The sequence below is a fragment of the Neolamprologus multifasciatus genome, chromosome 23 (assembly GCF_963576455.1).
Source record: "Neolamprologus multifasciatus chromosome 23, fNeoMul1.2, whole genome shotgun sequence".
NCBI lineage: Eukaryota > Metazoa > Chordata > Actinopteri > Cichliformes > Cichlidae > Neolamprologus > Neolamprologus multifasciatus.
In genome coordinates this window covers 5,745,439-5,867,250 of record NC_140460.1, presented here as the reverse complement: position 1 = coordinate 5,867,250, position 121,812 = coordinate 5,745,439, and the positions used below count along the sequence as shown (strand labels likewise).

Below are 121,812 nucleotides of genomic sequence, written 5' to 3'. Positions count from 1 at the left end.
AAGAAGAGAGCACTCTTTCTGATGCTATCATGTTATTAAAGTATTATTTTCCCTTTTTGATAAAAGAAACTTTATGATACCATCACAGTTATCTTCAAACCTGAAGACAAAGTGTATGTCTTTGCAATTTGACAGTGTTTTAACACAATCTGCAGGCATCGGAATACAGTAAACAATGAGTTGTTTGGGACCTGAGACAGTGCAGGAAACAGCTCGGTGCATCCTTCATGGGTGGTATAGTTTGTCTCTGAAGTTCCAAATGATCGTACACCCAGAAACACATCCACGCTTGGCCTGAACATGCATTATAATGTCAGCTCATCCCATCTAAAGCCCCCAACAGTGCCAAGTATTTCCAGCAGCATGGCCTCTAAAGATCTTTTTCCAAGACCCATTCACAGCATTTAAATCTGTGTTTAGCATGTGTGTTCATGTTATTTGGCTGGTCTCCTGAAGCTGATTGAATTTCAACTTTCTGCTAATTGGTGGCAGCCCTTCTACTGAAGATGTGCCTGATCCTTCGCCCTGTGAATTTGGGTGCGAGAGCATGGCGCTTCAATGGGAGCTGTGAATTTGATCAAATGGAGCTTTGTGCAGTGAAGCAACAGCATCTCTCGTGGGCATGTATGAACCATCAGGCAAGCATCTGCAAACATAAATCAAGTGAAATTAGTGGTTTAACTCAATATCAAGCTTTGCGTGCATGACTGATGTTTATGATCCACCTCCAGCCTCCACCTTCAGGCAATGCGTTTGTGAGATTAGTGAGAGTTTTAATTAGAATTTCACTTTTGCATATCAGCTTTTAAGACATAGAGGTATTTGTTAAGCCATCTCTTGATGCTGCTGGGTTATGAAATACACACTGAGTCATTTCTGGCTTTGTCTTTTGTGGATAGCACAGCATTCATAGATCATCCTGACATTGTGCAAACTCTGACTTTTCCAGTGCCTACATCTGGCATTGATCACAAACAAAAGGAAATAGTAATTTCTTAAATATTTTGTATACTTTTCGAGACATTAAAATGTAATTCAGACCCAGAGAAGGAATGTCTCTGTCTGGGTGGAAAACACGTCCATCATTATCATCTTTGACACAAATGCAAATCCTTCTTCCTGTGTTAGCCATCTGTGGTTGAAGTGCTGGGGCAGAAATTACTGAGGAAAATGGACACAAATAAAATGCAAATTCACCACAGACTACAAGTGGCTCCCCTCCCTCTGCTCAGATCGGGGGGCCTCTTGGTTCCCACACCACTTCCCCGTGTTTCTCCCAGGGTGCTGCTGGGATACCGGCGGCTGCTTCTGAGCCTGCAGCAGAGACGCAGCCCTCCCATTGGCTTGTCTTTGTTCACCCTCATGCATGACATTCATCACCTGATTTGAATATATGCAAATGTTGCAATGGTGGCCCGTCAAAGGAAACACTCCCCCCCCCCCCCCCCCACCACCTCTCTCGTCTCCCTTCATTTTCCCCGCTCTTTTCCTTTTTGTCTCTTTTCCTAACTGCTGCCTCCTCTGCTGTGTGGGAACCAGCTACGGAGGGCCAGATCTGCTTTGTCACATGGATTTATTTAAAAGAGTAGTGAGAGTCATGATTGTTAATTACCGGGCATATATTATAAGGAAGGTTACACTGCATCTGTTAAGGCGATTCACTGCTGAGGCATTATCTTTTTTAAAAAACCTGATCCCACATCAGTTTCTACAGTGTATACAAGCCAAACGCTGTCATAGGTGTCAAATATAACAGTCTGGTTGGTTATTTCCTTTCAGAGTGATCAAATAGCTTTTATTTATCATGTACATTTCTGATCACTCCCCATTAATAAGAAAAAATGCATTTCTTTGAACCAGCCTCAAGGAACTTAGTATCGCTGCAACAGGAGAAGCACAGATGTTGCATTCAAAATGGCTCTGTGCTTGAATGCAGCAGCCATACTACCAACATGCACCAGCTCAGGACCAAATATAATTCAGATCATTAATATTATTATGCACACTTGTGCCTCTTTTTCCTGCCGTTATTTGGCAAAACGTGTCTGTGAAGGAGGCTGATTGGAGGAAGAAAAAGAAAATCTAAGAGAGATTACTGACCAAAACCATTTAACGAGTGCTCTTTGTAAAAGCTTACATGCTATAATAAAAACAAACTGTAGTCCACCTGTTGTGTCTCACCCACAAATGAAGCCCTTGAGATGCGTATTGGCCTTACATCTGCGTATTCACTGACCTATCATGGCCGTCTGTTTTCAGATTCAGAGACAAACACGGGAGAATTGGCTCAGCTTGATTCTGCTGCGATGCGTTAAGCTGTTGCGCTGGCGTCTCCTCACACGGTTTCTGGATTTGGGCGACATGAATGATTGCACACTTTAGATTGTAATTACGCAAATGTACGACGCTAATTCTGTTTCACCGAGTGCTTGTGTTTCCGGCAGCATAGATGATCCCATGGATCATCCACTCGCTCGCATGCACAGATGAGTGATGAACAAGTACACGCAAAAAAATAAAATAAACAAATAAAACACGAGAACGCTGGTGCTTGAGGTATTTTTTTAACCTCTCTTTGCCAGAGGAAACGACAGTTACACTCAATTAACCAAAGACGAACCTTCAGCAGCTCAGTTTTCTCAACCACTACTGTACTCTATTACTACATCATGTACTCGGTATAAATTCCATGAATCCGAAGAATATCAAGTGTTAACTGGACGCAACTCTTTTTTTACTCCAAGAAAACATTTCTTGGGGTAATATTTTGTCAGCCCCATGGGGGAGTCTTCTTACTCTTGGAAAGAAATTTCCAAACTCACATGCTCATTGTGAAACATTATCGCTCAAATTTGTTGGTACACTAGGAAAAATGTCAAACAGGCAAAAATGTATAGTTTTTTTTATTTAGGAAAAAAATTAAATAAATCTACCAGGAAGTCACGTTGCTGAATCTAGTGGGTTTGTTATTGTTGTTGTTGTTGTGTTTTCTTTTATTATAAGGGGTTTTGTTGCAATCCAAGATTCACATTTCTCTCTCTACCCCCCTCCCCTAATTTTGATCTGCGCAGTCACATTTTCTAAATGACAACCGCTGTGCTTGAACTTGACCGACGGAATTGCCTGGGAAAAGAGGCGCGACTTTGGCCCTTTTGCTCTCCTCCTTTATGGAGTGGGGGGCTGCTAGAACTGATGTCAGCGCTCATTAGCATAAACTCCAGCCTGTTCCCAATTAAACCAGGAAAGCAGCAAGACCGTTCCTCTGTTTTCACGTGGTGGAGAAAGCATCAACATCTCTCCCTCAGCTTGAGGATCAAGAACCAGAAGCAGGTGATGAAATGTAAGTTGAATGACTTTTCTGGTTATCCGTTTCTTTGATGACATGTAAGTTTAGCATTTGCACAGTATTTTTTCTTCTTCTGTTTTCTTCTTTTTCTTTTCTTTAATGATCTGATCGCTTCTGTGTTGCATTCATGAACGTGGGGTTTGTTGATGTTGCAGCGATAAGTGCACGTACCGCCTATGCTGTTGTGTTATAAGTGTGTTTCATGAGTTGAGTGATTGATTTTATCAGTGCGATGAAACTGATTTTGCTTTAGGTCAGTTGATCGCTTCAGGGCTGTGTGTAGGTATGTCAGCCCAATGCAAGGACTTCTAAATGCCTCTCACAGATATTGAAAGGTTGGCCACCAGATCTCAACTGACCCAGGATGTAAGTGGGTCAGTCTCCAAATTGCTAATGAAGAATTACTACTGTTAAAATAATTGCTTTTGTCATGTGCTGCTATACAAACAAACAAACAAGCTTCCTAGCATGGATTTCACTATCAGTGAATAATTCTCCCATCACCACAGCAAACGTCCATAACTGAGAAAACAAAAATATATTATAAAATATCACAAACTATTCAATGTTGCAAATAATGTGATCAGTTCAAAACTAGAGGAGCTCACTGCGCTGAGCCTTATCTATTTATTTATCTGTCTTTTTCAGTCGGACAAAAGTCAACATGGAAATTTCAGAGCTTTTCATGCCCATCATTTCTTTTTCCCCAGACATAATGATGCTAATACTTATAATCTGAACAATTCAAATTTGTGGGAAAACTCACAAGGCATTACTTTTAAAACTGCCACATTCATTATTAATTTAGATATGAATGTTTTAAACCCTTTTGGAGAATCAGAGGTTTCCACCAACCCCAAAACAACTTATGACAATTAGCTGCAGTACTTAGGCGCTAATTTAGGGGCATGACAGACTGAAGGACAAATATTGGCTTCCTGTTGGTCTTCATGTGTGACCTTTGACACCGCTGTTTCAGTGTCAGGTCAGGCCTCTTTGAAGAGCGGCCATTACAATTCCCAGAAGTGGCCACTTGAATCGGTCACTTATTAACGATTGAACCCAACAGAGTTCAGTGTGGTCATGCATGATGACAGCCATACAAATTTGACAGGAATGAATGATTTTAAGGGGAAGTTGGATGAATGCAGTTTAGGAAATCGCGAATTATGAGTGCAAGAAAACTAACATTTCATTAAGCTTTTCAGTCTGTAAATTAAACAGATGAGATTCATATAAAGAAGAAAAGAAATCTCCAGTTTTGTGAGCACCATTAAACGTATCATATAAATATGACTTTGTGAGCCGATTAATAAATGGATTTTGTTTTTCTTTTAGTCAATAAATATATTTAATATGTTGTCCAGGCAATTTTTTTTTCCAAATGTAGGTTTATGCAAAAATGAAAATAGGAGGAACTGACACGACAAACACATGTTGAGCTAGACGTTGCTACTCCCTTGGTGAATTCGATTGTCTTTTACCGGTGATTGCACCACTTTTCGATTTGCCTGACCTGTGTAATTTTACCGTATTTGAAAACCATTTTTAAACCTCTACTTTCTAAAGCACTCATTTTTTTTATTGCCCAAAGATATCAACTCTTCATTAAAAGAACAACTAAACCTCACATTGAGCTAAGAAAGGGACAAACGTTTAATTATTTTTTCTCCAGTTGTCCTACATGTCCTGCTCATCGATGTAAATTAAAAAAAAAAACTAAAATAATCACAACAAATTTCAGTTAAACTCTGTGTACATTTGCAAACCTTCAGTATAATCGCCTCTAAGGGATGTATTTGGCATTTACACGTGCATATGTGTGTCATTACTTCGTATTAATAGAAACGCTTTTCTACTGCAGACAAAAAAAACACAAAAATATGTAACAAAATACAACCGTTCTTCTCCTGTCTCTATAAAATATTAAAGTCCTTTTATATTAGTTGATTGCGCATTCTAGATATGATTTTACAGCTTACTTACGTTGAAAACGAAGATACTGCTGCTCTAAAATATGGTGACTGCGGGTCATTCTGCTAAAGAGATTACGCAGTTTCATGCGCTCCTATTTCGGTTTGAAGCCTCTAAATTTCAAAGCATTCTCACGAAGATCAATCACGTTTTTCTCCAATGCTGCAGAGAATAATGCCCTGCAGACAATTCTGTAGCATCATGTAGGCCTGTGCATGGATATTATTCAGTACCACCAATTATGCAACAAGGATTTTGATGATGAAGTAACTAATATTATGCATCTCCATTAGAGTGACACTAACGATCTTCAAATTCGTCGTGCGTGCTTTGTAATGTGAAAACAAATAAACACAAAATATCAGGCCTATCAGTTACTCCTGTAATTTTACAGTCACTACATCTGCAGAAATCAATAGATTTGATGCATCCTACCGTTTCTATTCATGGCTCTATTCCTGTTACATTGATGTCACGGGGTAATATGTCGTTTTTTGTGGTTTGCAATGTGCTGTGGACGTAGGCCGGAGATAATAAGCATGCAGGCCCGAACAGCAGCTCTGAGTTTGTGCCGTTAGGTGGCGCTGTTTCGGCTCGAATGATCTGAACTACGCGGCAAAGAAGTGCGGATGTGCAGGCCTAATTAAGGGCCACAGTTATGAGATTACTAATTCACTTTGATTTAATTGACCGCCATTATACACTTGGAGATGTGTGGATGCTTAAGGGGAACCTCGCGACACTGTTAATATATTTAGAGAACAATAAAGGGACATATGATTTATAGTCTTTAATTGTAAGAGCCCTCATGATCCACGGGCAGCTGTGACCCAAGTTAATATGACTGCAGGACTAAATATTAAGAACAAAAATAAATAAACTTTGGTTTCTGTTCTAAATCTGTGTATGGTCTGCTTGCTTCTATAAACGGGAAAATGCCGTCTAATGTCGAACCGTATGTCTGATTTATATTCATAACAATTCTCTCGCTGCTGTAACTATACTTCTGCTAACTCCACAATTAATAATGATAATGATCAGGTTTCCTTGGCTTGAGTTTAAATTGTGACTTTAAATCTTGCTTTGTTCTACTTGGTTAATCTTTTCTACTTTTCTGTTGTCTTAATTTATAATTTAAACCAGCCAAATAATAAATAACAGCTTTTCCTTTGGCCTATTCTTTTTAATCTTCCTAAATTCTGACATTTGGACAGTTATATTTACGCACACACTTGATTTTTTCTCTTTTTTGGGGGGAGGGGGGGGGGCAGGTTGCCGTTTAGAAAGTCAAAAGTGTAAAATTTCTTCTGGGATTAATGGGTCCACACGCCAAACATGCTTTCAGATAAATGCAGAGGGAATAAAGCCGTATTATAACAGGCATCCGTGTTTTGAACTCGTGAATGTTAACCCTGCGTCGCACACGCAGTCTATTGGATGACACATTTGGAAGAATGTACCCCATCGCTTGACGTAAGCACGCAAAGAATCACGCTCGTTTCCGCGGCTCGTTTTTGTACCTTTTATCCTCGACTCTCCTCTCTGTATGTAAGTATCTGCAGTATGATTTCGTTTTCTAACAGACTGAATGCTGCGTTTTTATCAGCTCTGATACCGACATCTGGCACACGAGTGTTCACTCGTGCGCTCTGTTACGCACAGAGGAGAAGACGTAGCACCACGTAAACCAACGTGACCGACTGGAGCTCTGGGGAAGCATCAGCTTCTCCTTGCGCTGCTAAGGCTGCGGCAACAGCACATCACACATCGCTGCTGTGTGCTCTTCTCCTTTTTTTTTTTTACAAATCGTTTGCTGTTCACGCGTTTATCCTGCAGTGCGCCTTTAAACCCACGGAAACGTGTAAATCTGCGGTCGCTTTTATTGTGCTTTGCTGCTCGGTGTGGCTTGGTGTTCCCGTACGCAAGATGTTGTCACAGGTGCCTCAGTCAAGCAATATGTGGAGATCACTGCTCATTCCAGATGTCACTACCACCGCTGCCTAAAACAGATTGTTTTGTTGGTTTTGTTTGTTTATTTGTTTGTTTGTTTTATTTTTTTGTCCTATACTTCTGTATATTGACGACCATGAGGAGGCAAGAGATGGAAAGATGGGGCTGGAAGGGAATGGAGGCTATGAGCATATCAATTCTTCGTGCAACACAAAACCTTCTGCCATAGAGTATGCTACTATAAAAAGCAGGGCGCCTATTACCCTGTCGTTTTTTCCCAGTAGACCAAAATTTGAGGTCTGCGTCTGTCTCCAGGTGATTCTCCCCGGCTCCTTTCTCTCCTCCGTCTCCTGGGCTCTCTCACCAGCAGCCACGGAGACTGTGCTTTTCGGCTCACCACGTATATCAAACGCTGGATGCAACTTAAAGAAAGAGAGACCCGTCATTCAAGCATAACAATGGATTTCACAATGGTCACCGAAGAATGTTTGAGTTTCTGTACACGTCGTGCACACCAGGCGTTATGTTTGCAAGAGAGAGAGAGAGCGCGCAAGAGAGAGAGAGAGAGAGAGAGAGAGAGAGCGAGTGAGAGAGAGAGAGAGAGGAGGAGGGGACCGGCGACGCAACATCACCGCATACTGTCATCCGAGGCTGGTGAGGAGAAAGCAGGAGGATGCTGGCAGCAGTATCACCTCGGCCTTGGCTTGTGTCGATGCAGAAGTAATGGCAGTGATTTTTTTTTTTAAAAGAAAGGAAAAAAGAAAAGAAAGTTATGAAAAGGAAGAAACGAAAAAAGAAAAACCACACTTCTTTGGGCTTGGATCAACTCATTGTGTAGATTTACTCTCAATTTGCGAAGGCTTGTTCATCGATTGGCTGGACTTTGGGCTCTTAGAGTTTGGTTGCACTTGAGAGATGGCCGATAGAAACTTGAATTAAAGCACTGAATGGACTTCAGCTGGAGATGTGGGATTTACTGAGTACACAGCTTGTAAGTATGTTTTTAATATGATTTATTTAAGGTCATGTAGTCTTAACCTTGAGACTCTGGGGGGAAAAGGTAGCTCGAGTAACATATTTCAAAAGCACTTAAAACACTACCGCTAAAAGCAATAATAATAATAATAATAATAATAATAATAATAATAATTGTATGTAATAGTATTTATATAAGTTAAAAAAAATCATGCAGAAATATGAATGCACTTTTCAGTAAAGGTTGCATAGTGGTTCAAGTTAAACTGAAAATTTCGCTGTCAATTATGGTGAGCTCTAACTGATGAGTGGCAGCCGGCCCTTCCATCCCATATTAGCGGGCCCATCCATTGAGCGCTGATGAGGCGGGCTTAGTGGCCCCAGAGCTGGCGTTTATAAAGCAAACAGTTGTGTGATTGTTAGCAGAGCCTGGGAAAATGTCCCCTTGGCTGGGAGGTGGAGGGACTTGACGCCAGAGCCTCTTGTTAAGAAGACTTGTGTGCTCCCAGACAGCATTGTGATGCTAATGAGCACCAGCACGTTGTTGAACTTGATGTTGACTTTCTTTCTTTCTTTGGGAGATTTTTTTTTCTTTCGTAGTCTTCTTTTTTTTTTCTTGGTCACTTGTTTGTGGGAAAATCTTCTCTGGGGCTACAGCGTGAAATTAATTAATCAGGCCATTGCAGATGAGTTTAGAGAAACACCAAATTCGCAGAAACAATCATATATATATATATATTATATTTCTTTAGTTATAGTATTGTTTTTTTTTATTTCTTATTTATTTATTTGCCAAAATATATAAGGCATTCATTTGCAATCATTTCCAGGACTTACACTATAAGAGATTTGTTATCTCTCACAGAGGTACTTAAAATAATAGTTTCATATATAACAATTGAAATCCAAATATTGATATATGATTGCTCGCTTCGTTATTTAGAAATGAAATAGTTTCATAGAGTTAATTTCTTCATATATATATATATATATATATATATATATATATATATATATATATATATATATATATATATATATATATAGGATTATTCTCCTATTTTCTTTCTTTCACCATGCAACAGGTGCAAGACTTCTGTAAATTGTCTGCCATCTCTACTTAAAACATTAAAACACACAATTTTTCCGCGTCATATAAAATCAGGCTTACAACACTGCCGCTTTATTTGTTTCTATGCGATAAGTTTTTTTTAAGGCATTTTATTTAAATTCAGTACACACAGTTTCGCTGCATAGAAAAACTAAACTCAACACTATAGCTGCCATCTTTATGCGTAAAATTCCGGCGTAAATCTGGCATTTAAGTATAATTATAGAGTTAAATTGCGGTCATATTTATGCTGTGTTTGCGTGTCAAAACAACACATTTAAATTAAATCACATTAAAACGCAGGGGATTGTGGTTCTTGAAGTCTGTTCGTAGATTCGTATAATTATTCAATTCATAAATTATTTTATTCTTCTCAGAAAACAGATCTTAGTACTGAAAAGTTGGTGTGTAACCTCTCGATTAGAATTTCAGTGTCGTTTTCCCCCCCCCCCCACGTTTGTAACTATGTTTACTTAGTTTTAATTTCAAAATATTCTTCCTTAAATTTTATTTCGTCTCAGAGCTTTCAGATTTGCTTACAAACCCGTAATAGTTCAGATTTTTACTTTTTCTTTAAAAATAACAACGACAGTGGCAATTAATTTCATTCGTTTCAGCACCATGGACAGAGACTCCCCTTTTCCCTTTTTCTTTGTGCAGTTCAGTCTTTGTACTTTTCGTGATAAACATTAAAATTCAAACACACTCTGCAGCTTTGTTCTTTTAATTTACTTTTACTTTTTTGTTTTTCACCTTTTTGCTATTATTTTTTATTATTATTTAGTCGGGAAAAAGCAGAAAGAAGGAATTCTTTCACCCCTTGATATCACCGAATACACCGTAAGTCATATGTGACTTTAGCAAACGGTATAAACAAATCACCCCTGAGAGTGTATTTTATTCTAGTCTATTTTATTTACTTTATTTATAGTATAAAGGCTAAAACGGAGAGATGATAAGGATAAGATGGGGCATGAAAATAGAATCGAATAGGATAGAACAGAATACTCTGAGTGAAGGTAAGAGGTTCAATTGGTTGTCCTGAACACCTTTACTGTACTTCATGTCTGACAGGACGTGACGCAGTCAGGGGGCGGGCTCAGATGCATCAACTCGAGCCTGATGAAAGCAGAACTGAGAGTCAATCAGAATTAACGCACAGTACAAGCATTTTATTTTAACAGAGAAAGACAGAAAGAAAAAGGAGACACAGACGCACACACAATGATAGTTACGACTTAAGCGGCAGAAAATGCGATTTTATCCAATTCTCAGCAAAGATTTTAATTCACTCATTTCCAAAAGAATAACAGTTATTACTTTTTTAGATAAAGAATAATTGGCTTGTTAAGTTAATTGAAAAATTGAAAGTTATAGCATTTTTAGTAACAAAAAAGACAAACAATAAAATAAAGCATAATAAAAACTACTTCCTTATATTTTAGTGTCGTAAATTCGGCGCGTTGGTAGTTAAAGAAAAATGTGAATTTGTGGAGTTTTTTTTTAAAATTTGCAACAGCTATATATATATATATATATATAATCCAATAACTGTCTGCAACTCTTTCTAAAAAGGTACATCAAAAGAAAACTGGAATAGCTCATTACAGTTGAAATTACTGTAGGAGCCACCCACCCACACACACACACACACACACACACATACACATAAGGAGAGAGCGAGGGGGGGGGGGGGGTGATTATTATGAATATACTTTTGAATAAACTGTTTGGTAAAGGTTGTGAATTTTATGAAGCTCCATCTAAAACACGCAGCGTCAGCTGAAAGTGACGAGCTAACACATTACAGGCTTTTACTGAGATTGCACGAAATCCTACGTCTAATGTATTCCTATTTATGTTTTTGCGTACACTGACGCTTTGTAGTCATTCTCTGCATTTTGTTAATTTGACCTCCAGACAATCATCTCACTGAAATTATTAACTAAAGCTTAAATGCTGATTTCCTGAAACCTAGTAGTCATAATCAAAATAAACGCATAGAAAATGGAACAGGGCTGTAAAAATAAGATGATTTGTTATTAAAAATAACACTATACTGCTTAACTTAACGGGCTTTTATCCAAAAACAGGCTGCAGGCTGTTATATCTTTCTTCATACGAGCAGACTTCCTGTCTTTACGCACAGGATATTTAGGGATGTCCCTAAACACGGACAGGTGTATGCTGCCCATGCAGATTCATGCACTTATGTGACTGTGGTGGTGTTACACACTGTTGCATGGCTATCTCCATTTCTGGTTATCTTTTTTTTGGAATAGGCTTCTGCTATGCTGTTGTTATTAGCGATGTGAGGAAAGCACAGTACATGATCTGTAGATTGACAATAGAAAAGGAAAATAATTAGCCCTTACATTGTTGAGGGAAATCACCTCTAGTAGATTTTGGCAGGGTCTTCGGACTTCATATTGAGGTCCAACAACCACTCCCACAGGCGGTATCTGTTTATTATAGCGAATAAGCTTAATGGAAGCTGTTCTGGAAATCATTGTGTCTACTCTGTCTTGAACTTTCATTACTCCGTGTGTCCGTTTTATCCACCCCATATCTCTGATGCTAACCCATGTGTGCGTGCCAGTGAGCATACCTAATTTCGCGCGTATCCCTTGGCAGTCTGACCCCGAGGCCCCGGAGCGGCCCTCCACCTCCTGCTCCCCATATCTGACACTGCTATGCGCCTTCTCCTCACTCTCGCTTTCTCTTCCTCGGGCTTTGCTGCGGCTTGCTTGATACCCCACATTATTTGTCGTGTATTTCTTACGTGCACATGGTGATGTTCTGTGTAAAATGGGCTTTGTCTTCGCGCGTGTCGGTATCCCACATGGTCGACACGCGGTACCACAGCTGGACATAGCCAAAGGAGGAGGCTTCAATCCCGACCTGAGACTGGAAGAATATTTGTGCCTAGTGGATTTTAATATTGCTGCCTCTGAGCAAGGTGTGAGCGTCCGATCATGGAACCTGCTCTTTCAAATAGAATCTGTGAGTATGTTGTGTATTATTCTCAATTCAGCGTGACCTATCTAATCTAACTTTGTATGACAATTAAAATAAAAGTAAAAATAATAGAATTAATTTAAATTATTTACCTTATTTGTTTTGATTTACTTGGGCACCATTAATTTATTTCAAAAATTAAGTATTTGTACCGCAAAACCGGCTTCCTTATTAAAGATGTCGATTTAGTATTTCGTCCTGCCTTTATATTTGGAATCCATTCACCCCCCCCCCCCCCCTAAAATCTAGCTCGACGCGCTTATCACGAGGAAAAGTAACAAGTTCGAGTATAATAGCCATGTGTGGCTGATTATAAAGGATTATAAAGGCTTGTTCGTCCTGCTGTCATCTTATAGCATGCCACAACATGCTATAATCCAGAACATACAGTAACATCAAGTGAGGCGGGACTTGTTCCACTAGATCATGTTGTTGACATTTAGCTGGAAGCTCGTGTGCTGTAGGTTATATAGGCCTTTGGAAGTTTGTCTTGCTTTCAAACAATTCATGGATTAATTCACTCAACGAGGAAACTGTGCTCTATGCTCTGAAATGGGTCGATGTGAGTTGGCATTTAAAAGAACAATAAGCCGGTTGTTTGTGAGTTCTGTTGGGAAAAGAGCGGACGTAGCATTGTCTCTTATGTGTTGTGTTATCGCCGTAGGAGCCAAAGTTGGACATTAATAGTTGGTACATGTATGCTATATTAGGGCATAGAGCCGGGTTTCCTGTTACGCCTGTCCATAGATGACAGGTGGATGTATCATCCTCCTCCTCCTGCAGCTGGGTGACTTCACCCTGCAGATGCTCCTCAGGACTTGTAGTAGGAGGAAGTTCAGCAGTGTTTTTGAAGAACGGAGATGATGAATAGTCCGCAGTTTGATTGCTACGAGGTAGGAATAGGCTCGGTTGAAAATAAGACACGTTGTATGGTGCCATTGCTGCTTTGCCTCTGGAGCACATGTGGTGATTGTGGCGATGTAAACTATGGCTTGCATGTTTCTTTCTTAATATTACTTGTCCTGTCCTTCTGTATTAATGCCTTTTCAGTTTGGAGCTGTCTGGTGATGCTAGGTTTGATCTGAACAAGCCATACCGTAAAGATCATAATAAAACAGGGTATTACCTTGACTGTAACCTGCTTTGTGCATGCGCGCATTTCGGCGTGTACATTATATAGAGAGAGGGAGCGAGAGAGAGAGGGAGAGAGGCGTGCGCATGCATGCAGGCGGAATGCAATGGCTCCATGTGACCACAACACAAGCACCTCCGGCGGCCCCTTTAAGAGACGTGGGTTAGTTTTTCTCTTTGGTTATCTAGCTGTATGAGTTTATGTAATATCATAAAGCTAGAGAACCGAATGTATAAACTAATTCTGCAGTCGTCACGGCAGAGCGAGCCGGAACCGGACCGAGAAGGGGGTGCTGCCGGAGCGGATGGATGCAGCCTGCACGGAGGACTGGAAGCCCGCGGCAGCGTCCGTGCATCGCACAGGGAAACGTATCCCATCTCCTTGGACGTGCACCGGTGCAGAGAGGAACATGGCCTCCGAAAAAACGGATTCATGGTGCTATATTTCTTTCGAGAAGGATGCGTGGAGTGACAGTAGCAACCGGAGACAGGCTCCATTCATAGAGTGATGATGAGGAGGAGGAGGGCGATTCGGCAGTGGTGTTCATGCTTTGGTGCTTTCTCTTTGAATGGAACGTGCTTGCCTTGTTACAGTAGCTAAGACTGGTGTTTTAGATATGTTTTCTGTTTTGGGTTTTTTTTGTGGGTTTTTTTTTTTTTTTGCATTAACCGTGTAGTTATTTCGATGCCGATAAACAGGGGAGATGAGGTGAGATGAGCACGAGCTGTAGCTAGAAGAGGCACCTGATTGGAGGGATCTTGAATGTCACGTGTTCTATCAGAAGCCCCCATGTCCCCTCTCTGCTGGCCTGTTTGTGTAGCCTATTGGATTTGGAAAAATTGTATTAAGAATCAAAGCTTCTTATTGGTAGCAATCTGTTAATGCACATCGTTGTATTTTACCTTTAAAACGCAAAATGCAGGTGCGTCATCGAGCCATGTCACACCATGCAGAAGTATTCTGTTTAAGAGGTACACTCACCTTTATGTGCTTCTTTTGATTCTGATGGCAATGATCCATCTTTCAGATGCATTCAGAGTGTTTAATATATTATACCTATAGGAGTAAGGAGGAGGATGTGTAGCAGCTCATCAAAGTAATGTGTGACAGGTTATGAAGTGGAGGAAGAAGACACAGATGTTTGTCAAAGGGATCATGTTGTATTCGTGGATTTAGCATGATTGATGCCCTTATCAGGAGCATTTTAAAGCTTCACAGACACAGAAGACAGTTCAAAACAACAGCTCGTGCTTGTGCTGAGGCCAGGAAAGCACAACGTTGTGCAGTTAAAACAAAGGCACATTCTGGTTTTGATGGTGAGAAAAACAAGCATGCTACATTGCCACTAAGTTGTATTTTCTCTGTTAAAAGGTAGATATGACTGAGCACTCTGGCCTCTCACAAATCACAGCATGATTTGATTGCTGATGTAGAGTAGCAGGCCAAGCAGAGGGATTTTGGGAGGCAGCATCACTGAAAGGCAGGGTCAGCTGGGTCACCCAGACTGGTTTTCAGGCTTGTTTTATAATGCTTTTTGGGGTGCACATTATCTGCTCATTCTCCACTCAATCTGAGTCAGAGTGGAGCTGCCACTGAATGACAGGATGTTCTCTGTAGTGTGAAGCATATGGAATTTTAAACATGCCAATTCAGTGCTATAGCTGCTAAATCGGTGGCTGCTTGCGGCTCTGCACTGTGGAGAGTGTGTGAGTGTGTAGCAGAACAGAGCCTGGTGCTACTGTTGGTAGGCCCTGGCTTATACTGCGTCACAGAGCAGGGCAGGTGCTAGCAATGGACCTAGCTAGAAGACGTCTGTGCCTTCTCAGTGAGCTGTGCTTTTGTGGTGTCATGCTGCTGTACGTGCGAGTCGGTATTGTCTGTGCATATTAGTAAATATGTGCCATTCACACGTAAGGTTAGAAATATTAGCTCCCTGCAGTTGTAATTATGATAATATTAGTGTGTGTGCTGTGCAGTTATTGTTCAGTTAGTGTAATAGAGTCTGGTATTATGCAAGGTTTGCATGGTGTCAGGATATCCACAACGTGAAATCAGTACAAGCTTATTTCTAGGTGAGACATTTTTATGTAAAGAATCAATACCTTCAAATGAAATCAAAGCCACAGCATTGTGATTTGATAAACCCAGTATTTGAAAAATAGTTGCGACTTGTGGACAATGTGTGCAGAAATCTTTTTTTTATAATTCCCCTCTCTTCTATTCATTTAACCGATAATTAAGCCGAGGCACTTATAATACATCACGCCCTGTCATCTGTGTGCTATAACAACAGCACCAGCCTCCCAGCTTCCTTCCAGCTGTAGTAGAATTTCATGCATTGCTGAGGGGTAATAAATGGAGGATATGGGGAGAGGCCTTTGAGATTGAAATGCAGTCTGCTGAGTGACTTAGAGGCAGGCTAGACGTCGGTGTTCCCACATTAATATGTGTCTGTCTGGGCCCTCTCCACCATCAGGAGGAGGCCCTCAACACCAGATGGAGCCCAGTCTAGTCTAGTCTAGGTCTAGCCTGCAAGCACCTGCCACATGGCTGCATTAAACTGTCCATTGTCTCTGTGATTTCTCTATTTGTAGGCCTATTTGAATCTCATTTATTGTTTCACATGCCTGGGTTTATTCTGCATTATAATGGCAACATTAACAAATGGCACAAAGTTGTGGTGAGACTAGAGAGAATAGGACTAAAAAGACAGGACTGAGTATTTTGTATAAGACAGAGGCGGGGAAATTCTCTTTTATGCACAAATGCATGCATTTCCAACCAAATCTATCATGCCTATAGCCTTTCTCACCAAAATGTAAGCCTCCAATTTACCAACAATATTTTTATGTTTTAGCTCTGTGTGTTTCATAAGGGCAGGCAAAAATTCTGGGACAGAGCAGCCATGCTGTTTATTGTCCATCATTGTTTTCGGTTTACAGACCTATTACCAAGGTAACATCCTTTTCTTGAATAATTGTGAGCATTATTTCAAGTTACTATAATATGTTTTCCCTTTAAAAAATTGCTTACATTTTTAAACTTCAGATTTGAAAAAAAAATAAGTTAATATTATGATTAACATTATACGTTTGCCTTTGAAGGTGAAATAAATCAGTGTTTGTGGTCTATATGATTCAACATCGTCTGAACCCATATTCCAGCTTTATCAGCTTTCTATTATCGTTTTACCTTGAATTGCAGTGGCCTATATAAACCTCTTCTCTGAACTTATGAATTCTGGGTTTGGTAGCCTAGCAACAGCCTCTGACCCATGCAAGGGAAAGAGGAAAAAAAATTGAAAGGCTGACATGCAGGCTTTAAACCCGCAAAGGATGTCAGATTTTACTGGATGTAATCTTTGAGTATTTTGTGTAATCGTTTGTGTGTGTGCGCGCGCGCGTGTGTGTGTGTGTGTTTGTTGAAGAGACTGGTGTTACAGACAACTGCATTAGAAAAACATAAACTTTTCTTGTAATTCTAAACAGGTAAAGCTGTATTAGTAATCTGCATTACTCTTAACATTTAATACTGTAGTATTAAATAGAGGTTTTCTTTATATTAATTTATATTAAATACATAAATAAAATTCATTAGAAATGAGGTGGCTTTTTCCTTGTAGCTTTACTATATTCCTGCTCCAGTTCAGATATAAATATTATTTTTTTAAATAAAGTGTTTCTGTGTTAAGAACAAAAGCACTAATTGTAGCTGACAATTTGAAATAGAAGTTTGATAGTCTTGATTTGATTTATGAATCAAAACTTAGGAAAAAATATGCTGTGATACTACTAGGAGGTCCAAGTTAAAGGTTTTTTTTATTGGTGTAACAATCCTCGAATATTTTCTGTGAGAGTGTGGGCAAAAGGTTTATGGTGGTGAAATTAAATTGTGACCTGGGCTCAGGTAGATTACGACCATGACCTGCTGCAGGAGTGGGCCCTCTCTCAACTTAACGCTTTATGTTTTTGCAGGAATCTGTGCAGTGCAGAGTGAGGGCAGTCACACAGAAATACACAGACCTCACCGGCAGGCCTGCGCCTGGACCTACAGGACAGCAGAAGGTCAGAAGGGAAACAGCAGCCTCCTGCCCCGAGGAGCAAAGGTCACCGACTGGGTCAGGATGAGGCTTCATCACTGTAGTGCAGAGGTGAGACACACAGTGCTATGCTAATAATCTGTTTTTGTCAACACACTTGAACTTGAAACATTTCTAAACTACCCTCAATTCATTTCACATAAACAGACGAACTAGTTTGCTTGAAAACTTTACATTTATAATGTACATTGAACTAAGTCTTCAGAGTATGACAGTTTATGTCTTCACGGAAAAGTGGTAAGCTTTACATCCTTCTCATTCTTCACATACACCCTTTTTGTTCACTCATCTCTTGCCCTCTGCTTAATAGTGCCTGATCCAATTTGTTAGATTCTTCGGATTTGGCAGATAAGAAGGGGTGGCCACTTGTATAATCTATATTTTAATTCATGTGTCCACGCTCTTTATCCCTTTAAACATACATAGGTGGGGGGCCTTAGCCTGTTGTGTGCATAAGGTGTGCTCATGTGGAAAGACTTTCAGGGTGGCTAAGTCCCTCACTTCACTAATTCTCCCTTTTCATCTCTGTCTCTCTATGTCCTCCTCTTTCTAGTTGGCTCTTCTTTGGTCTCTATAACACCCTTTATTTTCCTGTGCTCCCACGAAGAAATACTTCTTTCTTTACTTCATTATCATCATTATTATTATTATTATTATTATTATTATTATTATTATTATTATTATTATTATTATTATTATTATTATTATTATTATTATTATTATTATAAAAGCTAACCCTTTTTCACCCAACTGGTAGAATTTTTAAAAATTTTCCCATCCAGTTTCTTGCATAGTTATTAGTTATTTTAAAGGAAAATGTGTGGTTCACTGTTTTGTATTTTTCCCCTCTATTAGATGCTCATCACAATATATATCCTATTGTATCGGCAGATATTTCTGGCTTCGGTTGCCAGTTACTTTGCTACCTAGTTGGCAAAACCTTGCAAGCTATGTGTTTTATAATGTTGCAGATGATGGAAGGCTGAAACCAGATGTAGGTGACTCACCCACTTCCCTCCCCACTTCCTCCTGAGTGTTGAGTGACATGACAAGATTACCTTCCCTATCCTAACAGTTGCTATAGCAGGCCATCAAGGGTGCGAACGCTGCTCAGCTCGTGCATGTTCAACCTCCTGCAGAGAACAAAGTAGACGGAGTGATGGAGGCAGTACTGGAGAGGGAAGCAGAGGGAGATGAAGCCCCTTCCATAGAGATTGAGGGCCGTCATCGGGGATAGACAGAAGAAGTGATTTTTTTTTTTTATTTCCCTCCAGGGTTAGATGAGCGTTCTGTGACATTGGCTTAGTTCTATATCAGCATGCCCCCCAAGAGAAGAGGTTGCGTTTGAGAATCAGACAAGGGAAGATCAGAGGAGATTTCACAGCCTGTGGCTATCCTCCTCCATAGCGTTAGACCACCTCTTAAACCTCCTTTGCTTTGCTTCAACTCGATGAGGGCTGCCGGTCTACTTAGTCAATATCATATCCACGAACTAGATAAATCGATGCAAACAAGCTTTGGCTGGACATGAGCTTTAGAAGTAGAGGCATAGCTACGGGCTAAATTTGACACAGAAATGCATCAATCCAGAAGTGACACTCTTCACGTCCTCTTTGTATTCATAGCAGCAATTAAGAGCTAGCATGCACCAGCGTGCATTCATGCTGTGTTTTCCCCTCACAAAACTCCCATACGCATTGTGCATTAGTTGCAATTGTTCCATAAGCAAGTGCCGGTGGGAGCATGTGTGATTTCACACATTGCAGTGTTGCTTCCACAGCTGAGCACTCTCATGTATATGGAAAGACTCGAAGAGAGGGAAGCAGTAATCCGCTCATTTACAGTACCTCAGATCTGGTGTGCCTTCTTTCTCTTTCTCTTAGTTTCTCTCTTGAACACGCAAACACACACACACGCGCGCGCGCGCGCACACACACACACGCACGTGCGCACACACACACACACGCACACACAGACACCTCAGCATGTCATATCTCCTCCTGCTCAAACCTCCCACCCCCATCCTCCATCCCAATTCAGGCTCATCTTGCCATCACCTCTCCAGCTCCGCCACCCCAGAGAAACCAATTCAGACTGCAGCTCCACACCGTCATGGCATGTTGGCCAAGGGAGATGGAGTCCTTTCAGGTTCTCGGCTACAACCTCCCTCCCTCCTCCCCCGTCGCTGCCCCCTTGCTGCTTCTCAACATTTCCTCAACATGCCTGGTGTAACAGCGGGGTAGCTAGACAGCGTGATAGGACTGCTCCTGAGAATCTGATGGAGTTATTCTGCACATTATGTGACCTTTTAAAGTTTCTACAAAATTGCATGTGGGTGTGTGTTTTTTATGATTCTGCTCTGAGCCTGCCGTTGCATGGTTAATACTGTCAGATTAGCGAGCGTGTTAGAAACAAATGAAGCCTGCATTATGTGTTTAAACAGACTGATTGTGAGGTTTATCTGTAATAGGTTATCTTTATTGGCAAAACCAAACACCTACCTCCCACCCGTGGCTTCTTAAAGTTGGCAATCTGCTCCTAACAGCCGGCTGTTTGCTGGGAATATTTTTCCCAGGCTTTCTAGATTTGTATGCAGAAACCGCGCTACTTGGCTGTTCTTAAACGTTGATTTAAATTATACCCTCTGCATTATGCAGCTTGATAGGAAATAAATCTCTTCAAGTGAATACACTGGATGGAGGGAGGTGGTGAAAGGGGCCAAATGTGTGTTTGCCCGGGTGTGCGTCGGCACAAAGGTTTAAAGTTGTGTTAAAGTATGTTAACTGAAATTAAAGTCTGTGCTGAGGGGCTTGAAAAGGGAAAAGAGAGAGGAGGATATGGGTGTCAGGAAAACAGAATTGGGTTTAAAAACACAAAAACTTTAAAAGTAGAATCAGCCTCTGGGAGAAAGCTGTCCCTGTTAAAATTATGTGTGATATTAACTGTTAAAGAGTTCATATAGTTTTCATATATGTACATTTACTGTATAGTTTGGTGCGTTCAGCAAATATAAATTACCATACAAGTTACTCACTTTGCATTGGTATTTGTTATTCTTTACCTCCTTAAAGCAGAGAGGCCTCTGGCATCTCAATGTGCACTGGCTGAATGGTGGCTGTATTAAAGATTGGTGGTGGCGAGGGTGGTGGGGTGCAGCAGGGTGACGAACAGAGCGCAGAAGGGAGGGACAGGGGTCCACTGAAAGGCAGCGGGCTGCAGAGTGAATAGGAAAGGGGAGGGGGGGGGGGTGGCATTAGTGGCGGAGGCAGGCTGGGGGTGGCGGGGGGCCTCCATTGGTTCAATGCAACGGCCGAAGCAGCTGTGAAAAGAGGTCTCCCCTTTTTCCCACGCCCAGTACGACGCAGAAACCCTGCTTCAGCCTGCCAGGGTCAAGTCACATTTTTAATATATACACTGGGCCTGCGGACTCTCACAATGCATACGCACAGCTCATTTATTTTATGTATGCACACAGACAGACACACACTTGTATGCACACAGCAAGCAGGCAGCCTCTCAGACGGCGACAGAGGTGGGGGGCCAGGAGAGAGTATTATGACACTGTTTTCTATCCCGCTGGAACCATTGTTTCATCTTGCAAATTAACAAAGTGCGAGTGCGTCCACAAACGCACACGTGCAGATGCCACCACCACATTTGTGATCCTCTGGTTTATACACTACACTACACTACAACACTACAAAGATTTGGGATTTTTTTTTAAATTCCTACATGTTGATTTTGTTCTTTTTCTGTCTCTCGGTTCAGGCTTACATGCTCATGAAATTCCCAAAGTCCTCCTCGAATAGCTAAAAATGCATTTTTCTTTTAGTGTGTTCACTCTCGTACCGACCACCACACCGCAGCCCCTTTCTTCTCACATGTTTACGTCTCGGCCGCCATTTACAAACTATAATCGTATTCCAGGGAAGGGGATCTAAATTCTTTGTCCTGACAGACCCCCCCCCCCCGCCTTTTAAAAAACATACCCCACCACCACAACCCAGTGCCAGATGCCCTTCTGTATTGTGTGGGTGCTGGGGGCAGACAGGCAGGCAGTCCCCTTCTTCTGTCTGTCTTTCTCTCTCCACCATGATGTCACCCGGCGTGTCTGTATGTCTATCAGGGCCTCGACAGGAACTTAAGTGTGGGAAGGGAAAGCATTCAGGGTGGGAGGGGTGATGGTGGTGTGAGAGGTTCAAGGAGGGGTTCGGGATTGGTAGGGGATTTTTTTTTTTAGGGAGGAGAGGTGGGGAGGTTGATGTGTTGGGAAGACAGCGTCTGCCCTAAGAGGTCAGTTAGTGGACTTGAGCATGGAGCAAGTGTGTGTCTCTATGTGTGTGTTTAAGGGTGGGGGTGTCGGGGGGGTTCTCCTAGAAACTCTAAAGCAAAGTGGAATTTAGATGAATCTGTTCATCTGGGTCTTCTACTAATTCATTCTGGAGTCCAAACTCCTCAGTGTTATTCTGACAAAGAGCTTGAAGAGAGAGGATGTGAAGAAGAAAAGGAACGAAAAGCACCTTTTTTGTTATTATGAATTCTATCAAGTACATTCACAATTGCACAGATGTAGAGGATTCAAGGCAACGCGACAGCTTAAGCATAAAACATGTTGTTCTAGCATGTTGAGAATTACATTACACGAGTGTTGATTACCGAGCCGAATCACTAAATGCGTTTGATCAAATTCAAGTTCTTTTAATAATATTTTCTTCTGATTTTTAGAAATGTGGGAAGGGAAGTGCACTTGTAGACCTTCTCCAGTTTAGTTTGTGTAGGCAGTTTTTTAAAAAAATCTGAAATGCAAATGAGGTCAGGTCAGGTTTTTTTTGTTGTTTTTATAAAAGCTGAATTTTATTACAGTGAATTCCCTGATCACATTTAGAACTTCTAAAATTCTGAATCCAGACTAGACAAATATATCTTATTGCAGAGGTTTAACTGCTGGACACATGCAGTTAACTTTCCCGAGGCTATATCCACACTAGTATGTATTTATTTCAGCGGGGTGCTTTAAACACAGCTGCGATCAAGAGAAGCATTTTAGCATAGTATCAGAAATAATCTGCCTTTTTCCTGACATGCCTATTTACTTACAACACGACTATTTACTTATAAATGTTGGCGTAAACATGAAGCAGAGTGTTGGTTATGTGGCGAAAATATAACTGAGGATGAACAGCGATGAAAATAAAAGTCAGACTGCAAATATTTTTGGAGATTTTATTATTGAAAGTGACACACAAATATAAGGCGATGAGGGAAAACATAAATAAAGATTTATACGTGGCAATATATTAAAGGGGCACATTGTGCATTACTAAAGGAAGCCATTGCAATGGCAACCACACAAGAATAATGAGATCACTAAGCCTAGCTGCAATGTTTTGGCCTCATTTTTGTGACCGATTAGACCCAATTAAGACGTGAACATGGGTGTCTATTCCTGCATATATGGACTAAAATGTAAAACTAAAACCAGGTCAGCAGCAGTTACAAATATCTCCGTTCTAGAGGTCTGAAATGCTGATGTAAACTTAGCAAAGTTTCAAAATGAAGATGAATTAGTATGGATGTGCTAAAGAAGTCCTTTGTGTCTTGCACTTCTCTTTGTCCTGGATTTCCACATTACGTCATTGTAGGTTACATCGTGGTTTGCCTCTCAAATCGGTACATGGCCACTGTTAACTCAGATTTATGCTGAGCTTAAAGAAACTTTCCTCATCAAAATGTGAAAATAGCCCTTTAGAGACTCGCAATCTGCAATCTGAAGCTCGACTAGCCAACTGAAGCAAGCAAGCTTTTATTTGAGGGACGTTCAGCTGTGATGTTGTCATTTATTCACTGTGTTATCAGCCAAGGAACCGAGAACACTAGTTTTAGTTCATGGTTCAAGGTTCATATAAACATTTAAAATTTGTGAAAGTGCTTAGAAGACTCATTGCTGCATTACTGTCAATCTAAATAATGGAATAATGTTATTTTTCTTGATTCCTGAATTGGCTTTATAAAGAATGGAGATTTTCATCTGACAGCATTAATGTGATATTTACAACCCACGAGTGAACACAGACAACAGGCACCTTTTTCAACCGGTAAACATTTACTGGGACACAGATGCATACCTTTGTCATTCATCCCCTTTCTGTTTGGTCTCCTGCGTTTGTATTTCTTCCACCTCTTTGCTCCTTCCATCTATTGCTTTAATACGTTTCCCCATCTCTGTCTTTCTCCTACTCTCGCTCTCCCTTTCTCTTTCTGGCTGTGTGAAGAGGTGATAGTATTGGGAGACAATGGGGAAGACTCACTTAATTAGCTGGACGAGAAGATGCATTGTGGCAATTACCGTGCACAAAGGGAGGGGAAGGTATGGCTCTGTAATGCGCTGCTGTCTGTATTTGCCTGGCTGTTGTAGCCTGGAGTGCAGGCAGGTCTTTATAGGGGAGACTGAAAGCAGTAACAATGGAAGACAGGATGTACTCCACATGTAGAGCCATTTCTAGTCCTTTTACAAACAGGGACAATAGCATCTACAGTCTCTTAAAGGCTGGAAATATAGAAACTGTATGTACTCTACTGATGGATTACTGGGCTCTAAACGCACAGGTCTTGTGGCTGTGTGAAAACTAGCTATCCTGCTTTGCATCTGTGTACAGATCAGTTGTGCACATTTCATAACACCTTTTAATAACAATGCTTTAATTAGATATTATCATAAATAATTTACTGAGGCTTTACGTACGGTTGTATGCCAATAAATAGAAAAAAGAGGGATGAACTTCTAGACAGTGTTCATAGGTGAAGATAGATAGATACTTTCCTCAAAAAAAAATCCAAGGGGTAAAAAAAAGGCCTTCAGACAAAGTATGGATCCTAAGTAGACACACAAACCTCATGGACACACAAAATAAAATCAGTCAGTTTAATTATCCAAAACCCACAAATAATTTGGGGTAATTAATTATTTAAGCCAAACTAGTAAAATTGAGACGCCTGTTTTTGTCGACAGTTTCAAGAAATTATTTAACACCGTTGCTTTTAATTGTTGGATAATGGTTGTCAGCTTAAACAGGCAGGGTACCATTAACTAAGAGGAGGAGATTTAGATGCCAGTATGACATAGCCTTCAAACCATGCACTTGATGATGATCCCATTTCTGGATATGGGAAGTTGGGAAGTTGTTCTTCTGATGTGTATTTAAGTTAAAATAAAACATAAAATGTCCTGTGTTTATTGCTGAATGTTCTAACAACACACTGAAAGGTCTTGTTAAATATATATTATATATATTATATAATAATAATAATAATAAATAATTTTTCTAACTAATCTAGATCCCTCTATACCTACAACAACTGCAAACATCCAACACAGAAGTTCCATATGTCATACAGAGCAGTGGATGGGCTTGCAAAGTGTAGAAACTGCACAGAATTCAGATTTTTTTGTGAGGATGGTAAGCACAGGTGGAAACGTATGAAAAGTTCTGAGCATTTGCAGATCTGATTGCAGAAGTTGGATCACAAAGAAGTAATATAAAATTAGCTCCACAGCAAAGGTTTCATGATTTTGCAGGTCCACTTCAAACACATGGAAATTATAATGCACTTACTATTACAGTATACTGAAATACTGCTGAAGTTGCACAAATGATTTGCATATCTCGGGCTTATCGTGTGTTCTGTAAATTGTAGAAAATAGTGGATAGTTCACTGAATGTGAAAGTTTTCTAAATGTTTTTCTACTTATAGGGAAAATGTTGGATTTCTTTTATGTGATTTTACTGGTCTGGCCCACATGGCCATACAATATATTTCATACCCCGGATTGAATCCAACATAACAACTTTGAATTTTCTTACAATCACCTTCTTAATTCAATTCAATTCAATTCAATTCAATTCAATTCAATTATATTCAATTCAATTCAATTCAATTCAATTTTATTTATATAGCGCCAAATCACAACAAATGTCGCCTCAAGGCGCTTCATAGATACAGAGAAAAGCCCAACAATCATATGACCCCCTATGAGCAAGCACTTTGGCGACAGTGGGAAGGAAAAACTCCCTTTTAACAGGAAGAAACCTCCGGCAGAACCAGGCTCAGGGAGGGCCATCCAACCGGTCGCAGGCCATCTGCTGCGACCGGTTGGGGTGAGAGAAGGAAGACAGGACCCTACTACATTGTGGGTTTTTTCATAAACGTTACTGAAACTTTAGTGAAAAGATTTGTCTACCACTTAACCTGGTGACCCAAAATCTAAAATATTTGTAATGAATTGGGTGATAATCAAAATCGACATCAAAATCACAACTTAAAAACTCTAAAAAAGTGAACTTGACCTTGTTGGGTGGCAATGACTGTATTTATTTTCCTCTACTGTTGCCCATCCGTCTCCTTCCTTTCTATTCCTGATTGTCGTGTTGCTGTGTACCAAACTGGACATGCTTCTGCTTTCTATTTCTGACTGGCTATGAGTGGGCCGCCGCTTGGTGCCACTGAGTTTTTTTGTGTATCTATGTGTGTGTGTGGATGTGCAGGGTTGGGTCTAGCGAAGAGCATCCTCCTCTAGTGGAGTGGCCTGAGGGGATTTCTTTCATGAAGTCAGATAACATCCAGGCGACCCCCTCTTCCCTTTTTTATAAGAGTTCTTTAACCTTGATAAATGAAGTAGAGGCGGGAAGGGAGTGAGGGAGGGTGGGAGGAAAAAGTTGCGAGCTGTGTTGGGGGATGAGGCTGTGATGGAGGGAGGAGAGAGAGGGAGAGAGAGAGAGAGAGAGAGAGAGAGAGACACCAACTCCCCAGCCGGCTTGCTCTCAGGATCAATAATGCTCGGAGAGCTGCTGAGCACTCCTGTCTGGCAGCTCTACCATAGGGGATGGAAGGAATCGGGGGAAGAGGGGGAGGATGGGAAGGAGGGAAAAGCAAGAAAAGAAGTGTTGAGAAAGCCTCTCTATCTCCTTCTTGTCACCCTATTTTGCGAAGAGGGGGAATTGAGGTGGATGGAGATGTAAAGATAGAAGGAAGCAGAGAAACACAGATGCAGGGTGGAGGGAAGCTAAAAGCAGCACACCTATCCAGCTAAACCACGCCACACACCTACCTGCCCACCCGCCAGGGAAGCACACACTCCCGCACACACACGTACACCGAGGTCTCCTTTTGCGTAGCCACAAGGTTACAGAGTGTCGATACAAACGCGCACAGCCCTCTGACAAATGGGATTTGGCATGTTCAATCAACAGTGCTGCCAAATCCCTGTTGTTAAGTGTTGCAGAGCCATATCTGTCTGCAGTGGGGCTAAGCTATGCTACCTGGGCCCGCTAACTGTCCCCTAAATATCCTCTATTAAACTCCTCGGTAATAGAATTATCTGCTGCATTTGTCATTGGATTTGAATGGACGTGTGTGCTGTGGCATAAATAGTGGACAGAGAGGGAGTTGTCACTTTGTGCACCTGTTATAAAAAAAGGCTTTGGTAACTCCTCCAGCAGTGCCTCCTGGTCATCTGAACTCTCTTCCTTTTTTCTTTTACCCTCTTTTTCTTGATTTCCCTTCTTGAAATTTAAGTCTCTGGTCTCCCTCCTCCTGGCCATCTCTCCTGGCCTTTTTCCTGTCCTCTGTTAGACCTGATCCTTTCATCTTCTCTCCCCTAATCCTGTGCTAGAGAAGCCACCCCACACCCCCGCCTCGCTTCCCATTGCTCTCTTTTTAACTCCATGCCTCCTCTTATTTTAGTGTGTCCCTGTGCCCATTGTGTCTCTTTCGTTTCTTCTCTTTTTGCTTTTTTTATCCACCCTTTTATCATCCCTGCCTCTATATCTTCTCAGTCTCTCTCCCTGCGTCTTCCATATCACCCCTTCTCCTCTTCTCTTACCCTCGTCTATCCTTAATTAAGTTAGAGATCAGTTGACTGCCCCTATCATTGGTAGAGAGCAGGTTGGTCCTCCCATCCCAGGAAGGGGGTGTATTGTCTGTGCTGGTTGACCAGTGTAATCCTCCTCCAGGGACAAAGGGCACTACCCTTACTACCTCAGCCACCCCCAAAGGGCATTAGCCCCCTGATGAGTGCCATGCCCTGGCCTCCCCCTGCCATCCTGACAAACCAGCATCATACCGCTGGCTCTTCGCTGGTTTGGCTGCTGAGACTGAATGCAGATCACCATGGCAAGGATTTGTGTGTATGTATGATGATATCTACAGTTAAGTGTAGATAAAGAATTCATATATCATGTTCTTTCGGGAGGAGAGTATTTATTGTAGGGGTACATTATAGGGACCCTTTAATCCATATATTCTACATGGACACATCTGCTGTAAAACCACAGAGTCCTACTCTAAACCTCTACACAACCCCACATACTTCGCTCTCTTCTTCTCTTTTCTCTTTAACACACACACACACATTCACACAGGGAACAAGTAGCTAGGGTTGCTATGGGAACGGTTGGTCAGAGTTTACCAGAGGGGAAACAAACAAAGTACTGTTCATGAGAGCAGGTTGTTCTGTGCAGAAGGAGCAGTGATACTCTGAGAGCAGGTGTATGTGAAAGTGCGTGTGTCCAATTGTGGGTTGCGTGCTATCATGTCTGGTGAGTAAGTGATTAGATATGTGTATGAAAACATTCATACTGTAACCTTTCACATTTGCATCCTCACCTCCTTTTTTACTACGCCTCACCTGTGTTGGAACAGCTGATGAGGTAGAGTGTGACCTTCTGATTAGGAGGTTGGTGGTTTGATCCTTGACATACCAAATTCCTCCTGATGGTGTGCATGACAATTGCCTTTATAAAGGCATGGAATAAAGCACTGTATGATAGCGTGTGAACGGGTGAATGAGGCTTGTAGTAAAAAGTACTTTAAGTGCTCAGTTAGGTTGAAATGGCAATATAGAAGTACAATTTACCTGTGCACTACCTTCATAAAATATTTAAGATTCTCAGTAAGGATGAGAATCTCAGAGTAACTCGTGGTATGATATTTAAAGTTAACATGATACAACAATTTTGCAAGAAACCTGCAGCAGTGCGTCTGATGAGTCAAATTGTCATGGGAATCAGTTTTGGATACCTGCATGTTTTTTCTTTTTTTTTTATTGGTTATATTTGGCACCGGTGTATTGATTACATATCAAGAGGAAGCCAGTAAAGTATTTATCCCACTCCTGCTGCTCAACGAGCCCATGTGGCAACACAGCTTTCAGTTCATTTTAATCAGAGTAATGAATTTATATGAAAAAGCAGAAAATACTCTGAAACAGACAAGAATTTTCATATTCAATTCATCTGGTAATGTCTGTCTTTCTCAGTTAATCATTTAGAACATCAAACAACAGTAAAGATTTTGATTGTGTCCAATCAGAAGTGGGAAACAACTGTTAAAACAACTTTAATGTTAAGACATGAAAGAGCAGTTTTTATTGAGGGACACCAAGGATTAATACTCTTATAAATTTTCTTAACTCCTAATATCTGAGAGTGCATGAAAATGTGTATTTCTTTTCTTAAGCTGTTATTATGGGGAAATTTCTTAACATTTTGAACTTATTTTGGAGGCAAACTTGATGCTAACCTGTCTCTCTATCCTATCCTATCCTACTGGTCTTTCTGTAGTTAAATAATTTAATCTGAGTCGCAAGAGCAACAGCTTTTGCCTAATTTTGGTCATTTCCATTTCTTCAAACATACGAAATGCATCTAAACTCTAAAGCACCATGCAAACCTCAATTTTTCTTTCCATAAAAATGCCACCATGCAATCCATCTAGGTCCCCATCCCCTTTAATGTCTCTTTAGCCCTGCACTTGGCTGCTTGAGTAATATTTATTGCACGGTCTCTTTTAGCCTCAGTTTCTCCTTTTTATTCATTTCCCCCTGAAACAAACAAGTCCTGTGCCGCAAGGCAAAACGCATCGCCCTCCCCACCAACCCCACTACCTCCATCAGCCTTCCCCACCTTCACCAACCCCTGCCCTCTTTCCTTCAGCACTGACAGATAGACAGACATACTGTTCTCTCTTTCTTTGCCTTTCACCTCTCAAACCTCCCTCCATCCATCCTGCCTGGACGGGTACAATGCAGGCGCTCTATCCTGCGGCAGGGAGAATGCAACCCTGAACTAACAATATCACCAAGGCTGCCTGAATGCCGCCGAGTCCCATTGTGCTCTGTCAGAGGGGAGTTAACACCCATGTCTGAGCCCAATGAATAGTATTATTGTGTCTGAGACATACACCGCACCCCGGGTCCCCATCCATGTCCCCGAACTCAACTCGCCTGCCCCCCCCCCAAACTTGGCTCTCTTGTCCCAACAGTGTAGCCCCCCTCTCACGCCACTCTTGCACCCCCTTCGCTCTTTCCTTAACAGACAGCTCTAACTTCCAAAGCCTTGCCGGCCCACTGACTCTAAACCTCAGCACTTTACTTCTCTATTCCACTGGCAGTCAGCCCATGGGTTTTAGTCTGGTTTTTAGAACTGCAGAGGGGCTAAGAGAGGTGAAAAGAAGGGCTGTAGTGACTCTTGCAAGAGTATTTTGCAGATTGTGGGGTTCTGGCAGCATGTTGCAATGTGAGGTAGTGGGGGTTGAATTTGGCCATAGCTCTTTTTCTGTTGTGGAACACAATAGGACCATGGATCCTCAAAGAAATGTCTCCCCCCCCAACTGCTATTATCATAAGAAGAGGGCCGCTCAACCAATTTAAATAATTCTGGATGATACAAAAGCTGAGATGTTTTGTTTGGCAAGGTTTCTATAGAGCACCACTGGTCTGGCCAAAACATTCCCATTCCTTCACACTAACTGTGCCACAAGGTGGTGAAATATCCTGCCAGGTTTAACATTACTTTTGTTATTTATAATCATTAAGGGCAAATAAATATTACATTTTGCGAGCCTGTGCTGCCAAAGGAGCGGGGGAAAAAAGCATAGCTGTTAAAGACAAACTTTTCCCGTAAATATTTTTAATGTATTCTATTGATGCAGGAGTGATTTTTATAATGGGCCCACTCTTGCTATATTTTGCTATCTGCAGCACATCAGAATCTAATAGCTGAGAGTACCTTTGGCAGGCAGTATCTCACTGCCTGACACACTTAACTCTCAGGCCTCAAATCCCCGCAGTTTCTGCTCTCTGAGGTTAGCAGGTTCATATTACCAGCTGAGTGAGGATGCCAGAATCCTCACCCCAGACTTCTTGCTGATCAAAGACCAGGATTGACATTCAGAGTGTGTAAAATCCTAAAAGTTAAGATTAACTTGTTTTTTTTTCTCCATCTCTGTCTCTGGTTGTTTGTGTACAACAGGAAGAGGAGAAGGAGGAGGAGGAGGCAGTGGAGAACGATAAAGAGAAGCAGAGTGGGTGGAAGAATGGAAAAAGAGAAGGATAGAAGCAGTTCGAGGAGGTGGTATCGAAGCGGGTGAACCCAGAGCAGGTGAACACAGCTGTGGATCGCCATGGGCTCTCTGGCTGCCTTCCTCCTGTGGCCCCGGTGCTGCATACAGGGGTCCCGGTGAACCAGCAGGGGCCAGCCAAAGCTGCGGCAGAGTGGGCAGGCTAGGCCAGCCAAGCCAGGAGAGAGGCAGGTGAGGCGGGTGAGCCGAGCTCTCATTCCCGCCGGCTACGAGCCTCCTCGGCAGAGCGGAGCAGCGCGGAGTAGCAGAAATCAATACAGAGGAGAGAGGCTAGCAGAGGTTGCCCAGCACCGCCTGCAGGCCTCGGAGCCCAGGGACCAACCACCACTGCTCCCAGCTCCTCTTTCCATCTCTCTTTCTATCTTTCTCCAGCAGTCCCACCACCATCTAGGGCCAGGGCCCTAACCTTGGAAGTGCCCCACACATTGTGTGTGTGTGTGTGTCAGTGCACGCACATGTGTGTGTGAAACAGAGAAAAGGGAAGAGACAGAGAAGCAGTCTTTGTGTGTGGTTCAGCTGGAGGGTTTTTACTTGGTCCAACACCACTTCATAAAACTTTGTCAGAGAGACGCGGAGACAGCGGAAGAGGCAGAGAAGACGAATGAGACAGGACGTCGAAGGTCTCTTTTCTTCCACCCGCCTCCCTCATATTACTCATTCCATCTTAAACGTTTGAATAAGGATCTGTCTGAGCAACCTGCTCAGTCCCACTTCCCAGCACAATATTCCTAAGATCTCACGAGCCAGGATGAAAGGACAATTTGAACTTTTTCTCTCATCCGCTATATCAGACACAACCTGTCTTTTCGTCTTAGATTTTCTTACCCTCACTACAGCAGCTCCCATAAGAGGATATGGCAGTGCAGTATTGATCTATAAGGTGGAAGAGAGGAAGGCGGGCCTGGGCTTTCATACCTCTCTCTCGCTATGTGTGGGGAAATAGCACCTGAAGTCCACTTACCGCTGTGCAGCAGGGATCCCATGGCAGCACAGAGTGAATGGCCGCTAATTGAATGAGAGATGAAAAAGACAGTAGTTTTAAAAGTGCCATGCCCTCAATCGTCTGCCTTCGTTTTCGTCCGACTTTTTGTCTCCTCCACGTACGCCAAAGTCCTTCCCCACACAGAGACTCGCTCTTCAGACGTTTAAGCGAAATTGCCAAAATAATCACAAATGAAAAGCTGGTTTGACATCAGCGTAAATGTGCAGACCTTTGTAAAAAAAAAAAGAGGGGAGAAACAAGTCGAATTTTTATCACGACACAAAAAGATACTGTACATGTCTGAGGGCTGGAATGACACTAAAGGACAGGTGGAGAGTTCCCAAGAATGCAAATGTGCGGCGATTACGATGGGATTCCGATTTCCTGGTGAGTACAATGTCACGGTTTCGTTCCTCATTTTTATTAACACAAGCCACTCGGTTAATGTGATAACCATATTGAACTAAACTAAAAATATAGCATAAGATACCATCTCTGCTCGGAGGACCACATGTGTTTTTCAAGCGAACTCAGAACATGTTGTGTTGTAGATGATCTCCACAGTCTGCGCTGTGATCGCGCTGTCACCGACTGTTGGAGTAGCTCGTTGTTGTTGACTGTACCAGGCAGGGCATTAAAGCACAATTCCCCCTCGCCTGCCAATCTCCTGGCACACACAGAGAAACTGGCGCCTCTCTACATCTCAGCCTGGCAGCGATTACAAAATGGCCGATTCCTGTCTGCCAGCTGTCTCCCTCAGCCAAGATGGCGCTCGCTCTCTTTTTAATGCCCGCTGTTTGCCATCTGCCCTCTAATTGTTAACGGCTATGCAAATATCGTGTAATTGCCTTTGCATGCGCTTGATGCTTAACCCCTCCCCATCGGTTGTAAATAATGGCGGTAAGCGTAGACGGAATAAAAAAGAAACGCAACCCTGTGCGTTTGCTGATTGAATACGCAGCAGGAACAATTAGCAAATGAATGTTGCCTGTAGTTGCTCTGCTCTTTACTGCTCTTTAAGCTCACCTTATTCTGCATGCAAATCGCCGATGCTGTTGCTTTTGATGCTAGCTGGAAAAAAAATAAAGCGGCACCTCGTCTTTCTGTCGCATTCAGAGACGCTCGTGTGTCTTCTCATTGTGCCATATGTGGCATCTGTGGTTGGCTGCATAACCAGGGTACCCTGCCTCCTCTTACAGGCAAAGCCCACACTGTAAAGGGGAGCAGGAGCGAGGGAGAGGCATAACATAATGACCTCATTAGCATGCTCAGCACTCCCTGCTATAGGCCCTGGTGCGCCGCTGCGCCGTGGGACCCACCGGTGTACGCCCTTCTCACAGCACTCAGCATGCAACATTGTGTTCTCCCCACACAATGCGGCGCTTCATACAGGCTTTATTACGCCTTGTCAAAGCACAGGGGGATCAGGGGTATCAGTGCAGAAGCAGCAGGATACTCGCTGTGTACGTGGAACAGGAGATGTATTGGTGCTTTATGGTCTTAATGTGGTGTTAGCTGTGCTGATGGATCCTCTGTTGCTGCTGTTGTGCATTGATATGTGTGTGTTTATGTTTGTGTGCGCGCGTCTCTGCGCCCCCATGCTTGTGTGCGTTTGTGTAATTGTTCGTTTCATTGTCAGCTCCCATGGCATTCGTGGCAGTTTTCACCTGTCAGTGCTAATTATTGGAAAGAGTGATCTGGGGAATCGTCTATGTCCTGGAAATAGGCTATCAGCCACCCCGCAGACCTGCTGTATCTGTTGTCGTTCTGTAGCAGCGTAGCTTTTAACTTTGACTGTAGGGTGACACCACTACATATGGGCGCTCTCTCTCTCAAGAATATGACAAGATGACAGATCAAAGCATACAAATTTACTTTTTTTTGTTAAGTCGGAGAGGTTTAAGCCAACGCTAAAACAAAATCGGAATTCTTTTTTCTAGAAAAATCATATCTCTTAATGAATGTTTGTTCTTGTGAGATCAGACACAAAAGGACACATGCTGACAGTTAAACGGTGGTTTTACGGTAAAATAATTCACACAACTATTAAAAGCATAAAAAACAGCAATAAACCCAACAACAATAAGCACTGACATACAAAAAATAAAAATTGAAGTACTGTGGTTGTCCCCAAAATAAATTTTTTGAAATCTGTGGTGCGATTAGTGCTGAAAATTTTAATAGTGTAGTAACCACTGCTGTCTTTTATCCCTCCTCAAAAGGCTGGTTCATCCCCGTTATCATCTCCTCTATCAAACTGAGGCAGTTTTAATCAAGCCTCTGTCTAATCAGTCCACAGTGACACTGATGAGACTGAGGTAGAGTGGAGCGGATTAGGATAAAGAGCCCATGCTAGCAGTGGTTAGCCTAGGTGGGGTGACGCTACAGTATCTTTTGTGGGGAAACAGGCAGTGGAGAGGACTAAAATCATCTCTCAGCAGGGAGGCAGTAACAACCGATGCAAGCTAGATTGAACTTTTTATAGAAATTTTTTGATGATGTTCCTAGGTTAATAATTTTGTCTAAATTCTTGCTTTGGAATTGAAACATACCTGGGTTTCAGAAACGGTGAGAAAGAGGCAGAGCGAAGAAAATCAGTTTGAATTTGTTCAAATCTCCCATACAGTCTTAAATATGGATGTGTGTCAAGTGTTTCAAAGAAGAAAGAGAGACGCGACTGGATCACGAGGAGCTGAAAGGGTGGGGCCGTCGTATTTTTCGTATTCAAAACTACAAGGACGACCATATGGTATGAAAAGCAACCGATGAGCACGATACCTCACCGCATATGCCAGTCAGCCATCATAAGTGACACGTACTGGCTTATGGAAACATACTGTATGAACACACACACTTTCATGTGTTCATTCACGCTTACTCGCAGAAAAAAAATGGGGAGGAGGAGGACTCCACAATGCCATCCCCTGCAGAAAGCTTTTATGTTAATCACAGTTAGGGCCCTGTGTCTTACTTACAGTGTTGCAATTATGCATAATTCAACACACAGACAACAGGCAGGACAGTACAGTAGACCTTGGTTTAGGCGGCACCGCCTGTGGTTGAATATAGCTGTTTGTGAGTTTGAGTCACTAAATTAAGCAGAATAACAAGACTCGCCTTTTTCTTTTAAGGCTAAAGTATATATTGAGGTTCCAAATGTTTTCATTTAAATGTTGTTTTTAACTGATATTCACGATTCAAATAACTATATAAAGTTTCTAAATTTAAACATTACTAAAACTTTATATTAAAATCATTCTTAATAGATGATTTAACATTTTATTTAATCAGAGTGAGATCTGCTCAAATACACGAAAGATCAGCATCACTACTGTAGTCCAGCATAATTTTCCCTAAATTGCATTAACCGAGAAGTTTTTAGGGCATTTTTTTTGTGCAGTCTTCATTGGAGTGACTCTTATGTGGACTGTTCATTTGTGCGCGAGAGAGTGTCGTGCACTCCACTGCAGCTTTTCTCATTCTGACTGCCCATTGCTTTTTATTTGCTTAGGTATTGATTGAATGTGGTGCACCCTCTGAAGTAATAGTTGCTGAAAGCATTTACAGCCATCACTCAATTTATCCCGGCCAGTTTCACATGTCGTTCTTTTTCTGGTTATGACCAAACAAATAAGTCATCAGTTCTGCCTAAGATCAAATTATTATTCAAGTCGAAAATGAAATGCAAACACATGTGCGCCGAGGTCGCGACAGTAGGCAAGTTTGCAATTTTTATGTGCATTTTGTGCAGTTTTTTTCTTCACTATGCTCAAATGCATGACTTTTATTTTGCAGAGATTATCGAGCTGAAGTGATCACGAAAGCTTCTAGCTGCAATTATTTCCGCACATTCATGTTCAGCAGAAGACTGATATCTATTAATTTCAAGCATTGAAGTTTTCTATTTAAATGACAGCCGTTATTTCCTAAAAAGTGAGTCATTTAAAAATATTGAACCTCTTTCAGTTATAACGATAATTAAGGTAATTGGTTGAACAGGCTAAGATCTTTTTCGGGCCATTTTATTTGCCAAGATACACTTGATAGACCAAACTAAATTCACTTCAATGATACTCAAGCAAATTCCTTGTGTGAAACTACCCTTCTTAGGAAGTAATTCCTGAGTCAAGTGCTGCTGCTGTGGTTTCCTCAGAGCTGCAACACTGAGCCCCAAGTCTGATTATAGACTCAGGGAAAAACAGTCAGGCATTTATCCAAGTCACTGATTATGTCATTTCAACAGGCTGCAAACACTCAGACTGGGTAGACAGCTCTGAGGGGAGAATTATGAAGCCGGACTGGAATGGAGGCTGTATGAAAAGGAAATGAAAATGGAGTAGTGCTGTATGTGTGATTAAACTGCCTGCTTGCCGGCAAAAGGCCACGCTGGTGTAACACAGGCCTGAGATTTGGCCATAATGAAAATGTGAAGGTGGTGGGGTTTGAACCCTCTGAATGATGTGTATGAGCACACACACACACGTAGACACAGACACAGATACACACTCTGGTGGCTGCACATGACTTATATAGTGTATGTATGTGCTCAGGTTGAATGGTTTATATGATGGCCTGTTAAGAAAGACCACAGATGTAATTTGAGACACAAAGCACAGAAGAATAATTCAAGGGAAAACATCCTTCTCCAGTTAAAGAAAAAAGAATTTCAAAAAAATTTAAATTTTTATAGGTGACATGCAAATTAGACCACCATGCCCACATAAATATTACATTTAACCATTTAGATTCAGAGCCAGAATCCCAGTCATGAAGCGTGGGAACAGACTAAATTAGGAGGTGAGGGGTCTGTGCGGTGGAGGGGGTTTCGGTTAGTTCACGGCCAGACACCCCAGCTGCACCGACTTCCATTCAGAAACAGGTTAAGGAGGACCTCAAAGGTCAAGGTTAGAGGGGGTGGGGGGAAAGGGGTCATCACTGCAGCATAGAGCAATATGCGTGTGTGTGAGTGTGTGTGTGTGTGTGCCATTCATCTGTCGTGCGTTCCTTGCTGGCTGGTTCACTTGTCTGTAAGCTGACTGCATGTTTGCTTAGTTTATAAGCTGCTTCTTATTGCCTCGCTCCAGGGACAACTTGAACAGAGAAGCAAGGGAACCCAACCCCCTTCTGTCAGCCTCTGGCCAGTTTCCAGCCGGCCCTGAGCCAAATCGAGCCAGAAATCAGACCTGCAGCCTAGTAAACCCCCTGGTCAAACAACCCCCAGTGAAACGCAGTCAAACCTAGTCAGACACTTTGACAGCCCCCCCACCCACCCACCCACCCCCCGGTCTGTCTCAGTCTGCTGCCTTCTGTAATTTAGCATGTTGGCTCAGGATTAATCAAATGTGCACACCTTAATCAGAAATATCTTTCACTACATGTCACTTTGGAAAGCCTTGAATGGACACATGTAGAAAGAAATATAATTATGAATTAGCCAATTAAATATATATACATATATATATATATAGAATAGAATAGAATAGAATTCAACTTTATTGTCATTGCACATGCACAGGTACAGGGCAACGAAATGCAGTTTGCATCCATCCAGAAGTGCTTTAGTGAAATAGATATATTACAATATATATTAGCAATAATATAGATATGTAAGTATGTTACAGAAATGGGTCTATTATGGTATGTTATAATGTACACGGTATGAAGTATGTTATGAATGTTATATATATATATATATATATATATATAGATAGATAGATAGATAGATAGATAGATAGATAGATTGATTGATTTCTGGACCATGCGCTAATTTGATGCGCCATCATCTTCATCATATGGCATTTTCTTAAGCCAGCCATTGATGCCAAACTTATCTGGTTTGGTATCGAAATGCATCAGATCACTGCCATTTCATTAAATCATCCAGGAGGTGAGTCCATGATCATGTGGCACATTAAGCAAGTTATGTTTGACATGAGCAGTGTAACCCCTTTAAGAGGAGGGACTGCAGCACATGAGGAGAGGAGAAAGACAGGATGTGGAGGCAGATGAGGAACAGAGAGGACAGTGGAAGTGAGGGAAGAAATGGAGAGAAGCAGAGCCACAAGCTAACCCACCCTGCGGTTGCCTGCTTCCATTCTTCATCGGGTACTTATGGTTCATTAGACTGTCTGAAAGAAAGACCCGCTTTCCCTCATCACCTCAATAGACTAGTCCCCCTCTCTCTTCCATAGCCTGGAGGGTTCTCCTACAAAAAAACCCAAAAACTCCCATACCCTCGTTTTCCTTCTCATTTCTGCCTCCGTCTCTTAATCGTCTCAACTCGCCCTGAAATCAAGCTTAGTAACAGCAGTTTTGTGAGCCCCTCTGGTCCACCCCCCCACCCCCCCGCTTCCATCTCCTATCATCCTCCGATCCCCACCAGCTCCCCTTCTCTGCTCATTCACTCACCTTGGTCAGACACACCACCCACCCACTGCTTAAATCCCTATCAGCATGTCAAGTAAATGTCTTCCCAGCTGGGGTTGACGCACACACACACAAACGCACATGCTGAAATATAAATGCACTACACACACAATCTTTTGCTTGCTTCTGGGGTTTAGCCTTCCTCCCTGCTGACCCTTTTCACCCCTGTTTTGCTCTCTTCCCCTTCCCGCCGACTTTCTTTCCCCCTCTGCCTCTCCTCAGGCACCGATCTGACAGGATGGTTTGGCTAGCTGACTGTATGTGCAAGAGGTTTATCACAGAGCTTCACCGCACTCCTTCTGTTGCCTGCCTGTTTTTATTTTCAAAATTACAGTGCTTTCTCCAAAAGCCACTCGGTACCTTAGGCCATGCTCACCTTTACATCCCATCTTTTTGATTAAAAGGTTAGTGGAATCCTATCCTCTAAATTTGTTACAGTAAAATCTGGTCAGTTTATCTTCTAATACAATCTCCAGCTGCAATATCTGGGCTGTGTGTTAAGAAATAGCTCTCATATCTGCTATATTTTGAAGTCGCTCTACTGCAGAATACTTATTTCTTTCCAGAAGGGATGTAATATGAAGCCAGGAATGTTCTTTAACACAGGTTTTTTCCTTTTTCAGATGAATACTTTTTAAAAAAAATTATTTTTTGTTATTATTTTGCATTATCTACCATAGTTACATCTTTCACTAAAATGTTGTTGCTGGGAGATTTAGAAATATATTTTGATGAAGGCATCTATGATTTGAAGAGATCAGGTTCACCTATCGCGAGAGAACCTTTGTTTGTTTGCAAATGGCTGCGGTTGTTTATCGTAGTATTTAGGGAATAAGAGATTTCCTTATTCATCTAAATTGTCACAAACCTAGTCTTGATCTAATCTCCCACCAGCTGAAGTCCTAGCCTCCTGGGTTGTAAAAATAATATGTGCAATTTGAGTTTGTTCATATACGCTGCTGATATCATTAACATACAGGGGGGGACAGTCATCACTGAGCTCCCAGCAGACCGCAAAGCAAAAATCTCACCCTGGTTCTTCTCAGAATAACTTTCCCGTTTGAAGCAACCCCCCACCCTTTGTGCCACATTTCAATCATTACGCTGATTTTTGGGGACAATGACGAGCAAAGGCACATTCTCAGCAGTGCCTCAGTCAACATACCACAATCTTTATGTAAATGTATTCAGATGCATTCTCAGCCCTCTAGACCATCATCTCTGCTGGGTGGATGTGGTGGAGGCTGTTCAGTCTTATCTTCTCCTGTAGCAGGCTGAAAAACCCGCAGCACGGTCGGTGAAGCATATTGCGAGGTGGACCCCCGCCAACGTGCCTGAGAAACCCCTATTAAACCCTATGTTTATATTGGGGCTGTGATTTACAAATGTGCGTTTTCGTGCCTTAAGGCATGTGCACCCCCTATGCCGTTTTGCTTTTTCATCAGGCGCACAGCAGACAGCAATAGAATAGCGAGGACGGGGTCCTTGCTGCGTGTGGAAGGGGAGGGGAACAAGAGAGAGATAGAGAAGTGTGCACGTGTGCATTTTCATCTTATTGGGTGCTCTTCTCTGGAGCTCGGTATTCTGCTCATATTGAGATATTTCCTGAGCATGCTGACACAATTATGCACGCACACTGTGTACGGCTGTGCTCCTTGACTCCGGTTCATCTCTAATGCTCTGAACTTGACACTCGGCAAGTTCATTGTTATTCATTTCACTGTCATCCAGGGTGCCCTGCGAGACTGTCCAAGTCTCCAGCCTAGGTTGTCCTGGCAGGACTGTGTTTGTCACACAAGTGCGCACACACACACACACACACACAAACATCCACACAAACCTATTGTTTCAGCATCCGGATGGCTGTAGTCCTCCGGGTAAAGGTGTGTGCTGACTGGATCGGAGGATGCAGTGAGATGGTGCAGTTTGTCTGTGACTTAGTAGCACCGCGTTGAGCTGCAGCAAAGTTCAGATCTCTGGCGAATAAGCGCAACGAGAGCAGATGTACAATTTTCTGCGTAGGCTGATATTTGTTTCATTGAGGTGAGGAGTTGGATTTGAAATATTAAAATGTCATTTTGTGTTTGACTTCAGCTTTTTCGTTTTTGTGTTCATTTTATGTCGCCAAATTAAAAACCATTAAACCATTTCTCACTCAAACACCCTTAAAATAAGTGTGTTCTTCCCCTCTTGTTTTCTTGCCCTTTACTGTCTCCTTTCTAGGGTTTTTTTTTTTTAAACTTTCTCCTTCTGTCACTAGAAAACCAGGGGCTGCAGTTTGCTTAGCCGAGTCCATAAAGAGGCATCTTAAAAAGCTGTGTTAACAGACCAACAAAGCTTTAAATGTGCCCCCCTCTGTGAGAGGGTGGTTCCCATAGGGATGTGGCGTGGCGCTCCATTGGTAGGCTTCTATCCGGCTTCTCATTCAGCCCAACGCTCAGTCACGGTCACTTATGGTAGGAGGAGAAATCACACAATTCAGCCTAGGCCTGATCCAATGACATGTTTTTTTAATGAGGTGGCTCTATGTCTTTGTTTGGGCACCAAATTCAAGTCCAGACCTGAGCAAGTCCTGCTGAATAAGATGCAAGGCCATGGCCGGGCACAACTTAGCACACAAAAAACCCACAAAGAGCTGAGCTTCTGTTGAGCTAGTGAATAGGTCTCTACTTTCACACTGCTCCTCTGTGAACATGACAAGCAAGCAGAGCCATACTTAATTTTAACTTCTTATTTCTGATGGGAGTTTTAATGTAGCATTTGTTGTCCCCTTAGCTTGAGGACAAGCTAAGGGGACAACAATGACCCTTATATATTTTTAACAGGATACAGTGGCACTCAAAGGAATTGCCTGGAAGCTAATTTTACACCTTCTAGTTATTTTTTCCAGGGTCATACACCAACGGATTTCTTTCTTTTTCATTTTCGCCAGCCCCGGTGTCTTTTTCAGAAAACGCCACACCATATATCACACATATGTGCATTTGTCATACGGTGTGTGTACATCTGCAAGCACGCCAGGCGCTCACTGGTTTGTATGTTCAGGGGTGAGGACTGTCATTAAACTGTCTGCCTGCATCACTAGACTCAACCATCACCCAGGCTGGCTGTCCATTCTGCTTCATGCTAGGTCTTAGAACAACACACACACACAGTCAGATTCACTTGGCCTGTAGCCAGGATTCACATACACAAAGCATACAGTCTGCCTCTTCACATTGATATGAAAGATTACATTAGCAAATACATTTTTTATGTTCATGCTGCACAAGTTTAATTTTAAAGTTTAATTTTTTTATTCAAATTTCAAGCCAAAAAATTGAAAAAAGTGATGCTTCATAGATTTTTTTATTTTTTTATTTTTTTGCAGGGAAAAATTCTTTGAAAATATTAGTTGTGGTCATACTCCCAACCTGTCCAGCTTTTGAAGCCCTAAAATGAAGCGGTGTCCATTTGTGACCCCCTCATAATAAAAGAGAATTAAATGAAAAGGGATTTTTCTTTTCAACATGTTTTTAGGTCAATTATTTCATAGACATATAGAGGTAAAAAAAAAAAAAATCTGTTTCTTCTTGTCTCTTTAACCAGGGTAGCATTTTTTTTCTGAAACGTTTAATAGGTTCATAAGGCCAGGTTACCACTTCCAATTTCAACAAATGAAAAGAAAAACTAAGAAAATTTGGTTACTTAAAAGTGAATAAAAATGTGCATATGAAAAAAAAAAAACCTTTTAAATGTTTTGCCAAGTTAAGCACACTACAATAAACCACAGTCTGCCCACTGGACCTGTGTGCCCAAGTGCTAAAGCACCCTTAAACCCTCTCATACAGCCAACCCATCAGCCGGGCTACTTGTCTCTGATTTAGTCCGACTCTGTTCTTTGCTCACGTTCAAGGCTGTGGTAATGGGGAATTAGTATGCAGAGAAGCAGACAGACGGCCCTGTGGATCCAATAGGTAGCCAGACTGGAGAAGTAGGCTGGAGTGGGGGGAAAGAGCATGTTGTTCACTTCTCCTCCTTCTATCCTCCCGCTCCCCTTCCATCACCCTTTCTTCGCCTCGTTCCCCATGCCCTGTCCCAAACCTTAATGGGACGTCAGACGGACAGCCTCGCCTGAATTGAGCAGGGACAACAGCCTGCAACCCCCTTGTTGTCTTTCCAAAAAAAGAGACTCCCCCATCCCCCTCTTTCCCCCATGCCCCATTTGCTCTCACACGGCTAGCACCCATAGCTGCTCTCCTCAGTTCTCAGGGCTATTGAAGGGGTTCCAGACACCCTCCACTCTTCAGCCCCTCAGCCTAACTCTGCATAAATTAGACACGTCTCCCTGGTGCCTCGTCAGCCGCTCGGGGCACGCCTGGCCCCAGGTTTGCCATCTTCCAATCTGCTACTCTTGCCCCCCCCTCCTCATGCTGTCACCTTCTGTCTCCCCATCTCCACCATCTACTGTATTTTATCAGTCCTCAATCTTCTTCTATATCATCTGGAGAATTGTGTCCAAGTTCTTCCAAAATCACAGTCACTACCCCTTCTGCTTCTGCTTTTGTCAATTTTCCACTTCCTTTTTCTTCTTTTTTTCCCCCCTTAAATCCCCTGACACACTCACTCCTACCTAACCCGCTTTATATTCTCCACATTCTCTCTGTCTGCTTTTCTTATCCTACTAGCAGTTTCTTATCCATATCTACCAAGCCTTTTCCTCTCCTCTCCTTTCCTTTCCTCTCCTCTCCTCTCCTTTTCAGCCAGGATATTGTTTACATCTGTCTCGGTAATCACCGACAGAGCCTCTCTAGACCTCACAGATGTTGCAATAATACAGGGGATTAGAAGGCTTAACACTCTGGCTTATTTAGGGAGTTTTCCCGATGGCGTGGTAGCGAAGCTCGTCAGCTCTTCTGAATTTGACCTTTTTTCTGTTTCACTCACTTGTGCCGAGACCCTGCAGTCTCTCTCCTCTTTGATTTGTGATTTTTTCTCTCTCTCTCTCTATCTTTTTTTTTTGCAAGAGTCAGGCATGCTGATTTCTTTCCCAGATTGGTCCTCTGGGCTCCCAAATCCAGCAGATACATCAGTTGTTTGGTTTAAATAACAGCTAAGATACTTTATATACTCTATGACAGGAAGGACATGCTATCTTTTTTTATTCACAAGCCCTTTAATCCGGTGTCATAGTAGCTACCTTACATACTGTATGAGTTTATCCTTGGCATCCTCTAGCCTCGCAAGAATAACAACCCAGTGTAGCTAGGTAGCTAACCTATGTGCTAGCTTCTTTCGTTGCTCACTGTGATGAGGGCTGGACCTCCCGCGTCTCCTCTGGTCTCCTCTTTACTTCAGCGTTGAACGATAATTGGATGGCCTTCTCAGACACAGCATCTCTGCTGCCCCTCTCTGCTGTACAACGCCACTCGTGTTTTATGACCAAGCAAATCCTGCATCTGAGACTGCGCGTGTGTGCGCGCCCGTTTGGGTCAATGTATTTCTGTCTGGATTCTAATCCCAAAGGTGATATTAGTCTCATAGGGGGCAACCCTTCCCCCTTAAGCGCACGTGTGTGTGTGTGTGTCTGTGTTTGTGCTTCAGGCATTGGGGTCAGCCAGGAAGCCCAGACAGGGCTCTATCTTGACCTCTGACCCATGACTGTCTGCTTGCTCAGGGGTCATGCACATTCGCGATGCAGACAGCTGATAGACGCACAAACAAACGGACATGCACTTGCCTTCATGCGCCCTCCCCCATCTAGTAAACATGAACAGTTTGGCATGTCTGGGGTGATGATGACAAAGGCAGCATCATCGTCACTGCATATCTGCAGAGAGCTCATGTGATTTAAATAAAGTACATCTTCATGTGAAACAGCTCTTCCTGTTGGTGGTTTTCTGCAGAAATCCCCACATGCTTAATTAACATACACTAAAGGACACTTGGAATTAGAAGAATATTTCTGGACTAACTGCACAGTTTATTGCATTTTCTATTCACTAATGAGTCTCTTTTTTTACATGCTTGTATCTTCACAGATGCAGTCAGAAAAGCCACCGTGAAGATAAAATTGACTCTTGAGCTTCCACCTGAATAACAAAGCGTGCACGCTATCTGTAGCCAATTTCTTTGAACACGTTTAGCCTTGGCCACATATGGAAAATGCCACCTCTGCACCTGCAAGAGCAGTCACTTAGACACACATCATTAGAGTCTGATTATCCTCTGTCGAGGCGCTCGTCTTTGTGGATGGTAACAGGTAAGTCAGTGCTGCTTCTAAAAGGTAAGTTTAGAGGTTGAATCAATTTAAGTGCTGTCTAAAGTGTAAAATGGAGCTTCCGAATAATATTTTCCAAAATTAGTTTCATTAGATATGAATTACTATATTTGAGACCAATTTTAGGTCGGAGATTGGATGAGACCACAAGGGGTCTTTCTTTTTCACTCTGTAATTTACATTCAAGTATTTGATTGTAAAATCATTCGACGAGAGTTTTGCTGTTGTTGAATTACTTTCCTCTTTGCTGCTGCGACATTATGTACACATGTATATTTAGAAAATCTTTTTCTATAAAGAAATACGTTCATCGCAAAACACTGAACGATATTGCAAAATGCCAAAAGTGTTGTTCTAATGGGATATTCGTATTTTGAATAAAGTTGATCAGTTTGTGAAATGAAAAACTGCCTGTGTTGGGTTTTCTTTCTACTGAAGTATCATTTTTATATCTGCCAGAAATGTTTGTTTGTAATAGTTGTGATTACACCTGAAGCATACAGTAAAGTTATAGGACTGATCATGTTTCATATTTTCAATAATGTCAAATAATTCAATAAAAACACAAACAGCAGTAATTTTGGAATTACTTTCCAAAGCTTGATATGTCTTATTGCTCACTGGAATTTACTTTGCCAATACACTATGCTCTCTCCTAATTACTTTTTCCAAATGACTTCTCTAACAAATATGCTCTTTAGTCTTGTTGGGGTCCAATTTGCTAAAAGCTACAGTTCCCAGCTGCTTTAGGAAATCATTTGGCCTATTTAAAAAAAAAATCTTCCACTGTGGGTTTTGGCCGCTGTTATTTGTGGCTAAAACCCACAGATAGAATCAGACTGTGAAAGTTTTGAGAGATGTTTTACAAATTTCTGGTTTCGCCACTTTCACAGGCTTTAACGACAACAAACACACTGAGCTTGATCCTTTAGCACAGCACAACAAAGCACAGATGCTTCATTTTCTGAAGCTATAGGAACCTGTTTATTTAGATTACTCTGATTATTCCGGCAGCGGCTGAAGGGTTGGAAGGGGAACAGTTAAAGCAAGTGGCCTAAATCTGTAGTGTCAATTAGGTGCCTTTGTATGTGAGCAGCAGGGGTGTTGAAGCGAATTGCTGAAGCTGAAGGAAACTCTGAACAATGATACACATTTATAACCACATACACACGCATACACAGGCATCGGTCCTATTTTTGTGGAGATCACACCTCCTTTTGTTTTCCCTCAACAGCCAGTAGAGGCGATGCCCCAGTGCCCCCAGTGTGCTCCAGTGCTCTGGGTGAAATGGGCTCCCTGCTCTCCTTTCAAGCCCCCTCCCCGCGCTCTCCCCCAACCATGCTGTCCCCTCGCTCACTCCAGGCTTCCCAGCCCTCGGCCTCCCCGTGAGTGGTCCTGACCTGAAATTAGGCCCAGGCAAGCCACCATGGCCAGACCGGCATAAAAGGAGATCTGTGTGTGTGTGTGTTCGTGTGTATGTGTGTGCACCATGGCCCTGAAAGAAAGTAGGAGATTATCCCATTCTGTGTGTCCAGTCACCAGTGCCGTATTGACCACAGTGGGCCACCCAGGGAGCGTCCAGCCAGCCGTGAGATGGCCTGATATACATGCTTACTGGCCGTGCTAGATTCCCTCACTCTCACCGGGGAGAAGGCCGAGTCCAACTGGCTGAACTCTTTCTAAAGACACTGTATGTGAAGTGACCGACCCTCCGTGCGCAGGCACACACACACACAGCTGCTGTCATACACATACACACACATGCATTTTGTCGTAGCCTCTGTACAGTGAAAGACATTGCCATCAGGTCGTTTTCTGTGTCCTGTGAGGCGAGGCGGAGGTCATTGGGAAGGTGGAAAACCTCTTTAATGGTGGCAATGATACCATAACACCTATAGATAGAGTTACGGATCATGTCACATAAAGTCTGTATACAGGTTACAACTCTGACAGCGAGGCCTGCTCCCTCCTGATGGCAAATGTGAAGACAAGCGTAAAAACACACACACTCACACAAAAGAAGGGTGTGTAAAAAAATAGAATTGGTTGTTTTTATTTTACATGTAATTACATTTATATATTTCATCAGCTTTGTTAGTCACGTCTCCTTTGAATCATTGTAAAATTTCTTGTAGTGTTCTTTTTTCTACCTTTTTATGGTTTCAAATATATCTATAGTACTGCATGAAATACAATTAATAAACAGATCACAGAAAAAACATTAACACAGCCACGCAAGAGTTTATTAAAAGTCTTTAAAACCTGACCAACACACTAATTTGTTAGTTCATTGAGTTGTAAAAGCAGCCCTTTATTGACCTAAGTAAAGCCCTCCGGGGCGAGCTAATTGTCTTTTAATAGCTCAGCTGTTTGTTTGTCAATGAAGAGTCTCTAACATCCTGGTTGTTAGCAGAACAAAGGCCTGTAACAGCAGGACAGAGCTGCACAGAGCTTGGTGGCTAGAAAAACAAATAAACAATTTAAATGCCGGTGTGAATTTTATTGTTTTTTTCATTGCATGTAAACTGTGGCTAAGAAAGCAGTTAGATATTTGTTTATATTCTTTGTGTTAATTCCATTAAATGTGCTGGAATAAACAAGCAGAATCAAAATTTTAAAGCTTTGAATTATATATTTTAATGAATGATTGAAATTATTTTTATTTTAACACAGAAATATGTGAATCACCATCATTTTTCTCCATCATTTTGGAGCGCATTGTTAGCACCCTTTAAAAAACACACACAAGCAAGCTGATTTGTTGCTTTTGTGCAAGAGGTTAATTATATAAACCACGCGGGATAATTAATTTGTTTTAGCACAATAACACAAATCACAAAAAAACCAATCAGCTTGAATGAGGAGTCCCAGTAAATAAGATATTTAGCCTGTTATTTACAAGATCGTATTTCCATGGATTATTTGTGTGCATATATTTCAGAAATGCTCTTAAGTACAGTATAATTTAACTCTCCGAGCTGGGCTCATAAAACAGCGTCTTAATTGTCCTTTGTAAGATGACATCAGCTTGGAGTGTATTCTGGGTGTTGTGTGTTTTACAGAGAGACCATCAGCACAAACACTACAAAATAAGGAGCAGCCCTTATTAACTGCAATGCAGTCATCACAAGATGTAGTGCTTTTATTCACACAACACAATCCACTGACAACTGGATCTATTTATTTTACCAGATATTATCGTGCTGAGCTCAAATAATTGAGCGACGTTTTCAAACGAGCCAAAAGAGCCACAGAAGTCAAAGAAAACACGCAAAGACGTGTACGCCAATGAGCACGTGTGGTAATAAGTAAATTAACATAACTAAACAAAAAGTGGGCATCTTTTGATTGCAAATAGGATGTACCGTACAGTACAGGTAACATGCTTTTACTTCATGGCAACAGCGCCCAAAGGATCCGAGCTCAGCTGAGGCCCACTGATGCCATTCCAGCTTTTGAAAAACCAAACGGAATTCTTATGTAAGCGTTCTAGTTCCAGACTCCAATGACTGCTATCATACTCACGTATAATGAAGGGCTGGTTTTATGAAATGTGTTAATATGATGTTGGAGTGTAAGGGAAGCTGAAATGAGAAAGGAAAAAGGCTGGAATTGAAACCTCTTTTTAATTCTGGCGTATAACAAAGAAGAAAACAATTCGTACTTAAAACCGGTGATCGTGCAATTTAAAATTTTCTCTCCCATTCAGGAAGTGTGTGTGTCTGTTTGCAGGGGTCATCTCCTTGGCTCCCCTGAACTTGGTACCCCCCCCAGACACCTAATAAACTCTTTAGGCCCAGCCCAAAGCACTGAGGAGCAAGTTGGGGGTAACGGGTTTGTTATGGTGGAGTCAGGACATTGATGGGTGGGGCTGTTGACGGTGGGGGTGTGGAGGGAGAGGCTGTCTCAAAAAGTCCGAGAACTTGGAGCCTAGTTTGTCATGCTAACTGCAGTGATGCCATTGAGTGCGGAGCTAGGGAGCAGAAGGTTCACAGGACCCCGGCCATTCACATGCAAAGTCTGTCAGAGCTTTCTCCTTCATACATCCACCCGCCACACACCCACACACCCACACACCGACCCCCAGTTTCTTCTCAGGCAGAAGAAATAGATACATGTTTATAAACGAGCACACACTCACTGGATGGCGGGTATGGTGCCTCTTCTGTGTGTAGACTATGAGTGCAGAAATGGTGTTACATGAAAATAAAAGAATAGACAAAAATATGATTACTGTTATTAAAATGCATATAAAATATTTCTTTTAAACATCAATGCTATTGTGCAACATTTTGAAAAAGGTCTTCAGACAACATTAATATGCCAGAAAGTCAGAAAATCAGAGCAGTCACAAATTATTTGTGAGAAATAAAGGCAACATTGTTCCCATCAACACTCATCTTTAACCGTCCTATGACCTTGACACTACCTTGACAGGCAGTGGCGTAAAACTGACCTCATTTCCTGGCTGATTGTGAAAAATAATTTCCTAACTGTACATTCCAACAAACACAACTTCTATTTAAATTTCTATTTGGGAATCTCTATTAAATCACCCGCACACCCCGATTCTTATTTCTGCTCGCTGCCGTAGGCTGCGCCTCTCATCCGTTTCACCTGATCCAGGGATTGGAGGAAGCTACAACTCATTGCGTGTTGAATATGTTTAAATGCCAAGTGGTGAAAATGTCAGCAGCAGAACAAGCACATACACGTATGCATTTACTCTCTTTAAATGCAAAAATACTATGCAAATGAACTTGTTAACTGCCTCAGGGCTTTAAACAGTGAGTAGAGGTAACACGCATACACTGTGTGTGTGCGTGCGTGTGTGTGTGTGTATGCAGGTGCCCAGATTTATGTGCTCAGATTTATGCATACAAAAAAAAGCATTGAAGGAGTCTCCATTTGTATGTTTGTGTGTGTGGGAAAGTGTGTGTTTGTGCCCCCTCATCTGCACTTGGAGCAGCCGTTCGCAGCCCGTATTTGATTGAGTGAAGGCCAACGCAGCCTGAACACTCCCTCTAATGGAAGAGTGGAGCCCAGCAGCTCAGTAATGCACTGACCCCAGAGCTTTTACAACGCTGCCAGCCGATAAGTGGCAATATGCAGGATCTTATAAAATTAACAAGACTGAGCTATGGGGAGCGGGTGCTCTGAAGGTGGCAGTAGGAGAGGATGACGATCATATAGCACTTGTAAATATCAGCATACGTGCATGGAGGGATTGTAGCTTTTTCCTGACTGAGTTTTATAGTCATGGCAGTGGGATTAGCAATTTTTTTTCACCCATTTCTTGGCTTTTTTAAGGGAAGTTTACGGCTAAAGGTTTACAGGCCCGTTTATGTTAGATAAAACATCCCTCAAGGCATTTTAATGCTCGTGAATTTATGGAAGCTGCCTTGGAGACAGGTGCGCAGGAGTCTAACACCGAGCAGGCCTTCAAAGTGATGGCAACTGGATCCCTGCCAGCATTTCCTCTGCAGGACACCACAAGGGGTGCGAACATGTGTGCATATGTTTATCATACATTCTCAACCTTCCGAATCTGTGCTGTGACATCCACAGCAAAGATTCAAAGTCAAATGGGCCCTCTGCCAGGTTGCTCACGTCTATTGTGTTACGGGTGAAGAGTGCCTGAACGCTTTCAAGTCTTCTTGTGGAAAATTTTTACTGCCACTGCCACAGTTTCAGCCCAATCTGATTCTTTCCAGTGAAAGGCTTTATAGAAAGCATCCTCCCAGTCCAAACTCCTCACCTTTCTCACACCCTCGGAGACTGGATGCGTGCGCGCGCGGGAGAAGGCTTTTTTTGTGTGCATTTCCACCTTATACTGTGCATTTATGTGCAAGTGTGTGTGGCTATTGTCTGCCAGTGCTCCAGCAGGGGCTTCAAAGTGAATTATTCATGCGAGATTTGAATACATGCAAATGGTTCACTCCCCTCCCTTGGCACAGATCCAGGTTACCTATGGCAACGGCGCCTTCAAGAAGCATCCTTCCACCCCTCCTCCTCCTCTTCTTCCTCCGCCCGCTTCTCTCAGGCACCCGCCCTCCAACCATGTTATCCAGCCAGTCGCATTGTTTCGACTATTGCAGTACCTGGGTGGGTGGCTGCACACTGTAGGGTGGCAGGATATCCCATAATTCATAGTCAAGGTCATATAGGTAGGGAGGGTGGGCGAGAAAAGGTTGGCAGACGGGAAGAGGGCAGCATCCCTCCATCCAGCTCGGATGGGAAGTTCAGGAGACAACACCCAGCCGGCGGTGAAGAATAGAAACAGTTTTTGGGTGCCGAATAATGCGACAGACTGGGGACACACACGCTCGTATAATTGAGAGTTACTCAGAGCTCATGCGTACCCGCAGCACAAAAAAACAGGATAAGATGGAGGAAAGATTTGAACAAAGCACATCCTCTTTGCTTAAATATATTTGAGAAAACAGTTTAGAATCACGACTAAAATGTAAAAGTGTCTTAAATATTAAAAATATAAATAGTATTGCAAAGTAATATTCTATCTCAAAGCAGTTCCTCTTTTACAAAAGATTTAGGTGAATGTATTTAAGACGTCACTTAAATTATGTTTTGTAATTTTTATTTAATTTTGTTTGTTTACTTACAACTGCTTTTCGTTTCTGGCTATTTTTCATTTGCTGAGTGATTTTACATTTTTTGTTGTTTTTTGTTTTGTTTTGTAATAAAGTTTATTAAAATAATACAAACAGTTTTAAAAAGAAATAAAATTCCCAAATATTAAATATAGAGAAAAGTTATACTGGGATCATATATTGGGGAGAAAGATACAGCACATCAAACATTTATACAGTATTTAAGCATGTTAATTAAGCTTTTTGGGATTTGTAATTTTAATTTCTCTATATTTTTTAACTGAATAAGTAACTAAGCTGCATGTATGTGTTAAATACATCTCATAAAATAACAGTGAAAAAGCTTCTAAATGAACAAGAGAACAGGTCAAGTTCAGGCCATGAGGCGATCAGAGCCTAAATATCCCCCATTATAGGCCAGGCTGTGCAGGGAAAGTAGCTGCTCACTGCTGCCATCTACTGAAAGTAAAGGAAGACCAAGCAACACATATACTCACCCGCCACTTTATTAGGTACGCCTATTTACACGTCTCTGGGTCTACCACACCTGTTCGACTGGGGGAATTTCCCCACGTAGCCGTCTATAGGGTTCACAGAGAATGGTCACAAAAAAAGAAAATATCCAGTGGCAGTTCTACAGGCAAAAAAATTCAATTCAATTCAATTTTATTTATATAGCGCCAAATTACAACAAAAGTCGCCTCAAGGCGCTTCATAGATACAGAGAAAAACCCAACAATCATATGACCCCCTATGAGCAGCACTTTGGCGACAGTGGGAAGGAAAAACTCCCTTTTAACAGGAAGAAACCTCCGGCAGAACCAGGCTCAGGGAGGGGCGGGGCCATCTGCTGCGACCGGTTGGGGTGAGAGAAGGAAGACAGGATAAAGACATGCTGTGGAAGAGAGACAGAGGTTAATAACAGATATGATTCAATGCAGAGAGGTCTATTAATACACAGTGAGTGAGAAAGGTGACTGGAAAGGAAAACCTCAATGCATCATGGGAATCCCCCGGCAGCCTACGTCTATTGCAGCATAACTAAGGGAGGATTCAGGGTCACCTGGTCCAGCCCTAACTATATGCTTTAGCAAAAAGGAAAGTTTTAAGCCTAATCTTAAAAGTAGAGATAGTGTCTGTCTCCCGAATCCAAACTGGAAGCTGGTTCCACAGAAGAGGGGCCTGAAAACTGAAGGCTCTGCCTCCCATTCTACTTTTAAATACTCTAGGAACAACAAGTAGGCCTGCAGAGCGAGAGCGAAGTGCTCTAATAGGGTGATATGGTACTACAAGGTCATTAAGATAAGATGGGGCCTGATTATTTAAGACCTTGTATGTGCATAAAATGCTTTGTTGATGTCAGAAGTAAGAGAAGGAAGACAGCAGTGACTCAAATAACCATTCAATACAACCAAGCACGCAGAAGAGCATCTCCCTGGGCTGAGTGCCACCCCTGTCAACTATGAATGTTTTTCAAACTTGAAAAGCAGACGACTGGAAATACGATGCCTGGTCTGGTGTGAGTTCTGTTGCTATTTTTGTATGATCAGGTTTTTGACATAAACAGCATGAAAGCACGGCTCTATCGATTCAAAGGTTCAAGGTCACTTAGTACCAGCTTCGTATAGTTTAAATGCCGCAGCCTACCCGACCACAGGTGCAGCTCATGTCCATCCCTCTACAAGTACAGTCTACCCATCTTCTGATGGTGGCTCCAGCAAGAAAATGCACCATGTCACAAAGAACAAATCATCTCAAATGACAATGAGAATCAGTCAGCAGATCTCAATCTGATAAAGCACCTTTTGGATGTGGTGGAACCAAAGATCTGTATAATGGATGTGAAGCGGACAAATCTGCAGCAACTTATCAATACGGACCAAAATCTGTGAGGAATGTTTCCAGAGCTTTTTTGAACCTGCACCATAGTTAAAGCAGTTCTGAAGGCAGAGAAAGTCCAGTAAGGTGTACCTGAAATGTCCAATAAGTGTTTTTAAGTCTATTTAAACTTTGTCAAGTGACACAATAGACCAGTCTTTGAGGAACCCAATGTAAACAAAACACTTGTGACAATGAAAAAGCATTTTATTGGTAGTACAACCATTAGAGAAGGCTTTTCTTCAGCCATGTAAAACTGATTGAACATCAGTGATTTAAATCTGCTCTTGAATGCTGATGACAGCACCATTAGCTTTGCTTGTTACATGGCCCCCTCAAGTGGACAAAAGGATTCATTGCTTAGTGGTGTGGATGGAGCCTTTAATGGAAAGACAATCTTAAAAAGAAAAACACACACACAAAAGAACTAAATTTACATCACTGGATATGATCCATCTTTGAAATATCCATTTACTGTTTAATTTACTTTTATTTAAAAAAAGAAGAAGAAGAAGAAGAAGAAGACCAAGTTAAGTGTGTTATGTTTAGATTCTGAGTAAGCAATGCTTTACAAGCAAGTACAAGCAATGTGACAACAGTGGCGTAAAAAAGCAGAAATGTCAAGAAATGCAAATAACCCCAAAATCTGTCTTTTGTTTAGGTTTAAGGTTTGATTAACGTCCACTTATTAGACATAAGTGCTATAAATTCACTGCACCTCAGTGCTACATGGAAAGTGAAACTGCACAGTCCTGCTGACGTGATCACCCTCTTTCACTCCATCAGTCCACATAGGCACAGTTACACAATTTCATGAAATTCAAAGACAAAGAACACTGGGTACAAACAATACCTTATTTAATCAGGCTATTTAATATTAACGAAATGAAAGCGCTTATTTAAAATCAAAATTTGTCTCCTAAATTAAAGGTTTCAAACTCACCCAGTAAGGTGTACCTGAAATGTCCAATAAGTGTTTTTAAGTCTATTTAAACTTTGTCAAGTGACACAATAGACCAGTCTTTGAGGAACCCAATGTAAACAAAACACTTGTGACAATGAAAAAGCATTTTATTGGTAGTACAACCATTAGTGAAGGCTTTTCTTCAGCCATGTAAAACTGATCGTGTTCTCTGTATTGATAATGGGTCAAACTGAAAGAAAATTGCATGTTTAATAAAGTGCAAATATTTTCTCCATACTGATGCAATCAAAAACACACCTGGCTGTTCACTGCTTTAACCTTCACAAAGGTATTATGATTTCACAACAAAGCTCAGATTGCGTGAACAATTTCAAAATACTTTGTTGTCTCTTCACTTTCTTTGAAAGTGAATATTTTCTGTGCATTTTTCAAAGTCTGAGATAAAGCCTATCTGTGTGAACAGCAGATCTCCTGTCCATTCTTCTGACATCCTGCCTTAAGGGAACAGGGGTGTGCAACACAATAGTCCTGCAGAAGCCAGAAACATATTATTGCCATCCCACAGACCTGACAACCTCTCTTATGCCAGTCTCATCTGTGCCATATGTTACGCCTATGTTGTTCCCACATGATTCAGTGGATAAAGTTGCCCATCTGATGCAATTTGAGCAGAAGGTTGTGCGTAATGTCGAATGTGGTGAAACTTATCCCCACGGCAACGGGCCCTTTCACCCAGTTCATGCTCAGGCCTTTGTACAGTCCGCGTATAACTCCCTCGTGAGTCACGATCTCACGCATGGTTCCCAGAATGGTGCCGTAGGACGAACCGGTAACTCCGGCTGTCTGCATGCGCCGACGTACCACATCCAGGGGGTACGAAGCCGACTGTCCAATCAGGCCTGCACAGGCACCGAATGCCAAGCGCTCATAAGGGTAAGGCTGGGATCGCTTTGTCTTCTCTGAATTGAGAAAAACACCAACAGAGAAATGCATGAAAGACTTGATAAGTGAAAAAACAGATGTATGTATGTTTTCCACTTTACTGATTTGAAACGAAAAAGCCTCAATTGTCAGTACCTGAATGTAATTTTTTGAGGGTCTCGTAGGTAAAGAAAGTAATTCCTGCATATGGGATAACACCTAAAATAGTGGGGGTGAAGCCTCGGTAAAGTGTCCTGACACCCTCCTCCTGGGAGATCCGCACAAAGACATGCATGATGTTACTGTACCTGTTGAAGGAAACACATGGCAGGCAAGACATCATTCACCAAGCTGACACAAACCTTTTTGTGTTGTGTGATACTGTAACATTCAGCAAACAATGAACTGTGCTTCATCCATTCCACTGGGAAAGACATGGAGAGGTACACTTTTGCGTGTCATCACAATTGTTAGGTACTTACATTTCTCTGGCAGTCACTGCCATCCTGGCTCGTACCGTGTCCAGTGGATAGGTAAGCATAGCAGCAGTCGTGCCAGCCAGAGACCCAGCCAGGAAACGTGGAAAAGGAGGCAGAGCTCTGAAACAACCAGGATAATAGTATATAGACAGAATGAGCAAGCTAAAATCAAAGAAACACACTAATAATGCTAGATTCTCTCTGATGCTGTATTTCCGCGTCAGAAATTTTGACCTGACGATGGATCGGATTTGACAAAACTCTATTAAGAGTTTCAAGATAGATTGCCAGTAATAAGAACCCAATAACAAACAAAGTGAGTGATTTATAGTGACATCTCTAGAATCCTCCTGCTAGCACAGCTAAAAACTAGACAGGCTTATAAACTGTAAATATAGTGTATGGATATAAATTGCTTACTCACTTGCCCTGGAAGCCGTAGCAGCTCCCCAGCAGTCTTTTGTACTGTTCATGTGAGCAGAACTGAATGGCAGCATAGGGCATGACCCGCACCATGGTCGCAGAGTTTCCCCTCCACAGACTGAACAGCCCACCCTCGATGTATGTAGAGTAAATGACCCTGAAAGCCTCCTAGGTTAGGAACAAGGGTAGAGTCCGGTCACGTTTTCCGCACCTAATCATCTTATCACGACCAGGCTAACGACATGATATAGTCAAGCTAACCAAGCTTACGAAAATGTGTGCAACTTGAGAATAAGAACATATAGAATATTAGCGCTGCAGCAGTCTTCTAGCTAATGGTAGCATTCTTTATTACTGATGTATTTACTGCTTATAAATCAAAAAAATAACTGTTTCATCTGTAAAATACATTTGAGACAACGATACCGCTTGGTCCTGAATGTACTAGAGACTAAGGCGATGTTTTAACATTATTTACTTTGCATGTTTTTGTGCTACCTAAATCAAAAATACTCTGCTGCTAATGTTTCAAAATGAAGAAAAGCAGGCGACTACTCCTATGCAAAAATCCACAACACTCCTTTGTTTGTTATTTGTATTTTCTTATCATTAAATCATGAATTAACCTGCGTCAATCTGCAACTTATCAGTTCCTGACTCACTGATAGGACAGACGCCTGAACTCACCTTAGCTGAGAATCTCTTTGAGGACACTGTGAATAAACAACAGAGACACAGTGAACCTCAAGGTTAAAAAATACACACTCTCCCACATAAGTTAAACATCTACTAAGAGGATTAGTAATTAGTCACGAACACTTAGCAAGAACTCTGGTACGAACAGAAAAACAGTGGCTGCATTTATGGTGACAACTAATACACAAAACAGAGGTTAAGTCGCTAACATGCCAACCTATATTCTTTCCATATTTGCCACATTGTCACACTTGCCTTGGAAAATTATTTTGGTGCGATCCAGAGGTGCAATAACTGTTTTGGCGACAGCTCCGGCAAACGCACCACATAACAGGGATTCCAGAGGAGACCAGCTAGGCCTCATATCCTGTTTGAAAACATTTTCTTATTTAGTGCTGACGTTACCATAACTTCCCATTTCTTCAAAATATTACGCTGGCTTTTAATGGAGAACCAAAAAAGAAAAGTTTAATTGTTTATCTGGGTTTATTTAGCTTTCTAATCCTCATGAACTGCATAAGAAACATCACATGTTTATTAGCACGTAGGCTCCCACGTTTATGCGACAGCAGAAATCTGCATTTTGGTTAGAGACAAAAATTTCACAGTTATGAAAGAATCACAAAAGGTAATAATTCACAAGACCAGGAGCTGTTTGTGTGTACAAGACCGTGAAGTGAGTGGGACTGTTGAACCCAATAAACACTCCCAACTGATAAGAAGAGCATTTGAACTGAAGAACAAAGACGCTGCATTATTATTACTATGATGATTGCAGATTTAACTGCTGTAATTTAACTTTAGCAAATAAAATAAAAACCTGTATTTCAGGTTCAGTATTTTAAAACTGACTTTGTACTGGTGTTCAATAAGGAAACAAAAGCTTTAGGCCATTAAAAATCCACTATTACAGCAATCCTAACCATGTGAAACTACTGGAAATATGAATAATTATTCTGGTTACTCAATATTATCCACTCCATTGCTTTGTAAACAAAGACCAGCTTTGGATTATGTGGCAACTCTCTGCTATTTAAAGCACACAGCAGAAGACACTTGTCCTTCAGATGGTGTTATAAGGAAGACTGTACTAGATCGCACAATAACAACAGCACTTCCGTATAACTGAACTGGATTTGAGAGAGTTGCAAGGCAGGCTTTGTTTCAGGTTTTATCATAATCATAAATGAATCTTTTGTTTATTTATTTAGTTTCGCAGCTGGTGCCTTTAAAAAATGCTGCTGTAATGCTCATTACCTGATGTGACTGACTAATAGATGACAGGCAGGATGTGATGATCACAGACTGCAAAAATATTAGTTTGTATGCAGTTTTAAACGTGTTTATACACAGTCATTAGGCTTGATATGGACTCATATTTTGACTCTTCTTCTGTAAACAAGATGACTCAAACTTTAAATCCCAACCCCACCCTGGCATGCTCAAACACGACTGTATAATCAATCACCTGTTTTCAAGTTTAAGGCATGAATAGAAACAAATCCTCACCTTTGCTTGGCTGGCTGGTGGCAAAGTCAACACAGTGGCCTGAGCCACTGGCAGCCTGTGCTGACGGTCCTGCAAACGATGGGCCATGTCTCCCTTTTAAGGGTTACCAAGGGCTGCCAAACACCCGACTGCTCATTCAATAAAGAAAACAAAACACTGCAGACAAAGAGAAATATAGAGAAATATGTCAAGGATATGACAGTTGAGTTCAACACTACACAGCCCCTTGTGTCGCAGTCCCTCTCTATATGTACTTGACGCGAGTACGTGCTTGCACGCACGCCCATGTTCTGCACAAACAGTCTGGCTTGTAAACAGAGTATTGCATTACCGAGGATCGATCCATCGCTATTCTCCATCACTGATCCAAGTAATACTAATCATCACAATTGCTGATTATTCTCTAAAACTGACCCAACAACTTAGTGACCGCACCTCGAATCAAATGAATAAACTGCGCCTTATCCATACAAACAGTGCATAAACAAGCTTGTGTAACCTAAGTTCAGTTAAATCTATTTGCACGACGACTGATTATCTCATTTGTTACCTTCGTCTGTGTTCAAAAAGGACTCCGTGTTTGGAAATCTTCAACGTGATAAATCAGTCTGACCTGGTGTCTGATGCACACATGTGTTGTGTTCTCGCACAAACTTGGACCTTGAACACGCTTCGAGGTCTTTCTGCACGTCTTCTCACGATGTTGACGTTTCTAGAATACACAAAATACACAAGTGTCAAGCAGCGCAAAGGGTGTTAATCCTTTAAAAATGACGTCTGGGTGAAAACTGCACTCGGAGCAGCACCCTGCTTCTACGCAGGAGATTATTTGGGCTTTTCAGCGTCTTATAGAAAAATTAGGACGGCTTATAACATTATTTTGACTACAATACCCAAGAGCTAATATAGGTGTTGTAGTAAAGTCTCGCGAGATTGGCCACAACATTGGGTTGCCAGGTTTTGCCAACATTTTTAATAGTCACTACATTTTTGTACATTGTGTACATTTTCTTTTCTTTTTTTTTTTTTGACGTTTAAATTCTGTTACAATCATTTTCTTCATCGCCTTTGTGTCCCGTTTAATTTAGTTTATTGGAAAAAAATGTTTACATTCTTCAAGAATATTTGTTTGGACTGCTCAGTTTACCTGACTAACAGGCTCAAACAAATAAAAAACTAAAACAAAAGGCAGGAATAATCAAATGTGCTGTTTGAAAATGGGCTCAAATACTTACCACAACTCCAAATTGACTGATTAATTAAATAATTTGTCTACTGATCAGTTGATCCTCCCAGGAAACAACTTACCCCCTAAATAACTTGCTGCATGTCAACTTAGAATAGATATTTTTTGTGAGTTCACATGGAAGCTTGGAAGAGCTGTGTTTGATGTGTAAAGCCATACTTTGTCAGGCACAGGGAAAGAAAACTTAATATATTGAATACGAGTAATACATCACAAGTTACAGCCTGATATTGATATTTAAGCAACGGTGTCTGAAGTAAAATGCAATTAGATAAAGTATTTACTTCTACTAAACTCATCGTGATTTTAGTTAGTAGTCAAACATAATGTAAGGTTTACTAAACAGTGTAAACGAAACAGGAGTAGTGAGCAGCTCTTTCTACATGGCCGAACCTGGCAACCCGCCAGTCTGGCCGTAGCGCTGAAAAACTTGTTGTTGTCTGGGAAAATGGCGTCAAACGTAGAGGCCCCGGAGCGCTGGTACCTCGCCCTTTTAGGCTTTGCGGAGCATTTCCGAACTTCCAGTCCGCCTAAAATACGACTCTGTGTGCACTGTCTACAGGCCGTGTTTCAGTTTAAGCCCCCGCAGAGGATCGAGGCTAGAACACATCTTCAGCTTGGCTCGGTTCTCTACCACCACACCAAGAACAGCGAGCTGGCCCGCAACCACTTGGAGAAAGCGGTGAGGGACGTTTGATCTGGGAAAGAGCGGGGATGCTGCGGAGAAGGGGACGGGTGTAGGCCGCAGGGAGCGAAAACGGTGAACGGCGGAAGTCTTTAAATCGCTGTTTATTCGGGAAGGTTTGATTCGTAAAGGGATGAAGAAATAACGTCAGTTCGTGTCTGATTTGATCAGCTGTTTGTTAGATAGCCATCCGAGTCTTAGACTTTCGCTCTTTCTTTGCTGTTAGCTTAAAAAGCTACTATCAGCGTTTAATGTTGTCAGAAACGACAGCAAATGCGACGCCGCCAACATTTTCTGTCTTTTGCTTTGCAGTGGTATATATCTCAGCAAGTTCCTCAGTTTGAAGATGTCAAGTTTGAAGCTGCCAGCATTTTGTCAGAACTCTTTTGCCAACAGGTAAGCCATTCTATTTGAAGGTAAGGTCATTATAATATTTGTTTGTTTTTTACTGCTTATCGTAGGACATTTTAATTTCTGTATTTAAAAAAACAGATATGCCTTGTGGTCTTTGTTATTGACTTTTAACTATTGATTCTGCAAATTGATTTTCAGAATTTGGTGGACTCTGCAAAACCCCTGCTGCGCAAAGCCATCCAGATTTCACAACAAACACCATACTGGCACTGCAGATTGTTGTTCCAGCTGGCGGTATGTATTAAGTACAATGAGTATCAATGTTTCCCCCTAGGGTATTACTTTACTCATGCGAGATATTTTGATAAGCAGGTATAATAGTGTTCTCTTAATATTAATAAACTTAATAAATCCAATATGAGAGCTTTTTGAACTATATTGGTTAGAGTCTAGAGTTTGTGTCTATAATAAAAAAATTAAAATAAAAAAAAACGTCCCAGTAGATAACTGTGTTCCTTCATTGTTTTCATTTATTCATTGTTTATTAATTGTGTCTCTTAGCAACTTCATACACTGGAGAAAGACTTGGTGTCAGCATGTGACCTTTTGGGAGTTGGAGCTGAGTACGCCCGAGTGGTGGGCTCCGAATATACCAGGTAAATAGATGTACCTGTCTTCTGTTAATTGCATTTAAGGCTTTGAGCGGGTAGCTGGAGGTTTCTTAGGTCTCTTAAAAAGTTTAGTCATAAGAAAGTGGATTATGAAACTCTTGACAACACAGCTGACACAGTCCTACTTTGCCACAGACACTGGTGCGTAATAGAGGAAATTTCATACATGTTTGTCAGATTTTTATATTTAAACTCTGTGTTTGTGCTCAGTTTACTTTGATCATGTAAACAATATACAGGAGTTCATTTGCCAAAGAACAGGAAAAAATAGTGTAATGCAAAATAATGCCAAATACATTTCATAATCGCTTAACCTGTTCTGAGTCACGTCCATATTTGCTCAGACATAGAAACAGGTATTGTGTTAAGAGAAATAAAGTATTAGTGAAGTAAGGATACAAAAATCAGATTGTCTGTCTTCCTAAACTCACCTGACTTGTTCTTGCTTTTCAGGGCATTGTTTCTCCTTAGTAAAGGAATGGTGAGTATTTTGTCATGCTTCACTTTGTAGGGCTATAGAGTTGTAATATACACTATATTAAATAGTGCATACAATAACAGTTTGTTTTGTTGTCGTTTTGTTTCAGGGTTTATTTGTTTGTTTTTAACACAATACTAATGGCATTACAGTGCAAGTTAAAATAAACAAAAAGCATTTTTGATTGTGTTAATATTGTCCAATCTTCTAGTTGCTGCTAATGGAGAGAAAGCTTGGGGAGGTGCATCCTCTTCTCACACTATGTGGAACTATAGTGGAAAACTGGCAGGGAAACCCAATCCAGAAGGAGTCTCTGAGGGTCTTCTTCCTTGTGCTACAGGTCACACACTACCTGGATGCTGGACAGGTAAGAGGAAAAGCAAAAACACTTGGAAAAACAAGGCTTGCTACTCTGCAATTATTCTATTATCTGAATAAATGTGGAGGGAGCCATAACTTCAACTTTAGTGGTTATTAGGACATAAAAACTGTGTGTATCGAATCATCTGTTACATTTAATTAAAAACTAGTTAATAAGGTTTAAAAGCTTGTTAAAGCCTTACTAAACGCTCAGTCCTGAATGCTGACATTATAAGTGTTTCTGTCTTATCCCACCAGAGCACTGGGATAAGATTTATTTAATGGTTACGGTGACAAAACTGAAACAAAACTCAACAAATACTTGCCCATTGCACAGACTGCATGCATGGGTCAGTGCAATTGACAGTTGCAGTATTTACCATTTCAGAGTCCTGCCAGAGATTTCTGTTGCAGATTATTTTTAAGCTTTGTAAACTATGTTTCTCCTGTAACATCGGTAGGATTATGAAAGTTTTAATGTTCATGTATTCAAATGTTGATTTTTAGTGGCATAGGTAGAGGTATATCTGTGTGCTAAATGCTACAAAGAGGTATGACAGATATTAATGAACATTTCCAGGTGAAGAGCGTGAAGCCGTGTTTGAAGCAGCTGCAGCAGTGTATCCAAACCATCTCCACACTCCATGATGATGAAATTCTGCCGAGCAACCCAGCTGACTTGTTCCACTGGCTGCCCAAGGAACATATGTGTGTCCTCGTATATTTGGTAATGGCGCGTTTCTTTCCATAACTTGAAATTCGCTTAAAGTTTTAACCTCAGCATGACTTTTAGAGGTTGGTTTCTTACTTTTAATGTATATAGTCCGTTTTGGTTGTCCTCCAGTTTATGACCCTGTTTACACTTGGCGTTAAGTGGCTGATGTGATGTGATTGCATCTTGGGGAGTCGCATCACAAATGGGTTTTAGAAAAGTGTAAATTACCACAAATATGCAATTTTTTTATTTTTTATTTTTATATTCGCTTCATTTACTTAAACCATTTGGCAGAGTGGACTGGAACACATATAACCGTATATATTTTGTAGTATAAACACTATTAAGTCTCCAAAAAGGACATAAGAGGAAAATCTGTGATAAATTTGGGATCTAATGATCCTTATTTGTCTTGTTTCTGCACTCCTTTGAAAGTTGCAAAATTCTTTATTGTAAAACTTTGATTACCAATAAATCTTGTCCTTGACCAGTGATAGCTAGACGTTAAAACCCCACAGGAAAAACTCCTAATGCGTCAGTGGAACACATGATAGCAAGAGGTTTAAATATTCTGTCTGCTTGTAGTCAGATAGCCTGAGATCGTTAACAGTCCAAGGTAAACATCTGCTGTAAAATGTTTTTCAACTGCTGACACAGATATTTCCAGCTGGTTTGCAGGTGATCTGTAGTTTTAATTTGCAGTGGAAACGCAACTACATTTAAAAATGTAGATATCAAAAGTGAAGAGCTTGAAAGCTTCTGGGACTATAGTTTGGGAAGAGGGAATTTGACTGTACTGTTAACTGTATTTTCTTTTCATTTTACAGGTGACCGTCATGCACTCCATGCAAGCAGGCTATCTGGAGAAAGCCCAGAAGTACACAGACAAAGCTCTTATGCAACTAGAGAAGCTAAAAAGTGAGTTAAAATATTCACACTGTTTATAAGACAAACAGAAAACACACCTGTACACTACACTACTACTTTTGTCAATTTTGTCCTTTGTGTCTTTTATGCTCCAGTGTTGGACTGCAGCCCTATCCTATCTACCTTTCAAGTCATTCTACTGGAACACATAATCATGTGCCGACTTGTCACAGGCCACAAGGCCACTGCATTACAAGAGGTATATTGTTTCTGTTTCTATGGCCAGTTATTGAGTTTTGTTTTCTATTTAAAGCATGCTATTATGCTTCCTTCCACCTTTTATCCCTGAACTCTTCTAGTGTATCTTTACAGAATTCACTGTTCGAAAGAATGTTTTTATTTTTTATCTTTAATTGGACCCTTGGTGCAGCCCCTCTGTGCGTCCTCTATATGAAGCAAGTCATTTGAAAACCACCTTCACTTAAGGCTGCTTTTCTTCTGATTAACTTCCCTGGAAACTGAGCATGTAGAGCAGCTTGATGACTTTTTGTATAAACACAGACATCATTATTTCAAATTTTGACCATTCTTAACATGTGCATGCATCATTTTGACAATATATGTGGCAGAAAACAAGAAAAGTATAATAGATTGACTTATGTGTTCTGTTAAAAAGCATATAGTCATGTCCAGTGCCTTTGGAATCTTATTTTTGTTGCAGGTTATATTTTAAAATAATTTGCATATTTCAATGGTCCTGTGAAAACGAAGTCTCTGTTCTGTCCCTCTAGATTTCACAGGTGTGTCAGCTGTGCCAACAGTCCCCCAGGTTATTCACCAACCATGCTGCTCAGCTTCACACACTATTGGTGAGCATTTTCAGCCAAAACCCTTTTTAAGTTGTCTAAACGCTGTGCTTAATGAACGTGTTACCAATACCATATAAGACAAAAGTTACAGAACACGGCTTCAAATTTAAGGAACTATAAAAACGACTTGCAAAAAAAAAAAAGAAAGAAAAAAGCTTTAGTCTAATTCCTGTTTTTTGGGTTGTTTTTTTTTTTTTTTCTTTCAAATAATAAGTCTAAAAGATCTCATCTTCTGTCCTTCCCATATCACAGGGTCTGTACTGTATCTCAGTAAACTGTATGGATAATGCAGAAGCACAGTTTACTACAGCTTTGCGGGTGAGTATGTGACAATTTGTTTGTTTTCAGTTGCTGTAACAGTTCTCGCATCTTCTCATCTTATAAGAAGCATTTAGACTGAACATTTCTAGGGACTCCCTGCGGGTAGCTAGCTACAGGGCAGCTCCCGCGAGAACTACATAGCTTACAGGTCTCTGTTATTTATTCTATTTTTTTCCCCCTTATTGCACGTCCACCACCGATAGGAATGCTAATGCGACTTATTATCCAGTGGGTAGTTGACATAGCAACAGCTACAATAACAACAACAAGACAGAGGCCCTGAACATAGCTGTGTGCTTGTTGTTTGTCATGGGTTTGGTTATAATTACAGAGTTAGAAAGCAGATGTGTGGTTGAAAGCACTTAACATTAATGTAAAAAAAAAAATTAAAGTACCTTTTCCTTCAAAAGTTTTTAGAATTGTGAAAAAGTTCCTCCATTTCAAACACTTCAATGCTGTCTTGCAGCGACTTCTTTTCTCATCTAAATTATGTCCACATGTCTTCTTGTGTTTCAGCTCACCACACACCAGGAACTGTGGACATACATTGTAACCAACTTGGCCAGCGTCTACATAAGGGAAGGCAACCGACACCAGGAGGTCAGTTCATAATAATGAGTTGCGTCTTTTAATTACATTAGTGAAATGTAGTGGGCTGCGGGTTAATTCGATGCCTGGCTGAATAAATACTTTTGGCCTGTCCTCGTATACATGGTGTTGCCATTACATTCTCCGTCCACCAGGGAGCACTGATGAGTTAAATGTTCAAGGGAAAAAGGTTCATTCAGCATAGTTAGAACTACATTGTATCCCAGTTCTACCACATCTAGGAGATTAAAGTCATTTCAAAAATAAACATTATGGCTTTGAGACAAAGGGGCAAAAAAAGATTTGTTATTCAATTTGCAATGCTTAACATTACTTCTTTTTTTTTTTTTTTTTGTCTTTTTCTTAATTTCCTCAGCTGTACAGCCTTCTTGAGAGAATAAACCCAGACCATAACTTTCCCGTAAGGTAAGAGCCATGTTTTATGTTCAACACAAGAAAATACATGAAATTACAATATTAATTCAGACTCTAAAATATACACCCTTTGACTTTTCTCTTTTCATTCAGCTCCCACTGCCTCCGTGCTGCTGCCTTCTACATCAGGGGACTCCTGTCTTTCTTTCAGGGACGGTACAACGAGGCAAAGTACGGCACATTTTTTTCATTTTTTTCAAGCATGCACACCCAAAAACACACCCTGCGCCGTTGCATAATTTTATTTCTTTGTCTTGAAGACGGTTCCTAAGAGAAACCTTGAAGATGTCTAATGCTGAGGATTTGAACAGACTGACAGCATGCTCCCTTGTTCTGCTGGGCCACATCTTCTACGTATTGGGCAACCACAGAGTAAGACTAAATACTTGGCAAATGGGGCTAATGCTCACACTAATGGTAACCTGATAGATCTGAAGAACATAGTCACTAAGTAGAACGTTTTATCTCATATTTTTAAATCGGAACAAAGTAAGAAAAAAACGACTCGCCTGTCTAATCTCACTCCCTTTTTGCTGTTTAATGTTGCAGCTGGAGCCTCATTCGTTGAATTGTTTGTACATTTTGCCCATAAAAGGAACAGAATGAACAGTGATACATTGTCTTGGTTTATGAAACTGCTCTCATATTCATCGCACTTAACCAAATTTGCATGGACCCGTGACAGCCCATAACATTAGTTTGTGGCTACTGAGTCATTTGCTGGTCGATACAGAAAAGCATAGTTCTGCTTGTTAGTTGAGTCTCGGGCAAAGTAAAACAACTAACAGAGAAAGGCTGCAATATGCACATGAATATTTTAAAATGTGAAATAAATGATTCAGTAATTTCTGGCCATCTCTGCTAAATATGTTTAAAAGCTGGCTCTTCCTCTGCTGATGGTTGTAGCTACAACCGTTTTAACATTTGGTTTCTTTGTCATTTGTGAGCAGATTTCTTTGTCATTTTGTTGATTGGAGGGTCCTCATTACTCTTGTACAAATAAATGAACATTGTATTTTTAAACCTACCCTTTTTTTGCGTGCATGTCTTCAAATGAGGACTGGCTTTGCAGAAAATTTGCAGACATTTTCTAAATTTCTGTCTTTTCTGTAGGAAAGTAACAACATGGTTGTACCTGCAATGCAGCTGGCCAGCAAGATCCCAGACATGTCAGTTCAGCTCTGGTCTTCAGCACTGTTGAAAGGTAGAGAATGACCTTTTCCTGTTTCTCAGTAAAACATAATTTGTTAGTTTAGAGCTGCACAGACAGTCTAATCCGTGTAGACTACTTGGCAAAACATTTTTGAGTTTATCACAGTTTCTTACAATACAAGCTTTGTTTAAAGGGTTTGACCATGTGCTGTGCTTGCAGATTTGAACAAGGCTCTTGGGAACACCATGGATGCCCATGAAGCCGCCCAGATGCACCAGAACTTTTCCCAGCAGCTGCTACAGGACCACATCGCTGCCTGCAGCCTTCCTGAGCATAACCTCATCAGTGTACGTTAAAGCAACTTGGTGTCCTAGGTTTATTGTTATCACACTGTGTTATTAATATTTTATCAAATTTTTCTTGCACCAAAAAGAAAAGAAGCTCTAAATCAACAAGATTATGGCCTTAAAGGAAAATCACAAAGACCATGATAAAAATATTTGGTATTTACATCACCAAATATTTGGTTAATTTGCTCAAGCTCAATATTTCTATTATTGTTCATCTGTTGGCCAGAAGTAAAAAGAACGTGCACAATGCATCTGTAAGCATCAGAACTTAGTTGTGATGTAACACGAGCGATGTGGTTACGCTCAGTCTGCAGAAATATGGCATGTAAACAGTAGGGGTGCAACGATACACAAAATTCACAGTTCGGTTCGGTTCGATACTTTCGATACTCATCTTTGGAAAAGAGTTTATTACAGAGAAATGTCTCTTTCCAAAATAAAAGCTATACTATACGCCTCTTCTGGGCTATATTCTCAGCAGCATATTAAACATTAGGTCCTCATAAGGAGAATCATGTGCTAACGGCTTTCTAAATGACTCGGGTAAAGTTTGTAGCATGCGTGCTGGTTGTTTTTCTCTGCTTCCACTTGTCTTTGCACTAGGATGATGTCGGCGTAAATGTGCAGTCATATTCGTTGTGTTCCCACTAGTGCTGTCAGCGTTAATCTCGTTAAAATGACATTAACGGCATAACGCGGCAAATCTCCGTTAACAAGTTACCGCGAATCGCCCCGTGCGTGGGGCTGGACGTCAACACGTTAACGAGCTAACTGCGCTAACGCACTATTCCCACCAATTGAGCATTGCGTGGCACATCCGACATACTGTTTTACTTTTGTGATGCGCTTACCATCAGGGTCATGCTTCACATGAAAACCGAGATAGTTCCAAACACCAGATCTGAATGAGGGTGGGGGAGGTTCAGTTTCGGGTAGCGTTGAGGCAGTTGCCATGTTGCAACGAGCTTAGCTTCTGTCTTGCTAGCTTGCACTGCGCTCAGTAGATCTGCACTCGACAGTGCAGCCTAGGTGGAGTAGTCGAACACAGATCCACTGAGCGCTCAACACAGACAGCATCGTCAGAAGAAAAGTTGATAAAATAAATTAAAAAAATTTGTATTGTTCGATACATATGCGAACCGAACCGAAAGCACTGTATCCAACGGTTCAATATCAATACGAGTATTGTTGCACCCCTAGTAAACAGTAGGTTTGACTGAATTAGTTGAAACGGTAAATCGGCGAGTCAGTGGACAAATCACAGATTACAGCTTTGAATTATTAGCTTGGTAGGCTTTGAATAGAAAAGGATCAAATGCATTAAGATCCACCAGTGAGAAACTGATTTGTGGTCTCAGTAAAACCAGTGGAGAACTGGTCATGTGTTAGTGCTGATAATTAATACATTTTAATTAATACTGTTTAGACTCACTTGTTTACTAGCAATTGAGTCTAAACAGATGAGGAGAAGCTCGTATTGATCACATGACTGACATAAATCTACATGTCTTTGCAGTGCTATGAGAGAGAGAGAGATGGAGACAGTTGCCTGACACAGTTTAAAGGTTCTTGTGTGGGAAATGCTACAAATAAGGCTGCAAGCGGTGTTGAACTATCAGGAAGCCAAAAATACCCATTACCATTTCCAAAATGGTATGCTAATGTTAGTTAACAATAGGCTTGTTGCTCGTTGTTTAAGTCATGATACCAACTAACTTGGAAGTTCTCGAATGTTAAATAAGAACTTAAGAATGCACAAATTTTGCTATTTTCGTCAAGCTGAGTCTGATCGCTGACCACTGCTCTGGTTAAAATTCAAACATTTTCGCCCGAGTCTGAGTGTTGATGTGTTGTAAAACATAAAATCACGCATTAGCTTCGTTCCTTTTCAATAAATGTTACATTTAATTTTCAAGAAAAATATAATCTTTTGATGATGATTTGCTGAGGAGCTGTGCTATTCAGCCAGGGAAAACCCGGCATGTTTATTGGATCGTTCAGTAAACACGATAGATGGATTTAGAGCTCTAGATAGATACAGGAAAAAGAAAAGTCTTTGAGATGATGTAATTCTTGTCCCTTTATTATATACTAAAATATTTCAAGAGATCTGTTTCAAAAACATTTAAACAGTGACCTTGAATATGACGCATAATGGCCTTTTTGAGGCTAGGCACTTTGGTGTATGGCTGCATTAACGGTTTACTTCCATCTCTCTTTCAGTGGACTGATGGCCCCCCTCCTGTCCAGATCCAAGCCCAAAACGGTCCAACCACCAGCCTTGCAAGCCTGTTATAAGGAACCTCCTGTCTAACATGTGACTGTTGATACTAAATTATCACAAGCAGCAAATTGATCCCTTCCAACCCGCTATCCAGACCACTGTAGCTTAAAAGGATTTTAACAGATGAGAGTTTGGGCCTTCACTTTATCAGCTTCTGGAGATTTCTCCCTGATTGACTGCTATTATATTTTTTAATATTGTAGAAAAGTTACAACTGCAGTTGTACAGGTATTTCATGCTCTCTGTTGATTAAAGGAGTGAAGGACACATGGTAAAAGGCTTCTTTGCCCTTCACTACATTTGCCAGGACTCTTTTCCATTTGCTGGAAAAACAAGAGGAGAGATGTGGGCAGTAAAGAAATGTAGAAGAAATTAATTTATTCATCTTGCTATTTTTGTAACTGTTGGTAAATATTTTACATCTTGCCTTTTTTGTATGAATACTGTTTTGTTTTTTGTTTTTTTCTTGCATGAAAGTTACTGATGCAGATTCCTTGTATAATAGTTTTTGACCTGCTAACAATAAACTCTTGGTAGATAACTTTTTTGCACAAAATCCACAGTAGATAAAAATAGAAACATTGTAATTTATTTTCACAGGATAATAATTTGAAAAAGTTTCCTTCTGAGAATTGACAGTATACATTGCTGCAGAATTCACTGTGCAGAAGATGCTTGGTCTGTTAACAAACAGTGTTTAAATACTTATGTGATTTGGTGGCCACTAGGTTTGCCACATGCAGTTTAAAAAAAAAAAAACACATTAAGCAATGTATTTTTGGAAGTTGCATAATATATAAATTCCTGTAGATGTATTACTTTTTACGAATCATGTTTTAACTTTTGGAGCCTTCAATAATCTTCAGATATCACAAAAAAAAGAATTTATTTTATTTTGTTCTATTTTAATTTGTCATGATAGTTCCACTAAGGGGTTTCTTTACAGTATGTTTGTATAGATTTGCCACTTGTTGAACCTTTTATTGTACAGTGACGTTTTATAAAGTCAATTTAGTAAAGTGTGACATGTATTATTTTAGCTAACCTGTGTAGGTATCTTGATGCTTGGTATTTAAAGCACTCTGTAAGGACACAGTTTAAGCTTGAGTACTTGCTATGTTCTATCCAGTTCCTATGTTTTTAATTCTTACATTGTTTTCAATAATTTTCCAATAAAAAATCTGATTGAAATTTTGCAATTGACTGTTTTACCTCACTTTGTAGACATTACATTCATTGACTTATGCTGCTAGAAGTGCTGGGTGTGCTAGAGTTAATTGTATTGAATGGTAATGCATTGTTTGCGTATTTTATATGCTTTTAGATAGTAGGAAGCAAAGCTAGGCCTTATGCCACATACACCCAAACACCCACAATGTCAAAACCACTTCTCTAATTTTGTGTAGTTCCCCCTCGTGCAGCTTTGATAGTTACTTATGACACACTGGGATGTGAGCGTAATTTCTCTGGGGTGTCCTCTGGATGTTGGCAGTGAATTCTCTGGGTCATCCTTGGTTTGGTCTCATCAGTTGGCTCCTCAGTCAACTACTCAATCCACGCCTTGGACTTGTTTTATTCTTCCTTAAAACTTTCCAAAGTACTTTTTGCAGTGTGTTGGGTTTATGGTGAGGGTGCTTGCTCTACAGCAATGTTTAGGGTGCAAGGTTTCAAAGTAACATCCACATGACATGCCATGTAATAAATGCTTTCCCAGAACAATAATTTGTCAGTGTTACCTATAGTTTGTTGTAGTGGTAAGAGTTGGTGTTAGTCTGTTTTATTACTAACCCTTAGATGGTGCTATGGTTTTCGTCCAATGTAATTTCAGAGTTAAAAAAAAAAAATGTAGCTTTTAGCACTTTTACCTAAAATAATTCTTATAAACATTTTCCCAAATTTCTAAACTAAGACTGCCATTCCTTTTTTGTCTGACTGGACAACAAACTGGACTGGTCATGCAACACGCAGCACCTGTATAAAAAAGGCCAAAGCCGACTGTACTTCCTCAGGAGGCTGAGGTCTTTCAACATCTGCAGGAAGCTCCTGAGGATGTTTTACCAGTCAGTGGTCGCAGGAGTACTTTTCTATGGCGTGGTGTGCTGGGGGAGCAGCACAGCAAAGAAGGACTCATCTAGGCTGGAGTAACTAATAAGGAAGGCTGGCTCTGTGGTCAGCATGAAGCTGGACACTCTGGTGACAGTGGCAGAGAAGAGGACCTTAAAGAAACTGATGGACATTATGAACAATGCCGGGCATCCTCTGCACACGGTCGTAAACAATCAGAGGAGCCTATTCAGCGACAGGTTGCTTCTCCCAAAGTCAAAAACCAACAGACTTAAAAACTCCTTTGTCCCACACGCCATCAAACTGTTTAACTCCTCACTGGAGGGGAGAGGGAGGAGAAACAGGGGGAGAAGGGAGGGCGGGAACAACTGAGCTGTAGGTGCTTTTCTACACTGTGCAATATTTGCAATATTTGTTTTTTGTTTTTGTTTTGTCTTTTTTTCATATATTCGACTGTGCAATAATCACTGTGCAATATACTCACTCAAATGAGCAATCCTATTAATCCATATTGTATATTCTGTATCTATATATGTGTATATGTGTATATATGGTGTATTTATGCTTATATCCTTACTCTCATTCCCCTTAATGTATCTGTAACATGCAACGTTTTCGGTGTTTTGCTACTGGAAACTGAATTTCCCGGAGGAACCCACCCGAGGGATTAATAAAGTTTCATCTAATCTAATCTAATCTAATCTCTATCTAAGACTGAATATGGCTCCTGCAATCTCACTGGAAAAATGTTCATTTGCACCTCTCAGAAGTGTCTTTAACAAGTTATGAGGCCTGTGTATAGCTAAGTATAATCTTACTCATGTATCTATCCTTTGGGATTTTCAAAGCACAAATTCAAAGCATGACAAAGGCTTAACTTTAACTGGGATTAACTGTGTAGCTATCCAACTTGTAAGGACCTTTGTACCTGCATCTCTTCCTGCACCTGTTTAATTAGTTAATACAGAAAAGTGTGACAAGACAAGGTGGCTGCTTCTGTGACTCTTTTGCTGCATGTAACAGCGCCTGTAGAGCAGCTGAAATAGTGATAAACTTGGAAAAAAACACATTGTGGTCACTATTATCCCACAGATGAAATGACAGTCAGATGGGATTATTATGAGGTCAGTTTAAACAGGCCTGCATGCTTACAGTTAAAGGGGATACCATTATAAACTCACACAACAGCTCCAAAGCTTATGGCAGTAGATTAGTAGCCTGGGTAATCTTTGTCACATGATGTGCTTCTGCCTCTGGACTGTACTTCAGCAATTGGCCAACCCAGAGAACCTCAGAAATGAGCAGTCTGAAAGAGCAGGAACTAGCCTGTATAGTGAAACACTTATGTCTGTTCAGACTCACCATAAAAATGATGGTAAAATCTGTTTTTGATGTGAATCCCACTGTAGAAGCTGACTATTAAAGGTATCTTTGTGAAATATAAAATTACTTTTAGAATATTTTCTCTGAAAGTAAAACTATTTTCAACCTTTAAAGAATATGTTAGGGACATGCTGTCTCTTTTTGTGTGTGAAAGCTTTAGAAAATATTAACTGGATCATTTTTATTTATTCTCTGAAGAATAGAAAGCCTTTTCCGAATCTTCCCCCCGAGGGTTTTAACTGTTGAACGGAAGTAAACTTCCAAGAACGTTTTGTTTTCTTTTGTTTGGTTTTGTTTTGTTAGACTTTCAGATGACCTCTGGGGAGTTTTGCTGCTGAAAATTATGACCTTCAGGAAACGTTCCAGGAATAGTGAAACATTACATGGAACTATAGACTCAAACTTTTTTTTAACAATACATAAACATGATATAATATAATCAGTTCTCAGAAAGTGGATTGTGATAGTCTCCGGTAGTCTTTTTCTCATTTCAAATATGCTTAATGGCATGTTTCTAAAAGCAATATTGCCAAAGAATCAAAGTGCAATTCTTTTCCTTCCTATTATAATTATTGCTATACACCGATTTAATGTCGGTCTAATTGTTTAAAGTTCTCATTCCATAATTCTGTTGCAATTGCTTTTACTTTCACCTCTTTTGCTGTACGTCAGTGGAGTGTGTTCAAACGCATCATTTCCTTTCTCTCTGAGCTCTTAGCATTTCCGAGGTGTGTATGAACGCAGCATGACGCCGCCTGTGTGGTGGCTCATTACATTATCTGGCAGCCGGAGTGGCAGCGGACAGAGGAGAGGGGATCCCCGGGATTTTTACACTGAAGCCAGCTAAACAGTCGCAACAGACAACTTAAAATTACGGGGGGAATTCAGCCAAGATCCTCCTAGACTCTGTAAGTTCGCGCAGCGTTATTTCATTAGTATGTAACGTAATTTAGGGTTTTTAATTTTCAATTAAAACATGACGACGACGGAAGTTTCTCTTTCGGTGTTAGCTCAGCTAACCTAAGTTAAGCTAGCTAGCGTAGCTTGATCTCAGCTAACGTGCAAGGTAATAGTATGTGTGTCGCTCAGCTACACATACACACACACTTACGTACTGAGTGCACCAGCTTCGAAAGTACAAAAATATTAACCAAACTTCCCAGCAAAACTTGTACATGGATGCACTGATATTAGTAAATAATGTAAGGGAGTGTGTTTATTCACCTAGGTTGAAGCTGCAGAACGCTGAGGTAAAACTGTCATTTTCTGTATGTAATTAACGCTCGATTGTTTGTGAATAAATTTAGCGACTGTCTGCCATCAGACTAGTGGCCGGGGAGATAGCGTTAGCAGGCTAACTTAGCTCCCTTAGCTAGCCTTGTAACACTAGCTGCTCACTTGAGACGAGGTCGGTTTCATTGTCTGTCGTGTATCGCTATTTGCACAGACATCGGTGCTACAAAAATCGCACTTTTGCCACAATATTCAAAGGAGCAAGGGCTGCAGGGTTGAGCTTATTTCCTCTAATCTCTGAAACTGATGATAATCACAATGGGCTGTTAGCTCGTGATAGTTAGCCGCTGGTTTAGTAGCCGGACAGATGGACAGGTTGTTGTTGGCAAGCCAAGTTAACGTTAGCATGCGATAGCTTGTTGTTGTTTGATGGGTTAGTTGAAAATGGGCAGCTTTTCTTTTGGGCAAAGTTGAGTCACTGAAGTTTATGAACATTATAGCCAGTATTGCCACCGGATAAGGTTAAACCTGCGGTGCCTTTTTAAACGCAGATGGGCATGGGTATGGCTTTATGAGCCATTGATCTAAGAACTTTGTCAGATTAGCTCAACCGTGAAAACCCTTTTTATGGAGGCGTAATGGTGGACGGTAATGCCTCCGTCGGGTTGGTGTGTCCACGACAGCTTGGTATCAACACCCACACCAAACCGTGGTAAACTTAAACGCCTACTTTTCTTATTTTAAACCGGAATAGGAATGTTTGTGTAAGTCAGATAAAAATCATACCACTTAATGTATGACATGAAACGTCTTACAGTCAGGTTAAGGGCACACTCTCCAGCTGCTGTACCGTTCATTTCCCGTTAAAGTCAGGCGTTTAAAGGCGTGCCTGCTATTTTAATCATTTGAGGATAATTGCGAGACGCTTCTTAATTATCAAGCCTCGCAGTCACGCTGCCTGGTCGTGTCGGAGACTTCTTTATGCTTAAAGGGGGGCCTTATCCTCAGCAATCTGGGAACTGTGGGTCATGTTATTCCAGTGGGTAAGTTAGTTTTGTTTCACTGACTTTGAGGTGTGTCTCCTAAACTGAACAGCAGTGGGCATTTATCCCCACCTTTGTTGTGCAAGTAGCCTACTGTTACTGCAAGCAAACAGTTGGCAGTCTTGGCTAGTGATTTTTTTTTTTTTTTTGCGTGGGGAGGGGGGGGGGGGGGTCTTTTATGATGGCCAAGGCCCATGATGTAACTAGACAGGCATGACTCGAGATCCTCTCATATTCTGCCACACAGGGATTGAACCATTTTAAGTTACATGTCTATTTTCCACCAACCATAAATATATTTTTGCTTTTGCCATTTTCAAGGCTCCAGGGTGCCTTGCTTGTCTTTGTCATTGTTAAGTTTATTGTGGTTAGAGTTAGCCTTGGAGTTTGCTGGTGTCTGGAACTTAATCTTATTGTAACAGTTTTTTTCCCCACTTGTGAATCTGTGAGTTGTTTAGCATGAAAGCAAAGCATCAGAATACAGTTTTTGCCCGTGGTTATGATCTTTTTAATGGTTCCAAATGAAGAGTCTTGATTTTATTTGACCATCCTTAACATTCTATTGTGAATTTATGGTAATCACCAAAACATTAAAAGGTATTGCAGCCTTTTTAATGATGACAATAGACAGTAAGTTACAGAAATTAAAGATATTCTTAGTCCTCATCCTTGAACCTTGTTCTAGTGACTTTAAGCAATACATCTTTTCAGGGTTGTATGTCTGAATTCTTCCCACTTTCCATATCTGACTGAGGTGTTTAAGATTAAAAGTCTTTAACTGTATATAATGATGATTATTTATTTATATATATTTTTTATAATACCAGTGATCAGATAAACAAACAACTGAACATTTTCGCTTTAAAACAAGAGATGTCACTATACCAGAAATGTACTAGTTGGTACCAACACCAGTAGGATTACACGATTCTTGATGCCCAAATTGATACCAAAACAACATTATTAGCGCTGTACTGTATTTTGCTTTTCTGCTGTGCTATCTGTTTCAACATTTCTATGTTTCCTTTCATTCTGCTCCATGTGTCTGTTTAACTGTTACACAAAGATGCATTGCAGAGTGGAGGAGAGAACATAAATGCGATTTGATCAATTTGATTTCACTGGTGCTATAAATGCATAACTATTCTCAATTCTTGAATGCCACAAAAGCAAAATAACAGATCCACACTTTAATTTGGCAGTAGATGACAGCATCCCATTCAAAAGGTATGAGAGGTGAGGAAATTAAAGACTGAAACATGTACATCTGCATGCAGTTAAGAAGTTTAATCTAAATGCTTTGATTTTGATGGCCCTTTAATTTAGTTTCTTATTGGCTAGCACTTGTTCACTGTCTGATGCAGTCTTGTTTTTGTGGATTTCTTTTTTTTTTTTTTTTTCCCTTTTTTTTAAATAAAACTGCTGTGTGACTTTTTCCCTCTACTGGCATGCCTGATTAGCATGCTCTTCATGTGCTTCCTGTTTTATAAATTAAGCATTGTTTTTTGCTCTTCTGCTCAACTACACACCCAGAGTGTGGACCAATGCTGTCTCTCCCTTCACCTTGCAAGAGAACGTGAGTGCAGCTGAGGTTAGAGGCAGGTACTAGTTTGCATGTCGTAAATCTCTACGTAGTGAGAAAGACAAAGGTGTGGCCTTACATCTGAGGTAATTCAAGGCATGAAATGTCTCAGATGAGAGCTGCTTTTTTTTTTTTTTTAAAATGAAAACACAAAACAAAACATTCTATATGAAAGAATATATGATTTGATGAACGCAGATTCTTTTTTTGTTTTTTAAATGGGCTTAGTCAATAGCTTTAGAGGATTGTTAATAGTATCTCAATCACCCAGTGTAACAGTTTAACGCAGCTGTCAGTCAGGTTTAGTTTGAGGCCAGACATTTTGAGACGGCTAACAGGAAGTGCTGGTGAAACTATCAAGTCTCGGTAGAATCAGTCGCCTATCTGCTGTCAAGCATTGTGTAAATGAAAGATCAGGAGTTGTTGTTTTATTTGTTTTTTGTCTCAGTGATGTCATCAGAGGTAACCTACTCACAAGTGAGTTAAAGATGTCAAATAGTGAAAATTGACGTCCTGTGGTGTAGGAATAGTTCCCTTTGCCATCTTGCTTTCAATTCTTGACAGTCTTGCATCCTTTGCTTGCTTGTCACAATAAGATTAATTTTGCATTGTTTTTCTAAAGTGTTTTTTCTCTCCATAAATCTGAATATTTTTAAGCTCTTCTAAGAAATTGTCTTTCTGGTAGTTGTGCTAGATGTTGGAGAACAGGCCAGGGGTTCCCACCCAAAGGCCTTAGGGAATTCTTTGGCCTCTGTAGAGGAATCCTGCACTGTTCGAACTGAACGATTTCTTGTTTACCCCGTTGGACTCCATCATGCATATGTTCTTGCAATGAGATCACTCAAACAGTTTAAAGTACAGTTTGTTGACTGATAAGTTTGGCACTGTTTAATGAAACTAACCCATTTGACTTTTTAATTCCACTTTATACTACATGATGAAGAAAGAACCTTGACATGAGTGAGAAACTAAAATGTAACATTTCAGTTTCCATAATAGGTTTTGATATGTATTGTGGCTTTCAGTACATTCCTATATCTACTTAACATCTCTAAAAATAACTATCTACTGCATGGCCATGTGGTATTGAGTGAGAGCGTCCAGTTTTGCTCCTCTTCAGTGTTGCTGTGTGCTACAACCACATTTCCTTACTTTGAATTCATGCAACACTTACAGTAATATGCGTTTAATTGGGGGGGTTTCCCAGACACTGGATGCTGCCTACATGTAGCACATGCATGCTGTCTGACTGGCCACATCCACAACTAAACATCCTAAGTTAATTTAAGGTTAGGTAATACTTATTTTTTGCAATGCAACCAATCATATTCTCAAGACTTTAAGATGCATTTGGTATTTTTACTTAGAGTATCTAGTAACATTTCAACAATGCTAATGGAAATAATACTTCTCTTTGATTGCCCACATGAACACTATGTTGCCTAAAACGGGTACCGCTTCCATTATAAGGAAGGCAGTTTATGAAATACACTTTTTTTTTTCTTCTCAGACTGGCTCTTACAGCTGGTTCTATTATGGGGGCAGGGTTAAAGTGACAGTTCTCGAACTCTGCATCAAGCAGACCAGCCTGCAATTTGGATACATGTTGCATCAAGGCATGAGTCCAAGAGGGGACAAACTGTTCTGGCTGCCTTCCTGCCACATGGCTGAATTTTGAATTCTATGTACATGTCATTTCATTAGTGCACTCTCTGCCTGGCATAAAAGTAATCAAAACAAAGGTTAATAACATTGGCTGTGGAAGTGTGAACAGCGTGGCCACTTATGATTTGCAGAGTCAGGTTTCTCTAGTAGATATGGATCATGTTTGTAAAGTCCCATCTGTGGATAGGGATTGTAAAGGGAACAGGGTGAAGAACCAGATAGAATTTACAGTGTAACACCAGGTAAATGATTGTAAAAGTGGTTCTCAAATGTTTGTGTCAGAGTACTGTGTGATGGTCCACACATTGTCTTATCCCGCATCACATTACATAAAAATTAAGTTATCTTCCCAGAAGCTCAGTGTCATTCCTACTTCATTCTTTTACATCCTTATCACACTCTTTGAACATTCAGGCGGCATAAAATTGATGTGATGCAACAGAAACATATGCCACTAACATCGGTTAAATGTCATCTTATTTGCAGATAATCCTATATCAGTCCACAAAGGCCAGTATAGGTATGTGTTTTGGGAGAAATATTCCTGGATCCCTACCTAATGCTGCCACCTAACATCAGAAGGCTTTTTTCTTTCTTTCTTTTTTTTTTTTTTTAAAACCACATGCTTAAACATACTGTCAAGTCATACTTTGCTCCTAGCACCTCTGAAAGTGCTTCACACAGCTAATAAGGCAGGCAAGACATGAGAGATGCATAAAAGAAGATCTTAACCAAAAAGTGTCTATTCCAACTATGTATACTGCTTTGGACATACTTACTGGTCAATAAATGAAAGGGAAAAATAATCAACTTAGTCAACTAATCTAAAAGTGAGAAAACATTGTCAAAATTGAACACAGTCAAACAGGAGATTAACCCTTGTACCCTGCAAGTCGTATCTGTGTATTCAAAAGCCATTTGAAACTGTTAATCACATGCTTTAACATCTTTGTTGCACTTTTTTTTTTTTTTTTTTTTTTTTTTGGGTGTCACATAAAGGAGTGGCACCAGAGTGAAATTTTAGTATGGAGGTCTTTCACAGAAGTCAGGTGTTTGATACTTCGGGATAACACTTTTGGTGGAGTATGGCTTAAAATGGCACACTTTAGTTATGAGTATTTGTATGTAGGTTAAAAAAATATAATGTTTATATAAAGGATAATGATAGGTTTACCTTCAGTTTAAAAGGGCACTCACCCATATTACTTGCACTTATGTGAGCTGTTTTAAATGCAAACTGTATGCAGTATATCCTAACTGCAACATGATATTGCACAGCTACATGTGAACGCCCACGCTTCCTGTCATTTAGTACTTTAATGATATTCCTCCCACCTGTAAACGGACTTGTCATAGCGCAAGTAAAGAAGAATCTGACCAAATACAGTGGGGCAAAAAAGTATTTAGTCAGCCACCGATTGTGCAAGTTCCCCCACTTAAAATGATGACAGAGGTCAGTAATTTGCACCAGAGGTACACTTCAACTGTGAGAGACAGAATGTGAAAAAAAAATCCATGAATTCACATGGTAGGATTTGTAAAGAATTTATTCGTAAATCAGGGTGGAAAATAAGTATTTGGTCAATAACAAAAATACAACTCAATACTTTGTAACATAACCTTTGTTGGCAATAACAGAGGTCAAACGTTTACTATAGGTCTTTACCAGGTTTGCACACACAGTAGCTGGTATTTTGGCCCATTCCTCCATGCAGATCTTCTCAAGAGCAGTGATGTTTTGGGGCTGTCGCCGAGCAACACGGACTTTCAACTCCCGCCACAGATTTTCTATGGGGTTGAGGTCTGGAGACTGGCTAGGCCACTCCAGGACTTTCAAATGCTTCTTACGGAGCCACTCCTTTGTTGCCCGGGCGGTGTGTTTTGGATCATTGTCATGTAGGAAGACCCAGCCTCGTTTCATCTTCAAAGTTCTCACTGATGGAAGGAGGTTTTGGCTCAAAATCTCACGATACTTGGCCCCATTCATTCTGTCCTTAACACGGATCAGTCGTCCTGTCCCCTTGGCAGAAAAACAGCCCCATAGCATGATGTTTCCACCCCCATGCTTCACAGTAGGTATGGTGTTCTTGGGATGCAACTCAGTATTCTTCTTCCTCCAAACACGACGAGTTGAGTTTATACCAAAAAGTTCTACTTTGGTTTCATCTGACCACATGACATTCTCCCAATCCTCTGCTGTATCATGCATGTGCTCTCTGGCAAACTTCAGACGGGCCTGGACATGCACTGGCTTCAGCAGCGGAACACGTCTGGCACTGCGGGATTTGATTCCCTGCCGTTGTAGTGTGTTACTGATGGTGACCTTTGTTACTTTGGTCCCAGCTCTCTGCAGGTCATTCACCAGGTCCCCCCGTGTGGTTCTGGGATCTTTGCTCACCGTTCTCATGATCATTTTGACCCCACGGGATGAGATCTTGCGTGGAGCCCCAGATCGAGGGAGATTATCAGTGGTCTTGTATGTCTTCCATTTTCTGATGATTGCTCCCACAGTTGATTTTTTCACACCAAGCTGCTTGCCTATTGTAGATTCACTCTTCCCAGTCTGGTGCAGGTCTACAATTCTTTTCCTGGTGTCCTTCGAAAGCTCTTTGGTCTTGGCCATGGCGGAGTTTGGAGTCTGACTGGTTGAGGCTGTGGACAGGTGTCTTTTATACAGATGATGAGGTCAAACAGGTGCCATTCATACAGGTAACGAGTGGGGGACAGAAAAGCTTCTTACAGAAGACGTTACAGGTCTGTGAGAGCCAGGGATTTTCCTTGTTTGAGGTGACCAAATACTTATTTTCCACCCTGATTTACGAATAAATTCTTTACAAATCCTACCATGTGAATTCATGGATTTTTTTTTTCACATTCTGTCTCTCACAGTTGAAGTGTACCTCTGGTGCAAATTACTGACCTCTGTCATCATTTTAAGTGGGGGAACTTGCACAATCGGTGGCTGACTAAATACTTTTTTGCCCCACTGTATGTGGGGCCAACTAAAGAGTGACGAGATACTGGGTGTGGTTTAAAAAGTCGAACAGACATGCTTAACGCCACACCTATTGTGGATTCTGGGTGTGTTGATGCTGTCATTTTGAAAGGGTCAACTCGGGAAAGATTTTGAATTTGAATCCCTTTTCCACCTCTAGGTGTAGACACGCACACACACTGTAAGCAGGGTCAAAGACACATGCTAACCGAATGATATCGGTGGGGGGGAAAAAAACATAATTTGCAGAATGACAACTAGTTAGTGACCATTGACCATTACAGAGCTACACATACTTAAACTGACTGAATGTCTTGAGAGCTGTTTTCACACTGTTCTGTAATTCTGAACATTTCCTGATTACCATAGAAGTGCATAGGTGAACACAAGTGTCTTATGCAGCCGGACTGGACATTGTACGAGATGGCAAATTAAAGACAGTTTAAAGTCCAACTACACCAATTCATGGTGATGTGAGAATAATCCAGGAAATGGGCTGGTTGAATTCACAACTAGCAAGTGGTCACCCTTTGCCCTTGCACCACCCTGATCTATTTCCAGTATTGAGAACAAGTGTAAAGTGGACAATCTGTTGTTGTGTGCTACTTTGAGACTTCAGTGTCATGGAGTGATTCTTCTAACGAAATTGGGAGTTCATGTGTGAATGTGGTTTATATCCTTTTTTCTTCTTCAGTTAAAACTTCACCATCAATTAGATGCTGGATGATGTAGGGCTGTTTGATATAACGATATATATCGGATGACGATATAAAAACGTCTATCATTTCATTTTACGCTATCGTTTGTTTCATGATGTCGTAAAATAAACTGTTTACGGCAATATTTTTTCATGGTTTTGATGGTCTTTCTCTTATATCTAATAAGAGAAACCACACTACAGACGGACAAGCGCCTGTTTTTATGCGTTGTCGCTAGCAACAACGATGGTAAAACCATCGCGTGTCCGCTTGTTTATTTTCTACATAAAGCTTTCACAAATAAGCTCAAGATCCTGTTGAGACTTTTCAAAATAAACTGAATCACGTGAAAGAGTATGCAGAGTATTTACGGATGAGAAGCAAAAAAAGGCCTGTCAGGCGCTAAAAAATAAACCTTAGACTCAAACGTTAGAACAGGCTTTTCCCTGCAGCACGCTGTGTAATAAATACTTAGAAAGAAAACGGCGGCTGTTACAACTTATGTCTAAAAATGTATCGTTTCATGCATCGGTTAAAACACTTGACTCCAGGTACATGACGCCAAGCTGGAAACGTCGAGCTGCCCGAGATTCACAGAATTTACAGAAAATGTTAAATTTTTGTGATTTATATCGTTATCGGGACGATAGATGTCTTATATCGGGATATGAGATTTTGGTCATATCGCACAGCCCTAGGATGATGGTTGTTCTTCCAAAGGTAGAAAATCCTTGTTGTACTGGTTTAGTTTTAGATTCCTGTCTACTAAACAAGTTACTCTGGAATAACAGGAAAAAGAGACCGGATATGGGTGCCATATTCTTGTTTTTGAACTTCTCCTTTTATTTATATCATTCAATCAACAGGGCTAACAAGTTCTGGCACATCAGCTATCATACCCATTCATATAGCGTTTTCATTTCCATTAATTACTCTTTCATTCCAAAGACTAATTAACAATAGTTTTCCTCCATGCATGACATACGAATGAGAAGGTTAGTGTGGTGATTGTGTTTTGTGTAAGACTTCAGTTTTTCTTTTTCGATGCTGTTCTAGTCATTCACATAACCAAATCTGTAACTGCCGTGCGCTATGCCTGTGCAGATCTTTGCTTCAGATGGGTTTTCTTTCATGTCTGAAGTGCAGCCTGAATGTACCTACCGACATTTTGATTTCTCAGCTATACTTCAAAATGTTTTATTTCCTGTGGTTTCCTGTTGTTTGAACCCCACCTAATCAAGATCTTATGAAACCTGATGATTTGCTTTTCTAACTCAGAAGTATAGCTACTCAAAAACCCAAATGTAATTTACCTGGTTGTGTTCTTCAACATTGTGCACAGATGTTGCACTCAGGTTGTAGAGTTTGGGACACTGTACTTTTTATTTATTTATTTTTTTGAGCACCCTTTAAGCTCTTTCCCCTCCTGTACTCTGGGCACTTCCTGCTACCATTCATTTCTGAGAAATGTAATCTGATAGCAGTCTGCGTGTGTCCTGGCCCTCCTTCTGTATGTGGGTATGTGCTTCTGGTTTTACAGGATTATGGAGTAACCATTTGGAAGCAATTTGGCTGAAATTGGAGATTATCCCTGTCTAGGAGTTTTGAAAACATTTAGTGATTCCTTTTTATTATAGAAAGTAAACATTAATGGTTGAAAATGTATCCAGTAATTTTGTGATTAGGAGTTTGAGAAGACTGCTTAAGCATTAACTGAGATGTTAGTGTTCCTTAGACTTTCATGATTTTGATGTTGTTGTTGCTTGAGGCTCTGCATATCATTTTCTGTTAATTGTGTGAAATGATTGCTCTTTATTTATTTTTATTTAATTGCACATTGTCTGTGTTTTCTTATCAAAATCCAGATGAGATGTGGGCAGTGAGAATATGTGCACTTCTTCTTTCTTAGCGGTCTTGATGAGAATACATGAAAAAGTGTGTCCTCCTCATACAAACAGCCCATTCTGTGTCTGTGTGTGAGAGAGATCATGTACAGAAGTCTGTTTTCCTTTACCTGGACTTACCGTTGTTGTCCTTGTCGTCATGTTGCTGAGGGAGAATCCAGGTGGAGACACACAGGGCTCTGTGTGGCTCTGGTTCTCACTTGCGCATACACACACACACTCACTCAGAAGCAGTCTGGCAGATTCAGGGTTAAAGGCTTCCATTTTGTTAGGTAACACCCTAATGGTCTGATCTGTCAGTGGCGTTAAAATGGCAGGGGCTTAACCCTTGGCGTTCAGGACACAACCAGTAGGGGCATACACACACTTACGGGCTGGCGAGCCTATAACAGAAGAACTGAGGAGAGTGTGTGTGAGTGAGAAAGGGAAGGGTAGAGGGAAGGACGAAGAGTGTACGTGTGTGAGAGAGAGAGAAGACAAGGAAGAGTATTTTTCACTTGGGTACAGTGAGATTATGGCTCAGCTAACCACACGCGGTCTGCACCCTTCTCCCTCCCCCAACCATGGCACCACCTCAGCTGGGTCCCTGCCCCCACTCCTAGCCTGGTACACAGATTAGCATAGGTAGCCTCATCTTTTGTTGTTATTATTACTATTATTATTATTCCAAAGATTATATAGATCCTGAAGGAAAAGGGAGGTGCCATTTTTGAAAATATGTTTACTTCTTTGTTAATTTTTTTTTTTTTTTAAAATAAAGTTTTTATGATGGCATTTAGTAAGTAATTGCTTTAATTTAAGATCATCACTTGGTCATATCTCACAGTATGGTAACTGGCAGTTTAAGTTTAATATTACAAAGGCCAGGGCCCATTAGCTACATATGAAACAGTTACTGATTGGCTTTTATTGCACAGTAATAATCTATAGTCGTATTGCTTTTATTGGAGAGTATAATTGTTGTTTCCCCTTGTACTGAACCCTAAGGACACAATTGAAAAGCCCCAGTTTTTTTTTTTTTTTTTTTTTTTAAATGGCTGTTAATGTGTTGCTTGGCTGAGTCCATTCCCAGTGGGAGAGATCATTACAGTGCTGGAGATGAGAGGCTAGCATGCTACCTGAGGGCATGAGTCTTTGCCATTGATCTGTCCCTGTGAACTGCTGGGCACAATAGAAGCTCCGACTGAGAATAAAACGTGATGTGTCAGTCCAGGTCACAAGATTTCCATTGCTTTTACGCAACTGTGTTTTATCCCCCCGCGCTACATGCCCAGATAGCAGGTTTATTGTTAGCTTACACAGCACTTGTGCAGAATTGTGCATGTATTAAATGTATTGATTTACACAAGCCCTTTTGGTGGCATTTGAGAAGCAAACGCCTTGGCACAAAGATTTTAATTTGTTTTATAATTCAAATTGTTTGAGAATCAGATATCCGGTCTCACTCACTTGCATTGTTTTTATTTCAGTCCAAAATCTGCTTTGCCCTCAGGCCTTATTATTCTGGGGGAAATGAGAGAGATGCATCCACTCATCCTCTACAGTCTCATGAGAAAAACAGACACAGATAACTAATCACTAGCTGGTGCTCATCTAACCTCTTCCTCATTTTCTTGTCATTTCGGTTTTTGTTGTTGGTAGTGCCCTTTAATATAAAAGAGATGAATCCTCATGATGTTGTTTACACCAGCATGAATGCATTAATTGTAAAGTGCTGGGTCAATATCCATATTAAATGAGTAGTTAAGTAATTGTCCATTGTATTTAGCCTGTAATTTTGTAAAATTGTGTTGTTGGTTTTTTTGTTCGTTTGTTTGTTTTTTTTTGGGGGGGGGTTGTTTTGTTTTTTTTAGATCTTAATGTTTGAAATATGAAATGGACCCCTGTGGTCTAGCCATGTCCACATATGTGTTACTTTGTAGTTGGCAGTTAGGTCTAACTGGCAACCAACCATGGTGAATGTCTGAATATCAAAACTTGTAGGCTACAAATAAATGGGTGTTGTACATCCTTTATTCATGGTCTGTGCTAAGACATGTGGATAGTGCACTCTTAACAAAGTGCACTGTTTTTAATCTTGTTGGGTGAATGTGTTCTTCTTTGGCAGCAAATATTTTACTAACCTAAGAGCATAATTGGTTACCATTTAAAATTTCTGTAATCGGAGCTCAGACGAAGACTTTGCAATAGCGTTTTGGCAGATAATACTGGTTTAAAGTTTTGCGTCATATATAGGTGTCATATGACAATATCAGTAATAGAATGCACAAGAATGAAACAAGTCCAGGTATGTCCGAGAGTGAGAGCCCCTTCTTAGATTCTGAATATGATTTAATAAAATCATAATAATTTGTTTCTAAAAATGCTTTGCTAAATATGCAAAATAATTTCTGCTAAAAGTGGGAATGACAAAATATATATAGTAACAGTGGTCGGCATACTTGCAACATTTTGATCAATGATTTTGGACATGGATGCAGAACTGTGTGTGAATGTGAGAGTGAATGAATAGTGGTATTATAAAGCGCTTTGAGGGGTCCCGAAAAGCGCTATATAAATGCAATTCATTATTATTATTATTATCATTACTAATAATAATAACTGATAGTCTTGGTTATGCAGTCCCAGGTAATGGGACTTGTGGTACTGGTTTCCTTCAGCCATCTCCCAATGGTTTTGCTGACTGGCAAGTCAGACCTGTTTGTAGGACTATATTGTTAGTTTCAGTTGATTTTACGTAAGTGATACATGGAGCAACATTTTTTTTTGGGGGCAGTTAATTGCAATTGCTCATTCCACACACTAATATCCAGCATAATCCGAATCTTCAGATAGTCTGTCATATTGTGTTATAAGTGAAGCTCTTGGATGCATCTTATACAATCCTAATTTGATTTATTAGAGTGTTTATTTTCTGCCTTTCAGCCCTTTTGACTGTCACTGGTATAGATGGACTTTTCCCAGGCCTCGGTGGTAGTGAAGAGGTGATGCAGCTCAGATCCTACCTGCTCAGTAACACCTGGTATTTGCTTGATGCTCCTCTGAGTCATATGCTATAGAAATGGTTGTGGATAGTGCAGGTGAAGTGTGTTGCTTAAGACTAAGCATGATTGGGTTTGATACAACAGTGAATATAAATTACTACCAGTTAGTCTCAAGTGTATACACAACACATCACATGTGCATGTAGAAACGTTGTTTTTGTCCCCCGTGTTGCTTAGCAGCAGTGCATCATTACATTAACTATTCGATTCATGATGCTGTCCATGTCTTCTGGGACAAAGGTAGCCATGTGTCTCTAGTTGGGGAAACAAGGAGACACATCCATCTTAGTGATGTTGAGATGTGACTGCACTGTCCCAAAGGAATATAGTCATTTTCTATGTTACACGGTTCACCACCACTGTTAAAGTGCGAGCAAGGTGCAACTACCATTTTCACATCCTTACTGCTTAAACTGTGATTTCTGAAGCAGCGTGTGTGGTACGTATACACCCACACGCAAGCTGTCATCTCTGGCAGATAAATGGCCTTTGTGTCCTGTGGTGGTACGGCAGGGCACATCTGTCCTTGCTGCGTACCAGAGGAGAGTGCAGACGTATGCAAACAAACCTTAATTTTTAACTGCACTGTATGTATTTTTATTTTGCTTTTAATTTTTTTTGGCGTACTCTTTGCTAACATCCCAGCTCAACGTCTTGCAAAGAGTCAGGGATGCCTTTGTCTTAAAATTAAATGTGAGCCAAATTTACAGAGATTAATTGTTGGAGCAAACTGCAGTCTTGGGGAAAAGTGCTTTGTAGAAATTGCTGAAAAGCAGTTTCATATTTCCACCTCACAGTGCAGTTCTTTAAGTGTTATGTTTTATAGCTGGAATATTCATAAAGAGATGTTTGTATACATTATAGTGTTTTTTGTGGAATTCCTCTTTGTTACTTTATTTTCCTTTTGTTCTAACAATGTAGCATGTAGTAGGGAAAAAATATATAAAATATTATTAGTGAATTACAGGCAATGGCATGGTTAGGAAGAATATCTATGCAATATAATGTGATATTACTTAAGTAATGCAGATAACAGTTCAAAAAATTGCAGGAAAAAAACAAACCCTAAACCTCCATATCTAGGGTGAGTGGCTCTGGTAGGCAGCATGCTGCATTTTGCTCGTGTAGCTTGGGTCTATTTGCCTCATTAGAGTGATGCGTCAGGTCGTAGAGATTTAACTAAAAAAAAAAAGATCAGTCATGCAAGTGAAGTTGTGTCAAAGTAGATGCCCCAGATAAATAAAATAAGACGCTACTGTGTTACAAATAATGTACATTGGGGGAATGTGATATACTGTCAAAATTATATCACAGTATTTCAAGAAAACGTGTTTACATTTCTGATGATATCGGGTGGGCATTGATGCTTGCAGGCACCATGAAGTGCATTTTCCATCCTTGCGCTGCTGTCATTGATAACTCACTTGTTAATTTGAAGTGTGAATCTACTGGAAGGTCCCAGCAGCAGCCATTACTCGCCTCTGATCGACTGATTTTCCATTACAGTTGACTACCACCCAATTTGCGTGGTCTTCGTTAAATCAGCGTGGTCGAGTGTTCTGTGACATAATTGGTATGCGACACGAATGCTACAAAGGTGGACATCGAATCGATAATATACCCGCAGCTCAGTCTGTGGCTTTTTGTCATACTCTAAGACCACAGCATTGTTTTTTGTAGCCATTTCCCTTGTTGCTGAGTTTCAAAAATGTCAGTTTTGATTTTCGTGAACGAAACCCTCTGATGACTCATCAAGTGATGCCACCGCATCAGCCAGTCGGTGGCATGGAGGACGTCACATTTTAGTACCTGCTCAGATCGCTTTGGAACCCCAGTCAAGCAGGTACTATTTTAGTACCAGGTACTATGACCCACTTGAAAACCGTGGCGAGTCGATCCGAGTAGGTACTAATGGAAAAGGGGTCATAGAGTGCAATAGTAGTGACCCAAAGTAGTGTATTCCCTCTAGATTTTAAGGAAAAGCACAAAATAACTGTTGAACACTTTAGTTTAACAGTAAAGTAAAGCTCCACTATATTCTCACATAAACTGAAAAGTATTTTCTGACTGGGATTTTGTAACTTGGATCAAGTGTTTTAGTCATATGCGTAAAGTGCTGCTTTTCCACCACATGACCATGTCGGTAATTTCCATTCACCGTTAGCTCTTCCTCTTATATGGAGTGTAGCTAGTGAGTGCTCCAACAATGCGTGGTAGAGTTGTTTGTTTACATTTGGGTTGCACATTGCCAGCTGCCAACATCTCCTCTTTTCTAGCCCATTTGTATTTGATGGCAAAACAAATTTGCTGTTTTCACCTTTAGCAGGAGCAGTTTTCTTGCGTATTTCGAAAATATTGTTAAAGTTGTCCTTTACTGAAGTTGTTAATTGTTTTAGGAGGCTGACACTCAGCCTTTGCTCTTGTTGCTCCCTTAGACATGCCCAGGCTTGTCTTGTCATTGTATGCGCTAGGGAGTGCATGCTATAGCAGTGATATTGTGATATGACCTTTTTTGTGTTTTTAAAATAAATAAAAAAAAAATTACACTGGCATTGTCACAGATGATGTGTGGCACAGTCCTACTGTACATAGCAATTCAGTTGTAACTTAAAAAAAATCATGTGGATTTGTTATTAAATGGTCCAATATGGGTAGAGGACAACAACCAAAATCTTTCAGCAGATAAGACAACCATTAAATGATAAGATTCTCATTTAATGGTCAAATATCAGCTAAGCAATCAGATATTATATTATAAGTTTATAGGTTTTTTCTGTCATTGGAATATCAGTGTTTATCAACAAACATAGCACAGTGCACATCTCATAAGCTGGGAGCAAGTTAATACCTGAGTTTACATGGAGACATAAGACTTTGTTACAATACAAATTATGACATGTCGCAGACATGTGTGACTAACAAATAAGATGCCCTGTGGTTAAATATAAATGATGCACCCAGTTAACTTTTATGCTGTGTGTTAGTATAATGCATAGTAACTTAATAAACGAATGTGACCTATTCAATAAATGTGTGAGAATTAATTTGGGGTGTGATCATCCTGTGAGTGAGCCAGCATGGTTAAAGAACCCAAAGAACTGGACAGCCTAACTGTTTATACCTTAAAAATGTAGAACTAGTATAAATAGTTCTGAACGTTAAAAGGGATTGAGTACCAGTTCTAAAATAACCACACATCCTATTAGCCCCAGTTTGATAAGAGAGCATTTAGATCTAAACTAAACAAGGGAATGTAGGTGACGTATGCTCTGATTGTGTAACATACAGTGACAGCGGATGACCATGGGTGTTCACTGGGACAAATCAGAAGATATTTAATTTTATGTACTGCTTTTTCAGTAGTTGTTTGAATAATATCATTTTGCAATGGCAGGTCAATTTTTTTCCTCCTTCTCTGTTGGCTTAAGACATTAAGGTACTAAATTTTAACTATTTAGTTTTTTTTTTCTTAACTGACACATAAGTGAACCATGTTTGCTCATCATCAGCTGATGAGCCCCAAAGCATTGCGGCTCAAGCATTTTCTTCTCCTCGTCTACTGCCTTGTTTCCTGTGCAGGATGTGCATATAGCCAACAATCTCCCTTGCTTTATTCTACTGTTTTGTCTTGAGATTAAACCTGCATCTCTTGTCAAGCATAAACGAGTTTTAGTCTGGTTTATAAATTCTAACATTTTTTGTCTTTCAAACAATCCTGGGATACAGTTAGTGGTTAGTCTAAGCGTGTCATTAGATATGCAATAGGCATTTTCATGATTTTGGTCTCAGGACAGTTCAGTCTGTCATATTTGAAACTTTGGATACATGAGAGAAAATGTTTATAAGCACAAAGTGCATAATGAATACGTGGCCTACATTGGTGTGGTTGGTGTCAGCGTTGCACAGTGTTGGTATTATTTTTCTGCTGTGTAATGGCTTTTTCTCAGAAACCTAAGTGGGTCTCTCATCGTCTGCTGCAACTGTACTGAATGAGATTAAGGTCAGCATCTGGGACACTGGCAGTAGGAAAGGAGATGCCTGTATTAGATATTAATATTACATTGTTATCATTTTTAAACTCTACGTTTTATAGACTAAAAAATCCATTTAAAGGTGTGTTCTTTTTATAGCATACTTCTACAACTTATATTGACATATTTCTTGCTTATATTTCATGGTATAGGAGTGAGTGGAATAAAATGTGATTTATTGCTTAAAATCTTCAAACAAATTAACTTGATTAAACTTGATTGGCATCCTACCCTGACTGTTAATTTGGGTTCATGTTAGATTATTCGATTAAACTACCTCCCCCACTCTTCTCTCGTTCTTTTGCTTTAAGACAAAGGCTGCTTCCAAGATCTGCTATCTAGTTTTGCCCAGCTTAGGTATCTTGAGATGTTGACCAGTAGTTTACTTTGAGATGCATACCACCATTTCTTTGTCTCAAATTCCAAAATCAGATTTGAATTAGCACATTTGAACAATCAGCCCCCACTTGATAGAGTGCTCAAGTGCATTATTCACTGGTCTCTGGGAATAGAGATTAAAACAGGAATAAAATATTACTTTGTTTTGTGGATTATTAGGAAAATTATGAAGGTGGCCCACAAGAAGGCTTGAGTCATAAAAATGTATGTAGTAGGATTAAGCAGCCTCGCTGATACAGTGTGTTATGTGGTATTGGCAAATCATACAACATATTTACCACCAGTATACCAGTTTCTCTAATTCTCGTAGTAATGCTGAACTATAGAAAATACCCTAGAATAGAGGTTGAATGGAGTGCTCGAGTCGAAGGCAACTGAACTTCTTTTAGGTTTTTGAAGACATTTTGCCTTTTGTTTAAAAGCTTTCTTCACAGCTGCCCTCAACTGAAGCACTTTAAACTACTATGACCTAGATGACTGAGAACTTCCACAGATGACGTTTAGTCGTTCTCAAGCATTTTCTTGCATGAGGAAAAAAACATCCAGGCCCCATACAGCATTGGGGAAAGATCATGTTGGATTTAAATTAACTGTGCACAGTAGCATTGGCAAGTTTGTTTGTTTCAATGGCAAAATAATTTTGTTTAAACCCCACAATTATTCAGCTTAGATTTGCTTAATATCCCTCACCAGTCTGCTGGGGCTTGCCCCCAAATCTGTGAACCTTAGCCCTACAGTAAGAGTGCACCTTAATGTGTTTGATGACTACATTTTTTTTCCACAACCAAATTTTTTTTTTTTTCTTTAAAAAAAAAATATAGTTAACTTCATTTTGTAACATTTTCCTTTATGTCTTTCTCTCCAGGGTGAGAGCAGCCATGTCAGAGGACGCAGTGCGTCAAACACGCAGCCAGAAGCGGGCTCTAGAGAGGGACCATGCAGCTCTTGCTGGGTCCCTGGGGGACATGGACAGTAAACGTGTTAAACTGGAGAAGAGCGATGCAGCTGGGACCCCTCTGGCCCTTGTGGGATCTGGAACCGAGAGTGTCAAGCTCAAGAGTGAGCAGGCTGCTAAGGTAGCAGCTAGCATCCTGAAGGCCGGTGAAGTGAAAGCGACCATTAAGGTGGAGGTGCAAACTGGAGATGAGCCTGTTGACATGAGCACATCCAAAAGGTGAGAAAAGTAAAAAGATCAGAAAAGAAGTAATATTAACAGTGCTAATGTAGGGGCGTAGGAGTTTGTTGGCTACAGGGAATGTATGTTTAGTTCACATTGTGCTGTTGCAGACATTAGTTTGTGATTAAAAAGTAAAGTATTTAAAATGGAGCAATACAGATGTTTAGCTTCAATTTAACTCATAACAGGTGTGATTTATATTCGTCTTTCTAAACTAAAAATGAACTAATCTGTAATGACAGTTAAATTTTAATGTTTTTTAACTTTATTACTTTAATGCTGAACATTTTAGTCAGTGCAAAACTGATAAACTGATTTGACTAAATAATTATCGCCCACTGGTACCGGTAAGTGTTTATGACTTGCGTGTACGCTGGGTCTTGAGTTTTGCATAGTCAGCCAGCTGTCTCCAAAGAAAACAATTTTCACATATTTGCACTTTCATAAAATAGACCCTAATTATCAAAATGCAAAATTTTTTCTGTTTCCATTTGATTGTGTTGAACTATTACTCAATCATCAAATGGGTTAAAAGGACAGTTGAGTTGGAGTACTCATCCACATTTTTGTGTGCAAGATTGTTTGAAAACTTCTCAAGAGTTATTTATGTATTGTAGGCCCTGAAGTTCATGCTTTCATGCACAACGCAAGGTTTTGTGCCGAGACGTGTCGATTGGAGTTTCTCGTTTCTTTGCACCAGCAAGTGGTCTGACAGGAGTCATACAGGAAGTCGCTGTGTGGTTGTCGGCAGCCTGCCCCCATTTTGAAAACTTTGAGGCTCCTGAGGCCTGGGCTCCATTTTCTCCCACAGCAGCACCTGAACTCTGCCTCACACTTCACACAAAATGAAGGCTATGTGTCACAAACTGGTTCTAACTGGCCGTTGCCATGGTTTCCACGTTGGAAGGAGCAGTTGGAGGAAGGAGGGGCCAGGAGGGGTAGTGGGTGTGTCACATGACTACTCAGAGAAATGCCTGATGTCATGTGATGCGTGTTTGGTAGAGCGATAAATACACACACTGATCTGATGGCAGTTAAAGTGGAACAGGGTTGTGATTATGCTGAAAGTTTGCTGGCTCTGTCTGTGGTGCATCATAACGACACACAGGCGTCACCTTTGGCCCCCGTTTAACTCTCAGCATGCGTTGTGCATACTCGCCGCATAACGATGATTTTATTGTTGTACTATATAGAGGACTTGGTGCGTCTTGGCAAGCTTTGTAAAACTATTACTGAAATGGAATGCAAACCACATCTTTCTTCGCCAGAGAAAAATATAGTAACTGAACTGAGCTGGACATCTTGGAAGTGTGCACGTATTCAGTTGGAAAAAAAATAAGTTATGAACCCTTTGAAATGACCAGGATTTCTGAGTCGATTACTCATAAAATATGGTCTGAGCCTCATCTACGTCACAACTATTGAGAAACAAAACTTGACTAGACTTTGGAAAAAAATGATCTTTATTGAAAACACTGAGTCATCATTCACAGTGCAGGCTGGAAAAATCAAGGGAGCTCTTAAATTTAGTGAGCTTCTGAGATGTTATCAGTAGATGCTCAGGAGTCTTACACAACAATGAGTACTTTGTATTGTTCCTGCTACTACAAAACACTGTTTCAGTTCATAAACAAATGTATCAATAACCCATTTTTATGCCATAGTGCAACAGCTCAGTTAAGACGTTGTTACAGTTTCCACATTTGCAAGTGTGTGATTACTTGCTGGGGTTTGAGCAGCATAAATTAGATAAACTGAGAGGCCCCAGTTAGATGTCTGTGCTGTCCAATATTTGTTTTTGTGTTTTTTTTTTGGGGGGGGGGGGGGGGGGGGGGGATGATTTTGCAGACTCATTCACATGATACACTATAATGAACTGGCTACACATGCATTTTTCAAGCTCCTTCAGCACCACTTGTTCAGGGCATCTGTCAGCTGACCACATCCACAACCTAGTGTAGTCTTTAGGTCGGTGTTGGAACTCTTAACTTGGACAGTTCAAAAACACTGGTTTTCTTATCATGACCATCATCCAGCTCCTTTCTTAAGCTTCACATCATTAAATGCTCCCCTGAAATGCGCTAAACTTTCTTGATTCAGTTGAATTCATTGTTCCCTAAAGAACTGAAGGGCATCCAGGCCCAGAAGTAGAAGTTCAGCCTCAACGTTTGATCCTTTCACATTTTTAATAGTCAGAACAAGTTGCTGATTTTGGTGTACCATGCCCTTGTTGATCGAGTCACATCATTGCCTTTTGAAGTTAACTTGAGACGTACAACAATGTAGTTTTTTTGGAGAGCACAGACTTCCTTTGCGCCGTCCTTCCATTAACACCATTCTTATTCAGTGTTTTACTTAGCAAGGACATGTGAAGCCAAATTTTAGCAGCTCATAGAGACTTCTGTTTTGGGGGAAGCTTGGGTTTTGTGGTTTTTTGTTTTTTGTTTTTTTTCCCCCATTGATGAACATCCAGATCTTTAGGGTGCTTTTATAGCATGTTTTTTTTTTTTTTTTTTTTGTCATTTTCATACCATACCAACTCGTCTTGGTTGGGTTTTTTTTTTTGTTATTTTTTAGTATTTTTTTAATACAGAAGCAGGCTTTGATAGCAACCAGAAATTTTATAACTTTACTTTATAGCCTTAAAGCTTTTGCAGACCTTTCGACCAAGTTTTTGCTTGGTGTGTTCAACTTTGCAGTTTCACAAGTTTGTCCCTAAAGCAGGCATCGGCAGCCTTCGACATCAAAAGACATTTTAGCATCTCCTACCAAACAATCAGAGGAAAAAAAAGAGCAGCACATGTGAGTGATGGGTGGATAGCAGTAATTGGGAGAGGATAAATTAATTCATATAAATTTTCACAGTTAACTCTAATTCTAACCCATGCCTCGCAAGGGCAGGTTGTCGACCTCTGCCCTAAGGTGAGGCATTACTCAAGTAGTTTGCATGCATGTTAATGCTTCGTGTACATTATAACTATATGCCAATATTTGTGCACGTTGTTCTATTTGCTATTGTAATTAGCCATGGAATTTCGTTACCTTACGAGAGTCGTGCGTAGTCTGAAATGGCACTTGGCAGTATTGCATTGCGTTCTGAATGAGAATTCACTGCACCTCATAATGACTTATTCAGCAGTCCTACAGTAGGTTCAGTGTGAATCTACGACTGGGGAAGCCGAGCATTGCAGAAACCCTGGACATTACATAACCAAGTTGGTGTGTGTTGTGATGCTTGTGTAAGCTGTTCTCAATAGTTACTAGCTTGCAGTGGTTGGTGCTCTGTGTCATTTGGCAGAGCGACTAAGTCAGTCAAGGAGCTGGGTTGCCATTAAGCTTTTGTTTGAGAGGATGAAGCTCCCACCTCTCCTCTAGTGCCTAGTTATGTGTTGTGCTGTTTTTAATCATGTTGTATAAAAAGACAAGTAAACCTATGGGGAGAAAATCCTTAGCTGTGCTTAGGAAGGGTAATCTTTCTTGGAATAGCATTTTCTAAAACTTGTATGTTTTTTTTTATTCTTTTCAAACCAGATTTTAATAAATCCTGTCAGGAAAGTACTCTTTTAGGAGGGTTCATGTTCTCGGCAGCACTGAATTTTCTTTCCCCCCCCTCCCTTTTTTTTTTTTTTTAATGACACCAAGTGTTTGTTGGGATTTGTGTTGTGATTGCTTAGTCTAAGGAAATGATTGCCCCATAAACAACATGGTTATTGCTTGCCTTATTGAACTGATCGTGCAATATCTGCTGAGGGTTGTTGTCAGGGCAGCTGCTGTGAAGGAGGAGTAGATGGCACAGAAACGTGTCTGGAGACAGAAGTGAACAAAAGGAAGAGAAAAATGTGAAGGTCTGAGTCAGTGAGTTGGAGTATAAAAGATGAAGAAGTAAGTAAGGATGGGGGAGGGGTGTGTGAAGAAGTAACCGAGTAAGAGAGAGTGTACACAATAGGTTGGCTCCTGGCCATGTATATTCCCCTCCCCCTCACTGTCACCCTCTCCAGTGTCTCCAGCAGACCGCCGCTCTGCTCAGCTTGTGACTCTGATGTCGGCAGCTGGGAGGGAGGGGAGAGCTGAGGCCCAGGCTGTGCCGATCTGGCTAGGCCACAGGCCTCGCCACAGAGGTAGGGGAGGGGTGAGGCCTTGTCTGAGTGGCAAACTGGGTCTGCGCTTGAAGCCCTGAAGCCTCCAGCTTGACAGCAATTGAACAATTACATAACTACACTGCATGTGTACATGCATAACTCCACAGTATGGCACTAACCACTACCCCTCACACAGTGTCATATCACAGCCCATCCTCCCTTAGTTCCACTGAGTCTTTTAGTACCTGACAGGCTCCCCACCGTGACAGAGGCAGATTTATTCTTCTGCCATGGTCCATGAGCTGTTAAATTACAACAACCCCCAACTTCTTATCTCCACCCTTCTGCAGACTCATGCAAATGAAGCTTTCCGCTAGTCGCCTTTGTTCTCCCTGGTGCTCAGGAAAAGCTACTTAACATTTCATCAAAAGTCTTCAGCCTTTTCTTCAATTTAAAAACAAAAAAATAAATGCATTTAATTTGGCCTTTGTGTTGTTTGGGTGCAATCTTGCTGTTGGACGGGAGCGTTCAGAAGGACTGTCGATTTTACCTTTCTTCAGAGATAATGGGTTGTTGCTTTCTTCCCCTGCCGCCATTACTCCATTATTGATCTCTTGCTTCTTTCCTTCTTGTGTGTCCTAGCACACATTCACACTACAACAAGGAAGGTAAAATTATAATTGAATACTACCATCTACTGGATGAAAGACAAAACTACATTGTAACTGCAGTTTTTTTTAACACTAAAGTGTATTAAAGTATAATACAAAGCGGCCTCTTATTAAATGATCTTTCAATATTTCTCTCCTCAGCGACATTAAGAAAGAGCGACAGCCGCCCTCGCCAGATGATGTGATTGTGTTATCGGACAATGAGCCATCCAGTCCTCTCATGAATGGCCACTGCTTCTCAAAGACTGACACAGATAAACTTATGGTAGGAAAAAATAATTTATTCATCGGTAACGATTCCTTTCTGTTTACTGATTTGAAACTCCATTTTCCAACTTTGTCCGAAAAACGATAGAAAAATGTATCACTTAAAGAGATGCAGCAATTTTTTTTGACACATTCTATGTGCTTTTATTTCAGTCATCTAATGTGTTGAGTTGGACCAATTAATCTGTTGTGGAAAGTCCCAGCCTTATAATTGATTTCTCATTATCTTCAATGGCATTTTATAGAAGAGTTCACCTGAGGAAAGGGAGCGCATCATCAAACAGCTCAAGGAGGAACTAAGACTCCAAGAGGCCAAACTAGTGTTGCTGAAGAAACTACGACAGAGCCAGATCCAAAAGGAGAGCACAGTACAGAAGGTAACAAGACCTTTAACATTTTTTTTGTAGTTTTATCTGTGTTATTTTTGTATGAGCCAGTAGGTACAAGTAATTCTTATCAGACAAGTCCCATTCTTCTGATAGCCCTTTTCCACTAGTACCTACATAACTGTGTTTCAGTCATTTTCCTTTACAATGATCTACCACCTAATGAGCATAGGGTTGTTATAACAGTGCGGCTGAAAGTCCTGTGAGGTCCTCCACAAAAAAGGACATCGAGGCTATGGTATATGGCTGCTCAGTGTATGGCTTTTTGTTAGGGACCACACTGTTTTTTTTGTGTTGCCATTTACCTCGATACCAGGTTTAGAAAAGGGTGGTTTTGATTTTTGTGAAGGAGACACTCATCAGTAATTGCGTAACACCACTGACTAGCCAATCGATGGCATGCAGTCTGTTGACATCACATTTTCGGATGGCCTCCGATCACTTGGAACCCTGCCTGAGTAGGTACTAAAAGAGTACCAGGTACTACCACCTGATGGAAAACCCTAAAAACGGAGTAATGCCGAGGTGACCTGAGTTAGGTACTAGTGAAGAAGGGCTATAAATGTCTGTTTTAGATATGATGTAATGTTTGTACTAAAATATTATGTTTTGTAATGCTGTTTCCTTAATGTTCAGGCTACTGGCTCTGTGGCTACTCCTCCCCCTTTGGTGAGAGGTAGTATTACATCAAGCAAAGGATCCCTTCAGGTAGCTACTCACTTATTCATCCGAACTTGTGAATGTGTGTGTGAATGGGTGGATGATTGTGTATAGTGTAAAGCGCTTTGGGGTTCTTAAGACCAAGTAAAGCGCTATACAAATACAGACCATTTACCATTTAACTTGTATTGCAGAGTCTACAGTTGCACTAGTTGTTTGTGAACCACTTGGAAAAACCAGAAATTCTGCATTGACTGCTCTAATTATGTGGTCTTGTCATTAACTAAGTCACAGTTTGAGAAACACAGTTTGAATAAAAATGAATTACAAACAAGTTCTCTTTTCATTGTCATCAAACTCACTGAGTATCGACTTACAGTCCAGCCAGTTGGTGAGATACATGAATCTGAGGCTCAAAATATTTTTTCACGACTTGGGCATCCATCTATTCACAATGAGAAAAACTTTCTACAGTTGTTGAAAGTTCAGGTCTTGGTAGTCATTGTGCTATTATTCCACCAAGACCACAGCATGCAAATATGAAAGAACGTAACTGCTGAGACATGTCTTAAGTTCATTATAAAACACTCTTGGGACTGCGTTCTTTGGGCAGATGAGAGGTTTGGAGAGGTTGGATGACATATCAAGACAAGAAAGCACACAAGTTATGGTGCGGGATAATCTAGTTCTTTGAATTACTAAATTTAAGAGTTCACCTACTCTGTACAACAGTTCATGTGCTGTTTGTTTATTCACATTGTATTTGGCTGTTATTGTAATATAGATGATCAGACCAGAGTTGTTAGTTGACAAACTTTGTCTTGCTATTGTGTAATTGCATGTAAAACTACAGAATATTATAGCAGGGATGAGACATAACACACACGGCAGACAGTTTACTACTTGTGTGGAGGAAGGCCGTTCAGTTTTGATCAATTTGTTTTTACTTTACAGGTGACGGGTCGCAGCTCAGGCACAGTGATTCCCCCTCCCTTGGTGCGGGGTGGCCAACACATCCCGTCCAAACACAACTCTCAGAGTGTCATGCCCCCCCTGGTCAGAGGAGCCCAGGTTAGTGTTTTGGAAGTATATAGAACCTTAATTTTTTTTTATTTATTCTTCTGTCAACTAACTTTAAGGTTCTTGGTTGATATATATATTTTCTTTTTCCTTCTCGCATCTCTCCATGATTTCGTGGATAGTTGTCCTCTCTAATGTCTGTTTTTGTGTGTCCGTTTGTGGCTATCAGCCTATTGCAGTGACTCCCCAGCAGATAGCCAGTCTACGTCAGCAACAGCAGCACCATAGCGGCTCAGGGCCCCCTCCACTCTTGCTGGCTCCGAGGGCTTCTGTGCCCAATGTCCAGGTCCAGGGCCAGAGGATCATTCAGCAGGGACTCATTCGGGTGGCTAATGTGGCCAACAGCAATGTCATGGTCAACATCCCTCAGGTAAGGCAATACATGGTCATTGCATTTGAATATGGAGAAATTCTAGATCAGATGGCATTTAACTTTGGAACCCTTTTCATTGCATAGGTCTGCTAAATATGAAAATGGTGTCTTCATAGTCATTTGTAACAGGATTTCTTTTCTTCTTCTTTTTGGTGTCTAGGCTTCTCCAACCAGCCTAAAGGGCTCTTCAGTCTCACCCAACTCTAGTGTCAATGACTCTCCAGCCAGCCGGCAGGCAGCTGCTAAACTTGCACTACGTAAGCAATTGGAGAAGACGCTGCTCGAGATCCCTCCACCAAAACCTCCTGCCCCTGATTTCAACTTCCTGCCTTCTGCAGCCAATAATGAATTCATTTATTTGTTGGGCTTAGAGGAAGTGGTGCAAAAACTTCTGGAGATGCACGGCAGAGGTGGGTACATGTTTGCACTTGTTTGGAGATGTTACAGAACAGCAGTAGAGCTACCTGCAGAATGTTATAGTATGAAACCTTGTCCAAAGAACCTCTGCGTTTACCATGGGTCTGTTATCCATCATGTAGGTAATCTTGGCCCAACTGCAGCAATGGCCAGCTGCGTTCCCAAAGAGCCATACACCTGTGCCCAGTGTAAGACTGACTTTACCTCTCGCTGGAGAAAGGAGAAGGCTGGGACCATCCTCTGTGACCAATGCATGTCGTCCAATCAGAAAAAGGCCCTAAAGGCCGAGCACACCAGTCGATTGAAGGCAGCCTTTGTCAAAGCACTCCAACAGGAGCAGGAGATTGAACAGCGTATCCTCCAGCAGGCAGCCTCCTCTTCTTCCTCCTCTGCTTCCTCAATCTCTAAATCCACCTTGTCCTCCTCCTCACTGTCCAAAAATGAGGTGCTGGTCTCCCACCAGTATAAGCAGGTCAGGGCTGCCATGCAGCACATACCTGTGTCTACTCACCACTCCAGCATTAAGCAGGTAAGCATTTGACTGTATTGTTGAACGACCAGGCTTGTGGTTAAAATGTTTTTCCGCAGCCACAATGTTGGTTTAATGTAATGTAGTGCAGCTGCACCAAAACTCCGATCTCTTTGTGTGTCTGTACAGGGTCATCTGTCACACCTCCAGTCTGCAATTAACGCTCGTGGTGTGGCCCACTCTTTCTCCTCCTCCCAGCTGCAGAATGCTGTGACAGCAGCTGCACTGGGTAGTAGGTCCGGTAAGCATGCTGCAGCTCGCTCGTTGCAGCAGGGGGCAAAGGTTGGTGCTGGTGGCAGTGGTAACCAGGGCAACGTGGCTGCCTGGAGGAAGCAGACCGGTGGCAATGCAGGTATATAAACCGGAGACACAGTTATGTAGAGAATGCACTTCAAATGTTCTTAGATTCTACTCATCTTTGGAGTAATCGCTCTGTTGTAAGGTTGAGTTATACTGTTACTTTTTGTTCTTCAGTGCCATTCCTTCTGGCATCACCTTTTCATTTCTTTTCAGGTGTTTGCTCATCTAAATGTCATTTCCTGATTCCAGAATAAGATACCTCAATATTTCGATAAGATATCAAATGTGCTACCTGGAAAATTTCAATCGGAGCCAAAATATATGATGTAAAAAGACATTTTATCAAAGTTTCTCACTGCTGCCTGACTACCTAGTGTTAGCAACAAAATTGAGCATCTCAGTAATTAATAATTAATTAAGAAAGAACATTTTGTCATTCAACAGTAAAAGGGTTTGATATACTTGGTATTTCAAATAAAGAAAAGACACAAAATAAGCCAAAATACAAGGCACGGTAGCCTAGTCTTTAAATGGCAGAGTCAAACTAATTTAAAATTTAAGCAAAGGAATGTAAATTTAGCCAATTTGTGTGATCGTGTATATCAAAACAAAAACAAACGGATTTCTCAATTTTGTGTAAAAGACATCTTTATTTTGATCAAAACTTATAATGAGGATACTGGTACACATGTAAACCAAGTCATTATGACATGATTAATAACAGCCACTATATTGTCACTTATGTATTTGTGCCTTGACAGGTGTGACCATGGCCTACGTGAACCCCAGCTTGTCTGCTCATAAGACCTCCGCTTCAGTTGAGCGTCAGCGAGAATATCTTCTGGACATGATTCCCTCCCGCTCCATCTCCCAAGCAGCAAACGCATGGAAATAATGCAATCCCACTCCCTTTGACACCATAACATTTAGCTCCCTTAACATCAATAACAGCCATTCACATTATTGTTCTAATTCTTTCTATGGATTCGGCCTCTGGCCAAAACGGTGCAGAATTGGCCTCTTCTTGTTGGATAGAGGTGTCCTTACACCTTTCACCATATACTTCTGCTACCTTCTTCCTTTTCTGAATCCTTCCCCCATTGGAGTTGTGCTGTGATAGCTTCAAGATACAAGGAATATGTTAAATATAAAATGGGTACTCTTTCAGAGGGATATGGATGACGTGTGTACAATTTTACAGACTTCTTCAGTGATGTTGCCTCTCCCCTTCCCTGTATATTGGTTGAACCTTCCAGTTGCACCAAGAGGAAGTTTCCGGAGATTCCATGAGCTCCTCTGCCTCTGGATTAGGCAAGGAAAAGTAATAAATACTATTACCCACCGTAAGAGATTCGTCTTACTTCCTGCCCTTGTCTAGTCTGAACCAGTCAGACTTGAGGCTGTGGTGGCCAAACTGAACGTAACTGAAGACCTCATTACAGGAATAGTTGAGCTTTGAGGACCATCCACAAAATAAGAACTGCTTCAGCTTTGCAAAAATGAATAAAGTAAAAAAAAAAAAGAAAGGAAAAAAAAAGAAAACTGGAGGGAAAAAAAAATCTATCTACACACAGACTGCCTCTTCTCTCAAACCTACAGCGTGTATAATAGAGAAGTCGATGTGTGTTGGATTATTTTGTATGGCTGAATGTTAGGATTTTGTCTTTTCTTCTGTAAGTCATATACTGTGTTTGGAATATTGTGCTCCCTGATACTTTGGAAGTGGCCTCATGTCGAGGTCTGAATTTAAAGGCTAATGTTACTGTTGAGGTGGTTTTACATCTGCTGGGTTCCATGTTGCAGCCTACTTTTAAATGCTTTGTTTTTTCTAAGATCAAGAGAAAGAATAAAAATTAAGGTTTCACTGACTCGTTAAAAAAAAGAAAAACATGGGGCATATTCTTAATGAATATTGTAAAATAAACCTTCCAAAGAACTAGTGGAGCCCAAATGGAATCCCTTCTGCTAGAAGGTTTCTAGTTTATTTGAACCCTCTCTGAATATAAACATGAATTCATGCTAAACTGAGGGGGTGTAAGGAATGTCATATTTTTGACATTATTTTTGCTTTTAGTCATAGGTTGTGGTGCATTTCCCCCCCCCCCCCTTCTATAGACGAACTATCTGAATTTATTTATAGGGTTAGTAAAGACATATGCATATGCCCTAAGTTTGCAAGGATCTTCACTTAGAATTTGTTTTCTCTTGTTTGTCAAGTGGCTCCCACATACCCTATGATTGGTCCGAGAGAAGCTGGACAGCATTCAGAATGTAGTTATGCAAAAACCCCTATAGCAACAAATCACATGAACTTCTAGTCTTTAACATTAAAGTGTGTGTGATTTCTGTCAGGTCATTGAATTGAGCTAACTCTGCCTTTCACATGAGCTATAGTGCATTTCTATCAGGTTGCAGCAGCACAGGATAAGCTAGTGAAGTACAATATGTCTACATGTAAAATGGGATTTTTCCATTGCATGTGGACTTCTGTTATTTTACTACCATGTGTTGTCTCCCCCCCCCCTCTTTCATTTCAACCCCTGGGGTGGTCCAGGTGTCTCCACTTAGCAATGATTTTACGGGCACCTTTTGAAGAATGTCTCTAAATTAAAATGTAAAAATGTTGTCTTAAGTTTAATCACAGAGGTTTGTTTAATGAGAAGTGGTACAGCCATCTGACAAGCTGACCACCCCAGCAGTGATTTTTTTTCCAGCTTCCTTTATCTTTTATTTTACACTTTTCACATAGAAACGATCCAGTTTCTTATGTCTTCATTAATCAGAACTCCCAGTCTTACAGGCCTGTTGCTTCACTCTGGATTTCATCAATACAGATGTAATGGGGTTTTTTTTTTTGTGTTTTTTTTTTAATGGCATAAGGATTTGAGTCCTTTATTCATGTCCATATTATACTCTTCAGCTCAGAAGTTTTTGTCAGGTGCCCTGCTGGTATGTGCTGCCAGCATTAGGTAAATGAACATCCTTTGCGCTGTGTTATCACTGTACACCTGGGTTTCATTTAGGATGGTGCACCAGTACACTGCTGATAGAAGTACAGGAATATAGTTTCTAACTTGATTTGTAGCATCAGAAATATTCCAGGTTATCTGCACATTCCTGACAGGCAGAAGATAGCGGTCCACGTCTTGTGGATGCGAAAAAAAAAAAAGCAATCGAAATAAGCCCATCACTTCGTGCCCTGCTAAAAGTAACCCTGCGCTGTCCTGACTACTGCCGCCTGCTGCTGCTGTTTGACAACATCACCATTCCGTTTATTTGGGGTCGACGCGCTGTTAAATGAAGTGCTGCCCAAATGAAAAAGAAAACCGTATGAAAAATGGTTTTTGTTTTTTTTTTTGTGATTTTCTTTTTTTTCTCCTGCTCTATCAAATAATAAAACTAATTTTAATCCCTCTTTCATGGCTGGTTGACCTGTTTATTTGTGGTGCACAACTTCTAGAACTGACTGTATATAAACGATAATCAATGAAGCTAAAAAGCACACATTAACATAGACACAGTATGTGTGTGTGTGTGTGTATATAAAAACTCAAAGATAAATATAACCAAGTGACCTATTCCTTCGGTTTGACAGCTTGCAGTCAACAATTGCTGTTCTGCTAGTGGCCACTTGAGGGCGACTTTAGAACAATCCCTATACACCCAAGCTAAACTGTTGATTTTAAGCAGCACAAAACCCTGGTATAGTTTCCTCCCTACATGACATATCTACTCATCCACCTAGATTCTAGAAAAAGGGTGTGGCCACTTTGAAAATTTGGAAGCCTATTGGTGTGTTTAAGGCTGGAGCCATAGAAATTGACCCCCCCCCCCCTTTTTTTTTCTTGGCTCCTTGCTTGTTTACCACTACCAGGTATCTGTATCTGTGCATTGCCCTTGCACTTTTTCTTTTTTTTAGGCTGTTCTTTCAGAATACATTACACATTGCAAAAACCTTTTAAATGCACAAAGTTAAAAAGGTCAAATTCCTTTTTAAGTCGATGTAAAATTTCAGTCAAAAATTAGTTAACTTTCCCCGACAGATAACACCGATGTTAACCTGTCTGGTCTCTTTTTTTTTTTTTTTTGCTGCTGGTGGGCAGACCGAATGAAGTAAGCTGGACCTGTACTGTATATACTTGGTGTTGGATCAATAAGAAAATTTGCAGTATGGCACAGCAATATTGTTACTGCCCTCAAAATGCCAGGAAATATAATGCAAATTGAAACACGTGTTCAAATGAATATTTAATTTACTAAAAATATTGTCAGGTGGTTCAGTAAATACCACATTTTCAAAGAATTAGAATTTTCTGGTAATTTTTTCCATGGTTCAGGCTTTCAAAGGTTATTGCCCCTCTTTTGCTGCTATTGGGCTGTTATTGCTATATTAATTAAGACCACTAGGGGACAGAGTTTACCAACATTCCTTACGCCCAGGTTTTCCTTTTGTTTTCCTCCTTGGAATTTGTCGTTATCTTCCTAATAGGTACATTTATGCAGCTTGAAAAAAAAAATGCAGGAGAATAATTCTGTAATGGAAAAGAAACACAGGCGTCAGTCTGTTAACTGAGCTGTAAGGAGTCAGAAAGTCCGGGCAAACTGAAGGGTGAAAAAGGGAGAGAGACCTTTAAAAAAAGAAAGTGGGCTATTGTTTATTACCACAACCCACTCATGAGCCTCATTCCATGGCAACCACAGGTTCTCCTTGTGATACTGCTATACATATCCCTTCTCTGTGTGCATGCGCAGCTCTGTGTAAATTAATAAGTTTGCATTTTCAACAGGTTTACAGTTTATCAGCTGCTTCAGATTGATATCAAGAGGCAGCATTTATTTAGGTCCTAACTATCACTCTGATAATATCACCTATGATTAGCTGCAAAATACTGCTGTGTAGCCACGTTGGCATTAAAGTGTTATTACTTCAGTTAGATTTAATTTATCTCTCACCACCACGTGAGAGATGGTAGTGTTTGTGATTCACGGAGCAGTCGAGTGTTTCCTCACTCTGGTGCTTGCTCTCGATTCTCCATCAAGGGATCCTTTGGCAACCAGGGAGTATGCATGGACGTCTTTGTGCTTTTGTGAATTTAGGGGAAGTGAGGGAGGCTGTTGCACCGTCGATGACTGAACAGCTATGATCGTGGCAGCCCGGGCCAATCAGCCAAGGAGCACCATGCCTCCTGATTCTTAATTGGCTGGGTTTCCCGGCAAGCGCAGCTGATACACACAGCCGGCTGGTTTTATCAGAGAACAAGTCGGGGCCACAGTGGGAAGGAGAGAGAGACAGAGGGGAGAGGCAGAGATACAGAGACAAGATTCAGTATGTGTGTGTGTGTGTGTGTGTGAGAGAGTGAGTGTATCTAGCAGCCAGTAATTACCATCCAGCGCCTGAACCAATCAAGAGCCGTAGAGAAAGATACAGAGGGAGGAAGCCCCTTTCGATTCTCAGTCTATTCACAGGCAAAGAAGTAGTCAGTGTGTCCACTGTATCTGAGTCAGACAGAAGGTACGCAAGTGTTTTCTTTGGAGCGGCACAGCTCATCCCTTCTCATATTTGCCGAGTCCTGCTGGGTGAAAACAGATGGACAAGATGAACCATAGCTCAGCTGAGGCAGAGGCTGAGACCATAGAACCACTGCGCTATCTCAGGTAGGCACCAGCTCCGTTCTGTTGCTCTTTTGCTGCTTCGTCTCTGCTTCGAATTTGTGTCTTTTAAACGTCCTCCCACACTGTTTACTGTCATCACTTCAGGAGCACAGTGTGAGAAAGACATACGATAGTGACAGGCAGAATTAGTAAGCAAAGATGGAGTGAAACATCAAAGAGAAGGCATCAAAGACAAGTATTGATTTGAATCTTAGTTTTTATGAATGTTACAATTTGTTCAGGACAAGCTGCTGAAAGATACTTAGGGAACTACTGAGGGCAATCATGATAGTTAAAGTAATGATTATGGGGTCCACCCCAGGAAACTTTTATACTGCTTTGCCCGTTGTGTATTTTCTTCATTGCTCTTCCAGTCAAGCATCAAATCAAATTACTACAGATATAGGCTATTATTTAATTAGAACACCCACAGTTAATTTGGACCAAGCAAAGCATCTTATTATTCTGTGTCCTTCAGGATAAGATGTGTAATCTTGTTATGCGATTTAAGGTTTGTGTAGTAATGCTGTTCTCTTTGCTACCTCCGTAGCATCACTTTTACTGGCAAATTGGAGATGGGGGAAAAATAGTAATACTTACTCTATCATGGGCTTATGCTGTATTTGGGGTTTATAGACATGTGCTCTGCCTCCTTGCCTTTTTTCACATAAGGCACTTTTCATGTAGGCTGCTGTCTTAAAATACAACCATTATAAATCTGGAATTATCTCTAACCCTCCGAAGACTGGAGCACACTTTAGATGTTTAAACATTTGTCTGGATGTTTATGTTTGTCATTTGTAATATATATATATATATATATATATATATATATGCATTGTTGCAGTACAGCAACAATGCTCACTTAAGTTTAAATTAACTCCAATTAAATACTGATAACTGAAATATATGAACTAGTTCTCTATGACAGCCACATTTAACAAGGAGATCCTTCACTTAGTCTTCTGAAATAAAGGGTTGGGCTTTCTGGAGGAAATCTAGGCTAGTTTAAATCTTGTATATCAGAGTCAGGCATTCATCTGAAACATTAAACATTAACAGCGGTCAAGCTGTATAAGTCCCTGAGGCAAGATGGACGAGCATCCTTTAAATGGCACAGCCTAACTCACTATTGAGCTGACCGTGCCCATCCCCTTTAGATTGTAACTTTTGCTGTCTGATCACGCTGAATAGCATGCCATATTACAAAGTTAATATAATCTCAAAACTAGTTTCTCGAATATGAGTTCATTGTGCTCAAATGGCCTTCACAGTCACCAGATGTCAACCCAACAGTGCTGGGAAATGGTAGAACAGGAGACTCAGATCATGTGCAGCTGACCAATCTGCAGCAGCTGTGTGATGCTATCATGAAAATTGACTTTGTGTCAGCCACTAATGAATGGATGAGCAAGAACCTTCTAAAAGCTAGATGAAGATAAGACTGAAATCTTTCTTCCTCACCCCACAACTAAGGAAAGTCTTGTTTTGCCAAACTGGGACCTTATAAAATGTCCCAGTTTGGCATGTAGGAAACCTCAGTGTTATTTTAGAAGGTGATATAAATTTACAATCAGTTTAATTGATCATAAATGCCATCACTGAAACTTCACTTAGGCTCGTAGGCATATTGGTTATTTTAATGATCTTTATACTGCCACTGTGAATAACACACCATCCAGAAAGTTGCTCCCATGAAAACAATGAAATCAATATTTTACCTGCTGTTTTAGGTAAACTACAGTGGATAATTTAGACTGGATTTGCCTTGTCCCACCAGTATCCTAGACTCTGTTTTTGATCCTCTAAGAAATTGAGGCTCCTCTAGTTCTTTGCCTCTAAATATTAGACGTGGTGATGTTTTTAATATATTACTGATAGCTGTTAGTTTAAAGTAAAGAATCTGTGATAATGTCATTTTTAAAATAAACTCCACTCATTTTGTCCCATCTTGTTTGTGTACGTTGCATAATTTAACAAGAAAAAATTTTTTTTTCATTATTTCTTTTGTTGTATAGGAAACCACTGTTTATTGCATTATTTAACTGAAAAAGTGCTGTTCAAGCAAAGTCACTTATTTTCAATCATGTAGCCAATTTCATTATTTCCATCCTTATACACTAAAGTGTATATGTGCATACTAATAATCCTATTTTGATCCACTTTATATTCAAAACACCAATCTGTTGTCATTCTGGGATGCAGTGAAACAGCGATAATACTCCCAGAGCAAAACACGCAAATCAAATGTTTTTCCAGAAAACGTTTAAAGTCAAAAGGGTCCACACAGATAAGAGAAACCCCATGCAAGAAAACATTTTACAGCCCATTTAGCTTTATGTTTTGGTCATTAAGAGCAAGGGTTGTACCCAAATGTAGACAAGTGATTAATTTCAGTTTCTAACAGAATAACAGTTTTGGATGTCGTTCAGTCACATGACTCAAATTGTTGTGGAGTATATTCTTCCCCTGGAGTTAAATGAGATGAAGACTAGCTTACACATCAAAGTCGACTGCTGGGTATGTGAAAATGGTTGCAATTATGAGAAAGATGTTGTACAAAGCTTTGACGATGAAGAAGAAGAATAGCAAGCAGAAAAAAAAGACGATTCTTTTTTTGCTTTGCTTTATTAATTTCTGTAAATGTTTTAACAACTACGGCAACATTTATGTTTATTTATTGATGTGCTTTAATAACTGCGTAACACTAATGGTATTTTAAGGCATGAACAGGCACACAATACCACTCCCACATGCACAGTCAGAAATGATGGTGCTTATCAAACCCCTTGAAAGACTCTGAGCGGTGTTAAATTTTACAGTGTGATGGCAGGATTAGTGATGCGAACGCCTGGATGCTTTCCAGCCCTGCTGTTTTTGTCTCAGGCTAATCTGCTGAAACTGTGTGTGTTCACTCACAAGTGAATGACAATTGCCTTATTCCTCCATCAGTGCACTTAAAATAAGATAATAGAATTAACAAAGCCCTGACAGATGGTGTCTTCATTTTCTTTTTAGAATTTTTAAATAAAAAATATTCCGTGTCCCCCGTTGGATTTTATAATATATGTAGGCAAACGGTACCTTCGGACGTCTTCATATTAAAGTCTCTGATGCATGTTTCTTTCACTGTGTACATATTTCAATAAATCAGTTTTTTTAATGTCTCTAGATACATTACTTTTTCTTTCCTCATGCACTGCCTGCATTTGCATTCTTCTCCCTGTGTGTTGACATCCGAGCAGCTGAAGCTCACAGATTAACTGTCACCCAAGAGGCTTTTTCCCAGTTGTCAACCTCTCAGATCTCTGCAGCTTGACTGGGACTGGCTGGCAGTCAATTAAGGCAGTCAATTAAAGCCCCCATACACACATAACTGGGGTAGCTGATTATAAAGCTGTTCTCATTGTCACTACACAAGGTGTGACTTTTAAATAACAGCACTTGGCTTGTGTAATTCTAAACAGCATAAAGCTCATTTATTAGCTTCAGCATGTATTTATATGCTTATGGACATATTGCCTGTGTATGCACCATTCTTCTAATGTATTCCCACAATGAAATGAAGCAGTGATTCATAATTAATTCTAAAATGACATATTGATTTTGAGTTGGTAACTGATATCAGTTTAATAGTTGGTAGCTGACAAGCTGTTCGTACAGCAAACCTGCAAATAAAGCTGTTCAGTGATCTGATATAATTATACAGAAACTTTAATGCATTTGCCAGAGGCAAGCAGCAACCCATTTAGTTAATTAACGAAATCCTCAATATGCCACAATCATGCTGTGTTAGTGTGTTAATGGTGGTGACTGCAGAAGTAATAACAAACTACAGAGATACACAGATAATACAATATAGGATGTGTGGCACTAATTCTTAAAAAAAAAGCATTTTATTTGGATCTCAAATCAACTCAAGTACTTGAGTTGATTTCATGCCCAAGGCAGTGGATAACCTGTCAATGTTGGCAGTAGTTCTGAGCTAGCGATGACTTGGCCTTGGAATCAGCACAGGTGTTTGATGCTGCCGGTAGCCTCTAAAAGTTCAGATGAGTAAATCGCAGAGGGCAAATTTTGGGCTTGTGTGTTGTGCATTCAGGTGAATAATGTCCTCCTGGCAGAAGAAGTGAAAATACCTCAACACAAAAGCCTGGATGTTTACCAGGCTGTATTTAGTAATTGTGTTCAGTGGAAAATTTTGCAAGGCCTTCTCAACATTTGCCAGCACAATATATCCACATATTTAAATATCTCCTCAGCTCTAACAGTGATTGTAGTTTTAGTCCCATGCTGGGCCTGCTGCACCTGAGGCCTGCAGCCACTCACACAGAGATGAGATGTTTTCATCTGTCTCCTGCCAGAACGATCAGCTATCTGAATTTACCTGCTTTGCCTTCATGTTCTTCATACCTTGACGAAAATTATTATTGAGCTTATTGTTATTCCCTTGGCTTGCCTCCCTCATTTCAGCTCCCCGCCACCAATTCCCATGTTGGCAGCTCCATTTATTTGTGTGACAGCTCCAGCATTTATTTATAGGCTTCATGTAATGGTTAGGGCAGAGAGGTTGAGATGCAGAGAGGGAGGATCAGGCGAGAGATGATTTGCCAGAGGGCAGAGCAATGTTTGGCCATGACCTTTCTCCTCCATTAAAGACAGATTAAATATGTCCATTCACCATGTTTGAATGAGGAACATCGTGTGTGTGTGTGTGTTTGTGGGCGGGGGTTTCAAAGTTTTGTGATCTACTTTTTTAAAATGTCATTACTTTTCTAGCATACATAGCGCAGTTGTCATTAATGAAGTTCACTGAGTGCTTTTGATAACCCCCTCAATTAATAATAAAAACCTTTTTGTATTTTAAATAGATTTAAGTAAGATTTTCTTGTATTTTATTTATTAAATCTTATTTTTTGTGATATTGAGCAATATTTCCCCAGGCTTTTTGAAGGTCTTTAAAAAAATTTCTACCTGAACTTTTTAAGAGGAATGTTTTCTTTTTATGGTCTGTTAAACCACTTAACACTGACCTATGAATCATTCAGGCATAAAAAGGGCACCTAACCAAGCAATGAACCAGTGATGTGTCTACACATAATAGACTCACAAACAGTTTTAAATGGTATCTTTAGTTACTTTGTTACTAGCAGCCTGTCACAAAAGCAAACCATTTAATCCCATTTGACAAGAATGAATTCCTATTTTAAGATTTATACTTACAATAGATAAACAGTATCTGAAGGTCATGTCCTTAAGAAATAGGAAAAAAAGCCCAACTAAGACCTCACACAGGCCCTGAGAGATGCATCTAACCCTTCAGTTGATTCATCTGTTTACTGAAGGCTCTTCAGAAATAAACTCATTTGAAGCAAGAAGACATTCTGAAGGAAGAGAAACAGGGAGAAAAGGCTGAGGCATGCTAAATTACACAAGAACTAGATTAAAAATCAGTGGCAACAGGTAAGTGATGAATCCAAATGTGGAATTCCTGGTTCAAATTGTTGTCAGTGTGTATGTAGGAAGTCAGGAGAGGAGGGACATCTGTAAAACATGGCAGAGTCTTTGTCACAGTTTTCTGCTAGTGGTTTTTGGAGATCTTGTCAAAACTGAGGGAATTGTGAACACAAATCAAACACAATCAGAATCAGATTCAGCGTACAATAGCACATAGAAAGAGTCTGAATATCTGAATACAAATTTGAAGTTTAAACATTATTGAAACAGTGTGGGATTCTCTTAGGAACAGAACAAAAGGCAGCCAACATCCAAAGAAGAGCTTGGGATGTCCTTCAAGAAGCTTGGAGAACTATTCATGAGGATTATTTAAAGAACTTACAATAAGTCGAGCAATGTGCAAAAGCCTTGTGACTTTTTCACATTGCTCGACTTTAAGGCTATTTGAAAGAGGAGTTTGACGAAGGTAATTCTCTGGTTCGATGTAATTCTCTGGTAATAACACAAAGAAGGGTAGCCACGCTAGCATCTATTTGAGGCTAGAGACTATCACATCAGCATGCTAACATGCTCCAAACGACAACATGTAGATATTTATCAGGTAAATATTTTTCCAGAAAACTGCCTATGAATTTGTACACACACTTCACACACTAAATTAAATGATAACACATAGTGTGGGCAGCTGACCTCTGTGCCCACACACCAGAATGAATTGGCTCAATGACTTAGCTTAACCACCCGTTTTACAAGTCTTTAAAAAAAAACACACAAAATTGAATAACACGGAAATGCAATTCTTTTATTGTCTCTAATCGGAGGATTATGACTAGAGTATAGGTGATAGATATTGATCAATTCAAGCTACCATAAACCCTAAATTAAAACATTGTAAAAAGAAAACTGACGCATCTTTGCAACTGTACACGAGTTACAACCATTTTCATTATTCAGGCTGGATAATTTGAAGAAATTTCTTGCAATTGATTATCTAGTGAGGAAAAAATGCACCAGGAGATGTGTATGGGGATGATCTAGAAAGTAGAACACCAGAAAATTGAAAAAATTAAGAATTCAGACGGCACTAAAATCATTCTACACATCCCGTTGGTTATTATTTTATTATAGTTCATATGAAAAAAAGGCCTGTCACATTTTATTAGGAAAAATATGTCATAACGTCACTGCTGTACCTTATCATGCAGTAAGTACACACACTTGTGGTGTGATCAGTGACAAAAGCTTTCAATCAGCTGATTTGTTGTTGGTTTGAGTACTCTTTGCTCAGTTATGAATTTTATTAGCCTAGCTGAAAGCTAAATGCTCACACTAAGTGCTTGATGATTAGCAAGTAGGATTTTTATACGTGTTTACACTCTCCTCTACAGATAATTATCAATTTTTTTCATTTTTTCATTTGTATTTATTACAATTATGATGTTGTATAGTAATGCTGTGATGCCTGTGTGAATAAGTGCAATTTAAAAACTGTATGGATCAGGTGACTGTCGAGGACCTGGAATTGTCCGATTTTCAGCAGCATGCTAGACCCTGATTGGTGACCGGCCAGTCAGCCTCATACCAGTTGCATACCAGCTAACAACAACTTAGCGTGGAGTCACCTCACTGTGAGGGTCACCAAAGTAAGGTGTGCAGAGACGACCAGAAAAACATCATAACAACAAACCTAATCAGACACTTAAATCGTTTTAAAGAAGTGAAGAAAAACTAAACAAACAAAAGTGGCAAAAGCTAAAGCTATCCAAATGCAGCCAGCTACAACTTTAGAGCCTCGGTATGAGCAAAAGATCAAAGCGGTTAGGGGGAAAGTTATGGAGTTGAGTGAAAAAGAGAAAAGGGTAAATGTCTTGTTAACTTGTGAATTTGAATTAATGTTCAAGAAATCTCATGACCATTTGTACCTCAGTTTAATAGCTTATTTTCAGTTTTTTCAGTGACAGAAGATCTTGTAACTTACTGGAGTTTACAGAAAATTTTAAGTTTGATCATTTTATTATCAAAATAATGTTTGCATTGAAGAAAGTGACTTTTATTTGTTTGTACTGTTAGTTATAGCTCTGGAAGGAAAACCAGGAAGCTAGCAGGTCACACTAAACAACTTCTACTTAGTACTTAATAAATTATAGCTGAGGTCTTACCTTTTTCTATTAAAAACAAATAAAAGTTTTTTGACACAGTAGCTATTATTTGGAAGGAGCCACAATCACCCAAAGGCTAAACGGCTAAATAGAAACTAAGAAGGTAAATACAGGGATCTGGTAATTAATTTGTCATGTTGATGATTTCACACCAAACACCACCTCCCTGGTGAGGTTGAGGTCTGTTTCACCTGAGATTTGACAGCTCTTATGTTCATTTCCCTGACCACCTAAAACAAAATAAATACTGTAGATTCAGGTTTAAATCAGTCTCCAGGCAGCAGCCTTTGTTAATCAAGAACACAAGAGAGCCGTTCGAGAGAGGCAGAGCTCAGACTCTCATCTCCTCATTATGCCCACACTGTGAATCAAATAAATATCAGGGGACACTGGAGAAAAAAAAAGCAATATTCCCCACAAAGTGCCCCAATTTATTTAAACAAAAACACACACATACAATGGCAGATGCACCCTCACGCACAAAACCCAACAATTGCTTTAGCAGTCATCAGTTTGAAGAAAAAAAAAGACACAAAAGGTCAAACACTTACTGCGGATTGAAGTGATGGGATGGGTTTGATTCGCTTATGTGCACCCGTGGTTTCTGTGACAAGACATATACTACAAATTATCCTGCAAACTAGAGCAGGTGCACACGGTATATGTCTGCATGTGCAGATTCAGAGCGGTAAGACAGACGCTTTTTTGCAAAAACACAAGAAAATCAATCGTGCTTTAAAGTGACGAGATGCAGTATGGTCAAACAGTGTTCAATATCGTAAGTGGTAGGAGATCACAGGAGCGACCTTCTTGCAGAAGCTCACTTGGATTCTTTTAAAGTGTTAGCTGTGCTTATCACCATCTGCTCACCTCTAAAGGCTGCTAGTTTTGTATTAGCCCAGATAACTGTGATAGAAAGAGGCTGTTGGAGTGTAACCACTGGAGCAAATTTGAATGATTTTCTAAGAGGTTGCTCAATACATCCAGCTGTTAGGAGTGAACCTTCTTTTCTTACCACTTGTGCTCAGTTCCCCATGTTGCCCGCTGTGAAACAGTGGATTCTTGTGCATGCATAACAAGATGAAGTTAAGAGGGTTCCTCTCTGGGTTCAGTCATTTCAGGTGTCTCCTAACAGAGACATATTTCATTTATTATTCCTCAGACATTTAATGTAATTTAAAGATTTAGGATTGGATACTTAAAACCTGAAAATTGAAAAACATTTCACCGTGTACGTCAAGGATGCTTGTTTGTGTGCGTGACTTAATGTGTATCAGATCGGTTTGACAAGCACTTTTGTCTCTCTGGTGGCAGAAAACATATTCAGCTATGACATCTGTTGAAAACCTTTCATCTAGATGCCTCAGGGGCCTTCACCCCTAAATTTTCATCAAATGCTCAAACCTACATAAAGTGCTAAGAGATTGCTAAATAGAAAAGGAAACCAATAGCTGCCTGGAAAGCACAATAACATATTTTGCTATAGTAGTTTTCGGGCTATGATTTGAATATAGTGTGCAGTTTTAATGCTGCTTTATAAATTAATTATAAATGTGTTTTATTCACATTTAGTTTAAAGAACATACCTACATGGCCTTGCTTAATATTTTTGAGTTTATGACAGTGTGTGTCTTGCATAATCAGTCTTTGTATGGCACATTTAGTTGTTATTTTCATATTTTTGTGATTTTTAAAAAAAAAGGTATAAGTACTCACAACTTCCACTGATGACAGGCGCTTTCATTTGACTCAGTGAAACAGAGCACCAGGCTATTATTAGAGACAGGGCATTATTTCATTTGGCAGGTTCACACTGTGCTTCAATTACCTTTGGTTAATTAAACTATTGTGTTGCTTGAATATGAGCTTTTCATATAATTCAGTAGGCTCAACAGTGTTGTAGGTGAGACATGCTCTCCCCCTCCTTCTCCTTGTACGTCTTCATGTTTTTCCATCTCATTTTAAGTTGTTTTTGATCAGCCCGAATAATATAGCTGTTATTAATCAACATGATTATCTGGCCACTCAGGTTTCCTGCCTATGATGTTGTTTGTTCCCAAGCTCTGAGCAATGCAATTAGTGAGGGAAATGTTATAATGAACAATAGAAATCAGGGCCACAAACAGACATTGGCCACTTTGTTAGGTACACCTTGCTTACACATGGTTTTCCTTAGAACTGCTTTAACTACATGCATTTAACAAAATGCTGGAAACATTTCTTGGATATTTTAGTTCTTATTGATATGAGAGTGTCATGCAGTTGCCGATGAGTCGTGGTCGTCTGCTGCTGTAGCGTATCAGAGATGCTCTTCTGTATACCTTGGCGGTCACGAGTCATTATTTGAGTTACTGTTGCTTTCCTGTCAGCTTAAAGTTTGGCCATTCTCCTCTGGCATCAACAAGGGATTTTTTTTCCTGAGAACCGCAACTCTTCAGACTATTCTTTGTAAATCCTAGGGATGATTGTGTAGAGAAAATCCCAGGAGATCTGCGCTTTCTGAAATACTTGAGCCTATATGGCACCAATGGCCATGGCTCATTCAAAGTCACTTACATCACCTTTCTTCTCTTACGCTCCAGTTTGTATTTTAGCAGTCATCTTGACCATGTCTACATGTCCAGAATGCGTAGAGCTGCTGGAATGTGATTGGCTGATTATATATTTATATTAATAACTGTTTGAGCAGGTGTACCTATAAAGTGCCTGGTGAGTGTATCAATAAGATCAAGGTTAAAAGAAGAATGTTTTCTTTGAAGGGGCCTTCTATTCAATTTTCAAAACTTACATTTTAACTACTGATTTTATCTACTGTTCTGATTTTATCTGTTTTGATTTTATATACTGTTTTGTTTGTTTGTTTGTTTGTTAATTAGTTAGTTAGTTTGTTTGCTTGTTTTAATCAATTTTAAATCATGCTTTTTATTTGTTTTTGTTTCTAATGTCTCTGTAAAGCACTTTGAATCACCTTGTTGTTGAATTGTGCTATACAAATAAACTTGCCTTGCCTTGCCTTCTATACACGAAATGTAATACTGAAAAAATATTAGCACCAATAGTTTTCATTATATTCTTTAAAAGTTGTCCAATTCCCTTATCACATTATTTATGACAAGAAAGAACTCATGAAAATGTGTTTTTCTCAAATATGTGATATGTTTATTTGCCTAGATTATATTCATGCAAACTTCAGTGTGTGCAGACAGTTTGCACCATCATTGTGCGCGAGCATTTGTTGACTATTTTGTTTTCCGAGCTACATTTAGAAACTGACAGCCATGAAAAAAAGAGGAAAAAAGAGGCCCGGCTTGTGGGTGTGCAATGTCCCTGTTTATTTGTGTAGATGACGGTGGCGTTAGATAAAAGCTTAAAAAATGGTTTAGTGTACGCTGCCTGGCACCTCACTTTTCTGTTTCAGTAAGGGAGGGATTTCAACAAGAACACTTGAGCACGCTGCTTTTTTGATAAATACCTTCCAACAATTCAAACCATATCAGCCTCTGATGGCGGCTCACATCCAAGCTGTAGGTTTGTGCTTCACTGAATAACAGATTTCCATCTGCTGAAAAGAAAAAGAGACAATGGCCTCTTTTACTGTGTATTGAATAATCCTTGTTATCATACCTCTGTCATTACTGCCTCATATCCATGTTGAGCTCTGGTTTTGTTATGGATTATTTTGTATTATTATTGTTAGTATTGATTTTTTGTGGGCTACTATGAGGGATTGATTATTATAACTTCCTTTTCACTTTCTTCTTAAACCCAGACTGAGCTGTGCACACATGCGCTCAAGCGCTTACATTTCATTGTCCTTAACACATGGTAAATGGCCTATATTTATATAGCGCTTTTCTAGTCCCTAAGGACCCCAAAGCGCTTTACATATCCAGTCATCCACCCATTCACACACACATTCACACACTGGTGATGGCAAGCTACATTGTAGCCACACCTTGGGGCGCACTGACAGAGGCTGCCGGACACTGGCGCCACTCTGACCACCACCAGTAGGCGACGGGTGAAGTGTCTTGCCCAAGTCACAACAACCGAGACTGTCCAAGCCAGGGCAAGAACTGGCAACCTTCCGATTACAAGGCGAACTGCCAACTCTTGAGCCACGATCGCCCAGGAAAAAGCCATCAAATATATCAAGACATCATCATGCCCACAGAGGAATGACAGAATTTACATGGAGATTTCTGAAAGTGAAAGACGGTTATCAATCTTTTTTGTGCACATCTGTGATACAGGTCTAGATTCTAGAATGCCTGGCTTGTAAATTAATATAAGAGAATAAAATCTCACACGGTGAAGCTGAAACATTGCTACTGCAGCAAGACAACAAACATCATTTATAAAAACTAAACACAGTTTCATCAACAGTTACCGTGTTATGCCCTACTTCGTGCAGCCAGTGGCCTAGTCGTCATTTGGCAAAATGCTCTGTATATAGTCTGTCAGGCCAATACAGTTGCAACTGATGTTTTTATAATTGGTGACTGTAGCCTCAAATTCTAGCTCCACTTTAGGTATGTTTAAGAGGAATTCTTATGAGTTATCTGAGCGAGGACCTTGGCAAAACTCTTGCTTTATTATTTCAGAACAGTCTGTGACTCACTGTGTGTGTGTAAATGTGTGGATACGTGCTTAAATCAAAGTTGGGATTATCCTGTTCTTCTTAGAAAGTGTTGCTTATCTTGGCAGGACGTGGGGTCGAGGTTACTTTATTTTTACTGGAACCTTGAACTTAGGTTGCCTATTGAAAAGGTTAAAAACTGGTCGTCGGAGGTTTGTAGTTTGTGTTAGGGCTGCTCGATTATGGCAAAAATGATAATCACGATTATTTTCACTGAAATTGAGATCCCGATTATTTGACGATATTTATTTAACAATAACAATGTAGAGAGAGGCCCAGACCTCCCTCTCCCCAGCCACCTCTTCCAGCTTATCCGGGGGAACACCAAGGAACACCAAGGTTGGGGACCGCTGCTCTTAATTGTTCTGACACGTGTTCGAAATGCAGAGAGGTGCGCTCGATTTGCCACACGGAGCAGCGCGAGAGTAAAGCACGAGAGAGGGGCTAATAATCGGCTCAGTCGTTTTTAATGATCGTTGAAAGCCCAGATCGTGCAAAGAAAAGCGTCTGGACTTCTTTAAGTTACTTGAAGACGTTTCACCTCTCATCCGAGAGGCTTCTTCAGTTCTAAGGTCAAATGGTGGAGAGTCCCAGATATAACCCTAGTGGGAGTGTCCCCCCACAGAGGGACAAAAGGACCCCCTGATGATCCTCTAATCGCCTGAGCCAAGGTGTGGAACTGGGTGTGGGTCCCAATCAGCCAGAGTTTCGGGTGATTTCATTGTGAAACCTGGCCCCACCTTATCATGCGAATTCCTGAGGTCAGATGGCCCAGGGTGTGAGTGGGCCTTAAGGCGTCTGGGAAGGGATCTCAAAACTGGATTATAGATGGCAGAGAGTTGGTGTCGTAAACCACCGCCTCTGTTCAAAGATGGTCGCTCACAGTGGACATAGATGGCTTCTTTCACTCCTCTTTCAAACCATCTGTCCTCTCTGTCCAAAATGTGAACATTGGCATCCTCGAAAGAGTGTCCTTTATCCTTAAGATGCAGATGGACAGCTGAATCTTGTCCTGTGGAGGTCGCTCTTCTGTGTTGTGCCATGCGCTTGTGAAGTGGCTGTTTGGTCTCTCCAATGTAGAGGTCTGGGCATTCCTCGCTGCACTGTACGGCATACACCACATTGTTAAGTCTGTGTTTAACAATGTGGTGTATGCCGTACAGTGCAGCGAGTATGCCGTACAGTGCACTCAGACCATCAACCTGTCACATATGCAGAGAGACAACTATTTATGCTCACACTAATCAGCATTGCCTGTTACCCTTAAACCCATGTCTTTGTACTGCTGGAGTAACTGAAGAGAACCCACACAGACATTAGAGATTTCTTGCTGTGAAGCAACGGTGCTTACCACCATACACTGAGGTGTCTGTGTTGTGCATTTGGGTCTTAATCCTGTTTCCCCCACCATTAGGAATAGAGCATGTGACATGTCAGTGACATTAGTCACATGAGTCACGAGGACAAAACACTCTTCTACCATTTACTCAGCAATGTGGTGCACTAAATATAAGAGGTGCACACTCATCATACACTATGCGTTTTATTGTATTTTAACTTTTTTTAAAGTTGTTTTTTAACCAATATAGATCTGAACATTTGAAGTAAATGGAAAAGAAGATTTGCATCTGGATTTCTTCATGTGGAAACTAAAAGATGATACAAGCAGTCTGTGCCTTTGTTGCTGCTGAACATTTCTTGTATTTCCATATTCAGAATTGTCAATATCCACCTTTCAAAGCTAAGCTTAGTAGGTCTACTTGGACATTTCTATGAATTGGACAATTTCTATCCAAGTGTGCACCGGACCATATCTCTCCAGTGCCAAGAGGCACTACAGCGGAGTCTCCTCCAGGGTGATCATGCATGCAGCATCTCCCAAGGAAGCTGCTGAGTGGAAACTCTTGAGCCACATTTCAACTTCTCTTCAGCAGTGCCTTAAGCTGATAACAAAAAAAAAAGAAAAAAAAAAAGAAAGAAATAAAAAATCCCCCATTTACTATTTCCACTGGAGATAGTAAGTGGTATTTGAAGGTAAGGGGGTCCTTAAAAACCTGATTCTTAAAATCTGGGAGTCAAACAATTTCCTCAAATGGTAGCAACTGTGTCGCCTTTCACAACAAATTGCGCCACTTGTAATTTCTCTTCCTTCAGCGTTTTTTCTTCTGAAGCCTGTGGAAAACTCGCTGACAGGGGTCAGAGCTGTTCTGAGGAATGTGACTACAAAGAATAGTGTTCTCATGGTGACAGAATGGGAGCGATGCCCATTAGCAACTCGCCTTATGTCGTCTTTGCTGGAAAAACAGCGTGGGGAGCCGGAGAAGTACATGTAGAGTGCGTGGGTGGGTGGATGGGGGTGGGGGGGACGGGACTGGAGGATAGCAGAGAAAAGGAAAAAGTGGGTGAGGTCCGGTGAACA

At 40.5% G+C, this 121,812-nt stretch overlaps 4 protein-coding genes and 1 long non-coding RNA gene across 7 annotated transcripts in view; 4 read left to right on the top strand and 1 right to left on the bottom strand.

Moving 5' to 3' along the window:
* The first annotated feature begins 7,889 nt into the window (after window positions 1-7,889).
* On the top strand, window positions 7,890-53,609 carry LOC146490820 (uncharacterized). The gene is made up of 4 exons (XR_014872180.1): window positions 7,890-8,261; window positions 17,481-17,656; window positions 30,913-32,390; window positions 44,450-53,609. It is a non-coding gene; the product is annotated as an uncharacterized LOC146490820 (long non-coding RNA).
* A 68-nt stretch (window positions 53,610-53,677) lies between these two features.
* On the bottom strand, window positions 53,678-59,007 carry LOC146490819 (mitochondrial coenzyme A transporter SLC25A42-like). 2 transcript variants are annotated; one of them, XM_085149980.1, is made up of 8 exons: window positions 58,681-59,007; window positions 58,131-58,286; window positions 56,877-56,988; window positions 56,613-56,638; window positions 55,927-56,093; window positions 55,506-55,622; window positions 55,180-55,331; window positions 53,678-55,061 (listed from the first exon to the last, which is right to left on the bottom strand). In XM_085149980.1, the coding sequence occupies exons 2-8, from the start codon at window positions 58,215-58,217 to the stop codon at window positions 54,736-54,738; spliced, it is 987 nt and encodes a 328-aa protein (XP_085006106.1). In that variant the 5' UTR covers window positions 58,218-58,286; window positions 58,681-59,007; the 3' UTR covers window positions 53,678-54,735. The 2 variants fall into 2 exon arrangements, with proteins under 2 accessions (XP_085006106.1, XP_085006107.1); XM_085149981.1 differs by having other exon boundaries at window positions 58,131-59,007.
* Window positions 59,008-59,778: 771 nt separating this feature from the next.
* On the top strand, window positions 59,779-70,705 carry LOC146490818 (MAU2 chromatid cohesion factor homolog). The gene is made up of 18 exons (XM_085149976.1): window positions 59,779-60,058; window positions 60,374-60,457; window positions 60,614-60,709; window positions 60,977-61,071; window positions 61,540-61,567; window positions 61,776-61,931; window positions 62,505-62,651; window positions 63,467-63,557; window positions 63,662-63,765; window positions 64,298-64,375; window positions 64,628-64,693; window positions 65,213-65,296; window positions 65,661-65,710; window positions 65,813-65,890; window positions 65,980-66,091; window positions 66,833-66,923; window positions 67,092-67,219; window positions 69,446-70,705. The coding sequence occupies exons 1-18, from the start codon at window positions 59,825-59,827 to the stop codon at window positions 69,518-69,520; spliced, it is 1,797 nt and encodes a 598-aa protein (XP_085006102.1). The 5' UTR covers window positions 59,779-59,824; the 3' UTR covers window positions 69,521-70,705.
* A 2,975-nt stretch (window positions 70,706-73,680) lies between these two features.
* On the top strand, window positions 73,681-103,374 carry gatad2ab (GATA zinc finger domain containing 2Ab). Of its 2 annotated transcripts, none has more exons than XM_085149973.1 (11): window positions 73,681-73,861; window positions 92,413-92,721; window positions 97,616-97,739; window positions 97,987-98,118; window positions 98,764-98,835; window positions 99,742-99,858; window positions 100,037-100,237; window positions 100,401-100,650; window positions 100,780-101,186; window positions 101,316-101,538; window positions 102,248-103,374. In XM_085149973.1, exons 2-11 carry the CDS (start codon window positions 92,426-92,428, stop codon window positions 102,379-102,381), a joined length of 1,956 nt encoding a protein of 651 aa, XP_085006099.1. In that variant the 5' UTR covers window positions 73,681-73,861; window positions 92,413-92,425; the 3' UTR covers window positions 102,382-103,374. The 2 variants fall into 2 exon arrangements, with proteins under 2 accessions (XP_085006099.1, XP_085006100.1); XM_085149974.1 differs by lacking the exon at window positions 73,681-73,861 and adding an exon at window positions 73,871-74,203.
* Window positions 103,375-106,600: 3,226 nt separating this feature from the next.
* yjefn3 (YjeF N-terminal domain containing 3) overlaps window positions 106,601-121,812 on the top strand; it is a 61,080-nt gene continuing 45,868 nt past the window's right edge. Inside the window, exon 1 of the mRNA XM_085149985.1 lies at window positions 106,601-107,141. Within this exon, the coding sequence (XP_085006111.1) occupies window positions 107,074-107,141 (68 nt within the window). The 5' untranslated portion in view covers window positions 106,601-107,073. The remainder of the gene's footprint in view (window positions 107,142-121,812) is intronic.

Bases quoted from the DNA above. Each gene is read 5' to 3' on its own strand.
- LOC146490819 (XM_085149981.1), bottom strand. From the start codon at position 58,217: ATGGCCCATCGTTTGCAGGACCGTCAGCACAGGCTGCCAGTGGCTCAG. The intron at 56,989-58,130 runs GTGAGGATTTGT...GTTTTCAAACAG, and splicing joins CACCAGCCAGCCAAGCAAAG to GATATGAGGCCTAGCTGGTC. The intron at 56,639-56,876 runs GCAAGTGTGACA...GTTTATTCACAG, and splicing joins CACCAAAATAATTTTCCAAG to TGTCCTCAAAGAGATTCTCA.
- LOC146490818 (XM_085149976.1), top strand. From the start codon at position 59,825: ATGGCGTCAAACGTAGAGGCCCCGGAGCGCTGGTACCTCGCCCTTTTA. The intron at 60,059-60,373 runs GTGAGGGACGTT...TTTGCTTTGCAG, and splicing joins GCAACCACTTGGAGAAAGCG to TGGTATATATCTCAGCAAGT. The intron at 65,297-65,660 runs GTCAGTTCATAA...TAATTTCCTCAG, and splicing joins AAGGCAACCGACACCAGGAG to CTGTACAGCCTTCTTGAGAG.
- gatad2ab (XM_085149973.1), top strand. From the start codon at position 92,426: ATGTCAGAGGACGCAGTGCGTCAAACACGCAGCCAGAAGCGGGCTCTA. The intron at 100,651-100,779 runs GTGGGTACATGT...TCCATCATGTAG, and splicing joins TCTGGAGATGCACGGCAGAG to GTAATCTTGGCCCAACTGCA. The intron at 101,187-101,315 runs GTAAGCATTTGA...GTGTCTGTACAG, and splicing joins ACCACTCCAGCATTAAGCAG to GGTCATCTGTCACACCTCCA.